Source organism: Ostrinia furnacalis, unplaced genomic scaffold (genome assembly GCF_004193835.3).
Source record: "Ostrinia furnacalis isolate ACB-3 unplaced genomic scaffold, ASM419383v2 OfSCF1268, whole genome shotgun sequence".
NCBI classification, from domain to species: domain Eukaryota; kingdom Metazoa; phylum Arthropoda; class Insecta; order Lepidoptera; family Crambidae; genus Ostrinia; species Ostrinia furnacalis.
Window position 1 is genome coordinate 357,326 of NW_021131507.1, and position 144,179 is coordinate 501,504.

Sequence of the window (144,179 nt, forward strand, 5' to 3'; positions counted from 1 at the left end):
CGCGATTGGGTTTCGCTTGTTCTGCATTTTGGTTAATTCGAAATTGTGGCTTACAAAACAATTTTACAAATAGCTATTGTATTTTTTTCCTTAATAAATAAATTTGACCTTATTTATTTATCATGACGTGATTTGACTGACTACTGATTTGAATATGATTTTTCTTTCCTTTTCAACAACTTTCGTTCTTTTTATTTCATCATCATCTTCCGCTTCTTCTATCGTGTGAGCTGTAACAAATAAGGTCACAATCAGACTATTTAAATGACATTGGCGTCTGACATAGCTCCGAGACATTTTATTTTATTTTCAAACCTCAGAATACGGAACAAACCAGAAACCAGAAAACGGGCGTAAATGTGTATTCATATAAAGTACTCCAAAACGCACTACTTTGACTTTAGAGCAATTAGTCAATGGCCGGCGCGCGCATTGTTTACATATCCGTCAGATTGACACTTTAAAATTAAATTATGCCGTCTTGTGCCGTTCCAACATGTAGGAATGCTACTGGAATTACGAAGAAAGTGCATGGGAACATGTTTTATCCGTAAGTAGCACATTTCCAATTCATTTTAATTAAATAATAATTTTCAAAAAAAATCACGGTTGTATTTTGTAAGTGTTGCCACAAGTCTACGGAATATTTTACCCTACTTTTTTATATTGAATTAGCTGACCCGGCGAACTTCGTACCGCCTTAGCGTAGAGATTTTCTTAATATTTTTTTCCGTAAGAACCATCCTTGGACTTCCACAAACATTTAAAAAAAAGAATTATCGAAATCGGTTCAGCCGTTCACACGTGATGCCGTGACAACGCGAAACGGGTTTCATTTTTATATATATAGATTACATTTGTCTATAAAAAATTCACGCGTTAATTTTGTTAGCGTTACCACAGAATAATGGAATATTTTCCCCATCCTTTTTGTTTTAATTAGTTTTTAGTGTATTTTCATCCATGACAATATGACAACCTGATTAATTAAATTATAAGTGCCACTTGTGGTCTAAACTGAATAAATATTTTTGATTTTGATTTGATTTTAATATTTGAATTAATTTATAATATTACTCCCTAAATAATGAGGAGATAATAAATTACTATCGTGAATTTCATACTTTCCCATTTATTCAAAAGTAAGGCATTGGTATCAACAGATCAGCAGCAGCAATATTTGTATATTTAATAATAATTTTAAGTAATTAATTATTGCTTACATACTTACTCTGATTTTCTTTCAGGATACACAGCCAGAGTTGCCTCGCAATCAAATTCAAGTATTGGTGATGTTATTGATTTGGATTCTGTTTTTGACTCCAAGAAAAGTTAAACTAAAAGCACTACTGCGCCGTAAACAAATGTTTTGTTGTCGATATGTTTACATAATAAAGAACCTTAAGTTTCTTTTTTGTTTTACTTGGCATTCTAAAATTTATATTCGAATTTTGTAATTGACTTTTAAATAACATATTATACCTACATGTAGTATATTACACTATTTAATAGAAATAAATAATCATCTACACTTAGTTACTTCGGAGTAAAAATTAAATTCATAGGTAGGTAGGTACTATCTATGCCTATGGCCAGTCATGTCGTCTCGTTCTATCGCAAAGAATCACCATTTGATGAGAGCGAGAGCAAAAACGGAAATGGATAGTTAATACTGTGGCCGTGTGTACTTATTTCACTTACTTATTTTTTACTTGTTTAACATCTCATTAAAAAATTACATAATTTTACCCCGAAAATGGGGGTGTCACACGGCGCTAGTAACACTAAAGGGGGTAGAGGGGCGCGGGAGGGGAAGTATTTTGGACACAAGTTGCCGCGTAGAAATGTTATCGAACACTCCTTCTGGTTTGTTCTGTATTCTGAGTTTCAAACTTAGGTTCATTCAATCTTGCAATATCCAAAACACCGGGACCATAACATAAGAACTCAATCCATGGAAAAATACTATCATCCTTTTTCCAATTCGAAATTGAATGTGGAATGGAAATCTTTTTGCACTCCCGCCGCGCCCTTCTCAAGTATAAATTCCAGGTGTAAATGGTACGTCCACGGTGTCCCGGCTGTCAGCCTACGTCACCGCGGTGAGTGCTTGTAGTAGTGTGATGAACGGTGTGATAATGTACAGTCGACAGCATATAGGTCTGTATTTTGGTCAAAATAACACCTATTTTATTACGTAAGCCAGTGTGTTAGGTTTGTGCTGAAACAGTTTACCAAGTGGCATTATTAGACGGACTACAATCACAGCTACAACTCGATGTTTAATGTCCAATTAAAATCAGTATGATAATATGAGATTAACTAGGCCGTAGATTCTAATCAATTATTATATCTGTAGGTACAGTCAGTGTCGAATAGTTCGGGACACCCAAAATGGCCAAAAAGTTGAAAACACAACCTTATTCCAATTTTTTTAACCTTACTAAGCCGACTAAAAATACTGGCTGGCTGGTTTAAGTTTAAAATCCTCCATTTTCACCTACATATTTTTTTTTACAAAATACTCGCTTCATAGAATAAAACCAAATAGAGAAAAATAAGAGCTATTTTGCTATCTTCCCTTAGAAAAGCTGTTGTCACATCACCCAAAATGGGTTCGACACGTGGTTTTACGGAGGGTTTTCTCGCTGTCCTTTTGCTCCAAGACAATTTTAAAACTCGCTAGTAACCCTACCTGTCTTGTGTCGTCCTTTATCACGATGCTATCTTTGTCCTGAAACCACTAACCACAATAATATTTGAAGAGCATTTTAAAGTTGAAAAATCTGTCTTTAAACAAATGCCTAGCTAGAGTTTAGGCAAATTTGAGTGCCTTGTGATTGTTATTGAAAGGCAAATATGATTGGAATGAGGTTTTATAACGGTGTTTCAATGGACGTACAGTAAAATGTTGTTGATAAACTCCCTTTTCCGACTTAGGAATTAGCAGCCTAAGCCAATTTTATTGACGCCAACTCCCACTGACAGTTTTAAGCGTATTATTCTGATGTCCTATTGAATTATTTAACCATTTGCCTTAGGTTGCGGATATCTCGATTATTTTATGTTTTTCATAGCCAGCTTTATGTATTCGCCGCGAGGAGCGTTCGTCATACACGCGTGACCGCAATCGGTCGGTCAGCGTCCGTCATGGCACACATGGCATCCTATTCAACGCTCACAAAGCTAAATTATTGGCGCCAACTGTCTTTGATTTTAATATTTAATTTTCGACTGTATTACCTTGACAATCAGTTCAATTATTAGAATATCAGTCGACAGTTAAATTCTAAAATAGCTTCGGCAAAGGCTGGAATATCTCGATTTAAGTTTGCCATAGCCAACGTTATGTATTCGCCGGGAGTAGCGTCCGTCATACACGCGTGACCGCAATCGGTCCGTCAGCGTCCGTCACAGCGGATTGTCCATTCAACGCGCACAATGCCGTGTCAAACGCCTCGCGGCATTGTGGGGGCTTTTGGTAAACATCACCATTGTTGCCGTAAATATAGATAAACAATGATAAAATAACAGTGGAAATGTGACCGGTTTGATCATTGTTTGTTTATTTATAGCATTTGCATCTGGCTGGGTTAATTAAAGGATTTTAAAAGAGTGGTAATTAGATTATATTAAACTGCCATTTTTTTAAGGCTGTAAACTCAATAAATGCTGTCACAGCCGCATTTAAAGTATTCTAATGCTGAAGTTAAAACTTTAATATTGTTGGCGTGTATTCGAGGTAAAAAGTGTATTTTATAATAATTTATGTGTTAGCTAAATTAAGATTCAGACTGGATTTTGAACATATTTTGAGAATTGATCATTCGAACTTCCAACGTTTAAACCATTAATTATAACTTTTTGTGCCATATCTGGATTAAGCCATCTAACTTTACCTTACTAAAGGACAAAAATATGTCTCAATAAGTGCTTAAGGTAGAGCCAGACATTTTGAAAAAAAAAATGTAAACAGTTTCAACGCTATGAGGAACATGGTCGAAGAGAGTTTATTTTATGCCATTTACAAAAAAATTTACCCTGGATATAAATGAAAGAGTGTCGCAGACATCACTCACAATGTCACAATGTGACCGCGAGTCAGATTTGTCCCTCTTGTCACGGCCGTGTGGCCATCCTAATGCATTCAATTCGGGGACAAACGCTGTGTTGATATTGTTGGATAATGTTTGCGTGGGTTCTGTAAACTTTGCAAACAAATATCGACCTACTGGATATACTATTAAGGATAGTCCTGGATAGAAGGATTTTGTTTTAATAAATTCAGATTATTCTGAATTTTATGAAGCAAGTATTTGTTATTCTAAAATTCTTTACAAAGCTTTGATGTAAGAGCCAATTTACATTGATTATGATTAATTAAAATTGATTGATTGTTCTTCAGGTAGCTAATTCCCATTTGCAAAGTAGTAGAGCTGTAGCAATATTGTACGTTATTATCGGAAAATTGTCTGCACCGTACCTAAGGTTTGTGTTTTCTTTTTTAAAGTGATTTGCCGTGTGAAAAAACATTTTCCTAGATTTTCCTACAATATTGTACTTTTAACCAATGCAATATTAATTTGGTGCTAAGATAAAACTTCATAGAATAAAATAAACGAAATTACAATATTTTTCCTCTCTCTTTATAGATTTGTGCTGATTTCAGCTTCAAACAAAAAGTCCATTCAAACTTTCAGTTCCCAAATGTTGGTATCTGGTATTGATAGTTGCATTACCTGTTCGATATTTTTTCGACGCCACTCACAGAGGCCCAGAGCGAGGGTAATTTGATATTTCGCTTCGCTCGCGCGTAAATGCATCGGGCCTGCCACGTGCACCGTTTAATTTCGGTTAGTTCGTAGCGTGCGCTCGCTTTGTTTCGTGTATCGCAGAATACGTGCCACGAAACACCAGAATATATTCCAGAAAATGCTGCGTCGTATCGTTGCCTCATTTTTCTTGACATTTTCACATTTCATTTCACAATATTTGTTGGCTGAGCTAAAATATAAGGAATGGTGGCCCGTGTCCTCTTTGTTTATGAAAGTTTTGTTTATATTTGTAAATTCATTTTTGCAGCAGATATTACACTACAACCACTCGAAGGATTCAGTTCCTATGTATATGTATGTACGAGTATACTTAATTAAGACAGTATGATGCTATGTTATGATGGCTACTAGAGCGATAAAAAAACCTTGCAAATGTTTTTTGAGATTTTAGATGAAGTATTATTATGTGAGGGAAAGTATTATGAGAAATGGTTGTTGTCAACCTAATTTATAATTAATTGGTTTTCAACTATATGGTCTAAATTATGGCGTAACTGATATTAAGCAGCGTCCCATTAACCAAAATCAGTCAATTGAGCATTTATTAGTGTGAAATAATAACCTAATATAAGCGTCACTAATTGAGACGAATCAGTCAGTAACCGTAACATAGACTCTATTATTAAGCGACGTTTATTACAACGTAAGTAATATTAATAAGAAAAGGAGAATAGGTAAGTGAGCATACAATCTGTCATCCAGATGTCGCTGGCCGGCACATTAGATCAGATTGGGCATCGTAACGAACGCCTATAAACCAGCTCGAGTTTACGAGGTGATGGCACGTTCAGTGCAGGCTTAATAAAAATCGCTAGGTGTCGTCACACGAAATATGACGTCAGCATAAACGCGCGAGTAGGGTGGCCAGGCTGACTAGTGTTACAGCGGTTTGTTAATCGATTGATTCAGGTGGGACGCTGGTTACTGTTTTGATATTTTATGGTTGGCTTTTAATATCGGATACCTACATAAAGTGAAAAAAAAAAAAAAAACTAAAACCTGACTGCGTAAAAAGTAAGTATAATACTCGTAGTTAGATTAAATGTCTGGATAATCACACAAAAGACATCAAAATAGTGTAATAATTGGAATGTGGTAACAGCTTTTGTTGTCTGTTTGATACTATTTTTACTTTAATCTTTTCTTTGCATTTTTCTCAGCCAAAAAAACATTCTCTTATTTTGTTTTGAATGTTTTTATGTATTTTTTTTACCTAAAATTCCATTTTTTTCCTGAATCGTGGTCACCCTTCGCAAGGATATGGGTGTAAACTTTCATGACTCGAGCGACCCGCTCCGTGCGCGTTATTATGATACAAAGGGGTTAACAACGAAAGTAGTTTAGGGAAAATCGACGTTCTTTATGTATTTATTTTCATCGGTGCTTTAAAATGATATTTTTACCCGTTTACGGCGCTTTTGATGACACTTCTGCTGGGATGAGCAATGTTTTATGTAACAAAGTCAACTACGCCCTTTATACATAGGATACGTATTTTTCATTTTATCTGGATATGTTACAATGCCTATGTATTAATACATAGTCCGATCGCCCGTGTTCGCTGGAATAATAAAGAAACTCACTCAGAATAATATTTAGGATACTTGAAAAGGTTAACCGGGATGTTAATAATTTGTTTCCTACAGTTTCCAAGGAACTTTTTAACTTAACATTAAGAGACTGTTAAATACGTCAAGTAGCCGACGAATGTAAAACCTGTTCATTTAAAAACAGGGACGAAAGTCTATCAAAGCCCAAACTGTAGTCGACAGGTGTTTAAATTGAAAATTGCTTTTAACGCTGTAAGTGCCAATTTTGCTCCGTAATTCCTTGGTATTGCATCAGTGCCAGCGTTGTGGTCGAGAAATTTCATACTGACGTGTGATTATTTTCATTTTGATTACTATCCAAATTAATTTACTAGCATATTTTCAGGAAATAGGTACAATGCTGTTCATTAGGATATCGATTGAGTGTTTATTTGGTAGGTAAACTACGCACTGAATTAAAATAATGTTTCTCTAAGTTATTGTATTGTTAGTATGTTCATACCTACTTTATATTTTTATTTATTTTGTTAGATACTTTGAAGGTCTCGAAAACTGTGTTAACTTTAGGCTATTGATTCTGTAATCTTCTTCGTACTTGTTGAAGTGTTAATAATTTATATGAACTGAAGAAAAGAAACTGGCCAATGTTTTAATATCTTTAGCTACGTAAGAAAAATAAGTGTTTTCTTTTTATTCTTTCTGTGTTCCAGTATATTAATTCTGTAAACGACATCAACAGTTAAGTATACAGATATGTATGTATTAATCTTGTAAGTTGTAGGTGATTAGGTACATCTAATTTAGTTTATCTATAAATACTTAAAGTTCACGGTCGATTTCCCACAATGATGGCACATTCCAGTCTAGAATCGCTCACAATAAAGCCGTGCGTACGTCATACGTGACGTAACAAACATTTCACGTGTGACGTAACAACTCAGATGAAAGTTAGATAAGGAGTTGTAATATTGTTATATTGATTGTCTTCAACCAAGCATGATATGTGCTACCTATGTACGTAGTGTATGTTATATTACGTGTTTTACGTAAGTATACGAGATGTTCAGACTTTAGACTTAATTTTACATGACGTGAGCTTGTTTCATCATAAATCACATGAAGCGAATGAAGACAAAAAAACTTTGTATCAATTTAAGCTTAAAAAGGCTCGCGCGCACTGTTGACTTTTATCGCGGTGACTTTTTTGTCACCTCCGTCCTCCATGTATGGAAAATGTAATAAAGTTTCTGTCACGTCGCTACATGCGCGCATACATCTCCATGAACTTCAAAAAAGTCATGGCGTCAAAAGTCACCCGTGCGCGCGAGCCCTAAGAGACTGTGAGCTGTTATCACGCAGATGACAAACATTCTTTTGAAAATACCAGCTATTTTTCACTTAAAACGTCGTTATTACAAAATAATTAAAAAACAAGATCCTCAAAACATATACGTTGACAAATGACGTCCACAAAATATATTTTCCTCTTAGAGATTATTCCGATGGACAATACATCGGAGATAAAGGTTGATCCGCAAGGAACCTTTCAGACAACAACCAGATGACAAATGAAAGGGCATGAAAGTCGAACACTTTGCCCATAGATACACCTGTTACTCCTCCCACATATTTTTACGGAATGCCGAGAGTCGGAAAGCGCTTATTCCTGAAAAGTTTCAATTTTTGACACGCTATACGAAACGATTTCGTTGTAACTGTGAGTTTGACCAAACGTGTGAACTTTGGTTTATTGTGACACGATGGTTGATGTTTTTAGGATTGATGCAGTCCAAACTCACGACCCGCCGACATGAGTCGTTGACTTTTGACATGTGACATTTCATGGTATAGGGGCCGTCCATAAATTACGTCATCGATTTTTTCAGATTTTAGACCCCCCCCCCTACAATCATCCTAGCGTCATTTCTTAATGACCCCCCCCCCTTCTCCCAAAATTGACGTCATTACCAGTTTGACAAAATTAAATCACTTGTAGAATCACCTTTTTTTTTTTTAATAGATAGTGATTCTTAAGGAAGGTTTATTATGTATAATACATGTAAGTACCACGGGCGAAGCCGGGGCGGGCAGCTAGTATCATATGTAATCAGTAGCGGCGGAAGGGGGGGGCGGTGGGGGCGGTCCGCCCCGGGTGCCAAGCATCAGGGGGTGACACTCGCGCAGATTAGTAGGTACTCCCTGGCACATCTGCATGGCAAATCTGCGGTCTATGTCATGATACGGGGGGGTGGGGGGTGCGGTTGTCTTTGGATCGGCAAAAATCCTGNTCGCAGACCAACCCCCCCCCCCTAATTTAGAATGACGTAATATATGGACGGCCCCATACCTGAAAATCGAGTTTTGGTCGTAACATTTACATTTTTTGGGGCTTTGAAATAAATAAATCGTCAGTCGATCAAATTCGCGACCTGAAGACATCATAGTCCTTTGCTTACTTTTGCTAGTCGCATTGTGACAGTTCATAAAAAGTATGTCAATTAACTAGAGTGTCCACCACTCTATTGATGCAATGTATTTTAAAAAGCAAAGTGTACCATTTAAACCAGTAACTTATTAATGTAGTTACCGGTTGCTAATGGAATCCACGTGCAGTCTGTTAGCAGGCTGAGTTCATTAAGTTATGTCCAGCAATTATTCTAGGTGGCCGGTCGCTGGACGAGGCTTACGCGTGTAAACGCATTCGGGCAATGTTCCAGTTATACGGATGGTACATCATGCTTAACATTGTCTCTTATGTATTTGTAACAGGTGCTATTTTGCAACAAAATTGTAATGTTCTGGCCTGTACTTGGGGGTCTACTATGCAAAACGTTATCGACATAACTCTTTTTATCATACTCGAATCATTTCAGCGTTAAGACGCTCTAAACGTCTCTCTTTCTCACTCTAAGGACGACGGTTAGAGTCGAATACTTATCGAATAAGGATTCTATTGAAGTATGGTAGAGTGAGTACCTATAGGCCTTTTCGTTATAATGTATCCGTATATTCTGTACGTTTACCTATGTAACCAGAATGTGTTATTGGATTTTAAAAATACGTACTATTTTTTACTTTGATATGAATTAGGTACCTTTAAATGAGATAGAGTGAAGCAAAGAAAACAATATTACGTCAAAATTCGATTACACAAGTGTCGTATCGTAACCTATGTTAGCTGATTCCAATATGTATTACAATAATAACAAAAAATACATATTTATATATAAAAGACATGAATACGGGCTCGGTGAAATGTTTCAGGGAATACTTTGAGGCAGGCAGGCTCATAAAGTTTCATTAAGGTAAGAAATTCTTAGGCGAGGCCCAACTTCCTACAAAGGAGTTACACCTTTGAAGATAAAGATTGGTGGAAAGCACAACCCTTATAGCTTTTTATAAGCTAAAAACAGGGCACATGACAAAGAAATTTGTGTTGAAGAAGTTTCAGACAAATAATGTGGTACTTTTACGGAAACGTATAGGAATAAGTGCCTATTTCTGTGATGCGGATATCGGCACGTGTGCGGATTTATGCCCGGTTTCAACATCAATCACTAAATTTTAAGTGACCGCAAATTTTTCATAGGGTCACTTAAAAATATTAAGGGTAATAATCTCTCTAATACCTATAATCATGCTGCTGGTTGAGTGCTGTAAAACATGTATGAAATAATGAAATGCGGACAGTCCGCATGCAGACCAGTGTGCCTACCATGAGTTTACTTTAGGTGTGCTCGCTAGCGACTGCGTAAAAAAATGACATTTAAATGTATGACATATTGTGCAGCGCCCCTAGTGGCTACTTTCAAGAAATAAGATCTTCATAGAACTTTTTGACGTATTCGCTAGCGAGCTCACCTAACGTAAACTCATGGTAGGCACACAGATCCGCGCGCGTGCCGAAGTCTTCATCTATCACAGGAAAACGGCACTAAAGTAACAGGGGACGTAAAATGTATTTTATAATAATGGTGTCTGGTTTGGGTAGCGTATAAATTCTCAGTTTCGAAACAGGACAAACGATTGACGTGGGTCTGATAGAGTTATTTCTGATGTTACTCATAAATTCGATATTACGCGGTTATGTGGTCGGTTAAAAAAGGCCTTGAACCGAAAATATGTTCAAAATTATTTACTACTATATTTTGTATCTCTGGTATGTGTCCATATTTTTGGGTCTATGTGTCTCTGTCACTCAAGTTAGCTTTTAGTTATGAGTGAGAGAAAAGGATTAATCTAAAATACAGGATTGTTATTAGGGACTATGGAGTGAAAACGATTCATGGTGATCTGAGACTTTAATTAACTGTTGGATCTATTTGAATTTTGTCAATGATCGCAAATATTACATTCTTAATTTCTTTGTAAAAAAATCCTCCAAATTCTAGTATAGACCCGTTTTGCTATTTATGAATATAATCGATATGAACAGGCCTTTGGACTTTGATTTATTGCGGCAACATCAAAGGAAACTGTTTAATTACTGTTCACATCGCCGATAAATAATCGCTCGTCGGCAGCGCTGACAGCTAAAAGGTATATTTTCGTCAAAGGACGGATAATAGGATGGCGATTGGTAGGTTTTCGGCCACGCCTTAGTTCGGTGGCTGGAAATTAGCGTACATTGCTAGTAGACTGTACGAGTACCTACCTACATTATATTTGAGATCGTAAACGTTTCGATACGTGCTTAAATTGCAACGCTGTAGATGTATCAATGCGATTGCGTCGTTTTCCTGAAAGCAGGTACTTTTGTCCATAGGTAAAAACACTTAAATTCCAATAAGGGTTTTTGCGAATGAAATATCCGCTAGATGGCGGGACGTGGATGTGGGGTCTGACTGCTGCGTGATTGGTGGATTTTGACAATTATCTGTCAATGTCATGTCAAAAATAACCAATCATGCAGCATTTGGACCTCGCGTCTACGTATTGCCATCTGGCGGATTTTTCATTTGCGAAAACCCTCTTTAAAAATTGACAACTGTTATCTACACTGAAAGTTCCAGCTATAACTAAAAATTGGAATTTAAACAATAAGCACGTACTGGTACCTACATTAATATGTATGCTGTGATTGATTGCAGTTTTAGGATATTGTATACGGCCCTTTAGTGTCTCTGTATTCCATGGATGGGTTAGAAAGATAATTTTGAGCCTGACGTTCGATTTCAAAGAGGGACATGCACCTACTAAGTTTTAATAATAGGTACTCATCTTACTAACAATAAGTGTCGTCCCGTGCTTTTTTTTTGGACTTGTTTGTTCCTTTCTACATTTCTTAATTATTGAAAACTCATAAAAACTCATAAAAAAACTCATAAAACTCATTTATTTCTGTAAATAGGCTTAAAAAAAGCACTTTTACACGTCCCAGTATTAACCCTACCACTGCTTCAGGACAATAAATGGGCCAGTGCTGAGAAGAAGCAGCGCAAGAAACTCAGTCACTATTGTCAGCCTCTTTTTCAAAGGTTTACATGCTTTAAAATGTACAAAGTTATAAATATTTATGCGAGCTAGGCAGTAAAGTATCCCAAACATTTTTATCTTTTAAATAATTGTTAAAGAATGTCTTTCATTTATTTCTTTAAGCTCGTTTTTGAATCGCGAAACACAGACACATATTGTATACAAACATACAGCTAATGTTTTTAATTACTGAGCAGGCTACAAAGTTTCTAAAGGCTGCAGAGAGCAGCGGAAGTCCTTCACGCGTTTGCGAAAAGAAAATTATAAAGAAAACCAGCGAGGGAAGTAATTTTTAATTTTGTGGAAGACTCAAGTAGTGCAGCGAGACATGCTTTACCAAGGCTGTGGCCGCGTGAAGTGCATAGTGCAGGAAAAATAATATGCAGTGGCTTCCACAATAACTAAAAAGCCGATTCTATTCAGTGCATACCTCAAAGTACTGAAATTACGTCGACAGCACGTTTTCTTTGAAAACAATTCAATTTTATAGTATTTTTACATTCTTTCCGTTCTACACGAACTTAAACGAAGTACAGAAAGTAGATACCTGTAAATAGATATGAGTCCACATGAGACATATTATGATATATTGTGTGACCAAATCTGATTCTGAGAGGAATAACGAATGACACGGTAATAATATTACGTGTGTCGAGGTCGATTTGGTAAAAACTTGTCAAATTGCTAGATTTTTGATAGATTAAGAAAATTAGACATTCTTATTGCAACAGAATTTAGTGCATTAAGTACTTACTCTTGTTTGATTAGATAGAGTTTTCTCTAATAACGAACTAAAAAGCACCCTAAGCATCAAAAGGTACGTATTTCCTCAAATTGCACGCTCTACATAAGTCAAAGCAACTACCGTCCACTGCAGACAGAGCTGTAACTTTTAATACCCATGTGTTAGATTGTAGGAGCTACGAAACTCCACCTTATTTCCATTTTCGCTTCACTGTTTGTTTCAAAGGAACCCCAAAATGTATTTGTGAACTTTGGGAGTTCTGAGTAAAGTTGACGTAACGTCGATAGCACATTCAAAAGCTTTTGTTTCAAAATCGCACGTATCACAACTGCATAAGGTGTCTGTGCTAACCTTGATGAGCAGTCGTACACATTTGGGTGTAGTTCCTAGCAACGCCATGAGCGTTTGCGGTCGGCGCTACATAACGCTACACTATTTAGTTCAGATAATGTTACCTACAGTGTTAATGTGATAGCATTAGTTAGGATAATGTGACACAAATGACATACATGATTAGAGGTAATAAATAATATTGTTTATAATCAACTAATCAAGTTACAGATTCTGTTAATTGTTTCCAAAAAAAAAAAATGTTGGACACTAGACGAAATTAAGTTAATTTGAAAAATGTTAATTGTATTGTAAATAAACCTAGAATTTTTGAAAAATCCCAAAGTGTGAAAGAAGTTCAAAAAATTAACTCGCATTGTAGATTCCTAGTTGTAGGCCAAGCTTTTGGCACGTGTAAGTAAAAGTGCTACAAAAAGTGTAACACACTTTAATTTCAGGAAAATACTAATGAAGTCGAGTTCGAAACATCGATCTGAGTAGGTACACTGTCTAAGTTTTTGCCAACTACTCCAACACCCGGTATATTTCCAAGAAATTTCATCGCAACATTAACTATAGTTCCAGTTTCCTTCAGAGGGATCTCCCAAAATGTATTTCGAAAGTTTTCAAGCAGTTTCGATCTAAATCGACGTTTATAAGTGGATGCTGCATCTCGAATTTCCGAAGAGAGCTTTTGTGGTCACTTCTCTTATACTTAGACTATGAAGTTGTCACTAAACATCTTACTAAGTTTACTAGGGTTCTGGTACACTTGCGTGAAAGACACTAGCGCGAAAGACATTAGCGCGAAGACACTTGCGCGAAAAGCCATTGCGAAGCTAGCCATTTGGGCGCTAATGTCTTTCCCGCTAGTGTCTTTCGCGCTCATGTCTTTTCGCGCTAACGTCCATTCGCGCTAGTCTTTACGCGCTAGTGCCCACGCGTGCAAATGGCTTTTCGCGCTAATGTCTTCGCGCTTATGTCTTTCGCACAAGTGTCCCGATACGGTTTACTAGTAGAAGTGACTGGCTATTACTGATGCTGACCGAGGGACTATTTTGGCTCTGAATCTATTGTAAGCCAAGTCTCGCCTTCCCTTACAATTTATTTGTCTCAGCCAAAGCTTCTACCATATTTATGCATCCTATTATGTCGCCAGTCATGTGAGTTGAGAGCATTACCCTGAAGTTTGAAGAACGACCACTTTATTTAAATATACGTGAATCAATAGCATTTTATAGAAAAAGTCCCGATAACGTTTTCAATGGTAACTAGAAAACGGCTAGGGACTTTCATTCAAAAGGAGATCCAGTTAAAGACAAGAATTATAATCTAGAAAGGGGAGTATTCGCTAAGGTAACAAATAATACTTATGGGCATAATCATGAACACGGGGACGAAAGTCGCGCGGGGAGGCGCGGGCGACGACGGTCTCACCCGGCGTATAGGGCGAGCAGAACGGCAACTACAGAATACAGGCATGTGTCTTATGCCCGTTTTCACCATCAATCCCTAATTTTTAAGTGTCCCCTATGTAAACAAAATTCCTATTATAAGTTACCATACCATAGGGGTCACTTAAAAATTAGGGATTGATTGTATAAACGGGCATCTAGGCTATTATTTAATTATTTTCTGACTACAGTTACTGCCTTATTCATTATTTCCACGATGGTGTAGAGCAGTGTTTTTCAACCTTTTTCATGACACGACCCTAGCATGAAAAAATATTTCGCGACACCCCGACCGCTCGCTTTTATTTCATGCATTTTATAAATAATGTTACAAAGATGTTGTAGAAACCGAATATTTCAATCCATACAACATTTACGCATTTTCATAATTAGATTTCTAATAAATCTATCTTTTAAACTTACTGAGGTAGTTTTTAAGACATCTCGCGACCCCCCAGGGGGTCGCGACCCACAGGTTGAATAACACTGGTGTAGAGTAATCGAGCGACAAATATTATTTTGAAGGTACAGTTGCTACTTATATGTTACAGGATATCGTCTTCCTTACATTATTAATTATATTAATGTAATCTAACATTTTTATATTCATTTCTAATTTTTATTTTGTACTTAGTATCTATTAGCTTAATGCTAAGAATTCGAAACAGTTCAAAGAGGGAAGGAACAGGTTTTTGTGAAACATTCAATTGTTACCTTACTTGCGTAAATAACAAGTCCTAAATAAAATCTTTTGTTGACCAAGTGATGTGGATGTGGAGGTTTAGCATGATGGCAAACAGAGTTAACTGGCTGCTATCCATAGCCTGTGTCGCGTATCTACTAATTGAATCTGAGAACTCGTTCCAACTTGCCGAAGTTGCGAGAAATTTGATTAGCTCGTCATCTTTCTTCGAGCATCGAGTTTTAATTTTTTAACTTGGGATTACCTATTGCGAGATTAGTCGTGACGTCAGCGTAACGGCCGCGTGTATACGCCAAGTTTGGCGCATTGTTGTGAACATGGCTCTATACTTCGCCCATGTTGTTTTGTATGGGCCCCGAGTTTTTATCCAATTTACAAGTTTGCGACAAACCTTGAGGGATATTGATAACAGGCGCAGGTGGTGTACTTTTAATTTGGTAAACTTATTACGTACCGCTCGAGGGAATGGAATTTCTGTCGTAATGAAAAACAAAAGATATATTTTTCTCATAAAATTGGCCGCTCCGTCAATATTAGGAATGTATTAAGACAAAGTACTTATGCTCAACAATACAGTATTCCGGATAATCCATCTGCTTATATTCGAATACTGACTCTTAATTCTGTTATCATATTTCGGTAAGAACAGTCGTCAAAAGGGGGAACTTACGAGCATACCTACAAAGAAAAACAATTGAAAACAAAGCAATTTCAGAATCGTATAACTTCTCCAAAATACGAATTGTGGAACAAAAATGGTAACTGGAGCAAACAAGAATTAATAGGGGTTAAGATAAGAAGGGCGTATTTGTCATGTCTGGGGCTAAACCTCTCAGGGCTGGAGTGGCAACTCATGCTTATTTGTTTTCCAATTTGTACCGTTTTGCCAAACGTTTTATGTTTAGCCGGTTTGCCGGTTTTTCGGGAGTGGATGGACAAAGCTGTAATAACGAGAAATACTTAGAAGAGAGGACGGACCCAGGGGATTAATTTATTGTGAAAACAAACACTCAGAAACGAGCGATACTTGGTATCCAACTTGTTTTTTGGATAAATCTGTAGATACAAAGCGACTAGTCAGACTTAATTGACTAAAATAATAAATGTTATATTTATGTTATGACGGATAATAAAGACTTGCTTGGAAATCCTTTGGTTGGTTAAATAAATAACAATAAATAAACATGTAGTTCATTTTTGCATAGCTTCTAATTAGTGAATTGATAAATTCTAAAGCAATGACAATAGCTTCGGTGGAAAGTTAGCTCATAGCGTGAGCCACTAACAATATTAATAAAAGTAACAATAAAAAAATTACCTAATAATTATACCTTTGTCCCCTTAAAAAAATGCTCAAAAACGCATAAAATTGACAATTAACGGCCGTAGCACCCCTTGTTAAATTAAGAAAAACTTCATCAATTAATCATTAAGATAATAACTGTCCTTTCCACTGTGAGACGGAGACCCATTTCCTAATTAAGAGTTGAATTACTCAAAAATTAAAATGTTGAAGCTGCAAATCTAGTAATTTCGGTTGTTTGTAACAGAATAAATGACAGAACCAATTTTCTTTGAAGTATAAAGTTATGTTTTTAATTAAATTTTCATCGTTGCCTTTTGTAAGATAAAGTACAGTTCTTTCATTTGGATCCAACAAAACAATTTGTTTTCCTTTCTAAACATTATTTGTACAAATAGTATTGTGGCCATTTTCATTTTTCATTTAAAGTATTTTACCATTTAACACGTTCATTAAGTTTGAACGTTAACTGACTTGACTTTTATGATAAATTAAGTCAGAAGAATTTCTTAGCAGAAGTTCTCTGAAGAGAAACTGGTATTTTGTACTTAAATCATAATACCTTATGAATATCTTAATCATACGAGCGTGATGCATAACTATGATATTAATCTGATGATTTAACTTAGGTACTTTTTTTTTTGTCTTCGGCACTTTTTCTATTTTGGTTAAGGTACCTAATAATGTGCTCACAGTTTTTATTGAACTTCGAAAGTTCTGAGCTCCAAGGGCGTTTAGTTGCAGTCTGCTAATGGATACAGTCTGCTACAATACGTAGACAGTACAGATCCAACAATACGTAGCTTACAAGCTATGTTTTGTTGATCCCCTTGAGTTGATGGACTATTGAGTTAATGAGGGCTATGAACGTGACAATTGGTTGGGATTTTGATTTAACTTACTTAAATCCTTGCAGTCAAAGTAAGTTGCTTACCTTTTACCCTAGATTATCATATTAATCTCCAAGATAAAAACGCATTGGAAGGATGAGGATCCAATTATGGGAACGAGGAGAGAGCCCTCATAAATTCCATCGTTTCAAATACAAAAGAAGACATTTCCCTCACTTACCTCCGCCCAAACGCATTCGGAGGGCCACAGCACACAGGAAAGGAGTAAATTAACTGAGGCGGCTTTTATAAGGGTAATAAGTTAGTTCATTACCCTAGGATTGAAGATGGACTTACGAGTATGTCGATTGAACAAGCTCTTTTGTTAGTATAAACTTAGCGTTCGAGAAAATGTAGATAACAAGTAATAACAACCTTCCTAGAAACATTAATTTATCATAGTATTCTTGAAATCATCTAAAATTTATCATAGTATTCTTGAAATCCTCTAACGAAGGAATGGACAGTTCAAGTAAAAAGTTAACTAATTACGCTATTCGTTATCGTCTTTTTCCCGGAACTGAGCTTTTTAAGAAACTCAAAAACATTAAATAGAATGAAAATCTAATGAAGTTCTATTTATAGTGGTCTCTGAATAACAATATTACTTACTGTAATAATGTAATAATGAAACAAGCACAGCATGTCTTATCTCGTTATAATATAGACAATTTTGCAACAAAAATATATAGCCTGATTTGTGGTTGACTGGACCATGATCATTTTATTACGTTACAGTAGCTTTACAAAACTCAATGAGGAAATGTGTTCTGGCACTTTCTCACGTTTGTACAGAGTAGCTATACTGCTTCAAGTGACAAATATACTGTGGTGGAGGCTTTGGGCAGTGCCATCTGTCAGCCCTTTGTTTCCGAGGGCGACTCATCTATTAATTGTTCGGCTCTGTGTTGGTTTTGATGTTATCTGCGAATGAATTAGTGCGATGATTGAATGTTTGTGGTATAATATTAGATGTTGCTAAAGTAAGTATTGATTTGGCCGCTCCATGTCCGGCATCATCATCATAATAATATCAGCCATAGGACGTTCACTAGCTTAAACATAGGTCTTCCCGTAATTATTTCCATAATGATCGGTTGGTAGATGCCTGCATCGAGCATCTTCCTGCTACCTTTATGAGATCGTCAGTTTACTTTGTAAGTGGACATTCTACACTGGGCTTTCCGGTACATACACCCGGCATAAAATTTTTTTAAAACATAATACGCAGAATTGACGGCCGATGGGGGCAGCAAGGTTCTGTAGTGGAGATCGCTTACCGGAAAACGCAGCGTGGGAAATCCACCCACAAGGTGAAAACAAAACATCATAAAAGTAGCAGGAAGGCGCTGGACGCAGGCCGCTACCAACCGGGCAACATGGAAAGCATTGGGGGAGGCCTATGTTCGCAGTGGACGTCCTATGGCTGAGATGGTGATGATCTAAAAAGGAGTCTAGACATCTATTCTCGCTAAATACATTTTCAGGTTTTATGTTTATTCTAATGTCCACCATAGATTCAAACTTACACAACCGACTCAACATTGTATTATTCAGACGGCAACACCAAAAGTAGTTTCGCATGTAGAGATTAAAGAGATACAGTAGTTAATTACTGAAGCAGTGAAGGTATCATTATCCTCTACACCCGTTGTCCTTAACTAGATATCAAAGTCCCAAAAGCTGTTAATTACCTTTGTTGCCTACGGAACTCATGATTCGCACTTGGATAACAATCTCCGGGTAATTTAACTAGTGAACGTAACGTAAATTTCATTTGTAACGAGACAGAAATAGTCAACTTCATTTAGGTAAAGTTAGTAATAGCAAACATAACGTAAACATGACATGTGTTTGAATCAGGTTATGTGAATGTTGTTGAAAATATACACCTGTTTGTAAGATCGCAATGTAGCTGTGGACTTATTAAGCGAATAAATCTTTAAGCTAAAATCATAAAGTTCAAAATTCTCGGCTGTATTTAAAAACGTTACGCCGTTTAAACTTATCTACCTATATTTTCTAGTTTTAGGAAAAAATGATAAATATTTTTTAGTTGTGGTTTTCTGTTTACGTTTTTCCCCATATTAAAATCCCTTATTGCTCTAAGCCCAGTTTTTATGTCAGATCATTTTATCTAACTACTGGTGAAAATCTTTTTTTAAAGATGGTGCACACCACTGCATCTTTCGAGCCTTCTTGTCACATTTACACAGTGATGGCACAGAATAAATCTTTAGTATGTTTTTTTTCACACCTCATATTTTATTCAGCAAAATTTTGATTTAGACTAAAGTTTTGCCGTGGGTAATTGACTTAAAAGAACTGGGAAAATCAATGTAAAGCTCAGACTTTGTCTGACATACGAAGTGGAGAGTACCTAAAGGCAACTTTGTTACTTCATTTGCTATGACAAAGGTTTTTGTAAGAAGATTAAGTAATTAGTGTCGTCGTTTCCTTTGAAGATTTTGCTAAAAATGAAGTTGCGTAAAATTTTGCACCAGTCAATAGGTCTATGAGTACTAGGAAGTATTATATTGTAGGTATAAGTACCTACATGAAAGTTATATGAGAAGACATTTTGTACAAACTCGTCTCTTTTACTCGTAGCCTGCAACTTTTTAAAGCAGATTGCATCAAATCAAGAAAAGCATCTTGTGCCTAATACCGATATACACTTTTCTATTCACAATATATAAAATGTAGTATGGTATGGACCTTAAATATTTTTTATTTCTTAAAAATATTACATATTTGATTAAAATGATAATTCATAATTGCTCATAATTATACATAAAAAGCTGTCATGAATAACAACAATACCTCAAAATTAAATCAAACTTATCAATTATATCCCCTATAATACATAAGATCACTGAACTACTTATTCGTGGGATTCAAATCCGCACCGTTTAATATTGGAGCCACTAAACTAGACTGATCCAAAAACCGATACCTAGTTGCAGCAGTTGCAGCTAATCCGACCCCGATTATTAGATAACTATCAAAGTAAACAGTTCCGTATGTGTATTATCATAAGTCCATATTTCGCTCGTATGCGGGCTGCAGATAAAGTTCAATCTCAAGTTTTGTGTGTCAGCCATTGTAAAAGTTTTGACTTACTCTCTCAGTGCTCTCGTCGTATAGAAAATTACGCGGTCTCTACATTAACTTGTGTTGAATAACATTCACAGAGAGTTACCGAAAAGTATTGAATAAGCTTGGCTGAGGTTTGAGTGGAGTTTGATAAAGTAGGCCTAGAGTAGGTGAAGGCCTATTCAATTCTTGATATAAGCTCACGTTCGTTTCAGCCAAATGACGTCCACTAAACTGGGCAAAGACTTCCCTAAAGATTTCCATAAAGAGCGCTCCTACGATGCCTGCATCCAGGTTCTTTCCGCGATCTTTCACTAGATCGTCGGAAGCTAAGCTGTACTTTTTTTACATACCTAGACAAAACACTTAGACATTTACAAACAACTACATAAAATATGTTTATGCACACCAATATTTTATATTCTACGGATATTGTGATCCGCGTGGAGCGTGAATGCAAATTGTATGGAAATAGGACAATCACGTTACGCGGTCGGCACCACTCATACTGTTGAGCGGCCTACTACTCGGAATTATTAAAATGTCACCAGTCCCTCAACAATCCACTTGTATCACTAAGGGGGTATGTGGTAGAAACAGGGGTTTGTCGTAAAGTACATGGATATTAAGGCTAAATCATTTGCCAAATTAAGAAATTACTAAGGTCGAACCTAGCCTAAAACCTGAAGCTCCTAACAAGAAGGTTTCGTTAAAGATGCGTTAAACAACGACAGGTTAGTTCCAGTTTGTCGGCATTGTAATAACCAAAGCCAAATTGAATTTGGTTTTGACCTAATAGCTACTTTTCAGATCAATAAGTACAGTAACTTATTAGTACACCGCCTCTGTGGTCTAGTGGTAAGACCACCTGCTTCCGACGCAGAGGTCCCGGGTTCGATTCCCAGTGGGGGCAGATTTTTCTGTTCGGTTTGGTTGGTGGTAGGGCTTGTTCTAAGTCCGCCTGGCTAGCTACCACCATCTTACCTAAGTCTGTCGCCATAACAACAATGTTAACAGCATTGTTGTGTTCCGACAGTTAGAGGTAAGATAGCCAGTTCCTCCGTGGTTGAGGATTCCGGGTGAATCTCGCTTCCACCTTCGGCCTGATCATCACTTACCATCAGGTGATACAGGCCAAGAGCTTCCTCGTTGTGAATAAAAAAAAAAAAAGTTATCTGCGTCGGTACACTTGCTTTGGATGCAGGCCGCCACCAACCGGCCATTTTGGAAATCATTGGGGGAGGCCTATGTTCAGCAGTGGACGTCCTATGACTGAAAATGCTGATGATGATGATGTCACTTGCTTTATGTAAGTATTGAAGTAAAATTAGCTCCTGTAAGTTTCATTGCCACTAAAACCAAAGTTGTTCAGCTTCCATTTCAGTAGTAGGCATTAAAGAGGTGTACTAAACCCGTAAAGTGTAGGGTTGCCTCTACTAAAGGTAAAACGCGTTTCCATTACGTAAGCCACCAAATTGTCTGCGACATTAAGATAATCTGCGTTATGCAAACGAGTAACCTTCCAACCAGATCTGCAATCTAGATAAAGAAATGGACTGAAAGTTTGCGGCTTGTTCTATCGACTCCTTTTGTTCCGAAGTAGAAGGGAGTAACTGTGGACTCGAACTTGTCTAAAGTTAGTAGCTCTGGCAGCAGGTGGCAACAAGTTGGTATTGTGGTGGCTAACCAAAAATCACAGCAGGTTGGATTCATTTGTGGAGTGTGCCAGTTGTTATGTAACTGCGAAGTTGGGGCAGTCCACACTGAACGGATTTGAGGTATCCCTTTTTACAACGGAAGCTTTTTGAATATAAATAAATCATAATATTGTATAATATATTATAATATATTTTTGGATATCGTTCTGTATGGCTTTTGAAAGAAGTTTTCTTTCAAAGTTTTGGGACTCAATGCATTATTTTTCTATGGTTTACCTCAAATGTGAGTAGGTAAATTCTTTGAGAGACTTCACGTTTACTGTATTTTTTATCATAGGAAGTTATTGTAATAGGACAATAATAATAATATTTATAGTGTAGGTCTGATAATGGAAATAATAAAATATTGACGATCTCAAAACTTAGCATTTCATTAAATGTCTTTCGTAAATTACTAAAATACTTAACCATAATGTTGGTCTCCACAGTGAAACGTATACCTATGCTTCCACAGCCGTACCTAATAAAGAAAATTAAATAATGAGCACAGTAAATAATTAAGACAACACCTAGCAGTTTCTCCGCAATAAACGTCAAAATCTCGTTCACCTATTCAACGTACGGTACTCGTATTTCGCGCGAGTGATCTTTCATCAAACATTATCGTGCCGTGAAGTTTGCCGTCAGCAAGCGTGTTGTTCCGAACTTGAAGTTGATCGACTCCGGCGAACTTCAGCCCATTCACTGGCCGGCAACTTGTTAGTTGCTGCCAAATTGCCGTAGCGTCTGAGTTGGTGTTGTATTACGGCATGCCATGAACGTTAGAACACCTTTACATATAAAAAGCATAGGTATTCAATTTTGATTAAATGTTGTAGCGTTTTGGAAATGCATTTAAGTAGTTCTGATTTAGACCGCGTAACGGAAAACGCAGCGTGGGACGTCCACCTACAAGGTGGACCGACGACATCGTAAAGGTAGCAGGGAAGCGCTGGACGCAGGCCGCTACCAATCGATCAACGTGGAAAGCACTGGGGGAGGTCTATGTTTAGCAGTGGACGTCCTATGGCTGAAATTATGATGTTGATGATGATGACCAAAGACCTCATCAGATCCGACCAAATTCTACTGTTTATTTTGAGGAAATTTGAAAATTGAGGTTCATTAAAAAGTAAGCAAAATTTTGCTAAGCTATACACTAATTACACGCATGATGAACATTTCTCGAAAATGATATTTCCATACTAAACGTCACTATAATCTAGTGTTTAACGCGCGCATAACTTTTAGTCCTATTCAGAAAATGTCCAAGAGATATTCTCAATCTGCAGAACAAATAGGCGTTTGAATCTCATAACAAACTGGTCATTAATCAAATGAATATTGGCAAATGAAGGAAATCAGCCGACAATTTAATTTCAATGGCGCCGAGAAAAGGCAATCATTGTTATTGGAAACATAAAACAAAGGGTGCCGGGAACGTTATTAAAAATCTTGGCCTACACGGCGAGAAGAGAATTGTAGAGATGAGAATGTTGGAGCCTTTTAGAATATTCGTTTATTAGGAAAAAACATTAACTGTAAATCCTAATAAGTATTTCAAGAAAAAGTTGGGTGAATGGCAAAGCTTTCTTTCTAGGTAGGTATTCAACTGTGAAATAAGAAAGTACTAATTGCTAATCAGTATTGAATGTGTAATGTTGGTTAAATCTTGTTACATAAAAGTAAAATCCGTAAACACACTAAAGTCTTTGACATAAGTACGAGTAGCCCGACGGATTAGCAAGCTGAAGTGGCAATGGGCAGGGCTCATAGTATGCAGAGCCGATGGGGAAGCAAGGTTCTGGAATGGAGGCCGCTTACCGGAAAACGCAGCGTGAGACGTCCAACCCACAAGGTGGACTGACGACATCATAAAGGTGGCAGGGAAGCGCTGGACGCAGGCCGCTACCAATCGATCAACATGGAAAACATGAAATGACGATGATGATGATGATGATGATGATGAAAAGTAAAATTTTTACGTTTGTTAAAAAGTTACGATGGTATGTACGACTCGTAAGGGACGTAGACGAGACGGCAATGCGACCGTCGACGGGTGCGGAAGGTCCGTCGGTTTCCGCGCGATCGGTCACTAGCCGACTTCGAGCAATCGCTTCGTTGCTTCTCCACTTTTCTCGAATTTTCACGGACATTTTCTCTGTGAGATAAAGCGTGATTCTTTTGCGAGTGAAAAAACTTTTTTATCGCTTAACTCGAGTGCACATGATAGAAAAGTTGACGGAAGTTACTTCGATCGTATGCACCGCGAGCACTCGGAGTTTTTAGGGCGAGAAAAACCGAGTTCTCGGGGAAGTCGTTGGAGTGTCAACGAGTCAGTTCATCTATATATATAAAAATGAAACCCGTTTCGCGTTGTCACGGCATCACGTGTGAACGGCTGAACCGATTTCGATAATTCTTTTTTTTAAATGTTTGTGGAAGTCCAAGGATGGTTCTTACGGAAAAAAATATTAAGAAAATCTCTACGCTAAGGCGGTACGAAGTTCGCCGGGTCAGCTAGTATCTTAAAAAATGCGAAAAGTCTTCCCTTGGAGTTGAACAAGATATGAAGAAACGTAGCTTAGATTTGTAAATATTCTACTACTGGATAAAAACTTGAAGTTTCGTGTTACTTTCGAACAAATTCTAAAACATTTCGCCGGCAACTATAAACTTGGAATGCCACGCTGAAAAATGGCTCCGGTGAAAACCGAAACGAGATAAACCAAAATTCAAAGTCACGGCTATCAATTGACGTTTGCTGTGAGCAGCGTGTCGACGAAAATGGCTGTGTGGAAGGATATTTTAGATTCACGCGCCGATCAGTACGAATGTCGGAAAGTTTGTACAGACTACCGCACTTTAGATTACACATTTTCGTTGCAACATAGCCTCTATTTCGTCTACATAAGATCCTACAGTGTTTACTAGACGTGCTGACGTTTGTACATCGTTTCAATGCGGTGCGGATTCCGTGTGCAGTGCAGTGCAATACAGTTTTTAGTTCTACATTGGGCATAAGCACGATGTTAAGCGACACATTTCACATGAAACGGCCGCTTGTTAAAACATTTGAGTGCGGTAAACACGATGCTGAAGTTTTGAATGTTTATTTAATTTTAAAATAAATAAACTGCTTGCATACGTTTGTTTGAGTTGGTTCGGTAATGTAACTAGTTAAGCTTTGTTTAGATGCTAAAATGTATTCTATCTAAATGTAGCTCTAGTTTTTTCATTATTTAATGTTAAGTGAATAAACAATACTTTTTTTAGTTTAAGATAGAGCTTACAGTTTACGGCACATCAAGCTTAGGGGTCTTTATAATGGGTAGTTAGTTGTATTATGACCGATTTTGTAGTAAAAGTAAGTAAAATCTGATGTGCATTGTATCAATTGTATGTGTCAGGGTAAGGCACTTTAGGAACTCGGCTATGCGCTACTTATTAACTATGAATTAGCATAATGATACTAAAGGGTCCCTCGTTCACACCTAGGTGAGAGGTTTGGGTTTTTAACCGATATTAGCATATTATAGACGGTTTTAACCTATGATAGTCGTGTAAATTCTCCTGTACATGAATGTTAACCCTTCTATCTTCAATTTAAGTACCCCAAACAAAGCCGGACGAACAGCTACCACTATAAATCTATCTACCTATCACTATAAACGATAGCTTTGCATTAACATAAATTAATTAACACAATTAGAGCCGTTTGCATCCAAATACCCTTTAAATGCACGAATTCCGAATAACGAAGTAATTTGGGCATAATTAAACATTTCCAAGTAGCAGGTGTTCAGCTATAAGCATTAAGTTGGTATCAAAAATGACTTAATACCGACACCATTAATTTTCTTGTGTTGGGACAATCTTAACGAGCCCGCGGCACGTCTTAGTAATTAGGGCAAGAAACGCCCTATCTTTATTCAATTATCATTAGGTTTTGATAAATATAGTGAAATATTTTTTTTTTACTTAGTCTCAGATTGAGCCGAGCTTCGACTGTAGTGTGTACGCATCCTTTCCCCATATTAGGCATAAACCACTAGTATATAAGCTTAGGATAATCTTCATTCTTACGAATAAACCTACAGTGCGCACATCTAACTGTTTTATTGTGTCTCCCGAACGTCACACATTACATGGCGACCCTGCCAGTGCTGCCCGTGGGCAGCGCTGCGCAATCAATCAAACAATAAATTAATTATGTGAATTTTGTTATGTGAATTTGTGAACGGACCAAATTATAAAAGACTTTCGTCTACAAATTAAACATAAAGTGGACAATGTGGTGAATTATTATGGAGACCAAATTTTGGATGGCGTAAGATGGAAGAAATGCAGCCGCGTTAAACCTATAAATAAATGAAGAAATTTTGAAACCGTGCTGGGCGTAGCTGCTGGGTGACGATGGTGCTGGAGGACATTGGCTGACGTGTGAGGATATTTAGCTGCCGGGAGATGCAGAAGGTGCGTGATGATGGATTGGCGCCGGGTTGTGAAGACAACAAGATAGAAGTTTGGAACACGTACACGTGACCAATATGTTTAACCTTTTATTATTTTAATTAATATTCTTAACTTCGTATAAGTGGCCACTATACATAATTATTGAAAATCATTTATCTTTGTAATTAAGGTCATAATATAAAAGTGTAATGACTTTTTTTGACGTATGTACTTATTCATAATAACGTAGACGAATCATTTTTAATTAAATTAATATTGCAGTAAATATTGTCATACATAATACGTGGAAATTTTCTATTGACATTTTAAAATATCGTTTATAATTTTATGGAAAATACCTAATGGAAATTTTGNTACGAATAAACCTACAGTGCGCACATCTAACTGTTTTATTGTGTCTCCCAAACGTCACACATTACACGACCATAAGAAATGACAGAGAAATATTTTTCATAAGTCATCATCATCATGACGTCCACTGCTGAACATAGGCCTTCCCTAATATTTTGTATGATCAATTGGTAGCGGCCTGCGTCCAGCGCTTCCCTGTTACCTTTATAATGTTGTCGGTCGGTCCACCTTGTGGGTGGACGTCCCACAAGGTGCAGAAGGTTTTCATACGTACATACTCAATAATATGAACTCGTTCTTCTATGATTCTGATTAATAAATGGTAGATTGTTAATTGACAATTCCCCCGGCGGGATCTAAAGCGGGACCGGACTAGACGAAAAAGTAAAAAATAAGCTACAAATATTATAGTTAAATAATCTTAATAAGGAAATAAATAAGGGTATACTACATATACACTGGCCATTACAAAAATCGACCCTCCCGCGACAAGCACTTTCAAACGTATGCATCCCCACTTCCTACCAATATTGGCACCATTTAAAAACCTAGTTCTAAACTTCATTTCATTAAAGGAAAGGTTTTTACCCCAAAAATGTGTCTGTAGAAAAATCCAGAGTCACTTCTTCAAAAATAGGTAGTTACACTTGAGCCAACTTTTATGGCTATAAAACTGTTAAGTTGGAATTAATGGCTATCCATCTGTTAAAGAGGACACGTGAGATCATTATTTGGTTTTATAACCATAAAAAATTGGTCTAATTGATCCCAGAGGTGAGCCCAAAGTGAGGTATTTTTTCAAGTCACATTTATTGTACACGTTAATCGTTTAAATCGTTTATTAAGAAATTAAATGTGTTTTTCTAAGGATATTTATTGGGCTTTCAAATAACACCAATATTGTTGGGGCACCATGATTGTGTCAGTAGAAACGAGTTTTCCTGTAAAACGTACGTGGGCCGATTTTTGTGATGACCAGTATATTTACATATGTATAAGTAATTAGGTACGAACTAGGATTTAGGACTTTACTACTTTGAGCTTTATACCTACTAGCTTGTATTTGAAGAAGTCTACACAGTCAGTAAGAAATTTATAAGTACTCTTCTGAACAAGATGAGATTATAATATAAAACTTTCACTGAGATTGTGTAAAATTGTAAATAAAATCGGCATTTAAGGGAAATTTTGTTGAATTTAAGGGAAATTATCTATATGCATTAGCCTAGTCAGAGTATTTAGGGACTGACAGTAGGTTTAGTGTAGGGCGTATAGCTATTCCGGATCCGGGTGCTTTCCGCGACCATTATCAGATCGTCGGTCCACTGAGTGAGAGGCCTACCCACAGTGGCGGATTAAGAGTATCCGAGGCCTTAAGCACAGAGACTGTGTAGGCCCTCTATTGCTTGAATGGAAATGGAAGGAATGGAATGGAAGGTATAAAGTATAAAATGAAAGTTCATCAAAATAGAAAGTGTAGTAGGTAAAATGTAAAACTTAAAACATTATTTTCCTTGCCTTAATCAGAGTCAAACTCCGAGATTACATCGTCGAAATTTATCCGACGAAGTATGTCTGCCTCAATACACATTAATGCTAAATAATTAAGCTTGTCTGGACGGATTTTTGTTCTTTGCGGGTTTTTTAACCTTTTTAGTTGTGAGAAGGATCGTTCAGCAAAGCAGTTAGTAATCATTAAGCTGAGAAAGATTCTAAACGCAACCACAATGATAGTCTTACACTAGCACACTTCTTTTGTTTCTCTTCTTTTTTCACATCGCATGTTTATTTTAATATATACATTTATAAATATATACACATACAGGGTGTCCCGTAATGCAACGTTAAGCCGGAACTGGGTGTTGAGGCAAGTTATGCTAGTTATCAAAAAAATCTATGTGTCAATTTGTCAAAATAATAGGCATTTAAAAAAATAATCTACTCCCGGTGACGGTCTTTTTACTCGTGTTGCCACAAATCTTCACTTTTTCTAAATTTTTTTTTGTTATGTCCTGAATAATGCTTCTGTTTGGAATTTATTGTACCCTTAAGACTCCGCCTTTATCCGAAACTATCCGTAACTTTTGAATCAGTTTCGGCTACGGTTATGGATATTTTTTTATTTCGGATATCCGATAGTATCGGTTACGGTTACGGATATCCATAACATCCCTGCTTGGTAAGACGGCCCTTCCGTTTCGCTCATACCTTTTAAAATGGCTTCTCCACCTCACTTAAGCTAGAAACTTGAATTTTGGGCACATTAGAATAATAATTTTTAACCAAGGTAGATAAAGTTAAAAATGGGATTATTTCCAAAAAAAAAACAAAAATTGTCGACAATTACAGCAAGAATTTACCAAGTGTTATACCATTTTGGAATCCTTACTAAATGCGCCAAATTATGACGTCACTTGCCATACTCGCGTAGTACAATTTTTTTTCAGTACAGTCAGTTTAAACTAGGCAAAATTTTTATTTTGAAAATTTTTTTGGGAATAACGTATTTTTTTCATCCAAGATGGAGCAGCTGGTTTCGTAATTTTGATAACAATTTAGAGAAGCATTATTCAGGGTTACTTAACAAAAAAAAATTTTTGGAAAAAATGAAGATTTGTGGCAACACGAGTAAAAAGACCGTCACCGGGAGTAGATTTTCTTGTTTTTTTTTAAATGCCTATTATTTTGACAAAATGCCACATAGATTGTTTTTTATATTTTTCTGATAACCAGCATAACTTGCCTCAATACCCAGTTCCGGCTTAACGTTGCATTACGGGACACCCTGTATACACAATTATTATTATTTTAATACGGGAATTATTTTATTGTGTAGCATCTTTAACCGCTTGAGTCCCAGACGGCATTAATTAATGTCATAACAATTGATTATTTATCTATTGTGTCTAGATTCGCGGGCCTTGAAGGATTAATTTACTATAATTATGTTTATTCAACAAATGTTTGCACATTATTATTATTGTTATATATTTATATTTAAACGGCCTTGTTGATATATGTTGAGTTTAGGTTAGTGTCCGTGACTTCCACTCGACATGGGGCCCACTGAAAGCCAGCGTCGTGGCCTTCCCCACCGTGGGCCACGGCATATGCTGAGTGGAATCCCATTGCGATGGGCATCGCTGTTGCGACAGGATAGCACTGCTCACTGCTCAGTTCACTTTTTATTTCCTTGTAATATTTATGTGCCATTTCTGTCTTTTTCTCTGTCATGTATAAGTGATGTTCATCGTAATAAATTTTTCTTTCTTTCTTTAAACACCACTTGTATATTTGGGAAAACGCACTTTACTTTATCTACACTATAATATTATAAAGAGGAAAACTTTGTTTGGTTGTAATGAATAGGCTCAAAAACTACTGGACGGTTTTTAAAAATTCTTTCACCATTTGAAAGCTACATTACTTACGAGTAACATAGGCTAAATCTCGATAAAATGTAGGTATGAAATGAAACGCCTCCATCCTCAGCTGGCGCGCCAGCAGAGGATGGAGGCCCCTGGAGAACAGGGGCCCCAAGCACGTGCTTGTAGTGCTTATACGTTAATCCGCCACTGCCTACCCACATAGCGTTTTCCGGTCTACACCATATCCTTTGTGTGCTTTTTTCAAGCTGAATAGCATAAAAAGAAGCGACATGATCCAAGCCTCAAGTTTTATCAACGTCCCGAAATCCAGTCTGTGCATATATCCGCTTTATGATACAATAAATAACCAAATGTTTTGTGCTTTTTTAAAACAAACACTGGATATTGGAATCGTTAAAGTGAGTAAATGTCTGCTGGTTCTAGATATCTGCAACAATACAAAGGCCGTCTATATAGCTTTGATAAATTATTTTGAAAGGTCTCCACACTGGAAGCTCTGTTTTCATTTCAGTGCGGGAAGGGTATCGCCATTTTAGATTGATCCACCAGAATTGGGAAAACATGTTACCATTTTCGGTCTCATTCTCATCATTCTGTTTTTATTGTACTAATTCCTTGGGAAATATTGCACCCGGAGAGAAGACAGAAGCGGCAGATTTATTGATTTAGGGTGATTTAAGCAATGGGTTTCATACGCCTCTATGGATAAGTCACGGAGAGTTGGGTTCTCTCGTCTCAACATGGGGCATGTAGTTTAACGAGTATTTGCTCCCAGTTGTGTTATGATATTATCTGGATTAAATCAACCTGATTATCGGAAAAGGAATATGATTCTGATTCGGAGGGTAAGTAAGTACGTTAAGCCGTATTGGTTAGATTGAGCCTTATGGGCAGAGGCGTTTGGTTGGCTCAATCGGATAATAAAGTTGGACATAACCCTTATGTTGAGTAGAATAATGACTTATCATCCCAGTCATTATCAATAGAAGAACTCGTATGTTTTACTGTTAGAGTATTACAGCAAGATGAGGTATAAAAAAAATGGAAAAAAATTTTCTTAAAAAGAAGGCTGTTAACTAGATATGTATATTTTATGGTAACAAGTTACGGTAAGCGCAAAAATTTCCATTTCACTTCTTAGGAATATTAACTTCGGCTAAGCAAACACTCGGCCGGTGGAAATTGGAATGCTCGGCAAATGAATAGAAATTTTGAAAATTATCTGTGGGGGTGCGAAAAGTTTGTTTCTTCCCGGGAAATAATGGGACGGCGGTAACGTTGTCGGTATTTATAGCTCGGGAGGTGTTTATTTGAACGCCTGAATGAATTACAGTAGCTTTGATTATCTGTGAATTAATAATTTTAATTAAAAACTAATTCGTACTACTTAGGTTTAGGATTAATGCAACATTTTGGCTGGGAAAGACGTGTTAACTTGCAAATAACCCTCCTTCTGGCGCAGTCAGGTAAAAAGTAAAAAGTCCTTATAGTACGAGAGCCCACGACCAAAATTTTTGTCTCATAGCAATACGGCCAAAACCGCATCAAATCGATAGATACGATTATCCTGAACTCGAAAAAAACAATATCAGACATTTTCCGCGTAGCGTTTGATCTGACCGAATTGTCAAAGAATTTTACCGAACTGCATCATAGCAATATGTCTGATTTGCAGACTGTAGTTGAATGATAGTTCTGAGATACCGGAAACATATTTTTCAGACGTTAGTGGTGTAGTGCAAACCCGTAAAGGTATACAGGTCGGCTAAATTTGTTGACATTTTCAAAAATTCGCTCAGGCTATATGCTACGCGCAAAATGTCTGAAAACAAACTTTTTCGTAATACAATTATAAAATCTATGTACATTTTCACTATCAGACGTATTGCTATAATACCGACTGTCTTTTTTTTTTTGAAACAGCAGAAACGCAGTTGCTACACTTTCGACCGTTACTACACACCTAGTCGGGTTCAGAATCATACAATCTAACGATTTTATAGGGTTTTTGCCGTATTGCTATGAGACATGGTTTTGGTCGTGGGCTCTCGTACTATTATGTAACCAGACATTAGCTGAGAATAATCCTAGTAAAACTACCCAATCAAGAACCAGTCATTAAAATAGGTTATTTTTCTAAATATACCTTTTCTGGAATCTCTCTTTTATCTCACAGGGAAAACGTCTTAGCTACCTATTTATTAATCATAATACAAATAAACGTGTGTCTCACGTGTATATTTAGACACCATGTCTTTCATTGGAAAAAAGGAATATGATACCAAAACACTCTTACGCCTACGCGTAAGTATATTATTATGTCTATCACATCAATTCCTTTTAGTACGAAGTTTAATAATAATTCTGAGACGTTTGATTTGCCCTATCTATGACCTTCTAGAAATTTCTCGAACAATCGATGACACACCGATTAGTAGAGAAAGTCCCATTTATTCATTGTGGAACTCCGTTCAGAGTAGGCATTTGTTACTTCAAAATAATCTTGTTTTTAAGTCAGACTCATAATACTGCAGCGTTCGTAGTGTCCCATGATTATGGGAAAATTTCTGGAAGATATTCCAAAGATTTGACTACACGTTATTAATTTGGGAAATCAGTTCTAAATGGTGCTTGCAAAATGATCTTGTTTTTGAGCCAGTCACAACATAACATCACGCAACCAGTGTCATTCTACAAATTTCCCAAAAAATCTCTAATATTTGACGATATGTACATCTATTAAGCCCAGATTCTCCTAACACATGAATTCAAAATCGTCGTGTTTTGGAGTCAGCCATAACATTACCATCATTACATTACAGCAATCAGAGGAGGAAGCTCGTAAGTATTATCTCGCGGCCGCTTGGGCCCTCTAGGTGGTAAATGTCCGCATTTTTTCCCAAAAATCCAGCAAAATCTCTTAATATTTGACGATACACCCATCAGATCCAGAATATTCTAACATGTGACTTCAAATCGTCCTGTTTTCGAGTCAGCCATAACATTACCATCGAGCAATCAGGAGGAAGCTCGTATTATCTCGCGGCCGCTCGGGCGTGTGACACGGTAGCGCCCTAGGCGGAAAATGTCCGCATTTTTTCATATCCAAATTATGAACGTTTGAAAATTTTCCAGCGCAGAATAGGTAATTTGGTCATTTTGTCCAACTCCACTGGTTGGTAAATTTATTTCTCCTTTCGGATTATATAGAAGCTAATTTATTTTTCAGTCAAGAGGAATTTAAATATAGCTAAGAACCACAGCTATTAGGCATGCTTTTTGTTAATAAATAAATGCGTAGGCCAATAGCACATAGGTACAGCTTGCCTTTTTTAGGCAGAACAAGGCACGTATTGACCCTTATGACCGCAATCGCATCTGATGTTGAGTGATTTGTAAGTTAATAAGCTATTTAGATACCTGCTTAATAAGATATTATATTAAAAAACTAATTTTATGAAATTGCTCTCAAAATAAGTGACATGCTTACTCGTATCTGTGAACGTGCACGATAGTAGAAGATACACCACTGACACGTGTCTTTAGGTCTTTAGAATGATTTCACACTTGATCTTTCTTTACGTAGGCGTTTTATGTTACTAGTGCTGCCTCGATTCGAAGTTATTTATTCGCGGCGCGGCGTGGGCAGCGGGTGGAAGTTCGCAAAAATTCAAAGGCGAACTTCGGACGCCGTCAGCGCTGGGATCTAATTGCCAACACTTCGAAACAATGCTACGAAAATAATTTACCGCATTTTTAGTTTTGTGCCAGAGATTATTTTGAGAGAAGTTCGTAATAACTTTGTATTTGCGCGGCCAAGAAGTAGTTCGGAATATTTTGTTTCTTAATTCGTTCAGGCGGCCTGATGGCTTTGTTTAATTTCAGGATAATTTGGTATTCTCTGCTTTGTTATAGGTAGAAGAATGCGAACTCGATACATTTGCACCTTTTGTTGAGAAAAGAACAGATGAATAGGTAAATATATTACCACACAGACTTCATTTTTTGCATCAGTACAAAGTAGGTAAGTAGATAGGGCAGAAAAGTGCTCGAATGGCGACCACGGGCTGGAAGACGTAGTGTGTGTCAGGCCCCCACTAGGTGGACCGAAGATCTGTGTGCTTACCATGAGTTTACGTTAGGTGTGCTCTCTAGCGAGTCCGTCATAAACATCTATGAAGATTTTAGTTCTTGAAAGAAGCCACTAGAGGCGCTGTATAATCTGTAAGCACACGGTGAAGGTCGCGGGAGTTGCCTGGATGCGGGTGACGCAGGACCGGTAGTTGCGGAAATCCTAGGGGCAGGCCTTTGTCGAGCAGTGGACGTCATACGGCTGAAACGAGAAAGTACATACATTCTGTAATTAACCTGATTATTAAACGAACAACAGCCCATGAAATCTAACTCTACAGTTTCTTCTACCATATAGCTATTTCCGTATAGTTTCATGCCCTGTAAAGTTCAATTAATCACCACAAACCGCGCAACACGTACGACTGACAATGATTTCATTTGCGCTGGTATTTAAAAAGCCTGTTAATTTTTTTTTTTTTCTATTTATTTTCCATATAAATACACACAGTAAACATTAATATTTTCTGCCAAACTGTGACACAGTTTGTCGGCAGCAGTTCTCACAATACTGTTATTACATAGCCTCTAAATAACATTATACGTAGGTATAGGTGCAGACGACGGCACGCCAAGTAAAACACTTAGGTTGAATTGCACCACCCCACCCCAATCGCGACCACAACAACCGGTGCCTTCTATATGGAGTTTGACAGACCCTTGACGTTTGTTAAAGTTAAAGTAAGATGGTACAACCCACCCCAAGGCCTCTTTTCTTACTGATAAAATGGTGACCACCGCTGACTTTTTACACTAAATAAATCTTAATGTTAATCACAAACATAAGACCAATGTAGACCAAAATCGATGGGGAAATTGAAATGGATCCGCACGTTCGAGGAGGAAGGAGGCAATCAATGGCTGTATAATAATACTTATAAAGACGATAATTGCTTGATGTTTAACCGGGTACGTGAGCCGGTTTATCAATTAGCGTCTGCAGTTTTAATGAGTGCTGAGTGCATTCGAATGTGCGAACGGTACAAGGGAAGTGGACGTACAATGGGCACTTCGAATATTCGACAGACTTGTTCGTTTTTACTTGGCATTGGCAAGAGTTGTGGTTTTAGGCGATTGTTAAGTGTAACAATTGTTATGTTTGCAGCTTTGTTTTTGGGTTACATGCTTCTATATTTTACTTACATATGTATTTTTATGAGAGATTTTATTGCACATTTTGATGGTGGCTGTTTATAACAGCTGCTCCTTTGATATCACTGGTGTGTTTATAAACATACCTACATGCAATTGCAAAACGACTCTTAAGTATGAACACAGAATAATAGCCTATGTACTGTATGAAATAGATTGGAATAGATATGACTGATCAAATTGAAATTCAGTCAACCAGTCTCGAATCTAGTTTCGAGCCTTGTTTCAGAATACGGACCTAAGACCCAAAGCCTATCCAGCCACGTGATTTCGTAAGATATAGGGCATCGTAAACTTATCCCACGTGCTCCAAAACTACGAGTAAAATAGTTACATAAACTGCTTGATATATGGAGATGAACACTGAACAGCATTACGCAATCCCCTCCAGTTCTAATACGGCGTGGTGTATGTAAATAAACAGTCATAACGTATGATAAGCAGGCCGTATGGTAACAAGTCCGGGCTTTCCGCACTGCGACGCAACATGTCATTAAAATTTACCAAAACCGCCGCGATTCTGCGAATGAAACAATCCACGTACTGACGTCATAGTTGGGAGAGAACGGGAAGCTCAGTATAGCGTAGAAAGCTTATTAGATTACTCTTTTGTTGCAAAATGGTATCTTTTACAACTACTTACTTTCGATCTGTTCTGTCAGAATCGAATAATGCCCTGCTAACTGGTCATACATATTTCGGATAAAAGAATGGAGAAATAGGCAAGCCTCAGAACAGGCTGAAGTCTATATTATAAGTAGTAAAGTTACGCACAATGTAGAAAAATAGAAAAAAAATCGTGAAGATGAACTGGCTGACAAGACACTACGAAAGACTCGAAAAGACGTCGTAGAAATTTAAAAAGAAACTCGGAGCACATAGGATTTAACTTTCCAAAGTAAGGAAGTATAAACCAAGGTCTCTGTCCACGTGGCCTAACTGTGCCAACTGTTCTCGCCGCCCTACCGCCTTATTAACATACTACGTCGTTGTGACGTCACGGGTATCTCGGGCACGCGGCCACGCCACGATTAAGCAGGGCCTTGCGTAGAATAATAAAAAGTAACAGTGACCGTAATGTGTACGTACACTGAAACATGTACGCACACATGTGCACAGCTTGGCTACCTATTTACTTTTATTTTAGACCGTCCATGGATATTGTGTTATCCTTTTATAATAATTAACTGGATGCAGGTGCGCGTTAGCATGAAAAATATTAGCGCAATCCAATTTTGTATCACTGCTATTTTTAAATGAACTCTGTGCTTCAATCGAATTATTTTTTAATACAGTAGATAATACAATTTCGAATGATAGCCCAAGTATTTTTGTTCATAAAACTTTAATTTTGCTTTTATCCATTCTGAAACAGTGCTCTCGTGTCTGTCAATTACTCTTAAGAATAATATCGATATAATCTCGGGTTTAAGTTTTTAAACTTTTAAATGCAAGCCTTAAAATACAAAACATTCTTAAAAGTATACTCGCGTTATAACAGCACGTCTAAAGATAGAGAAAATCTAATTCATCACATTGATACCGCATTTAGATTCTCCCGGCGCAGCGAACTAGTTGCATTGTATTTTTCATTTATTTCAGTCCGCAATTTTCTGTATCTATTCTAAAACAATGGTCAAGTACCTATAAACTACCTTCAAGATTATTAATGCCACTTTAATCTAATCTTAAGATGAGTTTTGAATGCAAAAAGTGTAATGCACTACATAACTATCTTCCTAATTTACTCTCATCATAACAGCGCATCTAAAGATAGAGCAAATCTAATTCATCAAATTGATACCGCATTTAGATTCCCCCGGTGCAGCGAGTTGCATTGTATTTTTCATTTATTTCACCCCGCCCGGAGTCCGAGTAGTTTAGTGCTGCAATTTGGGAAACTTGCCGGAATCGCCGCCACAATCAACAATTTGTGTAGTAATTCATTTTGAAGATGCATTGAACTGGGACTTTGTCTGAATTTTGTTTGGTTTTTGTTTTTATTTTTGCAGACTGTATTCAATATTGTTTTCTTTGCGACTGTGTGTTTCATTTATTATGTTATCTTTTATGTTGGATGTTTTTAACTTTTTACAAATGAGATCGCTAATCTAGTGTCAGCTTTAATGATACTGATGTTAGACTAGCTTAGCTCTAACAGAATATGTCAGATAATCATGTACCTAGATTCAAGCGGCCCGATTATTCTAGAAACAATAAACGATGAATTGAATAACACAGTTATTGATGAAGGTTTTTTGAATTCCTTTTTTTGTGAAATTCTCAAAAACGTTTATACCATAAGACTTCATAACAATTGTTTAATCTTATTAGCTATTCTATGTATTCTATGCATATGAATCAAGCTGGGTCAAAACGACATTATAATACGTGTGTTGGCAGCCGGGGTGACAACGGATAAAATTAAGGCCAGTTTAAAAAGGCGTCGCAACAATGGGCCCATTTGATTTATGCCTTTATTCGTTTCATTTGGCGCAAGCGACGGCTCGGTTTTATTGTTCGTCTTTTGTCTCTGATTGGTCCTTTGACAGTTTTGAAGGAGATGATGGCGTCGTAAACTCCTTCATTAAATTGGTAACGTAGAAAAACGTGGATGTTTTGTCGTGGAGGGTTTGGTCATTGATTCTCAAGTGGGTAATTGGAATAGCACTTTGTTTCATTACTTTCTACTTGGTTCATTCTGTATTGATCTTGCTATAATTAATTAACTTAATCCTTCAAGATCCGCGAATCTAGACACAATAGATAATCATTGTTATGACATTAATTAATGCCGTCTGGGACTCAAGCGGTTAATAGTGATAATATTATGATTTCATTCTTTGCAGGGTGCTATATTATAGAAGTTCTCAAGTATAATAATGTTCTTAGTCTAAGAATAAAGTTGTGAACTTTATACGAAAACCCACATAAAAAGAAGAAGTATGATTTTCTATTTTTAGCTCATTTAGGCTGGATATCTATATTCAATCCTAATCCAAATTATACGGATTTGGATTGTCAACTGTCAAATTTAAATATGTTTTTGGCCAAAATAACTGCGGTTTTTGATGTTTTTACATTTTTATATTGTTTATAAGACTATTTAAACAATATTAAAGTGTAAATGCATCGAAAATTTTGGAATATTCTGACTTCGCTTTATAAAATAGATAGAATAGAAAGGCTTTTGTAAGTCTACATTGTCGTTGTGGCCATAAATATGGAGGGACTGCAGCTCACCAAAGATTTTCCTTATTTCATTTCCTTACATAAACTATTCAGTTTATCTAGTGAGTCGGGGTCTTGGAGCTTACACTTATAACTTTTACTAGAATGGCCACTTTGTTACAGTTTAGATTTAAATCAATTGATACTTTTTTCATGTCAGTACAAATTACTGGCCGCATTGGAAGCTTCCTCATGAGGTTTTTTATATCAATGGATATCTTTCTAATAAAATTTTCGTGTTACAGTGCTTGTAAAAATATTCCTCCGAAACCGATGGACCGATTTTTGTGAAATTTTGTGTGTATTCAGTAGGTCTGAGGGGGTAAACTATTTTTCATAGCCTTATGTGCTAAGGGATTTTCACGCGTGTACGAAGCCCTGGGCACAGATTGTTATAAAAATAGTGGTAGTTAATACTCACGCCGTTAATATAATCTTACAGCATCTATTGGTAATCAGTTGTTTCCATTTATGTTACTCATGCGTGCCAACTAATATGAGTGATAGACGAATAAGCAAATTGTTTATTCGATTCCTGGAATGGAACCTTCGCCTATGAATTTTCTACAGCTAGTTGCAGCATTGCGGTTGATTCACAAAGAGGAAAACGGCACAACAATAGGCTCATTCGATTTGTGCCCTTATTCATTCGCAGTGGCTCACGCTTATTGTCTTTATTGCGTGCCCTTTGTGCCGTGATTGGCCCTTTGACAGTTTATAAGGGAGACGGGGGCTTATCACAGACTTCCCTTTGTTACGTAACGTGTGGTGTGTTTATCGCGGCCCTAAATTTTTATCTCGCCTTTCTGAGTGATCGAGTATCCAACATATGGGTGCAAATATGGCGAAAGAATTTCCTTTTCATTAATTTAACAACTTTATGAAGTTGGGAATACACACATGATCAGCTACTTTTTTCTTTGTGTCTAAATACTTACTTGTAAAATGCTTTTGAAAATAATCTGCATTATTTTGTTGAAAGAAAATTGTGTTTCACTTTTTTATTTTTATTAAATTTAAATTACAGGCTGGAAATAAGATGTTTTATCTGCCAGTCGTAAAAACTGGAGCGAAAAATGTTATTGCGCTATTTCTGCGCTGTTATTTCTGAAAAACATTTGCTTCCGACGCTGGGAGGGCGACAAATTTGACGTTTCTGTATGTTTCATCAGATTGCTGCAGTAGCCAGCCAGTCAGTTAACTTAATTTGTTTATAAGCCCAGTCTTCATTAGGTTTTGCGCTGTATTAAAAATAGGGGCCAATTTTGCCATTTAAAGTTACTTACTTACCTACTATAAGTATTCTTTCCAAAATATGTAGGTTGGCTAGCACAAGTGGACGGAGTATTTGATGTCATCTGTTATTATGTCTATTTTAAAAATCGGTACATGTTAAATTATCATTGAGCACACGCACACTACAATAATGACGCTCGGATTGCTCGGATCAAACTCCCCGCACCCCGCGCTTCCCTCGACCAAAAATTGGTGGGGCGCGTCTTCGTGGATAAAACGATCTACTTATGCACGAGAGTAACGTTCACAGTACAGAAAGTAAACACAGTATATTAAAGTAAACTGATGTGTTTTGTTTCAGAAATGATGACGTGCCGGCTGGGCTCGCGGCGGCTGGGCGGCTCCCGCGGCTCGCTGCAGGCCGGCACCGCGTGCACCGCCGCCAGCGAGCTCGACCTCTCCACGCGGTCCCGGAGAGCACACAAAGCGAGGTCAGTTGTTCTTCTTACATAAAATATCTAGAAGGTTCATGACACCATGGCTGTGACGTCACATAGAAGCAAGGAAAAGACCGGACCGCGTGCACCGCCGCCAGCGAGCTCGACCTCTCCACGCGGTCCCGGAGAGCACACGGTCCGGAGAGTGACGTGAGCTTCTGACGCCTAATGCGTGGGTTTTAAAACAAATGACTGTCTCTAACCCGGCCGCTTACCAGAGACACCAGCTTCTCCTCATGGTTCTGGAGAACCTGCACATTTCTGCACATTCATCATCATCATTTCAGACAAAGGACCTCCGCTGATGAACATAGGCCTTCTTAGGTGAACGTCCTATGCTGCGCTTGCCGGTACTTATGCCCGTTTTCACCATCAATCCCTAATTTTTAAATGACCCCTATGCACATGACATGAATTTTGTTGTCAAAGGGGTCACTTAAAAATTAGGGAACCTTGCTGCCTCATCGGCCGTCAGTTCTGCGTGTGCCTTGCCCATTGTCACTTTAGCTTGCTAATCTGTCGGGTTATGTCAGCGACTTTAGCTCGTTTACGGATTTTCTCATTTCGGATTCGTTTCTCCATAGCACGATGGGCATATTTGAACGTCAAGATTAGATAGACTCTGTCAAGTTGGAGTTACGAATATAGTTCTTGCAACTCACGAAGGCGAGTGAACTTTACTTGTGTGTGGGTATACATGCACATAACGATAGTGTAATGTCTATCAAAACTTTTGAAAAACGAACAGTAGCGAGCCACCACATAGTCATGTACTCGTAAATCTCACTCGCCTTCGTGAATTGCAACAAATATACATCTTATTACCATCCCGTAACGTTCTCACGTATTGTTGTAACCTATCCCATACATAAAATTACAAATCTGTTCTATCAATGAGACCTGCTATGACCAGCTGGCATGTAATTCGTCAGCCAACCACAGATAAGATTGATTTAACAGCACCATAATTTCATTGACATTTGAAAACGTAGGTTTAATTAGAGTGAGTGAGCGCGTTGGTTTTAATTAATAATTCTGGTTAATAATTTGTACAAGCAAGATGATTGCTTTGGATATTTTGTAATATATCAACATTTAATAATAACATACGAGTATTCATTAATTTTATCTCCGTTAAAATAAACATTGAAAGAGATAAACGTTGTCGAATGTATTTTCTCTTCGTCACTAATGAAGACTCATGTAAAATAACCGAATGAAATTCTCGTAAATGTTAATTAAAGCTCTTCTAGGTAGGTTGTATACATTTAAAATGTACGGTGTTCAGTAAAAATTGATATTTAAACGGTAACGTAATACCCTTTCCGAGTACAAAGTTTTAATGCATTACGATAGTTTTCAATACACGCAGTATTCTGAACATAATATGTGTCAGAAACGAAAGGTAGGATGTATTGCATTGCACATAATAGGGGTTGCAATATTTTTTTGGAATACTAGGTTTGTAGGAGGAAAATGCGTCACTCATTCCTATTATTACCTTTCTATTTTCTGAACTATGCATTAGTTCCCATATCTTTACACACTTAATAGTGCGTAATAAGGGCACAAAGAGAGCCCACTGAATAAGCCATGTGTTATGACGATGCGGTTGTTAGTTTTTATAATGCCAAAACTTTTATTATTTATATTCTAGTAGGTACTCTCCGAGTCTTACCAATTGTTTTAATGAACCAAACCGTTGCCAAAAGAATTTAGTTAGATACATTTGTTTTTTCATTGGTCCGTACAAGGACGTCGCGTTGCCTGAATGATGAATGTGTGAAAAGCGGTGCCCACTCAAAAACAAGTTTGTCCCTTCATCTATCAGTTCCACGAAAATTAATGTGAGTAGCTTGCCTCTTTGGCCTTATCCTTTGGACTAGATCAATCTTGAGATCTCGTGCGGATAACCCCATTCTGTCAATCTGTTGATATATCTTACGAGGAATCCCGAGTGTAGTCCTATCAACTGGAGTTCTAAGTATCGTAACTCAAACCTCATTTGCTTCTATTTTAATTAAGCTGCTATCATGATGCCATTTTAAAACAGTACTGTTTTATAGCAGCTCAGAATAGAAGCATATGATTATATTATATTATATATTTTTTCAGTAGGTAAGTGCAGGGTTTGCGCCTTTCCATTTTTTGACAGAGAAAAATGTATTGAACTTTGTTGTTATGTCTGACTTCCTTCATCGGAAGGACGAGGCATTACCTACTAAATTAAACGCGGTGTTCTGTTACTTGGCTATGGGAATCCTTTGGTTGAATCAACCTTAATATACTAACAAGTTATACCAACTTCAGCGCAAGCCCTGCACTTCTGAACAATTAATTTCATTAACTCACGATGAAACTAAGCACAACTAATCCATTTGGCTGATTTGAGTGCGTACGGCAATTCGCCGCATTTAGAAGCTGCGAGGGTAATTGAACAAGAAATCCTATTTAATCGTTTAGCAAACCAAATGTGGCTTTGATTAACGACATGTGTGCATTCGCTGTTACAAGTCAATGCATGGCTAATTTCGGAATTTATGTATTACTAGCTGACCTCGCGAACTCTGTTCCGCCTTAAAGGCAATAAATAAGCCATCGCAATTTTTCCTTATTTGCTCTCCGTTTAGACCTACCCTGGACTACGACAAACATTTTAAAACCAAAATCAGCTCAATCGGCCCAGCCGTTCTCGAGTTTTAATCAGACTAACGAACAGCAATTAATTTTTATTTATATAGATTAGAATATTATTATAATAATTTAACGGGATTGTTGCCATGTACCTACCTTATTTACGAGTCTCCGATAAGGTACATGGTAGCAATCCCGTCAATAATAATTATTCTAATGTTAGATTTTAAACTTTCGAATTCCATTTCAACTCAAATAGAGCCGAAAGTCGAAACGTCAAGTCGTGAGTACATAATGTAACTCATATAAAAAATATTTCGTCGAGATCCGTGTTTGTCTATTCTAATGTTAGTGATTTTAATGGTAGTATTTATGTATTATTTTACATTCAAATGCACAGCGAAAAATTTTGAAAGCTATTTTCGGTTGAATGGAAATAGACCGGCAACGTTGGATTTTAACCTATTTTAGCACGGGCGTATAAAATGAAAATAGCTAGGTTACACAATTTGGTGGATTGCAAAAATTACTAAAAGAGTAGAAGTAATGGACAAAAATATATATATTTTGCTTCATAAAACATTATTTGGTATTTGATCGAAACTATTGACAATTAAAAAATAGTACCTATTTAATTGTGAGTCCTCATCGAACCATTATTTAAAATAGGTACATATTTAGAAAGTGGTATATTGTAAGTATGCAGTTTGTCATTAAAATACTTATTTTATAATTTTCCGAATCGTAATGTAAACAGCCACAAAATTGTGTAAACTCTGTAACCACAAATAAATAATAATAATCAATGTTCCCTTTGATTAGAACCACCTCAGTGTACCGTTCCCCGGTGATTGTATAAAATGTAAACCGTGGAAACGTTGATCACTCAAATTGACTTAAGAATTAAAGCAGCCGTCTCAGTTTCAACAAAACATGAAACGAAGAGCTTATTTTTGGATGTACCTAATTCTACGGAGTTAAAGTATTGTTCTGAAGATACCCAAAGTATTAATAATAAATGGAAGGCCTATATTTAGGTGAGTTGCCTTTGGTTGGAAATGTACAAACAAAACTTATTTTAAGTTATCTAATTTGAGGCTACAGCAAGCGTTAAGTAAATTTAAAATACTCGTATACTTATGGTGCCAGCTTTTTAGTATTACCTATCTAAGCTTAGGGGTGCTTCAGACAGTATGATTACGCACGACTTAACAAAAATCATCATAATTTTGTACAAGGATTACGTAATTTTTGATAACTTTTTCAAAATCCTTGGGTAATGCCCGGACAAAAACTAATAATCTTATTTAATAAATAGGCATACTTGAGCCCCAGATCCTTTTGCAAGTCCATTTGAAGGAATGTTTCAGTGTGTGATTTATTGGAAACCTCTAAGAAACTAGATCGTTGCTCTTTAAACTACCTAACTAGGTATCAAACCTTACTTCACCCGAAGACTGAACGCGTTAAAACATTATAATATGTAATCATCGCCGTGATGCGGTTAAACGTGCCAAGTCTCCATTAGGGCGAGGGTAGAGGGGTTCGAGTGCTGTCCTTGTTTGGGCAAGGAAGGGCTCTCTCCTTGAGGGCCGCTTTAATCACAAGTGTTGACGATGGGCCCGCGCACGTGAAAAAGACTACCGCAGATTGGCTCACAGAGGCACGAGATATTGATGTTTTTGTTCCTGTAATGGACGTAACGCCTGATATCTTTGCAGAGGATGAAACAATATTTAGTTTGTATGACTACAGATTGCTATCGTTACTTTTTGTTTATCGATCTTCAGATTCAGTTTTACATCTCTAATCTCTTATAGTGCTCTTGGCTGACAGACATAATGTTATGACTGGAGGTGGAGCATGATAACTAAAAAAACTCTATATTACATTATAAGTTCTTTTTTGTCTTTTTAACAGGCTCTGTTCATAAAATGTTTTCATACACCCAAAGACTGTTTTTATGCCTACCAAGTCAACCGACACAAAGTGCTAAATAACAGCAATCGGTTGTAATAATACCTCACAGAAAAGCTGGCATGTTCATGGTAAGTCAGTGTAAAATCACGACGCCGCAACACCGCCTCGCAACGATGAAAATTGATAGTGTCGGATTATCTGCGCCTTCTATCAACAGCTATCGTGCGTAAAAAGCTTCAAATAAGGGTAAAAATGCAGCTTTGGGGGTATTTATAATGATATAGGGTAATGTTTTCGGTTCTGGCGACAGCTGAGAAGTTGTAATAATATAAAGTATAAGTAGGGGGAAGGCAAACATCTATTGATATTATTCCTTTAGGTTTAGCAGAATAAAGAAATTCACTTCTAGCACAGAATAATAATAAGTACTACGTACAGAAGTTTTACTTCGCGAAGGTATTTAAAAAATGTATGCTCAATGTCATTAACAATATGGTGTAATTTAGCCTGTCTCAAGAGTCAAGCACCATTTTGTTGACAAACGCCAGTGATCGGCACTGCGCCGAAGCTATAGGGCTGACTTCGGTAAAATGGTGTGACAGGAGGTGCCAAACCGCGGAAAATGGCGGAGGAAATTGTACATGATTTAGCATGAATTATCATGAATAGGTAATATTAACTACTTATTTACCTCTCAGTGTCTTGAGGCAACTTAAAAAAGTACATTCTGTGTTTTTATTATTATTTAGGCAGTTAAATACTGCACAGTATTTAGTATACCATTTTCTTTATTTTCTTCCATCTCATACACAACAATACGCGTGCGTGAGTCAATGTTCGCTCGTATGTGAGGCCTTGTCGAATAGTATCCTGTAGGTGGGCCATCGTGCGTGTTTTGTTTTCGATGTAAACTCGCGGAGATGAACAGGCCTGCTTCTAGTTCGATTAGATTTTTTCTGCATAAAAATGCCACGAAATTGGTAGGAAAAAAGAAACATTTGATTTTCAAAAAAAGAACGTCACGTATTTGAAAATGGAAAACTGTTTCATAATAAAGAAAAACCACGAGATTGATTTTCAAAAAAAGAACGTCGCGTATTTGAAAGTAGAAAAACCATTTCATTTTGAATAAAGAATACGCCACTTTAAAAATGTAAAAAAGTATTCACTCGTCTGACACAGGTTTAGCTGGAACTCCACAGAGCTTGATATACCGCTGGACACTAAGCCCGATGTGCGCGCCTGAACACAAACCTTGCCCGACTGACAGTACTCGTAAAGAGAGGAATTAATTGCTGCTACGCGGAACGGCATCGATTTAAGCTTTACGCGTCCGGGCCTGTACCTTTGAAATGAAATTTAGTTTTGCCGCTGTTTGTGCGAGAGCGCCTAACGCTGTTTACATACCAATGAATTAGAACTATAAAAAAGGAGGTGCTTTTCTTATTTGCTGTTCGATTTTTCCTCCTCATCACCTTGACCTTTAGCTTTTAGGTAGATTTTAGGCATTTAAGTACGGTATTTACTACTTAAGTCTTTGTGACTGTTTTAGTAACCTATTGTCCTCAGAACAAAGAACACTGTTATTGACAGAAATAAACAAAACTTTTTAGTGTAAGCAACAATATTTCGGAGTTAATGGATTCCGCTGGCACCGATACATTTTCTTAATTTAGGCACATAATGGTCTACCAGGTTTTCCATTATTAGGTCTTAGCAATCACACTTTACACGCCCTAGTTACCACAGAATAGTCCTAAACTGTAGCCTATACATACAAAATACGTAATTATTTTTATCTACTGGCTTTATTACGGCCTAAAATGTAAAATGAATAACTTTTTATATACTTTTCGACGGTCGCCGGAAAGGTCCGCGCGTGTCTCTGGCGGTTGAATGTAAGCGTTATTCTTAAGGTTCGGCCAAACCAACGCGATCAACCGGCGTGCAGCGATGGCGATCAATGCATTTAGGTCTGGTCGCCATCGCTGCACGCTGGCTGATCGCGGTGTGATCGCGTTGGTTTGTCCGAACCCTTAAACGACTCTTGAAAAGGCCCATTTATTCGAGGTCTGCTTCGACCCGTCGGTTATGTATGTAGTATCATAGTGAAAAGAGTTTAAAGTAAAACATTTCAACCTATTTCTGGACTTTACGTAAACGATTTCGTGAATCAAAACATATTTAAAGTAACATTGTCCTTTCTGTCATTTGTCAATTGAGTTTTTTACTAAAAGGTGCTATATAAAGGTTCAAAAATACTTGTCTATTAAACGACATGGATTCATGAATGAGTTGCGTCTTTTTTGAACATTGTAACACGACGAAAACAATGATTAGCCGACCTTATGTTTCTTATTTGAAAAGAAAGATATTCGGCTCTTGTTTGTACACACCCGTTTCTTAGCGTCATAAATATTTCTCACTTTTCATTTTTACTATGGCAACATGAACAGCGACTCCGCAACAGAACCGATCACATTTTTGAACGGTTTATATCTCATTTCACGGTACGACAGCTAGCGCCGAAAGCGGTTCTTTAGCCTCCAGTGCTGGCATTGGGAAAACCAATTTCTACCGGTAGCCGTTCGTGTGATACTAAGTCGATTGAACGTCAAACGAATTTCCCCCTTCAGAAATCTCATATCTACATAACTGCGCAGATAATCGCGTGCGTATTTTTACACCCGCGATATTATGGTTATTATGGTGTTTGTACGTACGGTATAAGTCCGTCTGTTCCTTTTATTGCCCCGACACGGGTATTTTTGTAATAAGCTGCTATATAAGATTCTTATTCAGTCTATTTTAGTACCTATTTATGCCTAAGAGCGTCATACCAGTCATGTAACAGGTGTAAGGGACAGAGATATCAATCTAAGTAGCAATGCTGGATAAGTATATGGCGTAGGATAATTTAGCACCACAACTTTAGTATTAATACTCACGATCTTTAACCTAAAACAACAGGAGTAGACAACCTACATATTGCTATTTCGGAATTCTTGGTTATTTCAGACTCGTAAAGTTCTGTGTTCTTCCGTCTTGTGAGAGCTGGAAATGTACACATAAGAATAATTATTTTACATGGAATTCTTGTGGAAACTATGTTTCAGCATAGCTACAATGTCTACTGTGTACTTGTAATGTACCGTCATTGTTTATTATAGATCCTGCCTATTGTTAACATACATGGTCATATCTAATATAGGAACGCCAACTCGCATTGTTTCATTCATCAATGACATGTCAAAGTTAAAATTAGATGGTGCAAATCAGCCTCAGTATTTGTTACTTTGTGAAACTATTTAGTGCTGACCAGCCGTAATTGATACTAGTTAACGATTTGTAACCTTTGACTGTAGATAATGTAACACAATTTGTTTTCACAATTGCCTACAGTAATGTCGTAAAGTGACTAAACAAGTCTATCATCCTATTTTGTTACGAGACGAAATTGAAATACTTTGATTTATCAGTATGAGTAAAAGAGTTTTTTTTTAATGCAAGACAAGGCAGGTAACTATTTGACCGCAATCGTACTTGGTGTTAAGTAAGACGCAGTCTAGATGGTACATATCTGCCCTGTAAGTACCTATTCACTCTCGCTTTGAAAATGCCTGGATTACGTTTTCAGGAAAGACAGCAGCAGCAGCGAATTCAATTGCAGGCTGTTTTTCAACTTAGGTGTAGGTAGGTATGACTGTAATGTATTAACGTTTCTACATGAGCTATATACGTAACTTCGCCCCAAGGGATACGAGCTCAATGTTCCACTGCTTGCTGGGATGGAATCCATCTATTAAATATACTGAAAATGATAGGTTGATACGAGTATGCCTATGAATACACGAGTTGAAGTTTGTCTAGCACGTTATTTGAGTTGGTTTCGAACGTGAATATGATAACACAAATTGGGAACTAAGAAAACTTTAGTTGTTTACTTTACAACTGTTTGATACAGTTATTTAAATTTATAAACATGGTGACAGTATTTAATTAGGGGTTTCAGTAATTAGGTATTTAATAATAATAATAAATACTCTTTATTGCACACCAAAGAACAGAACAGAAAGAAAAGGAACACACAAGATATAACTAGGCGGTCTTATCGCTATGAAGCGAGCTCTTCCAGATAAATTTAGAAACAAATAATAAAAAAATTGAACCAATTACGTGTCACACCACTTATTTATTAAACCATGTGTACTTAAGTATCTACTAACAAAACTCGATTGTCAACTGTAGTATATACCTAATCTATANCAACATATCCAAACAGTTGGCTTTACAAGAAATTGATGAAACATTAAAACTCCACGGAAAGAGACTAACAGATTTCGGACTTCCGGAGCCAGATATTGATGAAAATAGTATTTTCTTATCTGATCCCGTTTCTGACTATTAATAAGAGTTATTTACATAACCTATATTAACGATTGATATTGATTGTTTTGTTAATTTGTCTTAGTTTATTTTGAATGTTGATTTAAAATAAAAATAATTTGTGTAAAATCATTTGTCGTTTTTATTTACCATATTTATTAAACACAACTAACGAAGCTATATGAATCTATATTTAATATTCTTTGAGAACCGATGACTACAGAAACATCTATCTACATGTTGCACCTATAATTGTGTAATATGAGTCAAATTGCACCCGAGCGAAGCCGGGTTTTCATCTAGTAAATAAATAAAATAAAATAAAACCAAATTTTTTTTGTGTAATGAACAGTTCAAGCCTCTTATATCATGCAAATTTTTACAATTCCGTAGATTTACCCTTTAGAATGCGAAAACGAGTGGTTGTGGGTTGTTTGCATCAGGAAGCTTCCCTCTACTCTCACTTGGTCATCGGACTCATCGGCGTATTTTTTTCGTTGCTACTCAGTAACTTTTCTTGTCTAACAGTTGTCAGTTCTGATAGCAGCCTTGGTCACAGCCCTTTCCACCTGTACATTTTTTAATTATTACTTTTGTCTCCAGATTAAAACTGCTGGGTGCTAGCGGCGAGGCGCCTCTCCTAGGCGGCTGGCGAAGTACGCCGCACACGCCGCATGCACCTGCAACACCGGCGCCGCACCACTCACACAACCACCTCGCTCCTCCGCATTGCAACGGCACTGACAGGTGAGGCATACTATTGTGAGAAAATATTAGATGTAAGAATCAAATTATCGCTGTGAGCTAGCTACAAGGCGTCGTTGGTGGCAGGCGAAGTACGCCGCTCACACTTCTACAACCACCTCGCTTCTCCGCATTGCAACGGCACTGACAGGTAGGTTACACTAGTGTACACATAAGGTACAGCATAAGGTTAAGACTGGGAGCTAGCTATAAGGAGCCCCTCCTCGGTGGTGGTAGGTTAAGTATGCCGAGGAGAGACGCTATGTTACTTATAAAGAAATGTTCACATAAGTTAGCTGGCGAATCTCGTCATATGCGCCTATAACACCGGCGCCGCACCACTCACACAACCACCTCGCTCCTCTGCATTGCAACGGCACTGACAGGTATGACACACTAATGTACACATAAGGTACAGCATAAGGTTAAGACTGGGAGCTAGCTATAAGGCGCCCCTCCTCGGTGGCGGGCAGGCTAAGTACGCCGAGGAGGGACGCGCCGGCGGCGCACCACTCTCACAACCACGTACCTCGCTCCTCCGCATAGTTACGTCATCGATAGGTATGACACACTATAGTGTACATAAGGCACACTATTGTAGGAATACATTAGGTTTAAGAATCAGATTATCACTGGAAGCTAGCTACAAGGCGTTGCTGGTGGCAGTATGAAGCACGCCGCAACGGCACTGACAGGTATAGTGGCACACTATTGTACATGGGTAAGTCAAAACGTTAGGTTAGAAGTTAGCTGCCGCTGGGTACCAGCAGCGAGGGCCGAGGCGCCTCTTCTATCTGCTGGCGAAGCACGCCACGTGAACGCGGTACTAAAACTGGCGCCGTCCCATTAATATTCAATAACATCTCACACTACATCATTACAGCGATACTGTGACACATGTTGTGCATATAAGCAGCTGCGTAAGATTATCACTGGAAGCTAGCAAAGAAGTGCTCCTGTCTACTGGCAAAGCATGTCTACTACATACACAGCATTAACTCAATTACTGAGCTGAATAATGGGCATATGCTCTTGTGTGTGTAACTGACTGCTCTTTACACAAACTGAGTTTGACACATCTATTTCCTAGGTGCCTTCTCTATCGCCTTAGGCACCACAAGCTTAACTAGGTGTCTAAATAGCCTCATGATATTCTCTAATCTGTGTTCGCTATCATAATCTGTGAGCCGATATAGTTCAGAGTTCTGAGGTTAGTTAGTCTTGGGAGTTATAGTCGGTATTAACGTTATTGTTGAGCTACACAACTAATAGTGTCGAACCTGCCAACACCTGCACTACTTGCACGGCCACAGTATCGTAAACCTGTATAGTTCAAGCCAAATTAACACGATGACGCTTGTTATTGGAATATGCTGTTACTTGTTAGGTATGTCGCCATAACAACAATGTTAACAGCATTGTTATGTTCCGGCAGTTAGAGGTAAGATAGCCAGTTCTTCCGTGGTTGAGGATTCCGGGCGAAGCTCGCTTCCACCTTCGGCTTGATCATCACTTAACATCAGATGAGATACAGGCCAAGAGCTTCCACGTTGTGGATAAAAATTGTAATTCGCTTGTAGAATTTGCTGCAAGTCTGTTTAAAGTTATTTTGATCATTAAAATAAAAATAATAGAAAACTTACTAGAATGATAGAAAGTATTATAATAGTAGGTACTAAGCAAGCATTTGATATTATTACATTAAATTACACGTTGTAATATATTATATTCTTCACTTTAATATTAAGCTAGAAATATCATGCACTAGCCGACCTGACGAATTTCGTACTGCCAATCTTTATTACAAATAATTTATGGTTAAATATTTTTTTTAAATGTTCCAGTAATTTTGGAGCCTAGGTATTCAATGCAACACAAACAATTAAATCTTCCTTCTTTCTAAATTAGTGTAATAAAATACTGAGTCTGATAAATACTTCAGGCTTCATTTAACTCAAGATTCGCTCGAGTTGGTACGAAAAACACGATTTATTTTCCTATTACAATGATATTGGTTATGATAACCCCAGGGTCCACCTCATAAGCGACAGTTATAATTGCGCACGATCCAGTTAATATACAGTTCCTTGCGTATCTGCAGACGTAGGACCGGAACCAGTGATGTAACGATTAGTCATCGACTACTTTTGTAGTCGATGTATATTTAGCATTCTTGATCGACTGTACCTGTAAACAGTGTCAATTAGGACAGTATTGGTTTTGTCAGCTTCAGAATCATGGATAACTTCAAATTAATATTGATAGTTATACCCAGAGAGTTCTGGCGTCGTAATAGGTATTTAATATTTATTTCCGTAAATGACATTTAACAGGAATTAATTAGAATCGAAATTATTATTTGCTAATTATTAATTTGCTTACTTAGTGTTGAATTGTTTTAGTGTTCATATACGTAGCACGATAACTTATTTAAAAATGTAATGTGTTTCTTTAATTGGCTTATGTTCAAGTTGTATCTTCCTGCACATTTATGTACCTACAATTTAATGCTGTTGAAACATTGTTAAACAAATATAATAAAATAAATAAAATAAATTCAGATTTTCGATCTGTGCACCTACCATGAGTTTACGTAAGGTGTGCTCGCTAGCGAGTACGTCAAAAATCTCTATGAAGATTTTGTTTCTTGAAAGTAGCCGCTAGGGGCGCTGCACAATATGTCATACAATTAATGTCATTTTTTTACGTAGTCGCTAGCGAGCACACCTAACGTAAACTCATGGTAAGCACACTGATGTAATTCATTTCCACCACCAGCTTGTAACGTTTGTGTAACTTCCCCATCACTTCAACGATAGAAATCGGCCAGCTCGTATATTTATTTAGTTGGTTAGTCGACCAATCACGAGGCGTCCCATCTCTAATTGTAACCAATTATCGACAGATATTGGCCACCTCTAATTTATTAGGGGCAGCGCAAACACGTAGCTTATCAGTTATGAGATAGTTAAACCACTATTGTATAACTTAACTTCTGTATCTACGTAATATTTTGGTTGTTTATGTTACCAAAAACACGCAATATACAAGAGTAAATTACCTACATGTATAGCATGTTGATACAATCTTTTCGTTCGTTCGTTCGTTTCAGCCAAATGACGTCCACTGCTGGACAAAGGCCTCCTCCAAGGCTTTCCACAATGCACGTAGAGACGATGGCCGTTGGGGCAGAAAAGTTCTCGAGTGGCGACCACGGGCTGGAAGACGTAGCGTGGGCAGGCCTCCTACTAGGTGGACCGACGATCTCGTAAAGGTCGCGGGAAGAGCCTGGATGCGGGCAGCGCAGGACAATCTTTTAATGCTACCTAAATCTGAAACTGATTGTGGTGCTTATGTGTTGAAAAAAATTTTTTTTAAATAATATAATTTATAGTTAGTACAGGTAACGTTTTTATCGTTCGCGTGTCTGTATCTAACAGATTAATGCCAAAACAAGAGGCAATTCCATACATAAACTGGTCACACTGCTCAATATTTCTTAAGCGCATCACGGTCCGTGAACGTGTTATGCACCGCACCTTAATCGACCCTAGGCCCATTGTCGGGCCACCGCAAACCGGTGCCAATACCAGATTCATTATCTTTGACATACGCAACATGAATATGGACTGCATATGGTACGTATTGTCTGGGTTAATTTGATGCTGTCCAGATGCATGCTTTGTATGCATTGAAATAATGTGTATTATATATTCCTGTGATGTTGGGAGAAGTTACTCAAATGATGGAGTATACAAAAGTGTATACCTACTTACAAAAAACAAACAATATAATACTTGAAATACAAATCAAAAACACTTTTGTCCTTTACAAACGTATGCGAAAGTTTGATGCCCATGTTTTTTTTACATCTAACATTTTATATTCAATTAAAATATTCTCCAAACTAAAATCTTCTTACTATCCTTTTATAAGACTGAATATTCATAATGATTTTCTTGCTGAAAATGCGCATACCACTACTCCATTTCCCTTCTAAGAAGTCAACGCGTTTCAAAGAGAAACTTCGTGGCTTCTTAATTAGATACATTCCTGCCGAATAGATTCCGTTTTTAGAAGTTGCCTTTGAGTTTAAAACTAACCTCAGCTACGGCAATGAGCTCGCTACATTTGCTACGCCGTAGCGAAACTCGTAGCGGGCGTAACGGTTCGTAGCAGATTAGTACGCATCGTAGCAAAGTTTCTGCAGTGTGAAAGAGCATAATATTAAATTTTAAATTCTTTTTCTTTCAGCGTTGCTTGAATATTTAAGCTTGAAATTTTCAGATAACATAACACTTTACAGCTTTCTCACCTAATAGATTTAATCTCGTTATTCAGTAGTCCGTTATACAGGGTGGGATTTTGTAATGCCACCTGGAGGGAAAGTAAAAATGTAATAATAATAATAATGTAGATAAAAAATTTTAATCAAAGAAATCACTACTTTATTTTTGAAAAGAAAGAGAAATGCATTCAATGATAGTTTTATTACTGACGGGACTGCTACCGTGTACCTTAATTTTGAGTTTCCGATATTTTGACACTGTTGCAAGCGCCATGGTCACGGCATAATTATAATAGGGACCATGAAAGTTTAAAAAAATATATCAATCAATGATTCACAATTTTTTTTCGAAAATTCACCACCATTCCATTCAATCTGTAATTAAAATAATTTGAGATTTCATGGTTTTCATTTTATTTGATTTATCAAGTTTATTAGAGACATTTCATCCTTATACATAAAAATAACAATCGATGCAATAAAATACAAGATGTAATTTGTCACATATTTTATTTGGTTCAATTCCCGGGAGTGGCAAGCTAATTTTTGGAAATCTTTGCATGCAGTTCTATTTCTTTAAAAAAAGGAATGTTTCCTTTCTACAGCATTAAGATTACTTTCCCTCCAGGTGGCATTACAAAATTCCACCCTGTATATAAAGTACCGTGTTTATCAAGTCTTCAAATGCAATTTGGTTTTCGCAGTTAAGATTAATTTGCTATGCGGTGTGCGGTAACCATCAGAAGCGAGGCAACCTCGAACAGAGTTAAGTCTAAACAATCAACTAGAGCAAACACTGGCCTACATATCTCGTGTCTATCTATTGCTGGGTATCCAGCCCGTAGAAGAACGTTTCCATTTGCTCATTTTGACGATAAAAAATCGGCTGGCTCGTTTGAGTTTTGATTGAACTTTGGAACTCTCTGATTATGGTGTACTAGCTTTTGTATACGCGTGTTTAGTTTGTCACAGATCGTCATAAATTATAGCCTATATGTTATTCTGGGTTATAAACTATAATACTGTAAAGTTTCATCAAAATCCGTTTAGTAGTTTTTGCGTGAAAGAGTAACAAACATCCAACTTTCGCATTTATATTATTAGTAGGATATGAATTTGTGCGATGTTGAACGATAAATTATGATTAAATTAAAAACGGAGTTGTATGAAATTGATTAGATAGTCATGTTATTTTTCGCAAACACTATAGTTGCGTGCATCAGATAATCGGAGTGTCTTTCCAAAATGCTCACAGGCTTCTCTTGGTTCTTCGTTTCAACCTAATTTCGTCCACTACCAGACAAAGGCCTTTAGTGTGAACTTGAATGATTAGGCAAGTTCATATTATTTCAAATCATCAATTTAGAGTTCCTGTTATGTAAAAATCTAGCTTGTTGCCATGAAATTACGAACTAATTATTCCACTTGATCTTTATCGCAAAATCTGCCGGTATTTTCCCGTACCTTATCGGGTCAGTGAAAACAGGCCGTCCCTATGTACATACTCGTGTTGTGTAAACGCAGGAAATGTTGTTAGCTTAGGTATTAACCCGCCAGGAGGCGCCGTAAGTGGTTTCAACTAATGTGCCTAGTCAATGCTTTAGGCGTCACCTAAGAGTGGATTTTGAATGATACGAGTATATCGATAAGCAATTTAAGCGTTTTGATTTAGTGATTGATTTTAATGGTGTTTTGATTCTTAAAAGCATGATAATACAAGCTTCAGCTTGGGATAATAAACGCTCGGGTTTTTTTCATGTGGTTGTAATATATTGGGTTTTGAAATAAAAAATACAGGATAGAGACGATAAGTGATCTCACTCGATTATTTCGAAACTATACACAAGATTTTGAAAAATTGGTTACTGATTCGAAAAGTGCTTCACGAGCTCTCTCAAACGGCATAAAACGGCTCTCTCTATCCTATTATACAGAATCAATTGGATTTATCCGAAAATTCAATGTTTCCAGCTTCCATACATTCAGTACATTCATAGTTTATGAACTAGCACTTAAGCTACTCTATTACTTTAGTAAACAATTTAAAGCTGCTACTACGTGTACACATAGGTATTTCATAATCATTATTTCCTCACCTTAATATCACTGGGTATCTATGTAATATTTAACTAATTTAGTGATTATAAGTCCTCTACTAGTGTGGTATTTAATTAGAATGTTTACTCTAGTATTACGTTAGTATTTGTATTAGGCTGTACTCGCAAGAACGTATCTAAAGTTAGAGGACTAAGCGGACCTATATTAGTAGATATTTCAGTTATTTTCTGTAAGCTTCTCTTTTCTTTATTTACAGTGACGTGCGGTGTGGACTTGACTTTGTAAAAAAGTGTCTTATTGATGATATTTTGCGTTTAAAATGTTAATAAGAAATGGTGTACTTAGACAAAGAATCGATGCTAGCAAATGCTCATAAAAATATACACGAGTATGAGTTATTTGCACAAAGAAGGCATTTGTTAATTAATATTCCTACGGAAGAATTCTCGGTTTGCATACTCAAAGCATTAACTCGCTCGTTTGGTCTAGAAATTCGTAGAATATTAGTGCAAATACATACTCGTAATATGAAAAAATAGGTAAATACGGTAAACGGGAAAGTACCCATACTGAAGACTGAGCGTGGGTGTCAGGCAATTCAATATTAGTTTGAAAATAGACTATTAATGTCTAATAATACTCTGAAATATTTGCTTAGATTGCTACGTTATGTTGTTACTTGCTATTTCTATTAACCTACCTATCATAGTGTAGTTCAACTGTTTTTTATCACGTGTCGTAAAAATAAAGTAGGCATGGTTATGCAATTTGAAATATCTTTCTAATATGAAAGAAGTTTTCAGTACATAATACTTAATGTTAAAACATAGGCATTTAGGTTATGTTCTTTAAGATCAAAATTTACTCCAAGATATGTTACATACCTAAACCTGTCTATTTGAAAAGTGTTTTTATTAATTTTATCTATTGTGTGGTGTGCATAGGTATAATAGCTTTGATTGTTTCGAGTCTAGATGGAGCTGTGTAAAAATGTATAGATCGTCATCATCATCAGTTCATAATTTATTATATTTCCACTGCAGGAGCACCGCTCTATTTTACCAAGGCAACTGGCGGGTTTAGTCTACAAACCCTAGAATATTTATTCTCTTATCCATTCTTCTCTTGTGTACTAAATGAGAAATTGACCCTGTAATTCGTGTTTAGTGGCAGCAAAGACGGTGTTCGATGGCGATCCACGTTTAAATATACATTCCAAGAATATAAATCTACTATATTGCTATTCTCGATTCTTCTCACGTATACTAAGTATAAGAAACCAAAAGATAAGGAGACATGTAAAGTGCCCCATAAGGGCTACCTTTTCTTTTTTTATTATTTACATTTTGACGATCATAAGTGCCACTTGTGGTCTAAACTGAATGAATATTTTTGATTTTGATTTTGAAAACTAACCCTGTATTTCTGTTCCAGTGGCAGCAGAGGCGGTCTCCGACGGCGGTCCACATACGCGAGCGGTCGGCTGCGCTCCGGCCCGCACTGGTCGTTCGTGTTCGACCCAGCTGGTCGGCTCTGCTATTACTGGTCGATGGTCGTGTCGCTAGCCTTCCTCTACAACCTCTGGGTCATCGTGTATAGGTTCGCCTTCCAAGAGATCAATGGTGAGTGTATTTACCCGACTGCACCAGAAGGAGGGTTATTTGTTATTTTTTGTCTGTGTTTTGCATGGTTAAGTTCAGATGAACGAATGATCTGAAGTTAGTTAAGTAGTTATGGCTGATAAGAATTTCAATTTTAATTGCATACAATTTTATGTTATCTTCGTTTAACTTATTGACATCGAGAGCTTGTCTGCATTTAGCATAATTTTTTTTACTCATCAACTGTTGTACGAGTATTTAAAATATTAGGGTTAATTTTCTAAGTTACATCAGCTTCTTTAGTGACATACTTAACTTTAAAAATCACATTAAGTATGTAGCTATCTACGGATCCTTCGCATTTCTACTATCATGTTTTTAGTAATATAATAATCCATAAGGATGAGCGAAGTCAAATGAATTCTGAGAAATCCTCTATGAATACCCAGCTCTTAGGAACTTTAAAATTCAACTGCAGTATTTTGTTTCCCACTAATGTCTATTTCAAAGTCAGTCAACTCAAAGCGGCCCGTATGTGCATTAGTCGTGCCACTAAACTGCGTCGACTAGTGAAGTCGTTGCTGGAAAAACAAAAACTATCGATTATTTATTCCTTTTCCAAAAATATCTGTATTCTACTATTATGTTAGGTTACACAAATATCGAATCTTCTTTCAATATAAGCATTCAATTCTTGATATTATATAGTTCACGAATTAAAGACAGGAAATAAATGTCGCGCTTTTAATTAAAAATATCAATTAGTGAGTAACTAATAAAGATATTGTCGTGTAAATATCTACGCATGACGTACCTACATCAAGTTAAACGCTCTTGCATCTTAAACAGTGGTTACAAGTGCAATTTATCAACAAAAGAACCATATTTGGCGAGTGTTTTGTGCAGTCACATCACTAGCTTTTCGATAGGCGACAGCAACGGTCTGTCACGGGCTTTTATATTTTGACTTTGTTTTGTACAGAGATAAAGTAGTTGATTGCGCTCGCCTATCAACGAGCAGTTTTATCGAGCGCTCTTCACAATATCGTCGATTCGCTCCGTTTCATTTTCACGTTTTACCTACAACACTTTTCTGTTAACTCAATTCAATACTTTTGATTGGGTTAAAAATATCCCGGAATATTTCCTCGAATCGGAGAGTTGAGAACTTTAATTCATGGAGTGGGAATTGATTTGATTTGATTTAATATTGTACTGATATTGAAGAGTTTGAGTTTATTGCCCTATCTGGAGGCTAGAGCACGGTGAACTTAATAAGAAATAAAATGATCTAATACAAAGATTACCGTGTTTACCCTATTTATTTATCTATTGCTTTTAGTTTTGTTGTCAGACAAAATAATAGTCTGGCTGCAAAGTGTAAAATACTTGTTACAATGTAAAAGTGAATAATATCGTCATCCAATATTAGCCGAATAAAACACACGTGATACGTATTCTTACTTTCTACATAGTTTAAAAGACACGAGCATCATTTCTGCAAAATCGCATTTATTAACAAGCAAGCAATCTTCTATTAATGTCATAAATATTCACTTTACAACTAAGCCAATGACACAAAACAGAGGTATTTTCGTAATCTAATTCTATGTATAATAGTCTAATCTAATAAAAATCTTCGTCACAAACGCAGTTTGAAATTATTTTTTCACTTTAGGACATCGGACGTCTCAATTTAAGATGGGCGGTTGGATCCGGCGTCCGAGACCCGACTTAGCGCACTCCTGCATAGTACCTCGAACTCCCGGGGGAATTAAATTACTTACCCAAATAGCTTCCCGGAGGTAGACGGCTAGCTTCATAGACAATGTTATACTTTGATAAGTGAGCCACTAATTTTAAGTGTTTGCAGCCCAGTTATTATTGGAAAAAGATTGAATTGGATTTTATAAAAAAATATTTTATACTTTGTTGCACGAATTAGGTTGTAAAAATGGTGGACTTAATGCCAATCGGTATTCTCTATTAGTAAACCATTGGTAACTCAAAATTATGAATGAAAAGAGTTACACTGAACCTATTCTCGTATTTCTGATATATGAGTATGAAACTTGTATTTATTTAACATATTCTCGTTTTAAAGTATATCTTTTTAAAGTGATTTAATTGATATTCGCCCTTAAATGCTGTTCGCAACATTTTATTCTTCAAAGCCAATAATTATTACAACCTCTTTTAAAAATTAAGATTAAATCTTTATTACATTATCTATTTTAAATAACAATCGATTTTGTCTGTGTACTAAAGTCCATAAATAAATCCCAAATTTATTTTTATGAAAACCTCAGTTATTTTTATTGTAAGTGCGTGATTGATTAGTATAATAGAGTATTTCCGTGTGAACTTGTGGCTTGTGCCTTGTGCCTTTATCTTACGATATTAATGATTTTTTTAATCTTTTCCCATTGTCTCACCCACCCAGCTGCGAGCTCCTCTGACGCAATCTCGTTCGCTTTCAAGTTCCCATTTTGCGTTCAAATTGATCATAATTCTTGGGAGTTAACTGAAAAACTTTTGATCAAAGTGAAACATTAATTCATTTACACCGTGTATTAATTAATTGGGAAACTACTACCTGTGACGTGTCTGCAATAGATTCGTGTGGTTTTGTTTGCCGTTCGTGAAATTAATTAGCAAATGTTTTGTGTGATTCGGTGTTTTAGTTTGAAGCTTTAGTGCGTATTTTAGATGACATGGTATTGAAATTTACAACGTATTTAATAAAATTTTAGGTCTTTTGGAAATTTTATAGGTGAAGGAACCTACAACTTATTCAGTTTACATTTTATTCGTTAAATAGAATGCTACCTGTGTCTTTATCGATAAAATATACTTTTTTTATTGCTCTAATCATACTTACTCCTAAGGCCCAAGAAAGCAATGCGATAAAGTTTCGTTTACATTTTTAACCCAAAGATTTAAATCGCTACACATTTTTAGCCAAGTCACATAACAAAATAAAATCCTGGCTTACGTTTACCCGCGCACAAAACTTTAAGTTTATTTCAGTGAATTTTCTAACAAACCGTATTTCCATTGTTTCAGGCGAGACGCTAATAGTGTGGTTCTGTCTGGACTACTTCTCGGATTTCCTCTATCTGGCGGACATCTTGTTCCACTTCCGAACGGGATACCTCGAGGACGGCGTCCTACAAACGGACGCGGCCAAGCTCCGGGCGCACTATATGAACTCCACGACCTTCTACATCGACTGCTTGTGTCTCCTGCCACTGGACTTCCTCTACCTCTCCATCGGGTTCAACTCCATACTACGCTCCTTTCGTCTCGTCAAGATCTACCGCTTCTGGGCATTCATGGACCGCACGGAACGACACACGAACTACCCAAACTTGTTTAGATCAACCAGTTTAATTCATTATTTATTAGTGATATTCCATTGGAACGGGTGCTTGTACCATATAATATATAAAAACAATGGGTTCGGTAGTAAAAACTGGGTGTATCATGACACTGAAACCGCGGACGTTGTGAAACAGTATCTACAGAGCTATTATTGGTGCACGTTGGCGCTCACGACGATAGGTGAGTCCTTTTGATATTTTCTTTTACAGTAGATTTTCTCGATTTGTAGTAGTGTAGTTTTCTAAGTTTGATTTAAGATAAAGGATATTGGATATTAGCAATGGAGCTGGCTTGCAGCGGTTATGTTGCGCCAATTGGAGGGGAAAAACCGCATGTTGGTTACGCTGGTCGGGTTTGAAAACGAAAGCACTAATCAATGCAGCTACGGTTTCAAATGCGGCACTGTGTTTTTTTTTAAAGTTCGTTAAAACTATTTTGATGACGTGACATTACTTTGGAGCCTTGAAAGCAATAGTGTTACTTAGATCAGGACATTTTTCTTAATAGCAGAAACTTGGAGTCTTCCCAGAAAAGACACTTTAATTCATGAATTTATTATTTAAAAACAATAATACATACCTAATACCTTACGATACTCGTCAAAAACATCACTTGAAAAGTAACCTACCACCATGAAATGCCCCTCCGTCGATTTTTCACCTTAAACTAAAACGTATGAAGTTTAAAATTGATTACCTGCTTAACAACATAGTTTTACAAATTTATTTACGAAGTATCTTGACTACTTGTGTTTGTCAAACCCTGCTATTGCAAATAACTTCCAGTTGTAGTATCTGCAATATAGTCCATAAATGTTTCGATCGCTTGATTCGCAGTATCGAAACAAGGGCTTTGATTCTTGCCCCTTGAATAGTCTTGTTGGATATTAATAGCATTTCTCGAACGTTACCGGGATCTATTTATTGGGTATTGAACTGGATCTGTCGCACGACTTGTCCAATTGCTGTTTCTGATATCGGTATTGTTGCTAAAGCCTGATAGACATTTCGAGAATAGCTATATATAGATACAGCTATATTATTCTCTAATAGTCATAAGTAGCTGATATAGTTACGTACCTACACATGATGTGTTGTTTTGGGCAATAATGTAAAGCATTTAACTTACAGTCTTCTAACTTCACTTCAATTTCAACATTGTCATCTCTATATTATGTGTTTCTTTATTGTGTAGGTATATTGAAATAGTTTATTATTTATAATATGTTATCTTTCCTAAGAGCTCCGCCAGGCGAATTTCTTCTGCTTAGCTCAAAGATTAAATGCCAGAGTGAGAGATTGCCTCATGGCATTAAATTGTGTTCGCCTTAGGTATGTGCCTCTAGGTACTCGTTAATGTATGTCATTGAGGATTAAACCAACAGTAAAACGATAGTTTACACACAAAAAGCGTGAAATCGGGTCATATTTAATCTCTATTCATGCCATTTAATATAAATCAATATAAACCGCAATACACATTGACTATTCATGAACTGAAAAATTGCCTCCTATTATTTTCCATTGACTTTGCTCCTAGTTACGAGGGCCGATAAATTCTGCATCAATAAATTCTGTTTTGAATACAAAATATTTATAATTCCGTCGCACCATTTCAGTAACTAAACCACAGTTAAATATTAAAATTATTTTTGTCTTCAAACCTAATAAAACTCATAAAAAAACTCATCAATTTTCATTTGTTTTGTCAGTCCATCATGCTGTCCACTCCAGATTTTTTTTAAATATTTCCCGCCAAAAAAACTGTTTAGATGTCATCAAAGCTGCCGTTTTTTTTCTACAGCGGCCTTTTGTTTTTTTTTTCATTAAGTTGCCAGTGTCTTATTAGGGTTCCGTACCTCAAAAGGAAAAAACGGAACCCTTATAGGATAACTTTGTTGACCGTCTGTCCGTCCGTCTGTCAAGACCCTTTTTCTCAGGAACGCGTGGAGGTATGAAGCTGAAATTTATATCAATTACTCAGGTCTACTGTCCCTTGAAGCTGTGAAAAAATCAAACTTCTAAGCCAACGCAATCAAAAGATACAGTCGTTTATGCCGCAAATTTTCGACACTTGCAAGGGAATCAAAACCTACAGGGTGCTTCCCGTGAACTCAGAATCTTGAAATTTGGTACGAAGCAACGTCTTATAGCATAGATAAAGGAAAAATTACGAAAACCATAAATTTTTAGTTACATCACATAATATATATTTTTTTTATAATTTTAAACTTACTACCCATTTCCTCATAAACGCGTAGAGGTATTAAATTGAAATTCATACCAAATACTCATAATACCTTTAAGCTGTAACAAAATCAAACTTCTATGTCAACGCAATCAAAAGAAACAGCAATTTAAGCTGCATATTTTGAAACTCGCAAGTACTCGCAAGGGAATCAAAACCTAAAGGGTACTTCCAGTCGACCTAGAATCTTGAAATTTGGCATGAAGCAACGTTTTATAGCACACATAAAGGAAAAATTCCGAAAACCTTAAATTTTTAGTTACATTACAAAATATATATTTTTTAATAAATATAAACTTATTACTTTTTTCCTCATGAACGCGTAGAGCTATCAAGTTGAAATTCATATCAAATACTTAGATCTAATTGCCTTTAACCCGTGAAAAAAAAAACATAGTTATGACTCGATTGTCGTAATGAACGAACTTTGTAAACCTTGCAGGGTTCTACGGAACCCTCGGTGCGCGAGTCCGACTCGCACTTGGCCGGTTTTTTTTTATTCCTTTTTCAAAAACGTCGTTGAACTCATAAACTTAGTACAGCTTATTTTTAAAGCAGAACCCATTTCTCATAGAGTACCATATTTTCTTTTGTGAAAAATGAATTGTTTGCTGACGCGTGTATGGCGTTAAATTAATACCTACGTAATACTCGTATCTGATATAAAGGAGTCGCTTTGGCTGTTCTCGTAAAGAATATGTCAAAATCAAGATTATCTAGGTACAACCAGCGTTTGCTTGACGTGATATTACTTAGACTAGCGTTTGCCTGCAACTTTGCCCATGGGAGCAGAGTGGGAAGACCATATCGTACCTATGTTTCCCATTAAAATTCGGGATAAAACAATCCTATTTTTTCTATTCGTAGTCTTATCAAACACCCAAATCGGTTTAGTGATTAAAGCTTGAAAAGGTGACAGACAGACAAGTTACTTTTGCCTATATAATATTAGTACGAAAGTACGGATTTATATGAGTTCCATGATATGAGGAGCATTAGCTTCAGTCTTATTGAAAACAAGCTAAGCCTGCAGCTCCGCTCGCGTAGATTTAGACGTCTAAAGATGATCGCGCACGCATCTCTAGGGAATCGTGCTTATTCTCAGCATATTCAAGGGACTTAGTAGCTAGTAGGTACTCTGCAAGAATAATGAAACTTTAGAGAAAGGGTTTTTATCTCTATATGTTATTAAATGGATATTAAATTGTGTACAGATTTTCATTATGATGCTGGGAAGTGTAAGGTTTCATGTTCCAATCGGTTAAAACTAGATATAAAAAAATATTAACGTCCAATTTAGCTCGCTATATCACGCAATATTATGCTTCTTCCAAGATCATTTAGATGTATTACGCTTCGTTTAAGTATAAGTACCGTGTTTAGTTATCAACCTACGGCGTCCATCACTTATTTGTAATGCCTTGCTAATATGCCTGCAATCAATTTCAAGTCATTTCCAAAACTTTGTCACTAGGTGTTACCTTTCTCAAAGGGTAATTAAGTTCCCTTCTCGTCTCAAGCAGCCCGAGTTTCACAATATTGCCAGCAAATAAGGACTTCACTCTGACGTCTGTGTCTTTCCCTCTTTACATAGCACTTTGCTAATATATCGTGGTATTTCAATAAAATTTTCATTATATGGTTTCTTTGAAACAGGTTTCAACCTTGCCTCAAGATTTTACCTGCTTTTATCAAAAATACTTTCTTAAAGTTAGGCAACAAGGATACAAGCGATAATGATATTACGTTTTTCACTGTGGTAATGATTGATTTTAAAGTATTTAAATCGCGTATTATTTCTCGAATGAATAATCTCTATGATCACTTAAAATTGTTATCAGCGTAAAAAAGGATTAATTTTATATTTAACCGACTACGCCAGAAAGAGGTTTATGTTTTTTTCTATAAACGCTTTTATCTCGTTCAATGGGTTCTCTTCAGAAGACATTGGACACTCGTCGCGCTGTATTTAATTCTACTTCAAACTATTTCCACCACAGTTGCAGTAAATTTATCTTATCATTTTAATTCCCCGTTAAATGCAGTTCCATAGAATGCAAAAAGATAAAACGGCGCTAGAAGCGTCTCGACTAGAGCATCGTCGAGTTGAGTGTCTACGTAGTACTTGTTTATCGACAACGTCGGTTACGGAGACCCGACCGGTCGAACTATCAGTCGACCGGTCGGCCGATAAATCGACCAACCGATCTATTTGCTTGGCCAGTGCCTGTTGGTCAATCAAATCAATCATTTCGTAGCGCCGTGGTAGTGAATTAACAGTATGTACTGAGGACAGATAATGTATAGTAATAGTGGCTTCGTTATGTACAGACGACAGCATATCATATTACTCTTAGGTATGTAGGTATAATTAATGGGTGGTATTTTGTAGTATGGTGGTAGTTTGTAGGTGGTGTTTTATAGATAAGTAGATCAGCTGATGCCAAATGAAAGATTTCGTTATGATAAATAGGCCTATTTATACTAACTTTAGACATCATTTTATTTATTTATTTATTTAGGTAAACTGGATGAGAATGCCTTATGGCATTAAGTTCGCCTGATGTTAATATTTTTGGCATTGAAGTATAAATAAATAAATAAATAAATAAATTTAAAAAGATACACCAACGACATATAACTTTATAAACAACAATAATTATAGTGTCGATTATCATTTGATTTTTACTTTGATTGTTACTAGTTTGAACAGTGTTATTGCTACTAGCTTGCTGTTTGATCCCAAACTAAACAAATAACACACTATAAAATATCCTTTATAAAATATTTTAGTCTAAACTTTTATTTTTGGCTGGGCATAAAATACCTAGCCCAGAACAAATAGAATTATTCATACAGAGGTTTGTAATGTGCGGTAATCGAACCCGCAAACTCTGACCTATTTAGCCGATTTCTCAACAGCTTAAAATCTGTTGAGAGTAAACACTGCCATCATTAATAATTTTATTTCACTTACAAAGCGGAATCCTAATTTAATTGCTAATTTGTTTCATTAATACGCAAACTGAACGCGCGGTATTATGCCGTTGGAACTCATAACTCGTCGTATAATTAGCTGTTATATGTTGTTCCAGCCCATAGTGTAGAAGACTGGTTCCCAATCTTTTGATACTTAACGCCTATATTGCTATGAACCTTAACCTCTTGTCCCCAAAGCTTATCCCCTACTATTGCAACGAACTGTATCCTCTTGTTCCCAAAGCTTAACGCCTATTATTGCATTGAACTCTATGTAGTTCGAACCCCGATGTAACTAGTAACACATGACTCTCGTGATTAAATGACGCAATTGCGGCACGTGATTACGTGAATCAAATAAATGTAAAGCTATATAGGATGGAAGAGTTTAATCACGATCTGTATCACCCTTAACCCTTAAGTTCCGGAAGTACAGAATTAGAAAATAGTTTTTGAATTACGTTTTCAACTTTCTACTAGGCCGTCACATCACATTTCAATACATTCCATCTTTCCATCTAGTTATGATATCATTTTTTTCCGAAACTGTCTTTCAATAACTGTTAAAGACGTTACATTAATAGGCGGATCCATAATAGTGGTGCATGTACGATGTTAATTCTATTCACTCTCATTTTTCACACTTACGACGTAATTTATTTCAATCCCCACTTGGGGCGCTCAGCTATGCTCTTTGAGATGCACCATCGTCGCAGATTAAAATAATAAACTAAGCACCCTCCAGGCCGCTGTCAGCCCGAGTTACCCGGACCTCGACACTTTCCGCTCATAAACAACGAGATAATTGTAGGAAAGATAATACTTATTTATACCGCTTATGCCGGGTAAATCGACGGCTGAAAGCTATACGAGATCGGCTCCAATAAAACACCGCTTTGGAGGGAGGGATTTTAATGCCAATACTCAATGAGACAAAGATGACGCTCCGGTATTTTATGTTGAGGGGATTTATAGAAAGATGCAATACTTTGAGATGCAAAGTTTTGATGCATTGGGTTTTTGATACCTACTCATTCTCTTAGTTTCAACTTTCAATAGAACATTGTCTATGTAACCAGCTTTTTTTTAAGTAAAGATCTGACGCTAAACTCTTTTACGGGTCGTCAGCGCCTTGTTCAGATATGATTTAGATTTCCAGCTTAGATTTACAATAGTTAGATACAGTATGAGTCAACAGATACTTTACTCAAATTGTGCCAAGTTTATTGATTGATCTACGACTGGATTAAGCGCAATAAAATCTTCTGTACTCCTTTTTTCATTTTTGTGTTTTCGCCGCCATGGGCACAACATCGTTCAGCCAATGTCACACATCTTTTATTTCACTCGAGTTCAAAGCGCGAGATTTCAGAGCCATAATAGGCGCGACTTCCAATATAAGAGGGAACGAAGGTGTTCCATCGCAGACGCCATTCTGTTTAATGACCATCATTGTGAGTTCCGCGTCGGAGAACAGTCGGGGCATTAAGGGTCGCACGTAGCACTAGGTTATCCAGACGCGGTGACGCTTTTGTTACAGTGCTAAATAGTTCATTTTAAGTTTTGTGAAATATAGAGGACATGCTCATGATCATGTTTTGAGGGTTTTGCAAATATTGACAGTATACTATGTAAAAGTAAAGCGTGGTGGGCGCTTTTATTTTAGCATCAGAGTTCAATGATAACTGAAATATTGAGGACGTTTCTCATGACCATGTTATAAGGGTGTTGCTAATATTGATAGTAATGAGTAATATGAAATGAGAGGGAAAGGTGTTCCATCGTGAGACGCCATTCTGTTTAATGACCATCATTGTGAGTTCCGCGTCGATGAACAGTCGGGAAATTAAGGGTTGCACGTACAATTTCTAGTGGTGGCGCTTTTGGTTCAGAACTAAAGTTCAATAAAATAGAAATTTCTCATGATCGTGTACAATTTGAGGGCATTGTTAATATTGACAGTAAACCAAACTGCAAAATTAAATTATCGTTTCTAGTAAATCGGGCCTGTTAGTAGGTACTCGTACCACCTAACAGCACATCAGGTCAAACACAACATTAAAATTAAATGTCAATTTTCACGCACGGTTTCTATATTTTATGGTTCAAAATAGATACAGTTTATCAGTTTGTGGTAGGTTGACATGGCAAAGGCGTTAATAATTTGTTATTTATAATTTAGTTTATATTTTACAGACATAATAAAATATGAAATATAAATAAATAAATAAATCTTTGGAGAATTTCACACAGCGCCAGCTAGCCCCAAAGTAAGCAACTTAATGCTTGTGATATGGGTGCTAGTTTAACGGATATACTACTTATATACTTTTTTTTTAAATACATAAATATTATACATAGTCACACCCAGACCCGTCACAGAAATTAAAATTCATCATTTCAATTTCTGCCCGGCCGGGAATCGAACCCGGGACCTCTCGGCATAGTAGTCCGTTCTGAACCACTACACCAAACGGCCGACTGAAATGTACGGAAAATAAAATGAATTTGAGTGTTAAGAGAGAATTGAAATTGAATTGAATTGAATCGAAGCGCTGGTAGGGCCCAAAAGATAAGGAGACATGTAAAGTGCCCCATAAGGGCTGACTTTTCTTTTTTATTATTTTCTATAATAATTTTGACGTTCATAAGTGCCACTTGTGGTCTAAACTGAATAAATACTTTTGATTTTGATTTTTATTTGACGGAAAATTTTTGGGTTGTCATTTCATAAATCTGCATAAATATCACCCTCACAACGTTAGTAACAAGAGCCATGCATTAATGACGTCAGTCTTGAGCCATAAGGCGGCTCATACTCGTACCTTCAGCAAGATATTACAAAGACTTTTATTAGCCGTTTGAGGACGCGAACGCTCCTGTAATTCGCGGAATGGAGCACCGAGGTGTGATAAGTATTAAAACGTATGATTTAATGTGTAGGAATTTTTGATGTGCTAAATTTTGTTGGAATTGCTAACTTTTTAAAGTTGAATTTTTTACTCATGGTATTTTGTAAATCTGCGGTCATGATTCATGCAAGAATGTCTTTGTTTTTTATATTTACCAAAAATAATAGTGTTATGCCGAGAAGTCTCGCTTGTTTAATTCCTTATTGACATTACTTTGAAATTGTACATAAACGGTAACTTTACTTAATTTGTCATTACTAAAATAAATGTATTGTGAAGCAGATAGCTGAATGCTTTTATATTTCCTCTTACATAATATTGAATTTCACTGAAAAACACGTTATGTATGTTATAAAGAAAAAGTTTATAAAATCAATCAACCGTTTCCTGTTATGACAATGAATTTACTTTAGTTATTAAATGTTGCAAATACATTTTAATACAAAGTGAAACGTAGGTATATTTCCATTACTAGTGTCTCATCCGCCCGTATAAAATGAAACGTGACATGCAGTTACGGGAGAAATTTTTGAAATATTTTACGAGCAAGTTTTATTTAATTTTCGACAATAGGTACACGCCTGCTGTTGGAATGCTATGATGAAATTGTCATAAGAGATATTTCAATTGCAAAATTATTATGAAAGGATACTTTCAGGCATGTTATGTCGGAAAAACTGAATATTTGCTATCACGTTTTGGTTAAATAATGCCAATTTCTTAATACGTGCCCTCCGAATTATGAAACCATATTAATATTCTTTTCGAATAAGCTTGCAATGTTTGACCGAACTGTGAACAAATTTAATTATACCAAGATAGGATACCTTTGCCTAAATCAAGGAAATCCACACGCCTCAAGCGTTTGAAAATTCCGAACACAATTTTGTCAGAGCGCGGAATTGAATCGTGGCAAAATGACATAACGAAAAATATTCCTCGATAGAATCCGCCCTTCGTGTTGAATTTTTCAAAACAATCCTGGAAGTGGGGTGGCGTTAAATTAAAAAAAAAGTCTTTGAAACGGAACTGAAGGTTTCTTTGATCATTTTTAATTTTGGAATCTCCTCTCCGAAATGTTGAATTTGAAAATAGATTAATTTTAAAACGATAAAGTGAGTGCTCTGACACAAATATAGCCACTTCGAATATCACAACCAATGTCGTCCCTTTGTTAAACAAAAAGCGTTATAAAAGAAAATAAAACAAAACACCAGTTAATGGCTAAACCAAAGGGCTAAAGGGAAAGCATGAAAGCCAAAAGAACAAAAATAAATAAGTAAGTAAGTAGTTAGGTACTTACTGATTATCCAAATGCACCAAAAGCAAGTTTATGTAAATATGACTGAGATAAATGAAGTAAATATTTAAAGCTCTCATTATGTTGCACATTGTTTATCATAGCTATCATTACTTTATAAAAACCAAACAGGCTGCATATCAGTGTTTTAAACAATCTTTAATTTTCCCATTTATTTTATTTGATAACACAGCAAAACGTGCTGTTTCCCCTTCAAATACAGTCTATCTTTAAAAAACATCACTCGGCCCCTATTCAACGAACATCGATAGGAATGAAATGTGAGAAGTAAACGTGTGCCGACCGGCTGCATTGTGTGCGGGACTTTTTGTTGAGTCGTACCGAAGTTACAATTTCTGTTTGCGGGAGATGTGCCTTTGTTGTGCCCTTGTTGACAACCCTTCCCATTTTTGGACACGTTAACGAAATAAGCGCTCGACTGAAAATAGTCGTAGAGATGGAGCGTTTTTCTAAATGTGGGTACAGTAAAAGTTTGATCTGAACTGAACATGGAATTACTACGAATTCTACGAAATATGAATAGATTTAACAACGAAACGAAATAAGCGCTCGACTGAAAATAGTAATAAAAATGGAGGGTTTTATTAGTAAAACTGAACTTGACCTTGCTGTTGCAGTTTTTCAACTGTCTAGATTTTTAAAATTCGCGGCTTTTTATTGAACTACTGCCCCGTGGTTCACATAAAATATCATGCTTTTTATAAAATATCCCTTGAAAGTCGATAAATTGCTTTAAATTAGATTCTGTAGGCAATTATTTGACATGTCCTTTAAAACGGACAAAAACCATTTAAGGGTAATGCTTATAATGTTTTGAAAACAGGACATTAAATTATTATCAAAATTATCACCTCTAAAATACATTAACGTCACATCAGGCTACAATAAATGGCCTTAATAACGCGACAGAAACAAGAAACCAGTTTTGTATAATTGCACATTAAATCAATTCAAAATGTTAGCCCATTATATGAGTTTAATTAACCGAAACAATAAATCAAAACCACCGAATAATTTCGCGTAATGATTGTGACGAACGCGATGTACTGTGGTTGCGCGATTCAATGGAAAATTCAATTTACCCACCAACCTCGATGTAGGTACACATACATGCATACTTTCTACATAATATATAAATACTTATGATTAAATACAACGAAGTGGCTGACGTCAATAGAACCCCACCGCATTTCTTTAGGAAGAATATTATGATAGCTACGAGAGTTATAAGATTTTATGTAACGTTTGCGATTTTTCAAAATCACTTAATGTGCTGTTGTGGAGCTGATATCAAGAGAGGTCTTCAGTTCGGTTCCTGCACAATACAAACAAATAAAAGTATCTTTTAAATGTGTAATCTATCTATATCTATCTATTCGTTAGTCTGATTAAAACTCGAGAACGGCTGGGCCGATTGAGCTGATTTTGGTTTTAAAATGTTTGTCGTAGTCCAGGGTAGGTCTGAACGGTGAGCAAATAAGGAAAAATTGCGATGGCTTATTTATTGCCTTTAAGGCGGAACAGAGTTCGCCGGGTCAGCTATATTTAATACTTACTTAGTATCTATGAAAATGTATAAATTATATTGAAAATAAATAACCGTTGTAGCGCTTTGCTTTGTTTGGAACTAAATCTGACTACATAATTTAGGAATTACAAAGCTTTTAAAACATTACATTAGTCGGATTGAGAACTCCTTTTTTAGAAGTCGATTATAAAACCAGCGACCCTTATTATCAAATGTGTAGAAAGTACATACTTACTTACCTACCTTATGAACGAAACATGAGGTTTACTTTATTTGAAATCAATGAGAATAAGTTATTAAAGTAACTACCTACTCAAAATTCATTGCAATCAAAATACTACGAAACATTGGTTAATTTGGCATTATTCGCTAATTAACGAGCAAACGCATAGGTGGGGACGTTTCACAGTACGTCACGTGATATGCATGGCTTAACGTTTCGACATCGTTTGTGCTAAGGTAAATTGAGGCGTCTAGTTTCAAATCCCGCTAAAACGATTTTGATAAGATTTCGAGAAATTGAAAAAAACTGCTTATCCATATAGCTTTGGCCTTAGGCAAAAAAAAAATGATACGAATTATTATTGTCATCTGGCAATACTAACAGTAATTGCTATTTATCTTTAAATTAAATATAATTTGAATTATAATGAAAACTATTTTCATTTTGGCGTATTTTGTTACGAACATTCGGTTTTAATGGGTTTTGAAACGGACATGTTGTATTTTAGCGGGATTTGATAAGAGCAAATTAGGAAGCAACCACGTTATAAAAAAATCTCCATACTGATTTCGCAGTCACGTGACCAAAATACCGTGCTACCATTGGTCAATCAACTTTTAGAGGGTTTTGAAAGAAACGGACGGCGTTTTAGCGGAGTTTGTAACACAAACCTAATTTTAAGTGCTAGTTTAGTAGTCTTTTAGTGTATTTTGATCGAAAACGATTGAACAGTATGATGAGAAAATTGCAGTAGCATCATTTAGAGATATAAACAGAAATTAGTTGCAGGAGCGTTTTAGCGGGTTTTGAAACTAGACGACTCAATTATTGTAAACGTCAAATGACAATGTTTGTATGTAGTTCCCTAATTGTATGTGGCGGAAGATGAGTTACATACAATTAGTAGGGGACGGTTCGGTGAACATAGAAGCTTCGGAATTTCGGATGTATCAAATGTATATGCATTTGCTGATTACATAATGGGGTGTATGGAGACAATACACGCACTTATGTAGTACGAAGGTATTAAATTAATCACTCAATAGTCTTATAGTATGACTTTGATTATAATTATACATGAAAGATGCAATTGAATGACTATAATTAAAACGACAAGATGTAAATCTGCTATGATGACTACATAACTTTTTTGGGTTAGAGGTTCCTTTGCACTTCTTTTTATCGAAATCTTGCTTATTTATCTTTTTGGTCGGATAGCGAATTCTTCTAGCAACGAAAAAACATTTTGTGACTTTAGACTTTACAAATGGTAGTTTAATGAGGATGAACCTAGTCTGTTTTACGATATTCCATGTGATATAATGGGTTAAAGTTTGTAATATACGAGTAGGTACTCGCCAAATGACGTCCACTGCTGGACAAAGGCCTCCCCCAAGGTTTTCCACAATGAACGGTCCTGCGCTGCCCGCATCCAGGCTCTTCCCGCGGCCTTTACCAGATCGTCGGTCCACCTAGTAGGAGGCCTGCCCACGCTACGTCTTCCAGCCCGTGGTCGCCACTCGAGAACTTTCCTGCCCCAACGGCCATCGTCTCTACGAGCTATGTGCCCCGCCCACTGCCACTATAGTCGCTATGCTATTAACTATCTATCGCCCATATTCACAAACATTATTATGAGGTCTCACAGTGCGCGTGGACTCACAGGGTGACACAGGAAAATCACAGAGCTCTATTCAACGCTGTGCGTTCGATTTTCTGCTTCACATAAGCAAGCATCGTTTGTGAATAAGGGCTCATAGTACCTATATTGTAATAATTATATTTGGTACAAGGTGTCTTCGTAATTATTTTTATGCCTAAACAATCTTTACAAGTAATTTAATATGAACTTTTACCTAATTAGGATAATGCCACTAAGTTTACCATAATTAGATTACCTCTCCACCGGCACGCACGGTCAACATCGACAACAAAGGTTGTTATTTGATTGTGGACTGTAAATGTACTGGAATAAGGACTAATATACACTGTTGTTGTAGAGTCCGATAATGATAGGGTTGCCAACTGTCGTAAAAAATAAACAGTATTCGGATTAATTTCACTTGTAAATAATTTATAAATAAATTAAGTTAAACACTGGCATCTTATGCAATTTTAATATAGACAATTTAGTGTCAAAAATATAATAAGTATTTAAGGTAAGACCATTTAATCTAATAACAGTTTTAAGAAATCATTATTTTTCATAGCTTTTCTTGTTATAACTAATTTTATAAAGTTTGCAACCCAAAGAACTAAAAATAAATGAGTAATTAAAATTTTCAGAGTCTATACAAAACACATTTACATTCATAAACAAAAGAGATTATAAGGCAATACTCGTAATTTCTAGTTAGTGGCAACCCTGTGGCATACAAGAGCCCTCACGATAATGGGAAAAGTTTAAATCAAGCAAATCCTTTGTGCTTCGGGCAAACGCTTGTTATTATATACGTTTCACCTGGACTGTTTCCTACTTAATTATGTATTAATAAACGCCCGAAATGGTCCTAATTGGCTCATCACTTAGAGGTGATTGTTCCTTTTGCTATAATTAGATTTAATGAGTGTACCTACGTAATATTCCGGTGTGACTTAGGGCTGCGGTGATTGCATTGAATATCCTGAGAAAGTTGAGATAATAACTAAGTATATGCTTTCGTCATTTTGCTATGAAAGAAGTAAGTGTCTAACACCCGTATTCACAAACAGTAGGTAGGTACTATGAGGTCTCACAGTGCGCGTGGACGCACAGGGTGATACACGAACCAATCACTGAGCTTTATTCAACGCTGTGCGTTCGATTTGCTACTTCAAATAAGCAAGCATCGTTTATAAATACGGGTGTGTGTCATTCACATCATCATCAATCGATGCAACTTTTGATAATTTTCAATACTATTGGTAAATCCGTCTTCCACCAAGTGGGAATAGGCCTGTCTATGGTTATTTTTAGTATATTGATTCCTAAATACTGTGATTAAAAAGCTTAATATTGCAATGAAAAATAAAACAAACTGTTGGCAAAATGGATACACTTATACGATATCATCTATTGCGTGCAGTGCAGAGCTACGTAGAGCACACGTTTACCATTTGTAAAGGTGTGACTACGTGTAGTACAAGACCAACTTCGCGCGAACTATGTTATAAATAATTATCATTACACACTACTAATAACGTCGGATGTGCGCATACAGACGCAATAAAGGTGTCTCAGCGTTTATTAAGGCTTGGTATTTCTGCTAAAGTAGGTATTTCGCGCTGTCAAAATCTGCGCGCGCAATACTTCGCCGAAGACAGCGCGCCAAAGAGCTCTCGCGTCTACACAGTATAGAAATACGCAGTTGGTTAGGTTAGGTTGTCTTCCTTCCGTTCAAGCGTCACACTCACAGCACTTTCTAATACAAATCATATCCAAGTGATACAAATTAAAACAACTTTGAACATTTTTGGGAATATATTTAAGAATCGAATAAATATAGAATATAACTGCCAAAGTAAACACGGTTCAAAGAGGCGTGGCGTCACCCGACCTTCCGGAAGTTCCGTAGTAGCGATTATTTAGAGCTTGGATAAAATAAATTATAGTTGTTGCAATTCACAAAGCTTTGCATGTAGTTAATTACATTAATCAGTACACGCATCAATTTTGTTCAAAGTCAAAGTCAAAGTCAAAATTTCTTTATTTGTTTAGACTAATAAATAGTTCTTACAAATCGTCATAATCGTTCAGTCTTTTTGTTTATTAATAAATAAAAATATCATACTAAAATTATCATACATATTTGTTTCTATTGTTCTGGGTGTTTTCTTTCCATAATTTATGTATAACGTATGTACTTACGGGACTCTGTATCGAAAATCACTATGAGCAATGAGCATCACACACGGTTACCTGGAGTGCATTACCACAGCAAAATTTTTATAAATGTTGTGCTTTAGAGAGTCGAGAGTATAGCAGATAATTAGTCCATCATGAGCAGAAATTTGTCCACTAATAGCAAAATTCGTTCAAATATTTATAGTTCTAAAGTTATTAGGAAAACACAGATTTTGCTGGGGTAACGTTTCAAACATTACCCTGGCAAATTTTTTTTTTAAAGTCTTTCTATCCCGGAACCAAATTAATACATGGATAGATAGCTCTTGTTGCGTAGTAATTTGTCCACGAATACCAAATTTTGTTCGTGTTCCGGTTCTTAAGTTATTTAGAATTTTGCTGCGGTAATGTTTTGTGATNCTATTGTTGAACTACTGCAGCTGCTATATTAAACTGTAATGTAACTCGCACCGGATATTAAAATCTGTAGCGATTGCTGTAAAGCGTTCGTGTATATTTTTTAAAATGCTACAGCAAATAAAAGAACATCGTACCTATTTAATTTTCTCGGAATATTTATTTCGATGCTGCAATGTTTATTTCACGTCAAAAATGTTTAACGTTTTCCTGAATATTTTTATACAGTTCTGCAATTTTTATTCCGTATCAAAAATATGTAGATACTTAACGCGTGTTTGGAGAAGTAACATTTACGAGTATACGTATGCAGACAAAATAAATGTTAGTTTAGCAACTTTGAAGACATTTTTTAAATGATAGTGCAAGGCATGCTTACATTGATGCAATATTGCCGTTATACACATTCTTTTAGGCACGTGACGCTTAATATAGGATTTTTAGGCAGGATTTTCGTCTTTAGAGCAAAAGTGTAGGTACTTTATTTGTACACAGAAATACTTCTACAATCGCTTTGTTTGTCTACATAGGCCTGACTGCGGGCCCCTAAAACACAATTTAACTTTTGACACATCTTTTGCACGATAAAACTTAACGGCCGCGATGCAAACTTTGAGAAGCTTACCTCTAAAATAGTTTACACGAAAGGTATTTACGCTTCAAGTTGTTGAATTTACTTAAACAACTTTAACAGTATTTCGGTAAGATGCGTTTTATTAATAGGCCTCGTTTCATCTTAGCTTTAGCGAGCTTTTTGACTTTATTTCTATACAGAGCGTTATCTTTCTCCGCTATCATTTTGTTTTCTGGTGCTAGTAGTAAATTCTAGCGATAAGGGCAAATGTATTTTCTTCTTTCTACAACATTCTATAAAATAAATTTGAACAGTCTCCCAACTCCCAAGGCTCCTCTCTCTCTTGAACGATAAATAATTTGTGGAAGTATCAGATTTGCGAGAATTGCCGTATTAATTTTCTACTCGTAATTATACCTACCATTATACTAACTTTTCGTAGGTATTTAACTACAACTGGGTATTGTATCTGATCTTCAAATCGTCGATACCGAGGGGTTTGTGCGATAAAAAAATACACCCTAAATAACAATAACATCGGTTTGGCATCGCCGAAAAGGACACACAATTTAGTTTAATAACGTTATCCATAAAAGTGGATATGGGACCCCGTTCTCACTGTCATCTTAGTACAGGCGATCTGTCTTCCAAACCATCGCCCCACAAACCTTATCGGCCGCTGGGGCGTACCAAAACACAGCTAAGGGAATACGCTGCGCCAGCAAGTTTCATCGAAAAATTACGAGGATACACCACTGAATATAACATGCAATAACACGGTGACTTCTACTGAATATTTGGGCAGCATTTTGGAGACGTGTTCCTCGAATTAAGCACTGCTACGTGATTGTGCTAAGCTGGGCACGTGTTTTCGAACTATTTGGATTCAAAATCGTGTAATAATTTTGCACAAAATGAACACGAATTTGTACCTTACGTTTTAGGATTTATGATGTTTTGAAATCGTCTTCTGGTTTGAACAGGCGCATAAAGTTTTGTTTCGTAGTCCTAAGTTAAAATATTTAGGTACCTTTTGTATGTTTGTAAAATGATTAGTACTTATTAATGCTTGTGACTTTAACATAAGCCGAGCTTTAAATCTATTCATTAAAACTGAAATGAAGAGCTTATCATAGCTTAATATACTAATTATTGTTAGTGTAATACATTTATTGAATGAATGATAGTTAAATCATGAATAGTTTGATGCATAAAACGTTATTATCCGCTTATTTGGAATCCATTTCAAATAAGCGGAAATTCAGTTATCAACTCGTGATTTAGAGATTTAATTGGCTAATTTCTGTCCAACAGTTGATGTTTAGAGTAGGATTTATTATACGAGTAGTTTAATTCACAGAAAAATTTTCAATTACTTATCGAATCTTTACAAAGCAGGAGACGGTTGAGAAATGAGACGGTTGGAGTTATTAGTTGTAAATCTCTAAATGTTCTTCTACTACTTTTATTATAGGCCATGATGACTTGATAATGATAATTTTATTTGCATAAGACAACTTGAGGACACAACAACCATGGTCTGCAGTATTCTAGCCAAACTAGGTACTTACACAGAAGTGATACAAGTGATTTTTTACTCTATATCTAATAAAATATTACGTTGCCCCTGGGGACCGAATACAAATTCCTCAATGAAAGACTCACCCTCTTAAGGCGATTAGTGTCCTCAATCCGCGCTAAATGGGCATTTTGTAAAGCCTACTCCTCTTTTACTGCTGGACAGAAATAGTTGAAAAAAATGTATGTTATACAACAGTTCAAGGACTACATTTGTGACGTTTGAATTTTCGCTACGTGTCTTTGTTTTGGATTAAAAAAATAAATACGGGACATCGATTTTTTACTTAAATTCCCTACTCCTCCAAAACGGCTATGTTAATTTAAAAGATTTTTGCACGAATAGATTGGGAATTCTTTAATCTTTAAATGACACGTTGCGTTTTTCAATCGAACATTACTTTCATTCATAAATTTTACTTTTGATAAATTCCGAACGTTTTGCTGTTGAGGGGGCCTTCGCGGGGTGCGGGCGGCAGTCGGCCGCTGGCCTTCAGACGGGGAGGTTGTGTCACTCGCTACAAACTGACATTAGCGATCAAAATGAATTTTTTCTTTGGCTAAGTTGCACTACCTGACGTGACCTAACTTTGACCGTAGCTTTGGNGGAGGAAAAGAAGACGAATGCATTTTCAAATCTAAGTTCAGTCTCCTAAAAATATCACACACAATTATACAAACACTTACCGTTACCGCCCAGTCTCTGAAATCCTCCTTGCACATGATTCTATTCAACTGTAAAGATTGTCTGGTATTTTCCCACTTTAAAAACAAAATCCACGTCACAGGTGGTGGGATAAAGTACTTACCCCGCAGCTTAAAGTGACATTGACTCGCGCGACGGGCAAAAATGAAACCGGTGGATTTCGCAGGGCCCGTACCCTTATAAATTCGTCCAGTTTATGCCCTCATTATGGTACATCTATCCGTAAATTTGCGATGTAACAACGTTTCTCTTTTGCGGCCAGTGGCTTTGTATTGTCGGATCCCAACGTTTGTTATAGGTACCGTTTTTTACCGCTTTATTTCAATTACAAGTGTTTGTTGCTACGTTAATAAAACAAACGAAGATTGCGCTCTAAGCTGGTATAGCAGAGTTTATTTTTGTTTGTTAAGTTTAATCAACGTGTTTGTTATAAAGGGTGTTTATTTTTATCTGACTTCACTCTATTATTATATTACTATGATAAATGTAGACAACTCTGTCTGATTGTTTACTAAGCCACAACCTAAGCTGCTAAACCAATTAATTATAATGCATTCTTGGACCTATTATAAAGACATCGACTTTTGTGCAAACTGATTGCTCTGAAGCTACGAGAAAAGTTTGTATTAAATATGCAAATAACTTGATCATCTATTATTTCCTATAGTAAGCTAAGTCAACTTAAAGCGGTTCATTAAGTCTGATACCAGAATTAACACAAACATCTTGAAAAACAATTCTCACATAAACCACATTAACCACGCATAAGCATTTAGCGTTCTATTACCATAATACCTACTCCATTGTACAAAACAATGTTTCTAAAGAGTATATTTGCTTTCATCTATTAAATCTCTTACTTATATTGCGCAGATTTTAATCTACACTCTGCATTAGACGTCTCGCGATGAGAGCTCTTGAAAATTGTGTTAAAAAGACCGCCTGCAGCGCTGTGTAATCCGTGCATGTTATAGGTAGCTATTATACTTGAAAGCCGTCTAGCTAACGATATTTTGCGATCTTTTTTTTAATAATGGATAAACGATGTCCGCGGCTTATGTTTTGTGATAATATTATTTTAGTAACATGTCTTTAAAAGTGCGTGAAAATTATGGTAGCTATGAATTGTTTGGTGACAGATTAAAATACAATTAATATGTATAAATAGACTTACTTATTTTGAGTTTTTAATTAAGTCTTTAAACTTTTTGGTTAAGCCGGCCGGTTAGAACCGGCTAGGTACTAATACGAGTATTTACTTGTATTTTTTTTTATAGAACCATCGTCATTTGTTTTCGTTTCGCGGAAGTTTCTCCGCTTCCCTGACGCAAGCCATAGAGAAAAAGAACTTTTGGTGGGAAGTTAAAAACCTTTGAAAGTATTTTCGGATAATTGTGAAAAATAAAAAAAAACCTTGTAATTAACTTTTGTTGCGCCCAAAAATGTGAAAAAGAGCAGGTGTTGTATCAGTTACAATTTCATGTGATTTTTATAACAAAACTGGGTCTGGCTTTACTTTAGATTTTAATTATTCGCTCGTTAGTCTTACAAATCCTTGCGGTCAAACCATCCGTTACCTGATCGCTGGTTTATCCTCGCCATGGTTATGGAGGCACGCTCGCTGAGAGTACTTACAGTGTACACTGGTTTGCGGTAGAGCTGTTCAAACCGAAATGTCATGGTATGTGCAAATAGTTTATTAAAGTTGTTGGTCTGCTTGAGACCTTGGCTGTTGCAATAGCTGAAACGTTAAGATTCTGTACTATTACAATATAATTAAAACATTAAAAAGTCTGTCCCTCCGCGTCTGTTTGTAAACTTTTCACGCTTATACTGAACTTAACTGAACCTATTGAAATAAAAAATAAAAGGTAGGAAAAATAATAGATGAAAGTTTTTAGTCAAAAATTCATCAATTTTTCCCAGATTATCTATACTGTCCTAGTATAATTATGTAGCACATTTAAAACCATGATTAAAACAATTACCGTCTCGTACTTTTTACTACATGATTTTAGGAAAAGTTATATTATTTGTTTTTAACCTTTTCCCTCGTATCATTTACCAGTGCAAGTCAGTGAGACAGAAGTAGTCGGGCTACATCGAAACCAATTTTTCCAAAATAGAACGCCCGTTTTATTTTTCGAACGGTAGGTATTATTTCATTGGAGGCTTATTCCGTTGACGTGTCCGGAATTAAAATTCATTTGTTTTATTTAAATGTGAATAAAATACGACTTTCAATCTCCTCATATTAATTCACCGTAGTCGCACGACGTGTGAAAATTAATTTCATAATTTCGTGCGTCCTCCGATTCCTGCAACCATATATTTCATTTTATTTTTCGGAACAAAAGTAATCATTAGGCTGCAGATTTCGGAGTATTCATGATGAATAATTGATCATTCAAGCTTGCCAGAAATTCGTGATAATGATTTATTTCCTGGAGGATATTTATTGACAAGGCTCCATATTTATTAATTGTGTTTTTGTCCCTGTTTTGCGAATTTCAATAATTTGTATGGTATTCCCAATAAGTTTCAAACTCAGTCACATAGTTATACGTAGGAATAATACTTTTAATGTTCTATTGAAATAGAATCTTGAGAATTATTTAAGTCCAAAATATTTAAAATGAAAGGTTTTTTTTCGTTTTTACATTTTCTCACAACATTTTCAGGTCAAAGATACTTATTAACACACATTTTCTTAACACTTACTTACGTATAGGGTAGATATGTATGTATCATCCTAGACTGCATCTCACTTAACATCAGGTGCGATTGCGGTCAAATACCTGCCTTGTTATGCATAAAAAATACATTTATATTTTATAGTGTCTTCTTATGACCTGTGTATAAAATGTCCCTATTTTGCGTAGTTGTATTAACACGTTCACTCGCAGGTGACCTGCCGCGGCCGAGGAGCAAAGGAGAGTACGTCTTCGTGATAGCACAGCTTCTCTTCGGGCTGCTTCTCTTCGCGACGGTACTGGGACACGTGGCCAACATCGTCACGTCGGTCAGCACCGCCAGGAAAGAGTTCCAGGGTGAGTTAATACTTTTTTCTTTCCTGCCAGCTACTTTGTTATTTAGAGAGAACCTTCGTAAAGTAGAAATGGTTTGCTGGTCATTTGATTTTGGAACTCATACGTACTATACTATAATAATTATTGGGAAATAAAACTTCCATAGGAGAAATTCATGATTTGTGTAAGTGGCCATGTGTCATATTTTAAAGTGCAAACACATTTTTTAATAACCAATGAGTTAGAACTATAGCTACATAATAATATTATAGTTTAACAACGAAGCTAACGCATCATAGTAAACCGCGTGTCGAAGGCTGAAAAAAAAACATTGCGTACCCACACTGTACATACATGCTTCTAAGATGCAAAACAGCGTCACACCAATCGCCAGTTAATCATACCATTACAAGTAGGCAAGTATATCTCACCGAGCCAGACACAACACTATCGTGATCACGGTTACCTAAACCCGCAAAGGAGATTACTTAGCAAACTGCACACGACGTCCAAATAAGCGGGGAACGAGTTAACAGAACCCTTCCCGCGCCTAGTGTACACTGTACACCCGTGTGTACACTGTATACCAGTGGTTCTCAAACATTTGTGAACCACGGTCAGTTCTGACTGGCTTTGATTTGTTTGTTGTTCGCACGGAACAATTAGGCCAGTAGAATTAAACACAAAAATTGATTAAATCGGAAATAATTCCTACAAAAGATTTTTTTGCTTTAATGGTCGAACCTTAGACCAGGCATACGGCTAGGCAACGTAGTCATGCAGGAGGATACAAGGAAGAGGGGCAGCCACAGTAGGTAACACAGAGTCGTTCAGGTGAGTGCCAGGAAGAGGTGCAGCAACCGCAGTTAAGGAACGGCTGGGACGAACAAGGATAGGCGCATCAAGCTCGTAAGCCTTGATAGGGTTACACTGGTTAAGGTGGCCCTTTTCAAGACTTGGAAGCCTGTGGGTAACAAACCATTGGACGTGGAGAGGGTCATTAATTATACGTATATTTTCTACTTTGCCGAACTTTAGCGCGATGCAGGCGAGGAAGCCTACGCCGCCGTTGCGTATTGGCACCTCGCTTACAACGACAGGAAGGACGCGGAAGTTGTGCTGGTAGCTGCGCGTGCCAAAGTGGCTCCAGTGAAGACACAAACGATATCGAGGTTGGAGCTACAAGCAGCATGAACGGAAGTGCATCGGCTGCCTGTAGAAGACACTATCTACTGGAGTGACTCCCTAAACTGTGCTGCATTGGCTGCGGAACGGAAGCCGCCGCTATACACCCTACGGAGCGCATCGACTTGAAGAGATCACCGAGGAGACAAGGCCGTCGGAGTAGCGTTTGAGTACCCACTCACTTGAACGTAGCCGACGTAGCGTCGAGAGCGGGATACGTGCCTACATCGGAAGAGGATGAGTTGTTCCAAGGGCCGTCGTTTCTTAGAAGACCAAAGTCTGGATGGCCACGGCAAGAAGGCAAGGACGATGACGTGACAATCGAGCAACACTGCATCTCGTCACTGGGAAGATCGAGGATAACGAGACGGTCACATCGGACCTCTCGCTCTGAATATTCCAGAACATGAGAGACAGAGTTGGCAATATCGCGAGAGAAAGGGAAGAGTATAAAATAAGGAGCAGGGCATTCCAGCTGACTAGTTTAATTCAGATAAGAAGCGAGTTAAGAAATCAAAGTGGTCGAAAAAGTGAAGAACTCAGAAATAAAGCTGTTTACAACAAGTACTCTGCCTTCAAGATTTATGCCGGTTCCTAGCCCACGAACATGCAGTCCACTGCTCATCAACAGTGAGGGTTCTTTCCATAGTTCTATGATTTGGAGTTTATCGGAACCAATAAGTTGTATTTTTGTGGTGGTTGAACAAACCTGATAGAAACCTTGGATAAAGGCCTAATTGGGCATCAAAGGATGAGTTTCTTCGGTGGTAACATTTTGGGCATATTATGAGCTATGGTGCCTAGATTAAGCTGGCATGTGTGTGATCGACATTATTGTCATTATTGAAGCTGCTGATTCNATGCCTCTTTCGGGGGCCCCCACCATTTAAGCACAACTCCGTCGAAGTCGAAAACTTAGGAGAATCTTAATGGGTAACCAATGAAGCCATTAAAACAATAAAATCTTTTGTAGGAATTATTTCCGATTTAAAAGCTAATTCTACTGGACTAAATGGTTACGCTCGGTATCGTAAAAAGTCGACGTTATTTGCACCAACAATGCAATAGGTGCAATACCGTGATCACGATAGTTTTTCACGATTTGTTAAATAAAAAAATAAAAAAAAATTGAGCTTGCTCGCATTTTCTGTTACTCCGTGATCATGGCGCTTGCAACAGTGCCGAAATATCGGAGGCATAAGAGATAATAAGAGACATGGTAGCAATCCCGTTAAAAATAAATTATTCTAATAAAATTATTTACTCAAAACTACTCACGACATACGGCGCTGTAATAAGTACTTACTTAAAATGCATACTTATTTTGACCCATGCGTCAGACCACTGTTTGGGAACCACAGTACAGCACACAGTGTTATTAGAGTGCAGACATTTGGAGTAATTTAATCTTCTTCAAACGCGCAGTGCGGTACGAGCTGCGTTAGTCTTTGCGGCGTAATTTTTGAGCCGGTGCTTAAACTTTTAGCCAACAACCCTCTATTGAACAAGCTTACTGGTCTACTTAACTCGGCGATACTTAACCCAGAGTTTTTGTACCTGGCATAGTTACACAGATAAGAATTTAAATTGAGTGAAATACATGCAGGGAATGGCGATCTTATGCAATGATAATAATACCTATATTAATTGTGAGCCTTTATAAAAGGAATGATGGATGACGTAGATAATTTAAAAGCTCTCTATAAGCTTATGTTGTTGTACTTATGACCTATTTTAGGCAAGCTATGCTAATGCAAACGGATAAATAATTTAATACTTGAGTGGTTGTTTGTCTTTAATACGCCTTTGACACAATTTAACTTGAATACTGAATCTAACTTATTCATCACCATATTTTTTATCTATATCTATACTTATAATAAATCTGTAGAGAGGTCAATTCTGTACATGAAATATATTTTCAAAATAACTATCAGGGGGTGATTAGTGATCGATACTGATGCCAAAAAGGCAATCAGTAAAATTTTTGTCTGTCTGTCTGTCTGTCTGTCTGTCTGTCTGTCTGTNGTACATGAAATATATTTTCAAAATAACTATCAGGGGGTGATTAGTGATCGATACTGATGCCAAAAATGCAATCAGTAAAATTTTTGTCTGTCTGTCTGTCTGTCTGTCTGTCTGTCTGTCTGTCTGTCTGTCTGTCTGTATGTTCCTTATAGAAACAAAAACTACTCGACGGATTTTAACGAAACTTGGTACAATTATTCTTCATACTCCTGGGCAGGTTATAGGATACTTAGGAATTCCCACGGGAACGGGAGTTAGCGGGAAAAAACATTTGTATGTAAAATCTAAACCGCTTAAGTTAGACGCTTGAAATTTGGCATGCAGGTACCTTAGTAAACTTAAAGCTTAGTTACAACAAGATATTGCAAAATTCCCACGGGAACGGGAGTTAGCGGGAAAGAACATTTGTATGAAAAAATCTAAACCGCGTAAGATAGACTCTTGAAATTTGGCATGCAGGTACCTTAGTAAACTTAAAGCTTAGTTACGACAGGATATTGCAAAATTCCCACGGGAACGGGAGTTAGCGGGAAAAAAAATTGTATAAAAAAATCTGAACCGCGTAAGATAGATGAAGGGGGGGTAAAACGAGATCCACGCGTACGAAGTCGCGGGCGGCCGCTAGTGAATAAATATTTTTAAAGTAGAATGGAATCAAAGAAAAGCTTTGTATTTCCTGAGCTAAATCACACTGTCAATTTATTTCTTGTCAGCTTAAAAAACAGAGAGTCAGCGTTTTTTGCCGTCCTTTATACACAAGAATAACATCGGCGCGCTTTGTTGACGACCGGCTAACAATTTGAATATAAACTACGTGCTTAGGCAAGGGCAGATGCGACTGCACTCCGGATTGTTTACATTGCTCTCTGAGTATTTCTGCCCCCATCGGACGAAGGCTTTATTGCTTAAGATCTAGGCAATAGGTATCAAAGCTTTATGCAGCCGTATCTATAGGTACTGTAGCTGTAACAATACTCGTAGGTATATTTTTAATTTACGAATTACTTTAACTTAATAAAAAACACGAATATGTTTATGTACATTATCTATTCTCTCGTACATGCTAATGATAAATAAAATATTGCAAACTTTCAATCAATATTGCGAACTTTTTATCACCTTAACTACATATTTCAATGAACTTATTATATTAGAAGTGAAATAAGACAGTTCAGTCTCAGTTTCATATCGTATGTGTAATATCGCGAGTCTATTAAAAATAGTCGTATACGTTGTCATACGTGTGACATTGTATAAGTAACGGTCTCGTGAAAACCATATTGCAATGTGAATATACTTATAACTCCCTTTTTAAAGACACTCAGCATAGAACTTTAAAAATAGCTTAAGCGAAGGTGGAGGGTAGTTGAACGGGAAGCATGGTCGATCTGTTTTAATGGTTTCAATTTATTATTTAATGTACTTTAGTGTACAAATTTGGTGTTATTTTGTGTTCTGAAGTGCAGTGAAGTGATAAATTATAAAAAACATTGAAATACTTCGAATTTGAGCGCGCATCGAGTGTCGAGTGGGTTGTCGTATGAACAACCCGCTTTGGACCCGGTGGCGTCTCGAAACCTGCTTACTGGCATACTTAAAACTCCACGGAATCCATGAAAAATCAATAGAACTGAAACACCCACGTTCTATTGATAACTATGTCAATATTTTTCACTCGACATTGGCAGAAATAAACCTCCCAGAGAGGTTTGGTTGCCACAAATAAAAAAAAAAAAAAAAGCTTAAGCGAAATAACATTAACACCAGAAAAAAGCCATGTACTGACCCACACACTTCCAACATTACTTCTCTTCGTTCGTGACTGATTATGGAGTTCTCTGTAAAGCGCGCCGAGATTGGCTGGCGATTCTATGTTACATTAGGCCAGGCGATTGTGTAGCTGATGAAACCCATGTTTTATGTCGAGGTATCGGCTATTTATAGAATGGGCAGAAAAGAAACCAACTTGGACAGCTAACTAGGGCAGGCATGAAAGGGTTGAACCCAGAGCCGTAAAAGTTTCAATAATATGCTTACTTGTACGAGTTCAAGAGTTGCTTAGAAAAGTAAGTTTTTTTTCATATTGTTACTGTTGAAAAGATGCAAAAGAAACATTGTATTTATTAAGAATCGTCACTTTTCATAGATGTGTATTACTTAAAAATATTTCGTAGTAGTAGGTATTTTATTCTCTAAAACTGAAAAAACTGTAAAAGGCTATGTACACACTCGTGAGATTAGCTGCGTTCCGTAAAAAGTTGGAAAAAATCCTAAATTAAAATATGCTTTAAACTAAGATGTTAAGAGTTAAAAGGGTTAAGTTGAAATATAGGAGAATCCGTTGTTTTGAAAACACAACACTTGAAAATTGCGCACGCACAGCCACAGGCCATAGCTAGTTTTGAATTTAATCGACTCTATGTATGTAGGTTGATAAGCTCAGAACGTGGGTGTGTAAAATTTCGGTTTCTTAGCTTTTCTTGTTAGGTATATGTTACCAAAATAACTTATTCCTTATTCACAAAGTAATACCACAAACAGAATTGAGGGCCTGTTAAAAGTGGTGAGTTTAGAGAAACTTGGAAAATTATCTCTCTGGTTGGACAGGTCACTCACCGTTTAATATATAAATATAATAAATTAAGGATCTACCTAAAAATATATTTAAAAAAACATGATCTCTGTAGCTTTTCACATTAAATCAAATAAGCACGTGGATTTGCTTTAGATAATCTTAAATAGTCTAACTACACTTTAATCTTGCGTTACTAAACTGTTACGGTAACTCACCCAGACCGCATTACTCTCAATCCAAGACGACTGCATCCACGTGTAACAGTACACTCAGCAGGGGATAATACAATTTATATAAAAGCCGAGTGTCATCCATCTTTGGCAAATGGCCGCGGCAACCGCTACTACCTTTCCACTTACTACGTTCCTGACATAGCTCCAGTACCGTAAACAACCATAAAATACCTCTACCGCCGACTGCGGTATGCCTAAACTTTTTCCGCGCCATTTTTATAATACAAAATAAAAAACGACAGTTTCATATACCATATCAGATAACTGAAGCGTTCACTTCGGTTAAGAGGTTTAGCGAGACTAGAGACACTTTACATAGATCTTTTTTTTACTGTTAGAGGATAGTAAAATCTTTATTGTTTTTACTCTTTGGTACAGTGAGACTAACCAAGTAATGTGTAAATCACGTGGAAAATGCACACGTGACTTCATTTAATTTTTTTAAATTGTCAGCCTAGCCGTAACCCACATCATCATCAGCGGCCAAATTTTACGCGTTCACTCAAAAGTGATTTCATAAATGACTGAAGGGACTTTTTATCCGCACAGCAATTCGATCATCAACACCCCCTGTCCATATCACGATCAAAGTTTATCACGCGAGTACGATCAGCGCGAAAATTTTCCACCATTTACGTTCACAAAAAGGTGTTTTCCTAAACGGCAGAAGAGGCCTGTTGCTGTCTGCACAGCAGATCAATTATTGTCGAATTGGTAGAAGCGCGCGGCGGGCGCAGCGTGGCGGATCGATGGGGAGAGAGCGGGAGGGTGAGGCGTCCGACTTTCGCCAGCTATTTATAGAATTCAAGCCGGTGACCTATTTCGTTGCAGCGAGGAAGGTCACGGATTCAGCCTCTGCCGTCGGCGCCATTGTCTCAGAACTGCAAGCCCAATTAAAGTTGTTGACACTTTGCCGCTCTCTGTGCATAAAACGTGCGCGCCGCGAATTGATTGGGTTTGATTTGCTTATTGCTTTTGCTGCAGTTTCTCATTTGTGGGGGCTTGTTCGTATTTAAAACTAGATGATGTTTGTCTATGGACTGCATTTTTAATCAATGTTTTAATGAAATATCAACGTCGCAAATACATAATTGCATTGATAGCCTGAAAAAAGTCGTAAAGAAATACCAGAAGACTTAAAATGAAAACATTTTTCACACATACCAAATTGTTTAAAATTAGCATAGACTAATAAATAATAGTTTTTTAAAGTCTGATCTTGTTTTAAAGATAAAGAACTTGAATTTATGTATTAAAATTTCAATTAAAGTGATTAAAAATATTAGGCTAGAGCAATTTATCGATTTAACGGTACAAAATTACAAGAACGGGTACAACGGCCTAATTTTAATAGGTACTAACCTAAATATATCTCTACCTCCATTCATGCTTCCCTCCGTAAATATGTCCTTGCTTGACATATCAAGATACTCACTTATTCACACGCCTCCATATATTACATTACCTCTGGTAGAGTCCGACCTTGACCTACCCGCAAACTGTTCAACAGACAACTAGGTGAAACTGCTTAGTAATCTTGAAAATTGTTTCGTTGAGTTGACGGTTTAGAAAGAGGGAATAGGCTTTAAGTTAGTTTTAGAGATCTGCAAGTCAAAAACTTCATAGGTATTTGTTCAATGTAGGATGAGATACAAGTTGGCAAGAACTTGCAAACTACGAATATAGCTCCAAGTGGAAAATTTATGATATTCTCTTCAACTCGTAATGTATCGTTGTAAATAAGAATGTATTCTGGGGTGACTATAGAATGTGAATTTTCTAAAACATGACTCTGTCGATTAAAAATCCGTAATAAAATATTTCCCTGATTACGAAAAAATACAAAATACCTACCTACCATGGGTGACGGAATTCTCTTGTAATATAATCTGAGTTTCGTTTTCTCATTATGCGTGCTAACGTGACTCGGCTCCCGTTACCTTTTAAAAAGCTATAATCACTCTTTGTTGTTACCGCAGTAGGATTCTGTACGGATAAGCCACCCCAAAAATAAACCGAGCCGGGCGGGAGACAGACTTATAAAGTATAATTAGATGGAACTCCCAAGACAAGACCTAAAGTGCTGATTTGTATAATCTAAAAATAAAATCGCAAGTTACGGTGATTTAGGCTTAATGCCCCTAGTAAATTTAACACTAGAAAGGCCGCCGTCCCATTTTTGTCCCACTCGCGAGTTTGATTGTCTCTAACTTTTTTATTTTTCAACGAAAGTCTATGAAACTTTTTGACTTTTCCTGATTTATTGAATTTTATCATTTTTTAATGTTTTTGGTAATATAACATTATTAGAAAATTTTTAAAAATCGGTTTTACCTAGAAGCGCCACTGGGTCATTTTTGTCCCACCCTGGTATTTGCAACAATAATTCGATAAAGAGTCCTTGTTTCGAGGAGATACGAGTATGGAGAGGTGAGGAACGTTTAGGTGACTCGTCACAATGCAGAAATGTAAATTTATTGTACTAGTTTTTGCCTGTGACTTCACCTAGTGAGAAATTAAGTTTATCATAGAAAGACCTAATTTCTTGACACTTATCGTTGTTATTCGACCAAACAACTGAATATTATTGTAAATTATAGACTATATTATGTTATTCTGAAGTATTAACAATAAAACTGAAAAGTTTTATTAAGATCGGCTTAGTATTTTTTGCGTAAAAGAGTGAAAAAACATCAATCGATCTAACCATGAATCCACACTAACTTAGTTCGAGTTCAAGGCTTATATCCACCCATTCATCCTTCCTATCCGTTCATCGGTTCATCCATCCTTCAATTCATCAATCTTTATTAACTTTTACATTTATAATATTAGTAGGAAGGTGACTTCTAGACATGGGCCAGTTCATACATTGTATGATTTGATAAGTTTTTAAAATGTGTGACTTATATATTTTTTTAAATTAAATGTCCATACTTTTCATTGTAACTGGTAAAAAACTTCACTGTGTGTGTACGGATAACAGAAAAATAACCATACCTATAGAAATTCCTAAACACATAGTACACCAGAGAGACAAAAAAACCATACAAAAAAACTTTGTGCAAAATGTGCACTATTATTTGTAAGATATTTATTATTCCTTCAAAAATAGTAATGAATAGTTAAAGTAGTAATTTCATAATTTTAATACAGTATAACACCATGTAATATGTGACAATTTTTATATGAAACCAAAAATATCTGTCTTTCAATCATTCAAAATTAAAGTTGAATACATTTATATTTTTAAAGAAATAAGTACATATTGATTTAACTATATAGATAAACCATTTTTTAAGGATACTACAAATAGTTTTAACCATAATGTTCATGCCTGAAACTAAAAAATGTTACAAAATATATGCTGGGACAAAATTGACCCAGCGGCGCTTTTAGGGGGGTCGTAATCTTCGGCACTTCTAGTGTTAAGTGAAAAAGAAATACAAGGGAGATAGATGGAACTTCGTTAAACTTTTTCGCAATGGACGGCGCATCCTCTTCACTCTCAGTTTCGTTTGTTTTTCTGCCTGTGTGTGTAGACAATTATAAGATTTCGATTCGATAAAGTCGCAACAAATGAGAAAAGTACACAAAGATGTAACTTGAAGACTAACGAAGTGATAAGCAAATTGAAATTGCATAATATCTAGCAATGGTAATAGCGAAAACTCACTCTACTGGTACTGATCATCATAAGTAGTAGGAGAGATATGACGCTTATCTTAAAATTGCGTGTTGCCTCAACTTTATGTGTACCTAAACTTTTTATCTGTTTTTCTATTATCATCAAATTCCTCATTTTCACTTGTTACAAAACACAACTTCTCGTCTATGACTCTCTCGACTTTTTCTGTCCTACTGAGTGTCGTAGAGACGATGAATTCAAATCGATTTGTAAATTAGACGCAAGAGATATTAAAAACCTTAAATTATTGCAAGGTATTACAAATAGTAATAATAATACAAAGTTGGATGTTACTTTCAGACATTTACCAATGTCCCCATTTTTACCAGAACTCCTATTAATGCACCTGACCTTCCCAAGAGTGCCAGGCACCGCTTAGTAATCTCCAAGATTGTTTCGCTCAAGGGGCGGGCACGTATTGCGGCACGTGCCAACACGTATACCTGCTTAGTACGCTAATGTGACAGCCCCGTTTAGGGTTGCCAACTGGAGGTGGAAAAAAGAGGTAATTTTTGGAGCTAGTTTGATGCATTATCAGTAGCTTATGTTTCAGTTTAGAGATGGAGTTATTTATTGGATTTGAAGAAATTTTATAACAGTTAAATTATTAGTTTGTAGATCTTGGCTACGCATTGCATTGTGGAAAACAGAGTAGAAATAGACAGTGGAAAATGACGATTAATTGAAAAATCTTTTCGTATCATTGTTTCCTTATGTTTTATGCATCAATTTAAATGGCTCTAAAGAATAAATAAATACACCCAAAAACTCCTGATGTAAGTCACGAAAAATACCTACTCCATCACCTTATGATCAGTTGCACAGACGACGGCTCATCAGCCTAGACACTGGTATCTAATGCAGTTGTGATAGGGGTGACTTTACAACAGAACTCTTGTGCTATCGTCTGTACCTTAGGAGACAACCCTACCGTCCTCCTCGAACCACGTGTCACGCGCGCACATGATTTATTGTGTTAACTATCTAATGTATCACGGAGATTGATACAAGATAAAGTTAGTTCGCGGCGGATGTTCAGAGCTGCCGCTATTTCCGATGCTGCACGACATGCCACATCCGCACCTGTGTTATGCTAATATCTGCATCGGACTTTAGGGAAAGATAAGTTTAGTTCGATTGAATATGTTGAACTATTTCCTTTTCGTTCTTTCGTACTTTATTTGGCCCGTTTTGATTGACTGGTACACCTTGGTAGATACCTTGGTAATCAATACCAGGTTTATAAGAGAATGTCTTGTGCCAATTGATTCGCGTTCTACACTATTTTTATATTTTATCTGAAAAATAAAGTTTTAATGAAACAATTCAATTATAATAAACATGGGCCTTATTATAAAAAGTTAAACGCGCGTTGAACACTTGTTAAATTGATATTTAGTGTAATTTTAAACCAGTGACCAACGTGCGTGTAACGTTTTCGTAATAGCGCACTGCATGATATTAGTGTCCAAAACTTGAAATGCGACCAAAATAATTCAACATGGGCCTAATATAAATGCTCACTCACTCAATTGATCCTTTAGAAAGTCGCTCCTATCTCACTCCTCTGTATGCTGCGTTCTAAAATATGAATAAATCATTTATATTAACTTTCTTGGGGCATTTCTCATATTCCATAATACCTCCGTCACGGCCAGGCTGCCATGAGTGATTGGACAGAAATAAAAATAAGGGTCTTGCATCAGCACAATGGACATTCCATCATTCTATTAGTGGAGATTGCAGGAAACGTATTTGCCTTTGTTGGCCGATATGAAGACTCGTTTCATTAGAGATAGATGCCTCGTAAGATGAACGATGACACTCGGCGAGGCTGAGTTATATATGTATGAATGTGGAAGCACATTCATTTGTTTTTAGGATTGTTCGTCGCACTAATATTAATGACATTCGCATTATCTGAAGATACTTTTGGTGATTTTGTCGCCAAGTAGTCACAATAATTATTGCATTGGGAAAGCTTTCATGTAACATAGGTAATTAATAATTTATTTGAATTATAAAACTACATAATTTAAGATTGTAATTCGCCTTTCCGTAGTTAGAAATTTTGTTCTATTAGTTAGTGTCTGAGTACAACAATCATGATAACCATAATGTCTAGCTCGCTAATGATGTCTAGTCATCCAGTCTGATAGACAATGTTAGACTTTTCGAGTCGTTAAATCGCAAAATTAATTACCTACGAAATATTAGCCTTCATTTTAGTAGGTACTCCCCGTTATCCTACCAATGCTAACATACACGATATACGGTTCCATTTTCACGATTTCAGCGGCTTAAATAAGGGGCCGGTTTTACGATAACAACATCGGCGCTGAACAACCCACTCCCTCGGGATCCCTTTCGATCAACGTATAAAACACCACAGTGCAGCCATGTTTATAGAATTCGCGCGCTTTTGCAACTTTACTGGACAAAAAGACAGTTTTCTGCAACGGTCACGGACCCTTTGGGGTTAAATTTAATTTCGACTTGAGTGCGTTTGTAGTTATAGTAATATTTTTTTTTAATTGAAACTTACAGTGATTAATTTATTGTGAAACCTAACACAAAAATTATGGATACCCACCAAAGGGTGACAAATGTTGCATGAGAAGTGTGGGATTACTTCCCATGCAACATTTGTCACCCTTTCTACCCCTTTAAGTTTTAAAATCGTAGGCTATCCTTCTCCTAGCAAAGTTCAAATTATATCTTTATTTATGCAAAAAGTTTAATTATGCAGATGTGGATTTCTATAGTATAACTATAAGTGTTTATCTGAATCTGACACGAATATGACAAACACGAAGCTAATTTAAACTACACACTTAGTTAAACTCGAACGCTTAACTCATCTGCTTTAACCAATTTAAACTTAGATATTCTGTTATCAATGTAAATTGAAACTAAGAGGTTCTTAGCGAGAATTAATCGTATCAAGTTATAGGATTACATTATACTTACCTATATCCTCCTATATCCGCAACTCGCACAAGTATTAGTACGAGTAGGTGTCTATATCTATAGTCCGCGCCAATGGAATTTAGCAATGTCGCAAACGTCAAATCATGATCTTAAAGTTTATAGTTAAAGAGGTGCTGTACACTATTTCAATTGGCAATGTAAGATAAGTTTAGAAACGCATAACGGTAAAGTTCGCTACATTACAGCGCCTACTTACAAAATTCCTTGAAAAATTCCATAGGTACCTATACATAAAATGGTTCTAAAGCTCGATAATAATATGGTCAAAGTAGGCACCCAGTAAAGCGTAAAATAGTTGTTAAAGTCTTACTATGTCAGGTAGGATAGATTTTTTCAAGTTAAACTTGTTAACAAAACGTCAGTTTTTTTTTTCATTCATTTAATCAAACTAGTTGGCCTTATTTGTTAGTCAGATTGCTGCAGCCTATTGACGCAGATACATAATACCTAATTCCTATACCAATTTCGCGCACGTAGTTCCGAATGACAGGTGGTTGATACGTGATCATGTAACTATGAATTCGAAAGGGCCCATCGTTTTAAAGACGTCACGTCTCAGACTCCTTCGGGATATCGGATGTTGTCACATTCAAAATGTATGAACACTGCGCAAAACCTTTCTGTCTGTTAGATTGTGACATGGAAAATATGGAGACTTGTAAATAAGGTATACTCTGGCAAAGATACTTTAAAGACGTATACTTACATCATTAAATTTTTGCAAATAGTATAAAATAATATTAAACATCTTGTTTATTATTACACTCATATAAAAATATACTCGTACGTTGTTTTTTTATTTAATTAAATGTTTATTAATCTTTTGTAAAAACCTTATCATTTTTATCAGTACTGAAAACGGCCCGTTTTGTTCCCGGAAAATTCCAAGTAATAAACAATGATGATATTTTTTGCAAACAAACCTCAGTGGTTTATGCCAATGCAATAAATTGTAATAATGTTAAGAACTTCCTTTGTAAAATGATAATAAATGAAAAAAAAAACATCTCTAAGTTTAATGAAATATTGAGTAAATGGTCTTGGAATTAAAAATTGACGTGTTTTAAAAGACGAATGGTATTGAGTTCGTGACTGAGTTTTGTATTAAACCTCAAGGGTTGTTAGCCTGAATGCGTGACGCAAAGAAAGTTTTATTGTTGTGAGCGCCAAAATCACAATATCATAGAGCTGCCTACTTTACTTTATTTTCCCTTGTTACAGCGAAACTGGACGGCGTGAAGACTTACATGCGCATGCGGCGGGTGCCCAACAACCTGCAGGTGAAGGTGATCAAGTGGTTCGACTACCTCTGGCTCACGCAGAAGTGTTCGGATGAGGAGAAGGCCGTGTCGTGTCTGCCGGACAAGCTGAAGGCGGAGATCGCTATCAACGTGCATTTGGACACTTTGAAGAGGTAATCTTTGTTAATTTAACCCTTAGATGTTCACAATTCAAGGGGTGAGTGGACAAAGGTCATAACTAACAAAACGAGTTATGAGTGTTTGAAAATGTTAATCTGCTCATACTCATACCACATTTGAATCCTAAAATGTATGAATGCTTGTCAGATAACACCTTTGTTTAGGTTTGACACGTAACAAAATTGCGTGTTTCGAGCTCATTAGTCGATTTTATCGTCACTTAAAACCTATGTTCATGCAAAAAAGTCGATTCTTCATTTTGTCAGATAACACCTTTGTCCACTCACCCCTTCAATTATTATTGGTTTCTGACCCTAAGACAAGTCACTATGGTTCTAAATTCACTGCGTTATAAAGGGAAGCATTGCTTTATTGATTTTCTTAATGACTCTTCAGTCTTTGATATCGTTACTCAGAAGATCAGAGAGCCTATTCATGTAAATTTTAACAGAATACCACAGATAATACATAACAATTTGGAATTAAGTATTTCATTCTGAACTGCAGTTTCGAAAAATCATCGACTCTTATTTTAGTTCTGAAAAAATTGATAAATTTAACCAAAAGAAAGTAAATATGATTTTACCAAGCTTGTTGGTCTTTTTAAGTTTACTACGCAATAATATCAAAAGGTACATTCACACTTAACTGCGCCGTAAAATAAAGTGAACAGTATTCCCCAAAGTTCAATTCATAGCTGAATCTCAGAGACTTGGGAGTCTGAAAGTTTAAACATCACGTTAACTGCCGGTCCATAAACAAAACTTGGAACTGCCAAAGTCATTACGGGAACGATCAAAGTCACTATACTAAACATTAAGTAGAAGTGACGTGGGTCAAGATCGCCCGGCAGTCAATGCAACGGCCCCTGACGGGAGCAGTTTGAAGATTTATCTCATGATATTGTTGTTAACAGATAACTTGGGAAACTATGGGCGGCTTATACTGAACTTTAGTAGTTGCTTGATGATCGCATACCTACCAAGTCACTTTAAATTAGGGTATTGCGTTACCTTCCATAAATATCAAATTCACATAAAGTGAAGATGGTACTGCAGTTGTAATTTAGACAAAAGGTGGTAGTCCTGAACTTTTGAACACTTCAGATTTGTGCAGATAATATAAACTGATTTGTCTTTTTATTAAGAAACTTTCGTTACATCATGTTCAGCCCTTTTAGTATCACGGTGGGGATCAGCAAACTTGTTATTAAGTTTCTCACTGGAAAATTTAATCAGACCTCTTACTTGAGCCAAACATAAATTAAGTTTTGAGTAATAGATTCGAGCAGTGAGTTAATATTAAGTAATAAACTACACAAAGGGTTGTCATTCGACTCCGCATCTGCTAATGTTTATTTAATAGGTATGTGCGCTTAGCTAGGGGGAGATAACAATGCAGGTAGTACTTTTGTACGTTGGAAGAAAAACTACACAATTCATAATGATTCCAAGATGCCTTCGATTTTTTACTGCCTCTACGGTGATACAGGTCATTGACTTAGGAATAGCTTTAAGATCTAAGCTTGTTCTAGCGGAACAAATAAACTCTAGTCCTTGCCAAGAGTTTGATGTTTTGTGAGCTAAAAATTTTGGTATCCATTTCTGCAATTTCATCGTTAGTATACAATACATTCAATATGATAATTCCCATTCGATTTTGTCACCAAAAGCATTATATCCATGCAATCATAAAAAACGGAATAAGGTACATTTCGTTTTAATGCAAAACCGATAAAAGGTTGACTATAAAACTCAATGGAGACCACTGCGGCGTGTAACTTTCGCGAATAATGCTTCCCTCAAAATGTTCACCTATCGTTCCCTTTTTTGTATTTATGACTTTATGCCTCTATGGTCTCGCGATGAAATAGAAATAAATTCTCTTGATCCGGGTGTCCTGGGTTTGATACCAATGGAGTTCCAGATGTAGTAGGATCTACTTAGAGTAGGACTTTGATTTTGTGTTTTAAGACCATAATATTAAGTTACTACCATGCTTAAAAACTAAATTATCGTTTTGTTTTTCGAATGATAATTAATGTAAATTAAGTTCGGCACACAATTACACTTTTTCAGACGCTTTTATTTTAGAGGGCTGTTTTAAGTCTGATCTCAAGATTGTGACTTGAGTTGTTTCAAGCCACGCGACAGAATTAGCAAGACGACCAGAAAGAAATCTCAAAACAGTTAATAAAATTGATACGCTAATAACTAATATTGTAGTATTAAAACAACTATGAATATTTCATGAATGTACGTCTAATACCTTATTACTATACCTTACCTAGTGTATAAGCACAAATTATTACAGGTTCGCATTATAGTTTCCAAGTTTGCTATTAGAAGCGGAACGGAACGCCGCAATAACATTTCGTTTTGATTAACATGTTTCAAACAACTTGTTTAACTGCACGGAAACTTTCCCGTATGTCTCTGTTTATTCATGTGTTGTGCTTTTCAATGGAATTGCTTTTAGAGTTCCGTATAAGAAAACGTATTTATTTTTAACGAAATGTACGGAACAGAACGTACGTTGCGTTGTATTTATTTTATTGTTTTGGGAACTACTAAAAATCTGTACCTGCTAAAATATTTTATTCATGAATCTTTATTTCCCACTCCATGAACGTAAGTCAATACCTAAAAGTGGTAAGAAAAGGCAATCAAATTTCTCCTACTGCACTGCTTGACTATTTCCATTCAATTCCATACAACACGAGAACATAAAACCCAAGCAAATGATAAAGACGTCAACATCAGGGTGAGTGTACGACATGGCCACATTATGCAGCGTGGCATTTCAAGCTTAATATCCCGTGTCGTATAATTAAAAAGAGAAACATTCGCTTTTTACGTCCATGAATTATGCAAAAGTGTTCGTTTATACGATCCGTAATTTTTTTGTCGTAAACGACTTTTCCGAGCTTTTTTCTTCTCAGCTCGATTCTGTTTGCTGTTTGGATCCCTGTACTTGACACGTGACATTAGAGACACATCAAAATATTCCCGACGACCTTTGTACCTACATAGTACCTAATGATTCGTGAAATGCCTAAACGCCGAGACCAAACGAAAGGAAAAACTTTATGGTATCCTGAATCACTACTTATAAAATTAGTTCTTGCAACTCTCGAAGGCGAGTGAGCTTTAGTACTTGTGTGTGTACGTGTACATGCATATAACGATAGTGTAATGTGACAGAATAAGTAATAGTACTAAGGGTAATGTCTATCAAAACTTTTGAAAAACGAACAGTAGCGAGCAACCACACATGTAAAGCTCACTCGCCTTCGTGAATTGCAACAACTCATCAACTCAAACATCATTTTTATCTTTTGTACAGGGTGGAAATCTTCCAAAATACGGAGGCTGGATTCCTGTGTGAGCTGGTGTTGAGGTTGCGACCCGTTTTGTTCTCGCCAGGCGATTTTATCTGCAGAAAAGGTGAGCATTTTAATGCATTAAATTCATTCTATTCTGTCACACTACACTTAACTCACTCCTTACATTTTCTACATTCAAGTTACCTAATGAAACAATGACATTTGTAGATTTTGTGTCGCAAATGTGTGAAAGAAACTAAATGTTGAAAACCTTGTACCCAGGCGAAGTCGGGAAGGAGATGTACATAGTGAACCGAGGCAAACTGCAGGTGGTAGGCGACAACGGGAAGACCGTGCTAGCAACACTCAAGGCGGGTTCTTATTTTGGCGAAATTTCCATTCTGAACATGGGCACGGCAGGTAAACAACTTGGTAAATATCGCCACGGCCCGAGACGCCACGCCATTATTATTCTACTTTTATTATTTTCTTGAAAAGTTTCAAAAGCAAACGTTTCGAGGAGACGCTGCACTCAGGCCGAGGGAGCGGCCGCGACGCTAACAACAGGTTCTGGGACATCGTCATCGGCTGTTACTGATACCTTGACCTAGTCATTGTCTTGATACGCTTTACCAATTATCAGTATTAAACACTGGCCATCGACTTGCGGTAACGGCAAACTCTGTGAAATAGGGAATGCCTGTACTTTCATTCGTTTCTTTTTTATATATTTCGCATTTTAGACTATTGTTTATATCGTTTCTTTTTGAATTCTTTACATTTATATTTTACTGAACACTTTCTGCAAAGAAGTGACCATAATGAAATGTGTGGTAAGCTGCAATGACAATTTTATTTTACTTTTCCATCGTTGGCTTCTCGTTAGATGTCCTTCTTCAGGATATGTAGCGTCTAGTGTCATGCATTTTGTTTGTCATTTTTCTGTTCTCCTTTGGTTGTATTGAAGGCAGTGTCCCCGATCGCTTTGCATCCTCCCCGAGTACCTCATTATTATATTTGGCGTGACCTCTTGGTGCATGTACCCCTTATTCTTAAGTGTACTATTTAATCTACTTGTTCTGTCGAGACCTATCGTCGTGTTGTCGGTTGATTTCCAACAAATTATTTTTATTTAAATCTAACTTTGATACGCATACTTGTAGACATGCTTGGTTCTTTTGGGAACTGAATACCTTAAATTTTTTGACTGCCCTGAACGCTTTTGTCTGTTTGGAGCACATATTGAGAACTCAATAGAACTGCTTCTTATAGTTGTTTTGAGGTCGATTTATTTTGGACTCTGAATTTGAACCTGACTGAACACACACCCCTGCTCTGAATCAAGGTAGTTTAGGATCTTTCTCTTAATCAGCTTAATCTTCTAGTCTTGTAATGAAGTCCTCCACTAAATGTGCCCTGCCACCGGTGTGTCGGTCTACCTTCTTCGTAGATTCTTGTGATCTGTTTTGGCTGACTTTTAAGTAAATTGAGAGTTAATTTTTTAAAAAGTTGAGCAGTTCAGTCAGTTAGCCAAAGCAGTTCATGAGAAGTGGCGACCGAACACCGGTTGGCACGGAGTGTGTGTATGACACGTCGACAGGCAACCGGCGGACAGCATCAGTGCGGTCCGTCGGCTACTCGGACTTGTTCGTGCTGAGCAAGAAGGACATGTGGGACGTGCTGAAGGAGTATCCAGCAGCCAGGGTGCGGCTCGAGGCGATTGCAGTCAAGAGACTTGAGAAGTATAAGAAAGCGCCGCTTGAGAAAGGTAAGTATTTATGCTACTACAATAAATTCTAATGTAGATTTGAAATTGTTAATAAAACGTTGAAATTATAGTCAGTTCTACAAATATATTTTACGTTGAGTCCATGATGACTATGATAACAAGTGCTATCGACGACTTGTGCTACTAAAAAGTCATTTTACATCATGTTATTAAAAGTGTATAGAACTCATGTTACATTATTTGTATATCTCTTGTTTTATTTGTGTGTCTTACACACGCAAGCTTTGTACGTTTTCTATAAAATCTTCAGTCTCAAAGCATGCATATAGAGCACTGCAGCTCTATTATGCTGATATCTAAGCTCAATCATCGGGAGAGCTAATTTAAAAAAATAAGCCATTTGACGCCGCATTTGTGGCAAAAAGAAACCTCTATTAATAATTGCGTAATTAATTTCATCATACAATCATTTCCATTATTTATTGTACTTATTAAGTAAGTAATGGAATGCTACCATTGGTTACATCAAGCTTTGATCTAATACTCTCTCACCAGTGGCGATGGGTCGCTGCCAATCGACGCCCGGGCTCGTGGAGACGAGCGGGCGCATTCCCATCGAGGAGATGCAGCTACCGCCCGCGCCGGCGCTGCCGCCGATGCACCCCTCTCACCCGCCTTCCTACCGGGACCAGCTTTATAGGTTTGGAACTGAAAAACGATTGGAATTTCTTATTGAATTTGCTTTTTTCGAAATTTGGGATATAATTGCCAAAGTGGAACAAACTTGACCTTCATTGGTTATGTTTTTATTGGCGGTCCAGCTGTAGATCCTGGCTACACAGGAGATGCAGCGGTGGGAACAAGTTTTTTTTTATTTTAAAACATGCCAGGGTGATAGGTGGCCAAAGAAAGCAAGAAGTAAATATCATTTACAGATTAGGCAACTATGATCACAATATACCCTGGGATATGAGGCTGTTGAGGCTCTTAAATTGTCTATGAGAGTAGATCTTGGGCCTTTCATAATTTCGCCCAAATTAAAAGCAGCTTGCACCAGTTTGCATTTTAATATCGCTCTGGTCTTTGATACTTCACAAGCTTAATTTGGCTTTTTGGACATTTTTTTAACAGCATATCTTCAGATTCACATGGCAAACACGTCTTCTGTTTTATGTTTAAGTCTCACTACTATTTACTTCTGCTCACAGTTCGTCAGTAAGCCCTCTTCGTGTAGCATCGCCAGTAGCGTCATTGGCGTCGAGCGCGCGTAGCAGCGCGGCCGGCGGCGGCAGCGTCGCGGCTGGCAGCGGCCCGCGCGGTCACATCGACACCCACGAGCAGTTGGAGTGCGAGATCAAGCGGCTGAGAGAACGACTGTACACAGTCGAGACCGAAAACGCCGCTATGTCTGTGAAGCTCAATCAACAGCAGTGGGAGGTGGAACACAGGTACGGATTACAGATTTATAGTATCATCACGTGACAGCTGTGACAGTCAGTATGGTCCCCTCGGTCACGTCGACAGCCACGAGCAGCTGGAGTGCGAGATCAAGCGGCTGAGAGAACGACTGTACACAGTCGAGACCGAAAACGCCGCTATGTCTGTGAAGCTCAATCAACAGCAGTGGGAAGTGGAGCACAGGTACGAAAATAGAACATAAGTACAGATCAGGTGTATCATTGATCAGCTGGTTTCTGCTAGACACTCACGAGCAGTTAGAGTGCGAGATTAAGCGGCTGAGAGAACGACTGTACACAGTCGAGACCGAAAACGCCGCTATGTCTGTGAAGCTCAATCAACAGCAGTGGGAAGTGGAGCACAGGTACGGATTTCAGATATTAGTATAATCGCTTAAAGCTGTGACATTCATATTGGCGTCCAGTGCGGCAACGTCGCGGCCGGCAGCGGCCCGCGCGGTCACATCGACACCCACGAGCAGTTGGAGTGCGAGATCAAGCGGCTGAGAGAACGGCTGTACACAGCCGAGACCGAGAACGCCGCTATGTCTGTGAAGCTCAATCAACAGCAGTGGGAAGTGGAGCACAGGTACGGATTTCAGATATTGGTATCATCACTTGATAGCTGTGAGTGTTGTGACATTCACATTATCGTCCAGTGCTCGCAGCGTCGCGGCTGGCAGCATCCCGCGCGGTCACATCGACACCCACGAGCAGTTGGAGTGCGAGATCAAGCGGCTGAGAGAACGGCTATATACAGTCGAGACCGAGAACGCCGCTATGTCTGTGAAGCTCAATCAACAGCAGTGGGAAGTGGAGCACAGGTACGAAAATAGAACATAAGTACAGATCAGGTGTATCATTGATCAGCTGGTTTCTGCTAGACACTCACGAGCAGTTAGAGTGCGAGATTAAGCGGCTGAGAGAACGACTGTACACAGTCGAGACCGAAAACGCCGCTATGTCTGTGAAGTTCAATCAACAGCAGTGGGAGGTGGAGCACAGGTACGGATTTCAGATATTAGTATAATCGCTTAAAGCTGTGACATTCATATTGGCGTCCAGTGCGGCAACGTCGCGGCCGGCCAGCGGCCCGCGCGGTCCATCGACACCCACGAGCAGTTGGAGTGCGAGATCAAGCGGCTAAGGGAGCGTCTTTATACAGTCGAGACAGAGAAAACCGCCATGTCTGTGAAGCTCAATCCACAGCAGTGGGAAGTGGAGCACAGGTACGAAAATAGAACATAAGTACAGATCAGGTGTATCATTGATCAGCTGGTTTCTGCTAGACACTCACGAGCAGTAGAGTGCGAGATCAAGCGGCTGAGAGAACGACTGTACACTGTCGAGACCGAAAACGCCGCTATGTCTGTGAAGCTCAATCAACAGCAGTGGGAAGTGGAGCACAGGTACGGATTTCAGATATTAATATCATCGCTAGACAGCTGTGACAGTCAGTGAGGTCCGCGTGGTCACATCGACACCCACGAGCAGTTGGAGTGCGAGATCAAGCGGCTGAGAGAACGGCTATATACAGTCGAGACCGAGAACGCCGCTATGTCTGTGAAGCTCAATCAACAGCAGTGGGAAGTGGAATACAGTTATAAGTTGTAATGATTAGTCTCTGCTAAATATGTACTGGCAACCAGAATGAACGCAAAAGATAGAAAGGCTTTAGACAGGTTTCACGTTGTTTACATATTATATCGAGTAAGCACATTTCTCAGAATTTCATTCGATAGATTCCAAGAACGTTGTGTAACGTAATCTTATTAACTCTTGTTTCCTGTATAAACAGGAAATACAGACTTTGCATGCAGCTTGCTAATTGTGTCACAGGAATAATGATACTGTTTTGTTAGATTCAAGATACCTTCCTAGTGTGTTATAAATAGACGATTGAAAATGGAGCTTGAACAAACAATCGTGCTCAGTTTCAAAGAACGAACATCAGATACGTCTTCGAGCGTCAAAAACTTGAGTTTTTAAGTAGATACCTCTTAGATTAAGGTCCAATGAGGGTTTTCGCGAATGAACAATCCGCCAGATGGCAATACGTAGACGCGAGGTCCAAATGCTGCATGATTGATTATTTTTGACATGACATTGACAGATATGTCAAAATCCACCAATCACGCAGCAGTCAGACCCCACATCCACGTCCCGCCATCTAGCGGATCTTTCATTCGCGAAAACCCTCATTCGACCAAACTTTTATCCGAAAATAACTCATGGTATAACTGGCACATTGACAGTTTCAGTATGGGAAATATGTCAACACTGACAATTTATTCTGAGATTAATATTTACTCTTGTTTGGTCGAATCCATAGGGTCGAATCCATCCATAATGGTATAGTACCGTTACCACTTTTTCGCAGACTGCAAGAGATCGAGATGCAGATCTGCGGCGGCAGCTCGCTCAGCTCGCAGGAGGACAACGAGCGGAATCGCGAGAGCATCATTTAACGGCGCGCCTCGCCCGCGCCCCCGCGCCCCTTGCCGCTGCCAGTACTACGCGCCTCCGCCGTCTACTGAAGACACACCACGGCCCGACCAGTCTTATAAGAACAAGACAACACGCCTTATACAGCGTGTGTCGTATAGTCATGCTATGTGACTCTTTGTGGCCATATAAGTGTGTGAATCCCCCTCTCCCCTCAAGTCTTCAGCCCGCGCGGTCCCCTCAACCCCTCTGTGTCGTACTCCAGTGACTGTGACTTGTACGAAGACTCAGTGTTTTTACGGTGAGTAACATAATTATGGTATATTTAAATACGAATTAACTTTATCAAATTTATATATACGTAGTATATACGACTCGCTAATAATCGAGTGCCGTGGAGTGAGATTTTGCCGAGACAATATTATCTTAATTAAATCGTTTAGATACATCGAGGAGTGACGAGTGTTGGCGGGGCGTCGTGCGCCCGCGCCGGTCTACTTTAAGTGTTAATTTGCATGTCAGTCCTAAAGGGCAAAATTGTGTTTCGTTTCTGAGCAAATGAACGTTCGTGCGGTCGGCAACAAAGTCGATAAACAATTTTGAAACTTATTACTGTAGTTGAATAAAAAATAATACGGAAAGACTTGTGTTGCCGTGCGTACCACCCTTGTCTGTTTTAACGAAGTTTGTTCTGTTACAATGAGATATAAATTGAACTTTATTAATGTGACATTGTTTTTCTTGTTTTTGCTGATGTTATCTAATGGCGAAATGTTTCACTCGAGTTGGAAAGTTTGTGTACAAAAGTTTACCGTATCGTGTAATAACTAACTGGAACTATGTGCCAAATAATGGCCAATGTGAATGTGTTACGGATAAGATTTTTGTGTTAACTCATAAATAGAGTAATGGGTAATTTCTTATCCATTAAATTTGAGCTTTAATTATAATAAAATCCCGGAAGACTTGATCAAACTTTCTGATAATTACGTTCCATTGTTCTTCCCTTGGTTACATTATTATCAGTCTAGGGAATAGTTCTTTCATCGTCAATATTTGGTATCTTATAATCTATGTATATTCGTGAAATATTAAATTCTGATGCAGTTTTGCCCGTTGTAATGATATAAAATTGACCATAGTAAGTTGTAATTTGTTATATAAAATGGATTATTACCTATGTATTAAGAAATGTAGCTTAAAACTGATAAATAAGTCAGTTTTGGTAATTTAAAAATCACTACTGCCAAATAAGAAGTAAGTAGATAAAACGAAATGTTTTAATGTAAAGATATTACCAATTGACTAAAAGATGTTTTGTACTTAATATCCTTTCTATTGATCTAAAATTCGTTTATGGGAACGTTGTAGCATAAATGTGTCTTCATAAGTGAATTTTATTGTTGGAGCTTCTGTGTTGATTTAGTCCTGTTTTTTTAATGAAAGTACCAAACCGCGTAAGCGATAATAATATAATATATATTCAACACTAAGTAAATTGTAAATACTTATTCTAATCGATGATTCGTGTTTATAAGCTGTTTTCATTGAAGCGCAGTTGTTTTGAGAACGTGCGATGGTGGAATGAAGAAGGACATTGTATTGTAGGTTTGCCTTTCGTTGACGAAACAAACGAATTGCCTGTGTTGTCATTGATGTAATGTATAATATTGCAGGGTCCACGGCAATAATGGCATAATGAACTTTATTAGCATTGAAATAAATGTGACATTTCAGTTTACCAAATAAATACAGTTTTAAGCTCAGAGATCTGCCTCTAGGTTTTAGAAGACATTAAACATTATTGCTATGGACTCGTTAAATGAATGATTAATGCTTAATAGCGTCAAATATTGAAATAATTCTCCTCTTCTTCTTCCCAAATGAATGAATTGAATATTTCTTGATTCTGGAGTATTTCGCCGATGCTAAATAAAAGATCGGGTCTTTGATCTTTAGCTAAACATATTAGTTTATTTATTTAGTTAACACTTTATTTCTATGGCACACCAAGTGTAATTTGTGCACTGCAAAAGCCGCTCTTACTTCTTACTTCTCTAATAATAAATTCGATGTGATGTTGTATAGTATAGCTACTTACTCTATTTCTATTTAGGTACTATATAATTACACATGAATGTATTAAAACAATAAATGTAAAAAACAATATTTGACGCTGCAAAGCAAAATCCAAATGTAAGTATTTATAGGTTCAATAATATTTGAAATGTAATTATAAATCATATTATTGGATTGGGTTCCTTCCGTCTGCTCACCAGTTATACCATTTCCTAACGCCCGATGATATAATAGATAGGCGATAAAATTTTTGACTGTAAATAAAATATTTATTTATTGTTATTATATTCCATAAATTTTTCTTCTTACATAATTCTCGATTATAAAAAAAGATAAGAGAGATGCATTACGCAGTTTATTGAACAAAAATCAAGTGCTTTTTTTCATGATAACGTGTCATACGGTTCATTTGTATCAAATGATGTGGGAGTATAATTTTCGTCTACAGGTTGATACCTAATTTATACATTTTATTATTCTTGTATTTTAATTGGACTTAACATTTTCTTTCTATCCTAAAAATACTTTCAGACAGAAATCTTGGTACCGAAGATTCCAAATAAGACCAAAGCTTTTATGCAAAGCATACTTACATAATGCAGAAAGCCTTTCAAGCATTTCATGAGAGTCTGATAGATAGTTTCTATTACACGAGAAACGACCGCTAGAGACGATTTATGACGTCACTAGCCACTGAGCCACCCATCATTTTCCTTGACCATACGCCCAATGACAAAGTGCTTCATACAAGTTGTTTGTAACTGTTCAAGTTTCAAGTAATCAATACCAGCTAGTTTAAACCGTTAATATATTTCAGTCCGCTTCCGTAGAACTCAGAATTCTTAGGCTTAGTTCAGACCAAGAGAGTCAAAAATCAACAAAATAAATTGACTAAGAAATTAATTTGTAATAAACTTTTTATTTACTCATGTGCAATATCTGATTCGTAGCCGTATTTTGCTACGGTGCTACGAGTCGTACACGCCGTAGTTTGGTCGTAGCTACAGCATAGCGTGAGTGAAACTCGTAGTCTGAATATTCCCGTTATCACCTTCAACTAAACAAAAATATTGTATGCTTTAGTGTGGGTTTACCACTATACTTTGTCTGATTCCTAAATCATTGGCCTCTAATCAATACTTATCATTATTGCTTTTCGCCTTATGGCAGTTTATTTTACGTCCATGAAATAATCTTACACCTTAACTATTCCTATAATTAACAGTATGTACGAAGCTTAAGTAAGTGTCGCAAACATGCGACAAACAACTAATTTGCACCAGCACAATCGCGTTCAGGGAACCCTAATGCTGTAACTTACTCGTGATCGAAGCGAGAACATTCCGTCGATAAAGCTCATTAAACTTTTCCAACTTTATAAGCTTGTCGCCTTCGGTATATCAATTGGAAACAAACTATCCCCAGGTTAAGTTTGGCTGCAAGAGACTCCTATTGAAATGTTCGACGAAAGTTTTTCAAACCGTTCCGTTTTGATGCTGAAACTTTGAAATGAAATGTTGAATTGAGTTTTTCGATATCTTTATGAAACAAAAAAACATGGTTATAGTTTTGGTTAATAAAACAAAAGGGATCAATATACTCATAAAATAAGTCACGTACTAATAGGTAAGTAAGACATTTTATAAATAAACATTGAAATTCTTGCCTGTAGACGAATGCATCTCCCTTGATTGCTCTGAACAGTAACCGAATGGAACACAATTAATTTAAAATTAATTAATTAATTATTGTAAGTAAATTTATTTACCTTCACGAGCAGAGCGAAGTGTAAAGGATGGTCGGTAGTTTTCTGCGATGACAGGCTTGTGCATCTTAAATTGGAAATTCAATTATGTATCGCACATGATTCATTTTATTGTTAATAAAAAGATTATGATTATACGAACAATACGTTTTATTTATATGTCCTGAAAATATGTAACTTTCATTACGACTAACAAGAAACGTTTTTTACATTGACTTCCGGTTTGACAGCTCATAAACTTAAAAGTATGTCAATTGTAAACTAGAGTCAATGGACAGAACCGTTCTGTGTGCCTACCATGAGTTTACGTTAGGTGTGCTCGCTAGCGACTGCGTAAAAAAATGACATTTAAATGTATGACATATTGTGCAGCGCCCCTAGTGGCTACTTTCAAGAAATAAGACCTTCATAGAATTTTTTGACGTATTCGCTAGCGAACTCACCTAACGTAAACTCATGGTAGGCACACTGGTCACTACATAATAGTGAAAATAACTTTTCCCAAAACTTCAAACAACGACTTATCAAGGTCTACTTTATGTTAAAAATAAACAGAGATAAAGTATTTCTACCTACCTGAGATAATTTATTATTTCTCGCGTGTCATCACAACCGTTTACGCTGTCAGCAGGACGTCTGGATTACACCCTACTGAACTTTCCACTTCTTCCTCATAGAAATTCCATTTTTGAAAAGAGAAACACATTGTGGTATGTACCTATTTTTATAATCTTTAGATATAAAAGAAAGTCGTGTTAGTTACTCCACTTATAACTCAAGAACGGCTGAACCGATTTAGCTGAAAATTGTCAGGGAGGTAGTTTAGAGCCAGGAGAAGGACATAGGATACTTTTTATCCCGTTCGAAATTAAAAAAAAGTCTGCTTATTTATTGCCATTATNAATTAAGGCGGAACAAAGTTCGCCGGGTCAGCTAGTCTATCTAGATATATAAAAGAAAGTCGTGTTAGTTACTCCACTTATAACTTAAGAACGGCTGAACCGATTTAGCTGAAAATTGTCAGAGAGATAGTTTAGAGCCAGGAGAAGGACATAGGATTTTTATCCCGTTATTTATTGCCATTAAGGCGGAACAAAGTTCGCCGGGTCAGCTAGTAACTTCTAAACAGAATTTCCGTAAAAGTAACGTACTATTATTTTTGTTACCTATGTTATTTATTTTACATTCAAGTCACTATACCAGTTTTGGTAAAAAGAAATTGGATCTTAGATAACAGTAGTTATAACTAAATCATTTGTTGTAAGAAAACTTGCTATTGGGTAAATAATTACATAAATGTGGAGCAGTGAATAGTGATAACGAAGATGGTATGGTGACTTAAGTAAACAAAAATTGTAAGTAAAACCTATTTTACTTGTAATCTGAGTCACATTAAATAATGTAATTAACTTTTAACTTATTACCTCTAAAAAAGGAACATGCTAAAAACTGTAACCAATGTAAAAACTAAAAATTGCCTTAAGCGGATTGACCTACTAAAATGAAGTACAACCCACTCCTAATCTCTATTCACAATGAAGGGTTTCATTTCGATCCATCCGGCTGTTCAAAGAAGCTCCGTGAAAGGTATTCAAAAATGTCGGAATAGGGAAGCTTCACTGACACTTATTTATATTTTGACTATTTATTATTCATGCCAGACTCTCTAAACAAATAGAATTCGTAATTGTAACACCTAAATTATTTTCTTTCTTTGTTGGATTTATTTTTTATTTTTTTATTTAAATTAAAAGGTAAGTTTTTCACTGAGACTGAGTAAGTAGGCACTGATATTTATTGATTTCGTAGTGCCTAGTAAAACGCATGCAAATACATAGTTTAAATTTTATCGCTTGAACTAATATAATGTTGATAAAAATGTTTGAGTTTAGGTAGAGAAGGTCTAATGAGGGCTATCGTTTTAGCGCTCACCAGTTAGCGCCACTGTAGAGTAAGGTCCTGTCACTTGCTAGTAGCGAAGACTGTGGCACCAACTGGTGAGCGCTAAAGTGGTATGAGGACTATCGCATTTGCACTCATCAAGATGGCGCCACTGTAGAGTAAGGTCCTGTCAATCGCCAGGGGTGCCAACTGTTAAGTATAAAAACGATAGCCCTCATTGAGTTAAGAAAAACAGAATTTGTATTAATGACATGGCGTGAAAGTTATACATCAAATTAGCTATACTTTGTAGATGGATTATAACCACTTAGACGTCTGCAATAAGCTCAGCGTTAAAGAATCAGGACTTTAATCAGGTTCTCCAAACGGAGCCCACTTACTTCAGAGGCGCCTGAATATTCCATCACGGCCCGCCAAAACAAAGGGCATCAAACAATTTCATCCCGGACTGTATCTAGGGCGCTGTCCGTAGTGCAGCCTGTTTAATAGTAAAAGAAACGCTCCCACTTTGTGAGGTTACACGGATTTTCCCCCACGTTAATATTTGAGGCGCTGTAACGCGCAATCCCGGATCTGCGTCTGGCTTCTTACGTTTGCTGCCTTTGTTTTGGTATGGAGAGTTTTGGCGACAAAAACGTACAGTAAAGACTTTAAAATGTTTGTTGCCAACGCTATATAACTACATAAAACCAAAAAGCTTGTTGTTGTTAAAAAGCTTGAGGTAAGTACCAAAGTGTTTACATAATGATCTTGTTTAATGTGCGTTCATCCGTATATAAACTTCCTTGTGAAACAATTTAGTACGTAAAACAGTTCGTTTTAACTGGCTAATTCAAACATCACCATTCATACACTTTTTCCTAGAAAATACTCGTGCTCTTTAAAAAGTAATCCAACGAATTAGCACATTAACAACGACTTTGTATACTCACTTATTACCAGCCATTTTGAACTGAAACTGGAAAAATAAACCTCAGTATTTTCCTTTACATTCCTCTTTTCCGCTGTAAGCCTTTAAAAGCGATTACACAGTCATAAAATATAAAACGTTAATCCCATATATTTCTGTTTGAACGAGTTTTACTCGGCCGATCTTCTTTAAGAAGTTCAGTCAACAGTTCCGGGGGGCGATAACTGAGTCACTCGAAACAAAAGTTAGGCGAAATTCGTTTTCGCTGATTCTTTTGGAGACTTGAGTCGAGTGGACCTATTGTGATGGTAGCGAAAATGGGGAATCTCTTCTCTTTTATTATCTACGATTTAGTTAATTTGAACTAGGTATTTGAAAATCGAATTATCGTGCACTGAAATGAACATTTTCAAAAAAGTTTCTTGTCATAACTAAACAAATGAGTACCTAGTTAAATTTATCATTCTGAATATTGGCTAAAAAAGGAACACATTAGTACTAAAGCTAAATGGCTAAGTTAGTCGACTTCAGAAAAGGACGCCGATGACAAATAGGCAAAAGTTTGTAATTTAAATCGAACGCAATCTATGGAAGAGTCCTTTTCAATTCACTGCAAGATGTTAATTTGCTAAGTTACCCCATGTAGAAGGCTTAGTCAAAAAAATATGGCCCGCGACGATTTTAAGCAATGTTCAAACAATAGTTCTTTGACTTTATTCTACTCGACTTTACATTTTGATTACAAACTGAAATAAAACATTAAGATCACTGAGATGCTTAATAAATTATATCACACAAAATTACTTTAGGTTTTCAAAATGTAAAGTCTCGTAGAGTAGTAGAATATATTACAAAAGAAAACTGTGTAGATAATCCATCTAATTAATGTGCTTGAAGTGTTGCAAAAAGTTTAACTGAAACTCACATGAAAAGTTCAACACAGATTTATAAATTACAAGCACATTATACACGCTTAGCGTTACAAACGCTAGCTGCAGTTTAAGGAAAATTGTACATTTAAATTTTAATTAGTAGTTCCACGTCTTGAGGAGGTGTTCCCTGATGCTTCCTTAAAGCTGCGTCGCGGGGGTATCATCCGAGTGCATTCCTTCCGCCTCGTTGATTTAAATCTTAAACGCAGAAACTGCTGTGATGTAGGTAATATTAAACAGTAATACGAATAAGAAGTAAGTAGGTACTGAGTAGGTATAGTGGTATAATTGATTAGCATTTCACTGTGGAAATTATTGAAAACAGGTTGAAGAATACGCTACCTTTTGCCCAAAAATTAATTTAACGGGGAAATGAAAATTGTATTCCTCGTACGAGTATAAACCCATTCTTTCGTGTTAGTGATACAAAGACACATTTTAATGTTTTTGAGCATAAATTGTGTTGATTGAGAGTGACTTTCGCGCGCGAGAATGACTTTCTAAGTCCATGTTTTGACACCGTGAAGTTTGTATTTACTTGGCGAGTCAATGATCACGTTATTAACTCCATATTATGTATTTGGTATGTTTTGGCTGTTGTTTTGGTGCTGTGGACACATACCAGGATATTCATCGTGAGAAACGATTTCGGTTGTCTAACAGCTTTAGTTAACTCGTTGCATGGATCCAGAGTAATGTGCGCTACACATTATTCTGCGACTCTAAGTTATTCACTCCAAAAGCTCATTCAGCTTATACCTACGTAAAGTAGACCTTGGAATCTTCCAAGATGTACTACGCGGAGTTTGCAGCCGCCAAAGTGGAATTGGGACAGAAATAAATATTACGAGTCTGATACTATAGGGCTTTCCAATAGCCCTATAAATGTTTTGTGATATGACTTCAGTCAGTAGTAGGTTAGGAAAACTAAGAATCTAGTGCAGACTTTAAAGGTTTTCTTAAAGCCAATTTCCAAATGATGCTACGTAGCGAAAGGGTCCCAACTCCCAACCTCATACAAAAGTACTCCATGTTTGTACTTTTGTAAACAACCCTTCCATTTCGTTTGTTTTGAAAACAGAACATTCCGTTTTTAAAAAATGTACCATATTCAAATTAAGAACCAAAGCAACGTGCACCGTGCCCAAACAAAACTGCCACAAAGCCTGAAAAAAATTGCTTGACCCGCCAATGCTGCCAGTAATATCCAAACGAAATATCCTTTGCCTTGTTTGCGAAATTCTACGCCAAAAAAAATGTTTTAGCGTGCCAAAGGGCTCGTAATGAGACCTCTGGTCATCGGGGTGACGGCTAACTGCGTTCTAATTGAATTTTTATGGATCACTCGATCTGGCACACGGAGCCATTGAGGTGAGGGGTGAGGAGCTAACATTTTTTTGTGCCCGCGAGTAATTTGGCAAAGGTAATAAAATGTACAGCTTTGAAGGGTCGACTGACATGTTCGGGTGTGTTAATGTTATTTTATCACTTTCACCTTTGGAATGTTGTGGGTGCGAATAACGACTTGTTATTATAAGGTGAGTTTTGGGGCATTTCACGCGAAGCGGACAGCGAAAATCAAGTCAGGTTTTGGATTTTGTTAATATTTGGATTAAATGTACTGCTATATGACCTGAATGGATGTGCATCATTATAATTTTTTTATGAAGCTTAGTTTATTTTTTATGAGCGTTCAAAAAATTGCTAAAATTTTAGGAACAGATTTTTCAGAGGCTATTACTGCTATTATTACATTTGATTAAAAATAAACTAACTATTGGACTTTTGAGAATAAATAACTGTGTTTCTTACTGTTTACTACAAATTTGAAATTTCTTATTTGTTCACATAGAAAACCGGAAGTAAAGTTTTAAAATCAAATTTTACAAAACTTCGGTATTTTTTAAATTTTTTATTTTTATTTTAAAATATACCTAGTAGTCTATAAATAACATGTGTAAAGTTGTAGAATGGAGTCTGTATTGGTTTTTGATTTAGACGCAGTACAGTGCGAGCGCGCCGCAATGAGCGCCATACTGGCTATCGACATTTGGCTACTGTATAAAAATTATTTGTTCGAAAATAACTGAAACGTTAATATTGTTGCATGCATACTCTTAAACAATTATAATTTTGACTCGGCGAACTTTGTACCGNAAGAAACACAGTTATTTATTCTCAAAAGTCCAATAGTTAGTTTATTTTTAATCAAATGTAATAATAGCAGTAATAGCCTCTGAAAAATCTGTTCCTAAAATTTTAGCAATTTTTTGAACGCTCATAAAAAATAAACTAAGCTTCATAAAAAAATTATAATGATACACATCCATTCAGGTCATATAGCAGTACATTTAATCCAAATATTAACAAAATCCAAAACCTGACTTGATTTTCGCTGTCCGCTTCGCGTGAAATGCCCCTTTTGTGATTTTGGTGGATTGTCATTTGTTTTTATAGATATAGAATATCTACTTAGTTTCAAAAGATACAGAGAATCGAGTATCATATTAATAGCTATTGTTCTGAAATTAGTATGCATTTTGGACCAAAAAAAAAATTGTATGCATTTTATGTCTCTCTTCTTAAAGTATAATTTTCATAATACACCTTAAACAATCTCTGAACATTAACAAAAGTTCGTTTATTACTTTTAACCGCCTCTGTGGTCTAGTGGTAAGACCACCTGCTTCAGACACAGAGGTCCCGGGTTCGATTCCCAGTGGGGGCAGATTTTTCTGTTCGGTTTGGTTGGTGGTAGGGCTTGTTCTAAGTCCGCCTGGCTAGCTACCACCATCTTACCTAAGTCTGTCGCCATAACAACAAAGTTAACAGCATTGTTGTGTTCCGGCAGTTAGAGGTAAGATAGCCAGTTCCTCCGTGGTTGAGGATTCCGAGTGAAGCTCGCTTCGACCTTCGGCCTGATCATCACTTACCATCAGGTGAGAGCTTCCTCGTTGTGGTTAAAAAAAAAAAACTCTGCCCTTAAAAGGTCACGATGAAAATAGCCGTAGCCGAAACAAAATTCCAAAAATGTACTTTTCATTAAACATTGCAAATGCGAATATTGTGTTCTTGTAAGTATTCTAATTTAGTTCAAAACAAATTTTGTCAAATAACCTTGTGGGCAAAAGGACAATCCCTCGAGGGTCTATCCCTATTTTCGAACACACAATTTCCTGCCCACAAAATGTCATTACCTCACAATCTATTGGTTTATAAAATAACGTATTAAGTATTAATTTTTGATGCGATGTTTCTAAGAAAATAGAGCGATAAACCGACGTTCATGCGGCAACCTACGATCTATATTTAAGTATAGTTATTAGAGAAAACCTACTGAAAATACTACATTAACGTCGATATTTAGTGAGATATTATATTTAGTTATAGAATAAAAAAGCTACATGGCAAGTTTTATGTACTGGGACCACCTAGGTATACCTACTTCCTCGGATCCCTATTTTTAGAACTCACAAACTTCTAGGTACTTACTATAAGTAAGTAACTACTACTGTTTACATTGTTTCCGCAGTAAATGCAAAACTTCATAAGTTTTTCATAAACTTGGGAGGTATGAGGAAGAAAACAGAAGTCCAATTCCCTTGTCGAACATTTGTGGCCTTAGAACTTTAAGTAGGTAGGTGCTTAAGTTCTTTCGAGAACTAACTCTTGGCCTTGGTGTCAAATTTGTTTCTACGTTTAATAAATATTTACCAAATAATGATGGTATTGAGAGTAAAACAAGCTCATACTCGTAGGTACAGCGTAAAATTTACCTACTTACTCTGTCAAAATAAAGTAGTGCCCTTAAAAAAATATCTGTTTGGTTTTCGACACTCGTAGACGAAATAAATTTGAGTTTCAAACGAGATCTTAAAGCCCTCCTTGGTTTACGACTGGCCACCAAAATATGTTTTTTTTTATCAACCATTAACGATTGTCACTTATTTTTCGGGGGGATGTTTACGCACTACGATAAATTCTATTTCAAATATCGAATACTCAATGAGAATAAGTTCAATAAAAATAAAAACTCTTTTTTGAATTTTTATTTTTTTCTGTAACCTAGGATTGCCTACCATCGACTGAGGTTTTATGAAATTTTCCATGCTACTACGTACCGCCACTGAGTTGTAATCACCGGGCACGTTTTATTTCACTTGCCGGCATCGGAAAGCCATTAAATTTTTAATTCTCCCGGGAAGAGGCAGCGAATAAGTCGTAATAAGACCATAAAGGGTGCTCGCATAAACAACCTCTGGTGACTCTGAACAAGCGATGTTTAGCCAGCATTGAAATATAGGTCAACTTTTACACGACTCGAGCTTTCAGCTTCAATTTCAGATTTTTGAAAGCGAAGTTAAATGGCATTTACATTGTGATACTTAAAAGTAGTTTGCTATATTTATTTCAAGTACAGGATATGGAGGATCCAGTCGAAATCTCATCATACCTACTCTATGAACTTTTGTTTTAAAATACATAAATTGCAACTTTTAAGATGCTAAGCTATTTAGTTTCATCAAACATCATCAAAACACTGGAAAATTGGAAACTGTCAGTAGGTGCAATTTTGCAACTAAAATATTTAGAGAGATTCAAATCTTTTGTCTGCTAGCTTTATAGTTCAAGTAAACCACTAGGCAAGGCTAATATTAATATTAAAACCATCAAATCGTAATTTCAAAGCGCCGGGGTCAAGCCCCATACCTGCAAGCGCCTTCCAATTAGCCCGGTAATCCTGCATTAATAAGATTACGCAGTGTAATGGGCACTTTAATAAGGTATTTTTAAAGAAAAATACGCAAGATTATATAGCGCCAAATTAATTTGTTTCTTCTAAAATTTGGTTTTGGGGAGTTTCGTTTATTAACCTATGATAAGAATCAGCGGGGCTAAGATGCGTGCCGTGATAAAATCTTATCGATGATTCTATACGACAAATGTATGGGTTTATCGCGTAAAATCGATAAAATGGTGTGATAAACGCTTATCGCGTCGCGCATCCTAGGCCTACAGAACAACTCAACTTCGGATTCAGATAATTCTAATGTACCTATGTAGGTATTGTAAAATATAGCCAACAAATATTAACCTTGATTGTGTTTTCCACATTGGTCAATCCATATTCACGGAAGTTATGGTTATTGTAATCATGATCTCTTATCGTAATTTTATAAATCAACCTCTATTTGTCAAAGACTTATCCGATTAAAGATTGATTATAATTATTTAACTTAAATTACTTAAATCAAAAATGCCTGAAATCATTCGCTCCAGCAAAGCACAATAAATATTTTGATGATTTATCGTTCAAACATATTTTAAATTCAGAATGCCTTTAGCGCGGTACATTTAAATGTTTACGTACACACACACATACAGTGTTGTTGTAACAAACACAGTCGCAATATCTTTGTTTCGTGCAGGGCGGGCGGTGCAATGCGCTCTGACGTCATTGCTCGGAATATTTAGTTCAAACCACACGAGTCGAGTGGTTTCAAGACCCGATGCAACGTCACGACTCACGAGGGCGGGGATTTGTATGTGCGCTGCAAAAGGATATAAATTGTGACGTGAGTAAGTCTTATCATTGCTTGTTTAATATTTTATCAAGTGGATGTAAGAGAGGACTGCCTCGAGATGGAAGAGCGTTGTAACATTGCATTTATATGCTGCTACGTGCTACGCTACGTTTAAATTAGGTAATTACATAGAACATACAAAAACAAAAAATGTGGCGATTACAAGTATGACAAACATTGGTTTTAGTTACCAAACCTCGGTAAATTATTTACGCATTAATTTAAATACGAAAAAATACCCAGTGGAGTTTATTTCCGAGTACCGAAGTTTCTACAGTATCGAAACTAACTACTGGGTAATATTTTGTTGTTAAAAAAGCAAAAACTTCCCCCGTATTTCAATAAAACTTATTCGTTCCTAAGCATATAAAACAATAAGATTTCCTCGTAACAACAAACGGCTAATAACGTTAAAACATAAAAATATTCATTATAAGTATCCACATTGACCGCGCGGTTGGCACGTTACCCGGATTTACCGTCTACCCAAAATAACCAAAAGCATTTGCATAAGAAAATGCAACGCAAACTAATATTTTTAACAGCGACGCTCTTGCCAGAAAATTAAACTTAGCTTGCATAACACTCACTGTGTATGTTCAGTAGTATTTGAAATAAGCCTCTCTTTTTATGGAGGAAATAAGTATGAATTGTAAAGCATTTGAGGTAAGTCTGTTTTTGGTTATTGGGCTATAAAATGTATTTAATACTTATACTTATCACCTGTCTTGGGTTTTTTATGTAAGCAGATTTAAAAAGATTCATAAACCAGATAATTTGAACGAGACGCTTAAAAATATGTTTTTATGTTTTAGTCAAGTATTTTGAATGTAAAGACATACGGTAGACGTTGTCTGAAAAACATGTCCAAAATAAATTAGGAAAATCACAAATATTTTTTTAAGTTTTGTCAAGTTTCCCATCAAGAATTGAAGCCAAAACATTAACATTAATGAAGAAAATATATTTTTTTCGATATTAAATAATCTGAAAACGATTTTTTGAAAATTGTGCTTGATTAGGTAGATATTTAATTTTTAGCGTTAAGAGTCGCCTACATAGGCAGTTCGATTTTTTCAAGTTATTTATAATTTTTAAATTGATTACAGTAGGCGCGCGAGTTCATGTCCATCGGGGCCTTAGTTACTTATTTATTTACTTATACCTATACTTACTTATAAGTTGCAAAAAATATGGAATAAGTAGATAAGGTTGACCTACTTAATTGGTAATAATTATCGATATCGACATTAGCATAATTAGTTAGGTAACAGCACTACCGCATTCCTCAGGATGGACATGAACTCGCGCGCCTACAGTAATCAATTTAAAAATTATAAATAACTTGAAAAAATCGAACTGCCTATGTAGGCGACTCTTAACGCTAAAAATTAAATATGTACTACCTAATCAAGCACAATTTTCAAAAAATCGTTTTCAGATTATTTAATATCGAAAAAAATATATTTTCTTCATTAATGTTAATGTTTTGGCTTCAATTCTTGATGGGAAACTTGACAAAACTTAAAAAAATATTTGTGATTTTCCTAATTTTTTTGGACATGTTTTTCAGACAACGTCTACCGTATGTCTTTACATTCAAAATACTTGACTAAAACATAAAAACATATTTTTAAGCGTCTCGTTCAAATTATCTGGTTTATGAATCTTTTTAAATCTATGACTTTACATTTCTCAAAAAAGTTTCACTCAAAGGTTCAGTTAACCCTAACCGCCACAGACCGTGACCGTTATCGAGTTCAACGGGGAGAAGTGGCGGCAAATCACAACATTTATACTGCGGTGTGCCAACACTATGCGGGCAGATAACCAGGTACACACCAAATTGGCTTCGCAAACTACGGTATCAGCAACCCCGCTAGAACTACCTACGGCAGAGTTAACCGGTGTTGTTATTGAAATTCATTTGTTTTTGAAATTATTTACGGCACATTGAACTTGTTGCCAAGTATCAGGCTTGGCTTGCTGGTTACAAGTCAATTTTGATTTCAGCTATGAAAATATATAACTGGATAATTTATAGCCAAGGTTTAAAACCTTAAGAACAATTTTCTCATGTTTATACATTCATTTATCGTCGTTTCAAAATGGATTTTCAAAAATCATGATGTTCCAAAAAAATTATACCTGGGATCTAAGGTGCATAAGTAATACGAGAAATAATTTAATTGTAATAACAATAATAAAAACCATCATTTTAATGGAAATAAAAAGTTTTATATTTATTCTGCAAATATGTTAACAAGCTTAATAATTTGTAAAGTAGACCTGAAACAGAAATATCAAATACCTATCAAAAGTGCATTCTTAAAACCCCTCACAGCACACAGTCCAACTTTAATAAATTCACGTTAGGATTATCCCGCGTTGTATGGATGCAGAACAATTCTTGGTTACAGCCGTCCCGGGGGTTACAGACAGACACGTCTATTGCTGTGCCGACTGATCAAACATTATTCTTGGTGCAGTGCCGATTACATTGTATCCCATAAATATTTGTAGCGCAGTAAAGGTTTATGAAAAAAACAGACAAAACCTTAGTAGTTTCAACTATTGGAATAAAGTCAATTTTAGCTATTGGAAATGTTTAACTGATTCATTTATGGACAAGCTTTTATCTGCGATAGTCGGAAAAGAGCCATCTATAGACGTTAACACTAATATTTTCTAAAGTCAACTTTAAACAGCATTAAGAATGCTAAAAGTGCATTCTTAAAACCCCCCACTACACACAGTCCAACTTTAATAAATTAACGTTAAAACGGCTTTATCTCGCGTTGTATGGATGCAGAACAATTTTTGGTTACAACCGTCCCTGGGGTTACAGACAGACACGTCTATTGCTGTGCCGACTGATCAAACATTATTCTTGCTGCAGTGCTGAATGCTGATGTATTACATTGTATTTCATGAATATGTAGTAGGAAATTGGCACTACAAAACAGTATGTTATGCTAAGAGTTTTAACAAGTTCTGATCGCACACAAAAGTTTTCGATTCGATTATTAATAAAAAGGAACCAGTGCAAAGTAGTATTATAATTTTAATATGTATCCTTTGTATCCTAATTAAGCAAATAATTAATTATTACTCGGGAGATACTTCAGTGTTAACACTTTTATAATGGGCATAATGTTATTTATATGTATAATAAGCTATTTGTAACATTTTTAGTCTCCAAATTATATTTTAAATTAAAGTACTATTTTACTATAATGAACTTGGCAATAAAAGCATTGTCAAAACCCATTCAACCCCGTTAATGTCCACCCAATCAATCACCAAAGAGCCCAACCGCTAAAATAGGTTAAATTACGTTAGTCAAATTATACGGTTACCTATGGCAATTTGCGATGAGTGATCATCGCTATTGCCGCTCGTTTACTATCGCCGGAAATTCCTGGGGACAATTCCGTACTAAAATTTCAATAAATCATCTCATTCTATCTCGCTCACACCACCCAATATCCATAGGAAAACACAAGACGGCGAGAGATGACAGCGTCAGTCGTTTTGCATAGTAGAGCCCCAGGATGCTTCAAGGCACCCTTTATGCGACATCCTCCTTTTATTCCTTTAATGACGGTTCAACCTTTATATTTTAGAACAGTCCAAAGAGGACAGTTAATTTTAATGTGAATCCAATAAAATTGTTTCTGCCTGTTAAATTATGGCACAGAGTGAGTTGAAGGTGTTTGAAGTACGAAATTACACCTTGCATCTCAAAATAAATTAACAATACCGAGTATTACATTAGAGTCAAAATGCTTAAATTATTGATGCGAATTTTTTAAGAAGTTGCGTGTTGGCGTCCATCTTTCGTTTTTCGTTCGTTCAGAGAAAAAACCTAATACAGGTAAAATATTTGTTAACTTGACTAAATCTATGTTGAGTGTGATTTCTTTTCTCTGGATACTATGTGTTGAGCTTATGAATAGCCATTACTTACAATGTTTATTATGGCGCCATTCCCAGCTGAATAGATCATAACTGATCCAACTTTGGCCGTTGTTTTTGTTTTCACTAAATGCTCTTATGAGCGATTGATCGATTAATACTTTCGATGTCTGCTTTTTTCTATAATATTGCGTGCATCCACGCTTTAAGCTTCAGCTACAATGTACTTACTTAGGCCTAGTGGAGTGATTCAAACTTAGCTACATGTTTAGTAGCGTCGACAGCACATAAAATATTTGGTTCAAAATCGGCTCTTTCACAACTGTTGATATTGATGTGCCTTCGTCCGTTTCAATCGATTCGTTCTAGACGTCTAGTGAAGCAATTAGAGACATGTTTTATGAGAAGTACCTAATGTCAGCATAGTGTTGTGGTGTGACTCAAACGATGCAAAAGTGAATTTCGAGGCTCTTCTATTGGCGCTGTGACTAACTTTCTCTTGTGAAAATGGAGGAGGTTGTCGTTACAGTGTTTATTATGACGCCATTTCCATCTCGACGGATATTATCCGATCCATCTATCTGCTGTTTTTGTCCTGGCCAGCCTTTGGACACAAATTACCGAGTCACGTTCCAAGGCAATTGTTCAGCTCTAATACGTTTTTTCGTTTTTTCAAACTGTCATTAAAAACCTTTGTCGGTAAAAAAGGTTCTAAAGAGCTACAGACTTAAATAAACAGTTTAGGACTTCTTGAAAAGGAATAAAGGTTCAATGCTTACTTAATCGTTATCCAAAAAACTTGACTGATTAAGCGTCGTTCTTTTAAAAGTCGCGTAAAAGAGTTGGTTAAAAACAGTATTCCTGAAATGCCTTTAGCTCTTCACTTTTTAATAAAAGATATTGTAACTTAAGTTTACAATTCTCACAACTTTGTAACAGCGAAATATTGACAGAGGTAATACTACTAGTACAATGTTCCTGGAAATCTCGATGCAACAAATGAATCTCAGATGACAATGTCTATATCGTTCCAATAAAAGTACAGTCGTGATCCACTGCCTTGGATATTTCAGTATAAACTGGCTCGAAATTCCATAACATCAACAAAGAAAGGTACTCGAATTTGCCAAATGATTTCTTTATACGAGGCTTAACCTCGTATCCTACAATATTATAATCTTCTACTAGCTAAAATGTTCACATTATTGACAGCTTAAGTAATTTAATAACATTTATTGTTTATAGGTATTGTATTTTTATTGAACAACCCTTATTTTCCGTGCTCTATTAATTACCCTAACCGCCCTGAAATAAAGGGGGTGTGAGCTTGTGATTGAATATTAACAGTTAATAATAATTACGACCGTACGTCTTCAATCTTGTAAATTAATTTCAATTTTACTACCACTTACGCTGACCACAGTACTCCATCCAAACACCATCGAACGACTTGTCTGCGACTAATATCTCTGGAGATGTTTGTTACTCCCCGAGAATATCAAAGGAAGCCGTGATTGGCCCAGCAATGCTGGAATTCTATCAATATTTAACGTCTGAGTTAATAATTTAAGGACGGGCCGCCAATGCCTGTCGCAGGTCTCAACGGTTTGATTGTAAATTCGAGGTGTTATTTCCGCGTCGTTTGAAATTGCGCGTCCTTTTTATAAATTGGTTATTGCTTTAGTCTTAAAGAATTTAAACTTAGAAAAAAATATTCAGAGAGTTAACAGCTCTATAGCTTAGCTCAATTTATATTATGGTAGAAAATCGTTTAACTTCTCAGAAAAAGGTAGGCAGTATTCAGCTACAAAACCTATCCAAATAATAGAGAGGCGAAGTTAAACAATATCTGAATTTTTAATGTCAAAATAATTTCCTGATTTTATCTCTGGAAATCAAATCAAATCAAATCAAATCAAATATAATTTATTTGCATTAAATAGAAATGTTCACAATAATAAAAATCTGCCCTGTAAATGAATCATCAATACGGCATGTCTTAATGACTCAAGACATTATTATTTTTCTGATCAATCTCCTGAAATAAAGGAAGGTACCCACTTTGTAGTAGGTATGTAGGAGATCATAATCAATGGTATCTTCCAGATAGTGCCCTCAGATATCAAAGGCTGGGGACCGGGCCGCGGTTCATTATCGACACTTCACGCTCTGGCGCGCAGCATTGCTGCTATCAAACTTGCCTCTCTGTAGCCAGACAATTTCTATTTTCTTTCTACCATTTCCTTTGAATCGACTGGTAAATGAGCATTTCAGCGGCGGTTGTTTTTGTAAATGCAACCTTTAATGGTTTGAATATACACTCGGCATCAAATAAATCGCACCTCCCGCAACAAGCACTTTTCAAAAGTATCCATCCTCATTTCCCACCAACATTGGTACCATTTGAAAGCCTAGTTCTAAGCTTAATTTCATTAAAGGAAAGGTTTTTCCCCAAAAATGTGTCTTTAGTAGGATCCAGAGTCACTTTTTCAAAAAATAGGTAGTTACGCTTGAGCCAACTTTTATGGCTATAAAACTGTTAAGTTGGGATTAATCGCTATCCATCTGTTAAAGAGGACACGTGAGGTCATTATTTGGTTTTATAACCATAAAAATTGGTCTAATTGATTCCACAGGTGAGCCCAAAGTGAGGTCATTTTTCAAGTCACATTTATGGTATATGTTAATCATTTATTAACATATGTGTTTTTCTTTAAGGATATTTATTGGGCTTTCAAATAACACCAATATTGTTGTGGCACCATGATTGTGTCAGAAGAAAATCTTTAAAGTTCGCGTCGCGGAAGGTGCGATTTATTTGACGTTGAGTATATTTGCTTTTACATTGCAAACAATACCATTTCCTACAGTTGAGGTCACAACAACGTTATCTAAGATATTTCTATCCTTCTCACACAAAGCGAGATGTCAGCATGAGTGACATTGACTGAAACTACGTTAACGGCGTTAGGGGCTTAGCCCTGCAAACGTCATGAACCACTAAAGTGTGTATGTTCAAACATGTTTGTATCTTAGAATGCCTTGCGACAGGGGAATCATTTATTATTATCTTTGTAGAAAAAGCGATTAACTTTAATTTTAAAACCAATGAAGTACAGCTTTTAAACAGTAACTGAAATAAGTTCAATCAACAACACAATCATCATTATTTCAGCCGTAGGACATCCACTGCTGAACATGGGCCTCCCCCAATGATTTCCATAATGACCGGTTGGTAGCGGCCTGCAAGATAAGTTCAATGATCAAATTAAATCTTTATTTATCTTTAATCAAAGTCTTCTTTCTTTCCAATCACATGAGATATTTATTCCAAGTATAAAAGGACTACTTACACAATTATAAATTATCTTGCCTACTACTTTAGCATATAAAAGTAGCAAAAGTACGGAGAAGTGCAATAATATTATTTTTCCACGAATCGAAATACGTACGAGTAGTATACCCAGAATGTTCGCAGTACGAGGAAACTCGATAGTTTTGCCTTGCTTTATCCGAGCCTCTATCGCATATAACCGAAAAATCGCTAGTTTCAAGTGATATTGTTGTTTGTAGTTCAAATGTAAAAGGAAGACCAGCCCGTGAATTAATCACAGACAATGTGTGCTAGCGAACATCTGCAAAACGAATGCATCAAAAGAGTGAGCGATTCAGCTGCAGCGTGCGTCACTACATCCGTATCGTTTGATGGGCGAAGTAAAAAACGGCCGCGGTCATGTTTCGGGTCTCAACACTGAATTATTTATGACCACAAAGCAATGGTTTCAGGATTTTTTGCTAGTATTTGGACTACATAGGTACAACAACTATTTTTGTCCATTACAATCCATTTAAAATAACGATGAAAATTAATAAAGGTTTAAAAAATACATTTTATGAGTATGTAATTTTCTCCACTTGCAATCTTTCTTTCAAGTACTTGTTAGGATTAAATATTTCTAGGAAGTTATTAAGCTTCATAACAGACGCAATTATAATTTTCTAGGAAGGTAATAATGCTCCTTATCAGGCTTTCAACGTTCCTTATTTCAAGTTTACTGAAGCGAAACTGAGCAATTTAGTTATTTATTATATTAATTGTTATTAGATAAGTAGCTTAAAATATTACATAAATTCGCTTCATTGTACTTGCGTTCACTAGTTGACTGTATGTTAAAATGCAAAGGTATTCAAAAAGGCAAAACATATCAGAATTCTACCGCAAAACTAACGTTTCTGAAAAATGTCGTCGTTCAGACTGAATATTTCAGTCGTGTGCAACAATAACAGTTAGGTTCAGTATGGAGCGGACACAAAGACAGTGCGTCCGCATTCCACGAGGCGGTCGAGTGACGTCTAGACAGCGCACGTCGGCACACACCGAGCCGCGCAATTCGTCAAGAGCTTGCTCGCCCGTGCTTGTAACTGCCGCAATGTAGAAATACACAGAGAACTCACATATTAAATAATGTACTTTACCCTTTCTTCTTCAGAAGTATACAGATAGTTAAAGACGAAAGGTTCAGTGAGGAGTAGACAGAAAGAGTGTGTCCGCATTCCACGAGGCGGTCGAGTGACGTCTAGACAGCGCACGTCGGCACACACCGAGCCGCGCAATTCGTCAAGAGCTTGCTCGCCCGTGCTTGTAACTGCCGCAATGTAGAAATACACAGAGAACTCACATATTAAATAATGTACTTTACCCTTTCTTCTTCAGAAGTATACAGATAGTTAAAGACGAAAGGTTCAGTGAGGAGTAGACAGAAAGAGTGTGTCCGCATTCCACGAGGCGGTCGAGTGACGTCTAGACAGCGCACGTCGGCACACACCGAGCCGCGCAATTCGTCAAGAGCTTGCTCGCCCGTGCTTGTAACTGCCGCAATGTAGAAATACACAGAGAACTCACATATTAAATAATGTACTTTACCCTTTCTTCTTCAGAAGTATACAGATAGTTAAAGACGAAAGGTTCAGTGAGGAGTAGACAGAAAGAGTGTGTCCGCATTCCACGAGGCGGTCGAGTGACGTCTAGACAGCGCACGTCGGCACACACCGAGCCGCGCAATTCGTCAAGAGCTTGCTCGCCCGTGCTTGTAACTGCCGCAATGTAGAAATACACAGAGAACTCACATATTAAATAATGTACTTTACCCTTTCTTCTTCAGAAGTATACAGATAGTTAAAGACGAAAGGTTCAGTGAGGAGTAGACAGAAAGAGTGTGTCCGCATTCTACGAGGCGGTCGAGTGACGTCTAGACAGCGCACGTCGGCACACACCGAGCCGCGCAATTCCTCAAGAACTTTCTTGCTCGTGCTTGTAACTGCCGCAATGTAGAAATACACAGAGGACTCACTCATTAAATAATGAACTTTACCCTTTCTTCTTCAGAAGTATACAGATAAAAAGCCACGATAGCCGAACGGTGAAGGGGTCGGACTGGCCGACTCGTGATCCGGGGAACGCGGGTTCGGTCCCCGCCGCCGCTCGACTATTGTGGTGAGCTCACTCGTGACACAAGCTTATTTAGCTTAGTACGAGGGGCTAACGGGAATATTAGTAATTTGTGTAATAACAAATTACTAATAATCTTTAAAAAAAAAAAAAAAAAAAAAGATCGTTAAAGACGAAAGGTTCAGTGAGGAGTGGACACAAAGAGTGCGTCCGCATTTCACGAGGCAGTCGAGTGACGTCTAGACAGCGCACGTCGGCACACACCGAGCCGCGCAATTCGTCAAGAGCTTGCTCGCCCGTGCTTGTAACTGCCGCAATGTAGGATTCACTCATTAAATAATGTACTTTACCCTTTCTTCTTCAGAAGTATAGAGATCGTTAAAGACGAAAGGTTCAGTAAGGAGCGGACACAAAGAATGCGTCCCGGACGCACTCTTTGTGTCCGCTCTCGTGAAATGCGGACGCAGCGTCCGCATTTCACGAGGCAGTCGAGTGACGTCTAGACAGCGCACGGCGGCACACACCGAGCCGCTCAATTCGTCAAGAACTTTCTTTCTCGTGCTTGTAACTGCCGCAATGTAGAAATACTCAGAGAACTCACTTATTAAATAATGTACTTTACCCTTTCTTCTTCAGAAGTATACAGATCGTTAAAGACGAAAGGTTCAGTGAGGAGTAGACAGAAAGAGTGCGTCCGCATTCTACGAGGCGGTCGAGTGACGTCTAGACAGCGCACGTCGGCACACACCGAGCCGCGCAATTCGTCAAGAGCTTGCTCGCCCGTGCTTGTAACTGCTGCAATGTAGAAATACACAGAGAACTCACAAACTTATTAAATAATGTACTTTACCCTTTCTTCTTCAGAAGTATAGAGATCGTTAAAGACGAAAGGTTCAGTAAGGAGCGGACACAAAGAATGCGTCCCGGACGCACTCTTTGTGTCCGCTCTCGTGAAATGCGGACGCAGCGTCCGCATTTCACGAGGCAGTCGAGTGACGTCTAGACAGCGCACGGCGGCACACACCGAGCCGCTCAATTCGTCAAGAACTTTCTTGCTCGTGCTTGTAACTGCCGCAATGTAGAAATACACAGAGAACTCACTTATTAAATAATGTACTTTACCCTTTCTTCTTCAGAAGTATACAGATCGTTAAAGACGAAAGGTTCAGTGAGGAGTGGACACAAAGAGTGCGTCCGCATTCTACGAGGCGGTCGAGTGACGTCTAGACAGCGCACGTCGTCAAGAGCTTGCTCGCTCGTGCTTGTAACTGCTGCAATGTAGACCAACACAGAAAGCACGCTTCATAAAAATTATTTAACTCTTTTTCTTAAGTAGCATAGAGTCCGGCAATGACAGTAGTCGGTCGAGTAACGTCTAGACAGCGCACTTCGGCACACACTGAGCCGCGCAATACGTCAATTTACTAATTAATACTAACTCTGTTTCTGCATTTGGGCTCGACCACTTATAGAAAAGGTAGATGTGAGTTTACTGTGCGATTTTGTCTTGTGTAAGTACGCCCCACTACAAGTGCTTTTTGTCCGGAACAAAATAAAGCACGCCACGCCCAAGCAAACGATACACGTAACGAACGTTATTGATAGTGCCTGAAACATGCTCCGTCATTTTGTCTGCAGCTGAAACGCGCACGTTGTTAACCGAAGATGTATCGCCCGTATAAATTTTGATGAGTTATTCCTACCCCGTTCATTTGTTTTGTAAATAGCTTCCAAAGGGAGCCGCGCTTACTTGTTTTAACAAAGTTGCCACTACACGAATAAAATGAGATTTTAGGAGCATATGGTAGCGTTGGCCGCCTGCCACGAGACGGACTTAAAGAAAATTTACTGCCCACAAAAATTTAGCGCCGCTACAGCGAGACCCAACGGGACGCACGGCCGGATTAAAGTTTTGTTAATATGGAAAGGTTGCTGCGGTACGATTTCCCGCGAGATCAAAATAAACACGCTACAGATTATCAGCGAGCCGGCTTTGAGGGATTGCGCACAATGGACACTCGTGATAAGCGTATTCAGCAGTGGACACGGGAGAACCGTAAGCGACCCGTCCCTTCCCTAACATACCACAACGTGCGTATTAAAATAGGGACTTTTGTAATGGGCTCTCTAAATGCACATTATGAAATTCCAATTACTCATCTACTTGTTATTCAGTTGATGATCCTTTTCAAAACCGCGCAAAAACCGCGAGGAGCACACGGTCGTAATGTGTCGGTTCCGAGTACTTATTTCTCTACGTGTAGCTACAGAATACTGATTATGGCGTATATTGGTTTTCCTTTGAATGACTCGAAAGAAATACGGAGGCAATCTCATCAAATAGGATATTGGGTGTGTAATCGAGTGTTATTTTGGTGAATCTATAGAGCGTTTTGGGTTCCAATCAGGGCAGTTAGCGAGCGGCGCGAAGGAGCTTACTGACAATCTGGGCAAATGGGGGCATTAGGCGGGCGGAGCGCGATCATGGGGTATTTGAATAATACATGGGAGCTACCTTTGTGCAGGCCGAGTAATGATTAATATTGTTCCGATAAGCTGTGTACAAATGAAGTGGCAGGGACAGGGCGATAGTTTTCTCACGGTAATTAATCAAGCGAACGACGTTGGCGATAAATCATCCGCGTGGACCTTAACGAGCAGTTCCTCGGTGCTTCTGCTGTGGATTTACTTGCCCGCCCCTCCACTTGGTGGATTGGGTTTTTAGACGCAGTGTTCGGAACTCTCTTATTGATTATATCAAAGCTACTTCGACAAAAACAATGAGTTAAGGAGAGGGTTAATAAAAGATACTTATAAAAACATTTAATAACGTGAATGCCTATGTTCAATTTACATACTAAGAGGATACGAGTAGTTGTGATTTACTAACAATAATTTGAAATTAAACGATACAGAAAAATACTGTCGCTAGGAAGTGATATCTTGGTGGTGGTTTATTAAAATGCTAATATAGGTTAATATGTAGACAAAATTTTCGTAACCGTAAATAGAAACAAAGATACGGAGGACTTTGTTTCAACTTTTTCATTACAAGCTGTCTAATTAATATATAACGGGTGTAAAAAACCTATCCCGAAGCCGAAGACTACTTATTCTCCACATCATGAGGATCATTTTTTTCTTTGGGACCATACCTGGGAAACTTGTGGTTTAGGAGATATTGAAGGTCAAAGTCAGAATATTTTTTTCAAGATTTTTACATTATCAATTACAATTCGTTATTTAAAAAAATGTTTTCTAAGAAACCTTATTAAAATTTTGAGTATTTTCGTCACAATAAGGCTTTTGTCTTTACAATAAGAAATGTACAGTAGCGCGCGCACACACGCTCAAGCGCTGCCCCCACGCCCCGCAACCGCAACCCGCGCTCGCCCATGAGTCATTCAACTCTACTGTGAGTTCAACGACTACGACTGGACCAACTGGAATAAGCTTAAGCCAAATCTACCCAGTTTGTAAAAATGAATTGAGTACTTAAATTAGTTACTTACACCTTAATATCACCTTACCAGTTTAGTTTTTATTCTAAAAAATAATTAATTACACTTTTATTAATAGAAACCCTTTACACGAATTTGTTTCTTTCCGCAAATTAAATAATCTTACAGAACCTAGGCCAGTTCGGTTTCTTCGGTCGTCGAATGCGCTTGCGACTTTTGATAGTTTTCTCGTGCGGTTAGTTAGTGTGTGAACGTGTGATAGTGAGTGTGGTAATAGTGAATGAGTGTTAGAAAGATGCCTAACCATACGTACAGTGCTCGTGAGTACGTAAACATGGTTTACTGTTATGGGAGGGCACGTGGAAACGCATCTGAAGCCCTGCGGGCTGTAGGTATCGGGCTGAACATCCTACAGCGCAGCCCACCACACCGTACTGATGCACGTATTTTTGTTCTGGCTGTACAACGTCTGTTGGACAATCAGCCGATTGTGCCTCCGTCCGCCTCGTTGTGGCCTCGTCTAGGCGTGTATTGTGTCGGATTTGAGGAACTTAAATACCGGTCTGTACGTGAAGGAATACTGGAGCGCGCATCAAAACACGATTTACCGGGCACGCGTTTGCTTGCACGTGGAAGGCCGTCAGTTCGAGGCACTGTCCGGTTGGAGCCACCGATTCCAGACGACGTCGAAGGGGATTAGTCGGTAAGTACTTAGTTCTAAACCTAAACAAATGCTAAAGGAATGTGTTTTTTAAATGTAGGAAGTGAATAATCTGGTAATTTTGTGTACAAAATACTTCTGCGGTCGCGGTAGGTAGTGGCGGGAAAGCGCGTACGCTCCAATACACTCACACACACATAGGCACGGTCATTGCGTTGCGTGGCGCGCTATACATTGCGGGCTGCGGAATATTGTATTTCTTTTAATCATAAAAATAAAAAATATTTCCCACCAATAATATTTTGTAATATTACTTGGTTGGGTGTACAGAATGCGTAGTTTCAGTCTTCGTGATAGGTTTTTTTACACCCTGTATACATTATTATACATGCATGAACTTTTTATTCAGGATAGAGAACGCCCGCGCCTAAAACGTACAGATCACAGCCCTTCAAACTAATCAGTGATGTCTTATGTAGTTCTGTTAAGTATGATTTTGCTACAAAAATCTTTAGTGATGACTGTACAAGAAATTCGGGTACTTTTTCTCAGGATTATCCAAAAGTCGTAACACAAAGTAGGCTCTTTAATCTCGCAGCGGCTCTTAACCACTCATAATAAAGATTTAGGGCTAATTAACTGAACCCTTAACAAAATGAACGCGTAAACGCGATTGAAGGTTTTTTTTCATGCGTAAAGGTCGTGATAGCGTAAATGGACAGTTGGCCCTTTGATAAACTAGCTTGCTGGTCAACGCCAGAGGTTGCAGGTTCGAATTCCACCAGGTGCAAATGTAGGTAGGTACCTACTTAGTGTTATGACTATAAATAATATGTATGTATTCTCGAAAATTACAAAATCTTCTTTGTAATGGACAATTTAATACTGAGCGGTAAATGGGTGCGAATTTTAACAGATTTATTTATTTGAACTATGCGTTTTTGCTATAAGTAGTGAAAATATCTTGCATATTCATCACATTAAATTAAATACAACACATAATTATGGGTACAATGGGAACGACATGTATCTAACTATTATAAATGATCAAACCAATTAAAATATACTTTGGAATATAAACCCCGGTACAAAAAATACTTTAAAATGTTAACAGCAGGACACTGCAACAACTGAATAATTGGTTTATTTAAAGATATAAATATTTATAATCTAACGTAATTTAGTTGTCAAGAGCGACGTGGCTGCAAAATGAGACGCATTGCAGCGAGCCTTTTTTGTAGCATGTTAATTTCACAAAATGTAATAATTTGATTCCCTACAATTTCGCCAATCTCCTTACACCCTTTACAGATCAGATCTGCACTATTATATTAAAAGATGTTGATACAATACAGGATCGGCCCGGCCGCATTGCGGTGAGCTCCAACCTGCTTGGTTCACCCCAACAAGTTAATACACGGATATATCGCAATAAACGTTTATCCGCTAGTACTTATTTGATTATATGGTTCAAAGATACCGCAATATACGTGAATATTGTATTTATTTAACTCCGTACTGCCAATATTTATAAAGTACATGCAGGGTTTGCGTGTACTGTCATTTGGTCTTCACAAAAGACAATGCCGGAAATTGGCGTCTTTTTTTTTTCGCGCGGCCATCGACCAAACCTTGTTTTTTGATTACAAAATAGTGTAATAAACCAAACTTACTACGACATGTATACCTCTAAACTCAGTCTGAACTGAGTTACGAGCATTAGAAGTTTGATGATTTTACATACTAGATTTGCTTTTTGCACGCAAGTTTTGTATGAAATTGCAACAAAATAGTGACACTGTATGTGTAATCAAACAATACCATCCATTAAAGGCTCCAGACATCAGTGTGGAGTAGAATCAGCGCAAAAAAAAATAGCGGAATATTTTGTTGCAATTTCTTACAAAACTTGCGCGCAAAAAGCAAATCTAGTATGTAAATCATCAAACTTCTAACGCTCGTAACTCAGTTCAGACTGAGTTTAGAGGTATACATGTCATAGTAAGTTTGGTTTATTACACTATTTTGTAATCAAAAAACAAAGTTTGGTCGATGGCCGCGCGAAAAAAAAAAGACGCCACCTTCCATACAAAATCTGGCATTGCCATTTAGAACTGAACCATAATGTAAAAGTCCTGTCTATGTAGGTGTAGGTATTACCGTTTCACTCTTTAAAGAATCACTTGCATAATCCAATATAACGATATTGTGCAAAGAAATCGTTTGAAAACAAGAAAAAAAATATCTCAGATTTTAAAGAGAGACGAGAGAGTCTGTGGCAGACCGAACACAGATGAAACCACAGACAGGCTATAAATCTATAGTAGCATTTTATTGTTATTTTCTCTGCTTTGCTCTTATAGAGGCTTTGTCAAAAAGTTATCTACTTATTTCCATCCAAGAAGCATGTTTTACAAAAATACCAAGATCGTTTTAATCTAAAAAAGTGAGGTGTCAGCAAGCCGGTCGCCGTCAGCGGTGTCAGACAGTCTACTCTATCCAATCACTTTTAGGATGCATTCTATACTAACTCGATTGCGGTTTGAGAGAAAATCGTCGTGACAAATCGGAAAATCAAAGAATGAAAAAAAAGTGACCAGTGTCTGTGCTAGTGAACAATGTTACATTTCAATCAATTTCGCTGTTGCCTTTGATAGCTCTTTGATAAAATGTGTCTAGCACGATATTGGCTTACCTTAGAATTGTCATTCGTTTCAACCTAACCTAATGATGTCCACTGGCCTCCTCCATGTATGGTGCTTCCCGTAACCTAATGCCTTGTTATGCATAAAAAAAACCTACACCAGATCGTCGGTACACCGAGTGGAGTCAGTCAATTATTATTTAAACGAAATTTACACTTATATTTGAACAGATAGAAGATACCTACATAATATTCGTATACCTAGTATAAGTAGCTAGTACTCGTAGACTGCATTCGTAGCACAGAAAGTGGAAATTTAACGTGATGATCCCCAAAAAAGATGATTCCGTGCTACGAAGGCCATGTAAAGCCATCCAGTAACTTTGGCCGTGGTCATTACATTAACCATGTGGCTCATAAAACTCTGTCACGAGCTCAAATCATAGAAGAGGGCTGTTACAGCCATATACGGCCATATTAGCCTGCGAAGTAGTGTGGAGCACCTAAAATGCTGACTTTAGTAGAAATGCGCTTCGTATTTAAATTACACTGTACAATCTAGTAGGGTAGAAGTACATATATGTGTGTCATTTTTACACCGATTTTGGCCAAATATAAACATGAAATATCACCAAATTAATTTTATAATAACAAATTAATTTGCTATTTAAAAAAATATGAAATCATATTTAATATTACAGTGATTTCGACCTTATGTGGCCAAAAAAGGTACTTACAGTGGCCACAAACGGGGTCTTTAAAAATAATTTGTTTATTTGGCTACCAATAAGTTTATCCGGTAAACAAAACAACATTGCCTCTTTCTGTATATCCAGTTACCCAAAATGGCCACTTAAATGCCAAATGTCGAAGGGAATCGACGAGGAACTCAGCCTAATACGTATGCACAAGGCATAAACGGAGGACCAGGTGTGGGCAGGTGGCCCCGGCTGAGCAAATAAAGCAACAATAAGTTGTATGATTCCATTTTCTTTTATGTTATCAGGGAAATAATAGAAAAGATTTAACATGTAGTTTTGTTTCACTTTCAGATCTAGGAAAACGAATATCGTAAAATACTTGTAGAACGGATAAATCGAATTTAAATCTGCTTGAACAAATCTTCCTCTCAAACTGCTACATTATTTTAGTAGCTTGAAATTCCTAAGGCTAAGTAAACTTTAGTTCATATAACAAGTGTAACATGAAAACTACAAATTAGTAATTACATTTGCATTAGAAGTTTTCTTTCCCTGGCATAAAGCAATATCGAGTCATCTCTTTTTTTCACCGTATATTTTAAGGGGGTGAATATGAAATATTTACTATTTGCATGTCTCTTTCCACCTTACGATCGCTTACTTTGTTTAAACACCGTAATCGAGAAGGCAGAGAGATGTCCCGTGTTTACCCACTCAACACCCCAAGATAAATGTTGAATACAGCTTAAAGTATTTCGGGAAAACGTTTAATATGCGTCAAGATTTTTCCAACGCTGGTTTTTATCTGTGGCCAAATTACAGCCTGTGTGAGACTTATCGGCGTTTAAACTGCAAAACGGATATTCCATTTGGAGTCAATTTAGGGGTGGCTACATGATCAGATTTTTTCAGGGATTTTGTTTTTGAGGCAATTAATCTTTGATCAGTGTAAAACAGTGGTTGATTTTGTTATTGAGGTAATCAATGTTTTATCAGGTGTAAAATGTTCTATAACATTAATTTACTAAATAGAGATAGGTAACTACGAGTATGTTACTTACAGGTTTACAACCTTGATTATAGAGGTACCCAGGAATTAATCTGGAAATCATTGGGGGACTATATTCAGCAGTGGAAGTCCTGGGGCTGTAATGAAGAAGATGATGTTGATGGATGAATAAAGATTTATTATTTGTAACGAGTTCCTTATTAGTACGCACACAGTGAACTTTTCAAAAGACCTTAATTGGGTCATTTTGGTGATACTAACTGCATTTGCTTTGAGACACAATCTAAAGCTACCAATCAGTCTCTATCCTAAGCTCATATATCCCTCTAGAATGTTACTTTAAAACGGTCGTATCGTATATTGTGGGGACTGTGTCGTATTTGCGCAATACCACTCTATCTCGCCAAAGTATTGCGATGTAATCTACAGCCCGGAAAACAAATTGTTCTTAACACGTAGTAAAATAAATCCGCAGAATGGCGGTGTGCTGCTTATCACAGTAGGTCCATAAATCTCGGAGGAAGGTTGATTCGGCACATATTCAGAATATTTCGGGCTCACCGTGACGTACTAGTTTTGGACCTATAACCTGATGCTATTTACTTAGCTAGGATGTAAGGGGAAAAGCATTTTGTGGTCTAGGATAAACTGTTACTACCGCCGGTTATGTAGGGTTTATTTTGATTCTCTTTGTTTTCGATACTTAATACGAAACTAAATGTGTTATTGAAATGTAGTATAGGCCCTGGCAGATACGTAACATATACGAGTATACTTACCAGACCTTTTTTTTTTAAACTTTGTAGCATTATTAAAGTAAGCACTTGCAGTACCTACAAAACAAAAAGAAAATTACACCGTTTGAGGAAAGTTATTTTTCGGATCATTCACCTCGTTTTTACCTTTTTAAAACAATGCGGAAGAACGAAACCATGTCTTCTACATTCTCTATGGTTGGGTAAATATTATCGTACCCACTTGTTTATCTCATTTGTAAATTGTGATACTCTATGGACCATACAGATGTGAGTAAATTGGCAAAAAAAAAACAAAAGAAAATGCCCATTTTGAAAATGCGATATAATAATTCTCAGGAGAGCAATGGACATAATAACAACTTTCATAGACAATAGATGTAGTAAGAGTTCGAACGAACTATTATGACTACAGACAATAAACGAATTTCACATCAGGCACAAGATGTGTTGAGCTTAAACGTAATAAATATCGATAATGGTTGCAGTTGCGTGCAGAATTGATTGGAGCACCGACCGAGAGCACCTTGTTCCTTGATTGTATTGTGATTTTATCGTCTGTCTAAATCTTCAACTCAACCGCTATAGAATCTTTATATTCTGAAAGTGACAACATGGTAAGTAATTGTTTCACATTAAGGCTGGGTTGCACTATCATACGTCAAAAATCTGTCAAACACCATACAAAAAGCACCGGTTATCGTTAAAGTTAGGTGGTGCAACTCACGCAATTATAACCTCGTAGTGCAATCCCCACAGATCCCACACGTCTTTAAAAGGTACTGATATTTTTATTATATTAAAAGTCAACAGCCTTGTCAGACAAACTACACAAGATGGCAAATCTTGATTAGCCACTGTTTGTAACTGTAAGAAATTATAGCACAAAGGCAAGTGTAATTTAAGCTTTAAATGTTCTCCACAGTATATCGTTCTGCAAGATCTAAGTGGATTGCCCCGAGTCTCTATAAGCGTTCCTATTGCTACCCCTGGATGGGGTAATAAACATGGTGGATTGTGGTGTAGCAGTTACAAATGGGCGCCATCTATTGTCTCCGCGGTTCCCTTTGGCAGTAATGAGGCCAGGAATCACATTCCTAACCAAATCGTAAAAATTTTGACACGAGTGGGTCAGTGATACTTCTGTTATGTGGTTTTAAAGTGGCAAGAAAAAAATTTTACCTGTAAAATCACATGTTGCAAAGCAATATAAATGGCAAGATAGATAATGCAATTTGGTTTCGTTTGAAAAATTCGCTGGTTTTTGACCTAACTCAATAAACATGTTCTCATAAAAAAGTAACTACTGGTATACTATTACTTATTATGTGCTACTGGTTAGTAATATTGTTAATTAAAAAAAAAACTGTGAGATCTCTGGACCAATGAGTCGCATAGTCTAAGGTTGTAAATAGCCCGCGCTGGTCTTAATTTATATTGTGGACAAAGACCTCTGAGTGGGAAGTGTCAAGGCAATAGAAACAGAGATTAATCTAGTATAAAATATGTACAAATGTAAAACTTTTTCTTTTTATTTTGCCCAAAAAACCAAAGCAAAATATTCACTGCTCCGTTATAATGATAAGATTCAAAATGCTAAATTCCTTATATAAATTGTAAGTCCATGAAACTAATATAATGCTTGCCAATTTACAGCATCTCAAGAGGGCGCGTGTATGTAGGTAAATGGTGGGGCTTTAATACCAAGCGAGAACTCCATTAAAATAAATGCCAGAAACATTAAACAAGATGTGGGTGAAAGCCCAGAAAATATTATTCTACATTTAATGTGAAAATGGCGAATATTTTGGGGCCGCGCCAAATTAAGAATCATTTGATGATATTATCTTAGAGGAACTGCACATTTTAGAGCTTCTGTAAAATTGATGAGACCTTATAGTTTTTTGTATAAGATACTGAGAGAAGATTTCGACGAAGACTCGTAAAGAACGAATTCTCATGATGGCTAAGGTTAACTCCTGAATTCATGTGCCTAACGAAATAATTGAAAGACTTTTTTTGGGTAAATGTCTTATTTTAAACTTACTCTCAAAAGTAAACTATAATAACAGTAAGTAGGTTGTAAAATAGCACAGAGTGGCGATCTAGTGCGAGAGGAGTTTAGGCTTTAGACAGTCAATAAATGTTAGCTATAAGTACCACTAATGGTAGTGAGGGTAAAAAGATTATGAGACATGTAGGAGGCTCCTGAAGAGCATAGGTAATATTTGACGATTTGTAAATGTCAATAATATGTTTGTTGATGATACTACAAACTAAAAGAAATATCTCACACACAAGCTGCTGAAAAACGAACTTACCAATATGGCCTTTAAAACTTTCAACCGATTTTATGATAAAACTTTGTGAGCAATTAAAAATAAACGCCTCGTCGAGTTTTGTCGCTTCCGCAGCGAAGTTTTTTATTTTACAAACATTGATGACAAGTTCAGATACCTACAGATATGTACCTATAACGAGCATAAAATATTTATTTTGTACCTTTTGGAGCATTTGTCTTTATTGTACAACTAGCTTTTGTAGCTATCTGTTCTTTCACAGAATGTCATCCATCAACATCTTTAGCTTATGTTCACTAGGGATAAGGAATAATTCTAATAGTAAAAGCCTTTTTCAAATCGTTTCAGTAGTTTCTAGATAATTTAGAATTATAATGGTGAAAGAATTTGTCAAATCAGTCCAGTAGTTTCGAAGCAAACGTTTCTATTCAAGGCAAATAAATAATCAAATCTTTCCTCTATTTGTGATATTACTGTAGATTATTTATGTACCTGAAGATTAAATACTACTGTGTATTACAATATACGGTAAAGGATACCCTTTATTGTTTTTGATTTACGAAATGAAAAAAAGGAAACAATTCGGAGAACCTACCATCATTAAATTATTCAGGTAATATTACACAACTACTTCCTTTGTCGTCCTTATGAAGTTGCCTTACGAAATTTGTATTCATGTTCTAACATAATAATACAATGTAATATTCAGGCAGCACATCGGACTATACAATTTTGTTGCAAAATAGAACTTAATAAAATCACATAAGATGCCACAGTGTTTAGCTTGAAGTGCCGTCGTCTGTACACGTGGCAGCATAATTTCTTGCAAAAGGAGTTTTGAGATGACCTGCAGGCACTATCTCCGGAATTCACTAAGTTGTACTGCTAATTTATGCATAAAATCTTAATAAATTGTACGTAATAAAATCTGCTCATAATATCACTGTAATGTTTACGTGTAGTCTCTATAAGAGCAACGCGTACGGATATTCGGACGACTTTATGGAAAGACTGCGTATCAAAAGAGCAGTATTGAACACGTGCAGGTACGCTATCTACTGGATCATGATTGACAAAACTGCACTTCTTCACTGCCGCCGGAACCTACTCATTATGCATAGTTACTAATTATATCAGTAATCTGGCATCATTGAGGATATGACGACTAGTTGTTTAACGATATTTCTTTATACAGGCAGAAACTCCAGAAGTTTAGCATAAAGTTCCCATTAAGTAGTACCTAGTTAAGTAAATGTTATTCCCAAATCCCAATAGATCCAAATTAATATCTTACCCAGCGGTTACTGCAATTTGTTTGTAGGTAAACACCGAGGGTTGTGTCAGTGAGTGATAAGGCGCGGGCATACACTGACAGCCGTCGGGAGCTAGACTACGTACGTACAAGCACATAGGACTATACACTTTTGTTCAAAACCAGGACGTATTTCAACTGCATAAGGTGCTCTGTTTTCAGCTTGACGTGCCGTCTGTAGAGGCCGCGCTGAAGAACATTGCAATCTGCTGTGAAGAATTGAATATCCATATTTTCTGCAAACCTCGTACTCTGAGGACGAGGAAATGCTGTCAGATTGTTAGATTGGGAAATTAATTCATTTTAGTACTAGTTTGGAATATCTGAGTTATTGGACAAACAGTGGTTTTAGAATTGAGTTAAATGGAGCAGCATCAGCCTCTACAATTTCCTATTGGATATTCTAAATTTTTGGAAACACAATTTATTATCATGCTTGTAAAATAAACAAACTGGGTAAATTAAATAAAACCGTATAAAAATATTGGTTAGGTACATCATGATCAGAAATTAAATTCAAGCCCACCTAAATGTGGTAACACTAGCGATTAAATTCAATTTTATGGGCATAACTACTTTGAAAGATGGCTTCCATGAAATTGGAAAAATTTAGCTAATACAATTTTGCCAATTTAAGTAAGTCAAAAAACATTCCCAACTTTACAGCAGTAACAAAGTATTATCGTAACTAATTTGCAACTTTCAGCCCCATAGTTTGTAGAACTAATAGTAATAAAGACCGTGACTGTAAACCGGAGGGGCGCAATCAAAAATGTTTAAGTGTTAGAGCGGCATTTGCCAATATGCTTACAGTGTACCCACTTTGTGACGAAGAAAGAAGAAAAGTTCTGTTCATAAGTCACATACACGTAGGCCTGAAATGCACAAGTAAGTTTTTAAGTGTGTAAGTAATACCAGGCCTGTTCATCTCCGCGAGTTTACATCGAAAACAAAACACGCACGATGGCCCACCTACAGGATACTATTTGACAAGGCCTCACATACGAGCTAACATTTACTCACGCACGCGTATTCTTGTGTATGATGGAAGAAAATGGTGTACTAAATACTGTGCAGTATTTAACTGCCTAAATAATAATAAAAACACAGAATGTACTTTTTTAAGCTGCCTCAAGACACTGAGAGGTAAATAAGTAGTTAATATTATTCATGATAATTCATGCTAAATCATGTATTTCCTCCGCCATTTTCCGCAGTTTGGCACCTCACGTCACATAATTTTACCGAAGTCAGCCCTATAGCTTCGGCGCAGTGCCGATCACTGACGTTTGTCAACAAAATGGTGCTTGACTCTTGAGACAGGCTAAATTACACCATATTGTTAATGACATTGAGCATACATTGTTTTAAATACCTTCGCGAAGTAAAAATTCTGTACGAAGTACTTATTATTATTCTGTGGTAATACTTCTAAAGCTGAGTTGTATCACCTTATTTAACCGTAAAAATGTCAATAACCGGTGCTTTTTGTATGGAGTTTGACAGATTTTTGACGTTTGTCAAAGTTAAAGTAAGATGGTGCAACTCAGCCTAAAAATAATGTACAAAGTTTTCTTGTCTTCTTTGGTGGATATAGGGTCTTTGTGGTCTTGCATTGGAGACATGACTTGAAGAATGATGATAGCGATTAACACTAGTTTACAAGGTTTTTTACCCAGAGATGAAACTGATATGTATCGGTAGAGTTATTAACACCTTTGCTGCGGCAGTAACTTTCTAATACTTTCCATTACTTCGGTACAAGGTCAGAAAACCTGGTATTAAAACTTACGTTGTGGCGGCACAAGGCTTAAAGACCTTGTAATATTTAAGATATATTAATTTTATTTTTGGCTTCATGTTAATAGATATTGTGTTTTTTTTCTTTGAATATTAATAATAATGCATTTATTGACATACACCTGAAGGCGTTCGTGAATAACTTGTTTAGTATAAAAATTATAGCTATATTCAAAATACAAGGCTTATGCACCCTGTGCCGCACTGAAGTAGGGAAGTCTGGTGGGTATTTTAGAGATGTGAAATACAAATATCGATAGTTTAAATTAAGTTTTAATAAAAATTTAAAAAAAGTAACAAACAAAGATGTTTTAATAATTTAGTCTAAATATTTTACAAATAAGACATACGTGCATGAATACTAAAATAAGCTATTTTAAAGAAAACATGTTATTTAATAACGTTTAGTTACAACTTCAAATGTTAGTCACGAAAAACATTACTTAAATTAGCAATAAATCGTGTAGCAAATTAAATTATAATCAATTTGCAGTTTTGATTTTGTTTGTTTCTCTTGNGCCTAGTGCAATAATATACTTCTCAAATTTTCGCACACTACACCAGGAACACATTTTTTATCAGGTTTGTTACCGAGATTTGAAAGTAATAGAAATAGGCCCGTTTTACGGCCTTAGTGATTGGTCTTTTCTTTTTTGACAATATAATTTGGCCACAAACTCAGCAAAAGTTATTTGGGGTTAATTTACACTGCCTTGGTGATATTTTAAAACAAGTGAAAATGTTAAAATAATACTTAAACGCAATTAAAATAAAGTAGAAACTCCGACACGGCTAACAAGACAGCTTACTTAGGTTAATGTGGATATCTCAAAAACTTGACGTGATAAAAATATGAGACATATATTTTTGTAATAAGGGGACTGGTAGAAAACACATCCAATATGAATTATCTTTGGGTAAAAGAAAAACTTTTTTTTTGTAAACTAGTGTGATTATTAGTAAGTAGAGCTTATTAGCGATTATTTACCTACTCCTCCTAAAGTTTTACTAAGTAGGTATAGAACA

General features: G+C 36.8%; 1 protein-coding gene and 1 non-coding gene across 2 annotated transcripts; both read left to right on the plus strand.

Moving 5' to 3' along the window:
• The first annotated feature begins 21,222 nt into the window (after positions 1–21,222).
• On the plus strand, positions 21,223–21,294 carry TRNAR-CCG (transfer RNA arginine (anticodon CCG)). Its single transcript has one exon. It is a non-coding gene; the product is annotated as a tRNA-Arg (tRNA).
• A 28,808-nt stretch (positions 21,295–50,102) lies between these two features.
• On the plus strand, positions 50,103–107,101 carry LOC114352201 (cyclic nucleotide-gated cation channel alpha-3). Its single transcript, XM_028303712.1, has 11 exons — positions 50,103–50,228; positions 58,006–58,193; positions 61,239–61,736; positions 82,771–82,914; positions 96,815–97,007; positions 100,360–100,460; positions 100,622–100,759; positions 101,940–102,107; positions 102,624–102,768; positions 103,277–103,516; positions 105,906–107,101. Exons 2-11 carry the CDS (start codon positions 58,121–58,123, stop codon positions 105,991–105,993), a joined length of 1,788 nt encoding a protein of 595 aa, XP_028159513.1. The 5' UTR covers positions 50,103–50,228; positions 58,006–58,120; the 3' UTR covers positions 105,994–107,101.
• Positions 107,102–144,179: the final 37,078 nt, after the last annotated feature.

Bases quoted from the DNA above. Each gene is read 5' to 3' on its own strand.
- LOC114352201 (XM_028303712.1), top strand. From the start codon at position 58,121: ATGGTCGTGTCGCTAGCCTTCCTCTACAACCTCTGGGTCATCGTGTAT. The intron at 61,737-82,770 runs GTGAGTCCTTTT...GTTCACTCGCAG, and splicing joins GTTGGCGCTCACGACGATAG to GTGACCTGCCGCGGCCGAGG. The intron at 97,008-100,359 runs GTAATCTTTGTT...TCTTTTGTACAG, and splicing joins CATTTGGACACTTTGAAGAG to GGTGGAAATCTTCCAAAATA.